This window comes from Cibotium barometz, chromosome 12 (genome assembly GCF_041138505.1).
Source record: "Cibotium barometz isolate CiBa-2024 chromosome 12, ASM4113850v1, whole genome shotgun sequence".
NCBI classification, from domain to species: Eukaryota; Viridiplantae; Streptophyta; class Polypodiopsida; order Cyatheales; family Cibotiaceae; genus Cibotium; species Cibotium barometz.
In genome coordinates this window covers 22096067-22240245 of record NC_141057.1, presented here as the reverse complement: position 1 = coordinate 22240245, position 144179 = coordinate 22096067, and the positions used below count along the sequence as shown (strand labels likewise).

The 144179-nt window shown below is 39.7% G+C and overlaps 1 protein-coding gene across 2 annotated transcripts; it reads left to right on the top strand.

The window, feature by feature from the left end:
• The first annotated feature begins 69624 nt into the window (after positions 1–69624).
• LOC147633179 (agamous-like MADS-box protein AGL11) lies at positions 69625–136298 on the top strand. 2 transcript variants are annotated; one of them, XM_086806196.1, is made up of 7 exons: positions 69625–70120; positions 94018–94093; positions 135001–135062; positions 135240–135339; positions 135420–135461; positions 135584–135625; positions 135780–136298. In XM_086806196.1, exons 1-7 carry the CDS (start codon positions 69774–69776, stop codon positions 135924–135926), a joined length of 816 nt encoding a protein of 271 aa, XP_086662322.1. In that variant the 5' UTR covers positions 69625–69773; the 3' UTR covers positions 135927–136298. The 2 variants fall into 2 exon arrangements, with proteins under 2 accessions (XP_086662322.1, XP_086662321.1); XM_086806195.1 differs by having other exon boundaries at positions 135771–136298.
• Positions 136299–144179: the final 7881 nt, after the last annotated feature.

Below are 144179 nucleotides of genomic sequence, written 5' to 3'. Positions count from 1 at the left end.
CATATGGTATTCTAGAAAGACAACAATAATATCCTATAGAGCTAAAGTCTTTGTGGAAGTTCAATGTTCATTACGACCAAGTATTATAACAAGAATTACTAAAGTGAACATATGCATGCCTATTTCAATGTTTGTAGACTTTTTCAACAAAGTACCCAATAAAGGTTAACAAGACAATTCTCACATATAGAGTTAATCATGAAGAAAAAGGCCTTGATTTTCTCGATTATGGTCGGGATAAGAAAATTTCCAATAAGACGCATTGTGAAATTGTGCCGAAAACATTTCTAGTGAAGTATATGATTAGGTCTCAAAATTTTATAATGTCATGTACTATTATAAACGTAGTCGGTTCATAAGTGACAAAATTGCCTCAATGGATCAAGATTTGGATACATCTAGTGAAGGAAATTAATTTATTGACACAGAGGTATATGAAGGGGAAATATTATCTCTTAGACAATGTGGTACATCACTCAACTGCACCATGATCTTCTTACCGAAACTGAAGCCAATTTTCTAAAGAGCTTTTCTTTCATTATTAACAACAAAAAAGTAATTTCAATGTAATGCTTTCTTATTTCACTTTATGTTGAATCAATATTTTTAATTCATATCACAATGACATCACATGACAACAGTATTACAAAGAAGAGAGAGAACTAAATGGCATTCTTAATATCTTTCATGATTAACTAAATACAGGTAAGGTGTTAAATTCCATATTTTTATGCACAAAAGTAATAAGGATGACATTTTTTCATCATATATAATTACATTGTACTACTAAGTATATTTGACTTTAACATGCTCTTCTGTTTTTTCCATGGGCTTATCTTTTGTGATTTGAGCTTCACCAAAAGTATATGTAGTTGGAACTTCAATTTTGATATCCTCCTTTTTACTGGTGGATTTGGAGGCCTTGTATCTTTTACTTCAGTAACAAATGGGGATTTATCTTTAGGTTTGGCTTCAGTAGATGGGGATTCTTTTGTAGCCTTTACTTCAGCATGCTCTTATGTTTTGTCTATGGGCTTATCTTCTATAGTTTTGGCTTCACCAAAAGTATCTGTACTTGGAACTTCAATTTTGATATCCTCCTTTGTAGTGTCAGATTTGGAGGCCTCCCTTGTATCTTCTATCGGCTGAGGCATTCCATCTCCTATTTTTGATATTGTTTATTATACAAGAGGTGGCCCTTTTGGCATGATTAAGTATTGTACTTGTCATTCTAGCTTTAAAGCTGTTCACATATACAACATTTAAACTCTCTGAGGTCATCTACAGTCAAAATAATAATAATGATTACATTTTGTTATATCTTTCACTTTTGCATCACATTAATGGTTTTGAGAGTTTTGTGTTTACTAGTTCTGGTCTTTCTATTTTGAACTGCACATCAAACATATACTTTGCATTGGTTAGAGTCCTCCACCCACATGAGAAACCATCATGTTGAGGTGGAACCTATATACTTGGGGGCTCCACTACTAAGAAACGTTGTGTATCATTTGCGTTTAAGGAGTATTTTAAAAACCCCTTACCTATGAATTTTTCATAAATAAAATGACCCATTTTCCTTTATGGACTTATGGGTCTTTTCCAAAATCTATTAAAAAACCCTTCTGTAAATGTATTTATGTAAATCTACCTTGAAATGTTGAATTAAAAAACCCCTTCATTTGAACTCATGTGGTATACTTACATATTTTTAGGTGAACCCCCCAACCCTATATACCAAAAAATATAAACCTTAGGCTATCTTCATTTAGGACAAAAAGTTTTAAAACATAAAAAACAGGAAGAGGTACTTAGAGGAAGCATAATTGGAGTTACAGATCCAAGAAGATCAATGTTTGGCGGAAAATGGTCTAGCGTAGAGAAAAGCCTCTTCAAACATCTACAACACATATTGATATTTTAGTAACTTGAAATTAAAACAAATTAATTGAACATAGAGGAACTAATAGTACATACAATCCAAGTTTGTTCTAAGTTCCACTAATAGAATTGTAAAGCTAACATTGTTGGTCAACAACATCAATTACCACAAGACTCCAATAGGAGTTGCTATAACATAAGAAAAGGATAATTAGTCTTCCTTCATAGTTCCCAAAAATATTAAAGACAAACTCTATTATCTTACTTGCTCTACATGATGGTAGGGATAGAAGATTAAGCTAACATTTTAAAAATTACAATGTGTGAACCACTTTGCTAGCTTTTTGTTTGATTCTTTTGGGTTCCTTAAAAATTCAAAATTACAATGTGTGAACCATTTTGCTATCTTTTTGTTTGATTCTTTTGGGTTCCTTAAAAAGATTGAAAAGTGTGGATCCAAGATGAATGCCATTACATCTAGAGGTAATTGAGACCTAAAAATATTGAAATAGGAAAATTAATTTGAGAGTTCTCCCAAAGATAGCCTGTAACATGGAACTACAAAATGAGATATTAAGAAAATTACCTTAAACGCACAAGAATTATTGTGTCAGATAGTTTAGCTATACTTTTTCTCAAGATCTTCAAACACTCTTTATTAATTGAAATCATCCTTTCAACATCAATCTCATATATAATAATATGCACACTATCCCCAAGATCTGCTTATCTTTGCAAATTTTTGATATCTTGAAGGGCACTCTCTTGAGCTAGAGTATCACTTCTCTTTTTTCCTTGATAAATTCTTTATGAAGTGCTTTTCCCTTATGTTTTTATTATGTGTCACTTTTACCATCTTCACTTCTTCACCTTTGTTTAACTCTCTTGATGGTGGTACTAGGATAATATCTCTCATCTTGATGTCCACCCATTCCATAGGACGAAGAAGCTTGTTATATCTCCAACGTACCCTCTTCAATGTCTCTGTGTCCTTGTGCATGATTGTAAACTTGTGTGCATGTGCTACTATTAACATAGGGTCTTAAAATATTTCTATAAGGAAATCCTCTACAGCTTCCTACAGGGTGTATATTACACTTCTCTGCCATGTCAATCCAAGTGACCATTGATCACAAATCTCTATGAAATGGTGCCTTAGGGATTATAAACCCTATGGCCTTTTTAGCTTATCTTATTTGCCTTAGAACACTTACGTTTTGAGTCAATGTTGTTTTCTTTGCTTGGTTCAATATGTTCATTAATGTTTCCTTCCTCAGATGTGAAGTTCTAGCTATAGCAACTTTTACAATACGAGGACCCTCTCCGCTGCCTGGTACTGGCAGTTGACTTTATTCTTTCCATGACCAAACTCCAAAAGAACCAGATAATTTTCCAACTCTTAAATTCCATAAAACCAAACTCAAAAAAAGCTCTCGAGCCACACCTATAGGCCACTACCAACAAACACAACAGAGAAAGAATTGAGTTGGACTTGGGCAAGTTCAAGTTCCAATAGAGTTGCAGCACCACATAAATCCTAAGAAACCCATCATCCTACAAGATCCTGTATCTCCTTTGCACTTTCTGCTTTGGACAAGCCGACTTTTCCAATTCTATTCTATGTCGTTCCAAACAGACCACATAAAACCAGCAAGCTGTACAATATCAGCTATACAAATCAAAATCTTTGGTCTTTCCACCCCTTCTCAATGTTCCCTTTAAATCTTTCTAATCTTCAATAATCTCGTCAGGGGGTGCACTACTTAGAAACCCTATGTATCACGTGCGTTTAAGGGGTATTTAAAAAACCCCTTACCAGGTGAATTTTTCATGAATAAAATGATCCATTTTTCTTTATGGACTTACGATTTTTTCTTCAAAATCAATTAAAAAAACCCATTATGTAAATGTATTTCTGTAAATTTACCTTAAAATTTTTAATTAAAAAATCCCTTCATTTGAACTCATGTGCTTTAATTACATATTTTTAGGTGAACCCCCCAAGACCCCCGTTTCCCACATTGTACCTCGTAGCTATTGCGTATTTTTTTGTTCAACAACCACTCCCGCCATCTTCACATGCAAGAGTTCCACACGTCACTTTAGTGTAGCAACTCGCAACAATTGTACACCTGAGGTTGGTGGCCATACAACATCCCTTGTTCCTATGGTTTCATACATAATAGTCTACCAGCCTTATTATCTTCATGGGGGGGGTGGGCAGAAACCTCCATTGGGCTTCTTGGACTTAACATAAATCAACATTACAATGGTACTAAGAAAATTACATAGATAGAGATTGTTATGAGACCTTATAAAGATATAAGAGATTTCTTAATTGCACCACTACACACTACACACTACACACTACACACACTGATGATATCATGTTAGGCATGCACTTTTTTCATCAATTTAATCCTCAAATTGATTGTGAATACAAATGATATGGATCACACATCAAAACCAAATTTTAACTCCTCACAGTGATGCCACACATGAACTTTTTCCACTACTATCACACACTCAAGCCAAACGTTCTTTAAGGAATGAGACAAAGCTTACAATGACATATGTGAATGAAATTGAAACGACTGACCATAGTTTATCACCTAGTCAACAACTTTCTTAGATCAATTCAAACTCTTTGGTTGATGACCTACCCTAAGACTACCTCCATCTCATCCAAAAGACCACAAAATTCAGATTCTACCTACTAGTAGTCAACCACCTCATACAGCACCTTATACACAAAATCAAATAAAATAAATCCAACAACAAATAGAAGAACTTTTAGACTTTGGACTTATACAACCTAGTAGTTCTCCTTTTGGTGCCCCAGTACTCTTAGTTTAGAAAAAGAACAAAACCTACCACATGTGCATTGATTATTATATAACTTTGAATAAGAAAATTGTTAAAAACTTATATCATATTTCTCATTAATAATGACTTGGTAAATGAACTTGGAGGTGCATTTGTATTTAGTAAGGTAGATTTGAAATCTGGACATCATCAAGTTTATATGCATACATCTAACATATATAAGGCTTCTTTTTGCACACTCTATCCGGACACTATGAGTTTCTTGCTATGCCTTTTAATCTTACTAATGCACAACATTTAGTACAATGATGAACAATATTTTCTTGAAAGACCAGCACTTCATCATTGTTTTCTTTGATGAAATTCTTGTTTTCAGTCAAAATGAAGAGAATTAAAACATCTTGCCTTTATCTTCAAACTTTTGAAAGAAAATTAATTGTATGCTAATCGAGTTAAAGCATGGTTAGGTGGTACCACTTTTTTACTTTAAAGTAGAAAAAAGATGATTGATTTTAGGGTTCCTATTATGGTTTGCAAATTATAAATAATATTCTTTAAGATACTTTTATGGACAAGAATCTTAAAAAGTACTACTCGTATTTTTAAATTTACCTAAAACTCTCTGAAACAAAATAAAAAAGTAGTATTAAAAGTAGTGTAAAAGACACTGCTTTGTGTACCACGTATCCATGCTTCACCCAATCCAGAGAAAATATTTCTTTTAAAAGGATATTGGATATTTAGGTCACATCGTCTCAGGCTAAAGGTATTAGAGTAGGTTCAAAAAATGTCCACACTATTAATACTTGGCCTCATCAAAGAAATAATACTCAGGTTTGTTCTTTTTTAGGTATGTGTAGTTATTACATAAAATTTATTTATAAATTTTCTTTGATTGCATTACCCTCGACCATGCTTCTTCATAAGAAGATTGTCTTCCATTAGAGTGAATACCAACACAAATCCTTCGACATGCTTAAGAATATTTTGACACATACACCTATCCTTCAATTACTTGATTTTTAAAGAACTTTCTTCCTTGCATAGTGGATCCAGTATTGGTGCAGTCCTTATGTAGGATGGTCATCCTCTTGCATAAGAAAGTCATAATTTAAACCCTCTGAAACTAAATACAACACTTATGATAAAGAACTTCTTGATATTGTTCACGCACTTTGTATGTTGAAACATTATTTAATGAGTTCTCAATTTCTCATTAACACTAGTTTGGTAATAGGAAAAAAATGTGTTCATGGACATATTTATGTCCTCATTTACTGACCAACTTTATGGAATTATTTGGAACATATGGATACTCAAAATCAAAGGTTTCCTTTTTTCATATCATGAGGTATATAGTGAAGGAAAAGTGGCATTTTTTGGGATTACATTGCTTACCTTTAGGCTTTTCAATTCCAGATAAATTCATAAGCCAAATTATAGTCATAATGCACAGCTGTTTGGACTATATTTGTATCAAAATCTTTAATTATTCAATTTCTCATTGCTTTCCAAAGTTGTTGGATGTGCATTACTTCACAAACAAATCTATGGTATAATAAACTCCATCTTAGGCTCAAAAATCAATTAGAAATCCAAGATTTAGATCTTAATGAAAAATCTAAAAAATTTAGTTGTCTCAAATTTAGTTTTTGAGGATTTTTATAGCTAATCAAACAATCATAGACTAGAAACAAATCTTGCACACATATTCTATAGAATGCTACACTTTACTAATACATTTTATGAGAGCTAATCATATGTATACCTATCCTTTTAGGAACTTTGTTTTGGATGAAAATTTATAAATTTTGAACCATATTCATTAATATAGAATAAGAGACTGCTTTGTGCATTTTTAAGCTTCTCATAATAATTTAAGTGGAATATCTAATCATTTTATATAATAATAAACACTATTTTCATAAGTTTCTCACTAGATGATCTAAATATAAGTAAGAGTTCATATACTATTGTTTCGTTATCAATGTCGTTTTGAAAGCTGAAATCATCTCCTTGTTTTTCAACTAAATTGAAATGTTTAGATATAATTCTTGATTGATTACTTTAGTGCAGACATTTATTTATTATTAATCACCATATAAGCTCACACTATTATCGTATTTTTGGTATCAAAGACTCAATGACTGAAATGAGATTCAAAGAAGGAAATTTAATTGAGTTCATTTTACTAATGTGGTAAATTTTTTTGTCATGAAAAATCTCTCTCTCATCTCTTAAATATTATATAAGGCTAAGAGAAATTAATAATGAGTTGATTTTATTTTTTCCTTACATGTAGGAAGCTGCTTTGTAAATTCGTAACTGTTTGGATTATAATGCTAGATATACCTCTACTTATGGTGATTTATCAATTATATTTAAGGTTAATTTTATCATTTTAGTAATTTTCTAAGGTTTCCACATTCATGAGGACATGCCTTAGGACAAATGGTAAAATACTACTCCTATTCATAAGATATGATTTTTTTTAGCAAACCCCTTAAAAGACATTTATGTCCTACTAAGTTACCAAGCTATTGTTAAAGCAATCCAACAAAGTATATGACATCTACTTACCCAATCGTTGATATCTGATAGTCACATTACATGGACATCATTTATTCAAAGTTTTCATCCTCTCATTGAATATCAACCAAGAAAAGAAAATGTTATGGTTGATGCACTAAGTAGACATCCTTCTTTTATAAATATTTATGTTCTTGACATGCATTCTTTTTATGCTATGCGAGATACATATGAGAACTCTCCTGACTTTCATAACCTATGGCTGAAACTACATTCTAGCAATTATTTACTTATTAATAATTATTTATATCATGATGGATTCCTTTTCTTTGAAAAGTGCTTATGCATACCTCTTCCATTTAGACAACTGCTTCTAGAAAAATTGCACAATCCCCCTAACATTGGTCATATAGGCATCATTACTACTCTCAAAACAATAATAGATGATTTTCGATGGCCTAAAATAAAGAATGATGTTTTCAACTTTGTTTCTGAATGTCTTGTTTGCCAACTATTCAAGTAACATCATGGAAAACAACATGGCTAACTAATGTCTTTGCCTATTCCTGATGGTCCTTGTTGGGAAGAAATATCTATGGATTTTACTTCTACACAAAATGGCATGCTTTGGGATATTTTTAACAGATTTAGTAAGCAATCCTATTTTATTACATGCAAAAGACATTCTCTACTTTGCAAGCTACACGTCTTTTCATTATACATGTCTTCACACATCACGGTCTACCTAAAGTTATTATATCTAATCGTGAATCTAGGTTTTGTAATAGTTTTTGGATTGCTTTATTTTCAAATCTAGAATCTAAAATTTATTTCACATCTTCTTTCCATCCTAAAAGCAATGGCCAAACTAAAGTAGCTAATAGTACCATTTTAGATTTATTAAGATCCTACACAATCTTCACACTACCTAATTAGGAGTAACATCTTTATTTACTACAATTTTCTTACAATAATACACCACACTTAGCTATATGAAAATATCATTTGAAGCCGTGCATGGTAATAAATATATGGACAGCTATTTCTCAAGTTTCACACACGGTTCCTATAGCTGATGGTTTCACTAGAGACCATACCCGTATACTACAACAAGTACATAAAGCTATAGCTAAATCCTAAACAAAATATACCAATCAAGAAAATAAGAAATGTAAGCAAATTTCTTTTAAAACAAGTCGATCATGTTTGGGTTCTTGTAGAAAAAAGAAGACTAAAATGTGTAGACATAAACCCCATAGTTAAATTAGCCTTGAGATTTTATGGCCCATTTAAGATTCTATAAAATCAATGATAGTGCTTATCAGCTTGATATTCCTTCACACTATCATATTCATAACTCTTTTCATGTTAGTCTACTAAAACCATTTAGAGGCCCTCTTCTAGCCTATCTAGTATATAATGATCCTCCAATATTAGACGAAGATTCTCAAATCATAGAACCATAAATTATTTTAGACCATGAGCATACAATAACAAGAAAATGTAATGTTTACCATCAATATTTGGTTGAGTATAAAGGACACCCCATGAAAGATTCTCAATGGCTCTATATTTATTCCCTCGCTACATATCCATTCTTGATTTCATCTTAGAGGGATACTAGCCCATGAAGGTTATTTATGATTTTGTGAAACCCGAGGGTAGTTGCTTGTCACCACCTGGACATGTTATGAGGAGTTAATTCATGCAACATATATTTCAACATTTTTATCATTTATGGATTGGTATTAATCCATGAAATATAGATTCCCATATTTTTCACTTTTATGAATTCTCCTAGATGGGTTTAAATTGGAATGCCTTTCTAAATTCGAGAAATGGTAGCTTAATTTAGGTGTATGTAGGTGAATTCGTACATGTGTGGGAGTATTGGTCGCATCCTCTTAATGATATGAAGTTTTGTGCAGTTGTTTATATTTTTTAAGAAATTAATTCATTAATTGATTTGGCTTAGTTGATGCAAGTGCATATCATAATTCGGATTGGATAATGGAGACGAGATGGTGGTGGTGAGGAAATATTTTGAGATGATCGATTTCAAATTTTGATAAATAATATTTAATTTTATAAAACAATAAGAGACAATAATTTATTTTGGGAACCATTCATATTTACGAGCCATTTATATATTATTTGGAACATATGAATGCTCCCTTATGTATAATTGATTTTTCAATATATGTAACCTTAATATGGTTTTAGAATCACATCTCTTTTTGAAGTAGTTTAGCTTGAATGCTCAAGAAAACTATTTTTAAAGCAAGCTACTTTTAAAGTAAGCTATTCTTTAAGAAGTTGACATATTTGTAAAGTACACTATTTTGAGCTCCAAAAGCTATCCCAAGAAATATATTGAAGTACACTAAGAGGACATGTGGGCTCACTCGTGTGGGGGAAAATTAGACCCGATCTTCTATATTTAGTAATTCTTTATTCTATTTGTTCTTGATATTTTATATTGTTAAAATCATTAATTTGGATTCATGTCAACCTCCCACAATAATATAGGAGAGAACCAACAAAGACAAGGTCAAGATGGCCCAAGTGGACGCTAGATTAGTAGTAGTATAGGATGTTGAAACCACCCTAGAAATTTACTAGCTCGATGCAACCAAGATGGAAGAGTAAGAAGAGAATGTAATATAGGAACTAAAGGTAGTGTGGGATGAATATTTAGACAAGGTAAAAGCCATGATAGAAGCACCAATCTCTCTTGAAGAGAACTAGTGATATTCAAGAAGGATGACATGAATCTCCGAATGAGGGAAAAGCCATGATCGAAGCACCAATCCCACTTGAAGAGAACTAGTGATATTCAAGAAGGATGACATGAATCTCCGAATGAGGGAAAAGGTTAACAAGAAACCCCGGATGAGGGAAAAGGTCAATAGGAATCCCTCGATAAGGACAAAGGTCAACATGACATGCCATAACCCATGAATCTATTGGCAAGAGAATGGACTAAAGAAAAATAGGCATCTAACTTCCAAGGAGTATTTGCCACCAAAAACCCATATAATCTTAAGAAGTAGAATAAGCAACTACAAAGAGAAGTAGAAGAATGGAAAGAGAAATTCTAGAGCTTAAATGTAGAAGAAGGCTAGCTACACACAATAGGAGAAACCATCAAAAAAGGAGTTGGTGCTTAAGGCAAGCACGCCAATCGACACAATACTCGAGAATGAGATTTGGGAGCATGTTATGGCCACTCCCAAGCAATTGGGAAAAATAAATAAAGAACATGCACTTCGAGCACATATAGAAGAGCTAAATCGATTGGTCAAATATCCACAAGGAGCAACACAATAAGGATAAGGATACCATCAAGAAGCTGAAAAAAGAAAGTGAAGGACAATTCACCAAGACCATCACGGACAAGTTCTAAAGAAAAGAAAGCAACCAAGGAGAAGAATGAAAACTCGTGCATATCCGAGCCGAGTTGTCTATATTATCTCTCAAGAAGTAGAACAAGCAACTAGAAAGCAAAGCAGAAGAATCATTAGGACCTCAATGGAAGGCTTCTTGGGCCCTTTTATTTGGCAGTTTAAGGAGTCAAACCTTTTCTCTTAAGAAGAAATGTTTTCTAATTAGAAGCTTCAAAACGGCTACTTTATTTGAATTTAAATTTTGGAGGAAAAATGGAATTTAAAATCTAGCGGACAAAACCATATCATGTAACATATCTATGGAAAGCTCTTGATGCGTAGATCACGGATCTATATTCTCCGCTCAAATCGGAGCTTGTATGTAAAAAATTGTAAAATTGCCTCCCTTCCTTTTTGGGGGAAAAAGTGCACCCTTTGACCACTTTTACACCTCTCTTACAAACCCAACATTTCAGTCCACATGGCAACCCCCCATTTGGCTATTCCTTAATCACCTTGATTAGGCTTGGGCAAATTAAAGGGCCCAAGAAGACCCCATTCACTTCCTAATGGGAAAGATGAAGTCTAAATCTTAAATGTAGAAGGAGGTAAAAGGCAGCTACACACAATAGAAGAAGCCCTCTATAAAGGAGTTGGTGCTTCAGGAAAGCACGCTAATGGACACAATACTCAAGAATGAGCTTCAAAAACATGTGTAATTGTTGGAAGAAGGGAAAAAAAAGAACATGCACTCTGGGCACACATAGAAGAGCTAGGCTTGTAAGATTCCTCCCCATCCTCTCAAGATGTCCAGTATCTTCCCGTGTAATCAATCCCCTGTTCAGAAATATAAAAGATCTTGTTTCTACCTGTTTTGGCCTAGAGAGAGAAAATGTTCTAGAGAGAGATTATTCAGATTTTGAATATTTTTGGATGGAAAAATATCTCCTTATTAAAATAAGTTCCCCCAAACTAGAAGTTCAAAAAGATTTTTAGAAGGTGCATTAGAAATCAAGTATAATCTGTTTAAGAGGTCTTATCCTAGGGGTCCAGATTTTAAAAAAAAAATTAAATTAAGGTTTTGAGGGGCCAATCAGATTCATCCAACTATGTGGAGAAGATAAATAAAAGAAATAAAGAAAATCCCCCCAAAATGAGTAAATACTCACATAAGATGAAGAGTGGACTAAGGACCAAAGGAATTACTAAAAAAATGGATTTTTGACACCTCACAATGGGAATTCCCCCCTCATGAAGGAGGTGCCTACTTCACATGTGCAGTGGAGTTTAAAATTATCAAAAATTGAGATATTTCATCTCTCCTCTCTCCTAATTCAAGTCTAGTTCCAAAAAGTAAGCTAAACTAACCTAAAAATAGTCAAAAATTGACCAAACTCATCTGGAAAATTCTAGAATCAACTTGCTTGGTTAGAAGCTCACTTTTTCCTTTAAATAGAAGCCTCCCCCTTTGTTGAAGCTTAATAGTGTTTTATGCACTGTTACTCTACTCCTCCCAAGAGCCAAGAACTGTGAATTTCTTAATAATTCACTAGTTTTTTACCATTCCCTCTTCTAAAGAATTGGTGGCCACTCTTGTTGCAAATAAGAGTAGATTCCTTAAACCATCAAGCCAAAGGAAAGCTCCCAGAATTTTATGTAAGTAAGAAATCTTACTTTTTCTTATTCTTTTAATGGTTTTCTAAATTGTTTGTTATCTTAAAATTATAAACAGATGCTATGCCTTCTTGGAAAGGCTTTCCCCCTCTCTCATTCTTAAAATCAGCCCTTCTTTATCCTAGTTAAGTGATCTAGTTGTTGGAATTAAACTTTTCATATTGTTTCTCTCTTAAAAGTGAAAATTGATTAGTTTAGAATGCTTTAAACCAATTGGGGATAATTCCTAAGTAGATTAAGGTTGGAAAATTTGAAAAATGGTCAGCCATACAAAAGAGGTTATGGCAAGATTTTCTAAAAAATTATGAAATAAATTTTATCTTTCATTAATCAAAAAGAGTAATCCCCATCGTTTGTGTATTCTAAAAGCGTCATTTTCATTCATGCATAGAAAGATGCATATTGATTATTTTTTATTATAAAAGAGTGATTTTTAATAGAATTAAATTCTATGCATAGAAAGATGCATATTGATTATTTTTCATTATAAAAGAGTGATTTTCAATAGGATTAAGTTCTATGCATAGAAAGATGCATATTGATTTTTTTTAATTATAAAAGAGTTATTTTGATAGAATTAAATTCTATGCATAGAAAGATGCATATTGATCATTTTTTTATTATAAAAGAGTGATTTTTAATAGAATAAAATTCTATGCATGGAAAGATGCATATTGATAATTTTTTTATTATAAAAGAGTGATTTTCAATAGAATTAAATTCTATGCATAGAAAGATGCATATTGACTTTTTTTAAAATTACAAAAGTGTTAATTTCATCAAAATGGATTTTATGCATAAATAGATGCATAAAAGAATATTTGTTTTAATTATAAACGTGTTACTTTCATCAAAATGGATTTTATGCATAAATAGATGCATAAAAGAATATTTTTTTTAATAATAAAAGTGTTACTTTCATCAAAATGGATTTTATGCATAAATAGATGCATAAAAGAATACTTTTTTATTATAAAAGTGTTACTTTCATCAAAATGGATTTTTATGCATAGATAGATGCATAAAAGAATATTTTTATTATAAAAGTGTTACTTTCATTAAAATGGATTTTTATGCATAAAATGCTGCATAAAATAAAAAATTTTTATTGTAAAAGTGTTACTTTTGCTAATATTGATTTTTATGCATAAAATGATGCATAAAAGAAAATTTTTATTATAAAAGTGTCGCTTTCACCAATACTGATTTTTATGCATAAAATGATGCATAAAAGATTTTTTTATCAAAATAAGAGTTCACTTTAATCCTATGTTTAAATCCCATGAATATTGAAAAAATGAATAAGTAAATACTCAATGAAGGAAAATTATACCATTTTATATTCTCTAGTATGTTAATGAGAAAATTCAGTAAAACTATCAGGAATAAATGACTAATTTAATCCTCATAGGAATTCCTGTTATTCCTGTTTAGTTTTGAATTCAGTAAAGTAGTAATTGAAATATTACCTTCGAGAAAGATAGTTCAGGGAGAACCTCTCCAGACTCAAACCCTGAATCAGAATATGACCAAGACGTAACTCCTTCGTCAATTTAAGGAAATGACGATGTGACCAGTTCAATAATCTACACTCAAATCACCCACCGAATCTGAAACTAAGTTGAGACCTTTGATTTTGATCTTAGGATCAAGATTACTGAATTTGAGGAATTTTGTTTGGGAATCTAGACCTATGATCTAGAAGTCTTGAGATACAGAATTAAGATATACTCATTGTATTCAAAAGAAAATCAAAATTGAAAACTTGCATAGAAACCCTATTTTCTTAAAGGACTGTCTTACGCCAGAATGCTGGAGGGAGCATTTGGTATATGTGTGTTCTAAGGGAAGTTCGGTTGCAACAACTAGCGGGGAGTGTTCAAAGGACGGCTCACACCGCAAAGCCTGACTTGCCTCGGTATGGTTTAAATGGTGCGCTTCCGGTACAATGGACAAGGGCCGACGAAGCGGTCCCTGAGTGAAGTGCCAGGACACCTAAGGAGGATCTTGGAGGGTTCTGACCAAGCGATGCACGGGCTAGCGGTGCCGAGGACACCCATGCATATGTCGTGGAAGATATATATGTATGATGATGAGAAACTTATTGTAATTTGTTACTGGATATCGTTGTTGACCTGCTAGTCTCAACAGAGAGTCCAGAGTGATACTGTTTTGTGAGAAACAAGGATTGAATGGAAATTTTGAGTTGTGACATCTGTACCGAGTAATTGTTTGTCAATGGATTGTTTTATGAATTAAAGTTTAAAGAGGAGTGTGTGAGTATCTATATTCTAAAGCAAAAGTTAAGAAAGACTTTCAATTATGGGTGGGTGAGTACTTGTCTGGTTCTACTATTCCAGTGGTCCTATGGGCCGGATGGGGTTAAGCTAGAATCAATAGTTTTAATAATAAAATTGATTAATAAGATTACGCTTAGAACTCAACGAATAGTTAAATAATAACCTGAAGACTTCTCAAATGAATAGATCAATGGCTGTGCCTAATTCAATTAGGAAAAAAGTGTTGATTCCTTCAATTTAAGTGTGTTATAGTTTCCCTTCTATTCGGTTTATTTAGATGAACGTTAGTTAAGTCTTCATCTCGTTAGAAAAATTCGTTAAGAAATTCAAAATGGTGGAATCGTCCCCGCCTTCCGGGCATGGGAAATGTTTTTATTTCGGTTTTTGGAATGACCACTAGCTTAGTCTCGTGTGCCCGGACATTCGAGGCCCGGGCCCCAAGTGGGAAACCCTACCCCGTGCAAGAGGGAGCTACTTTTACTGCTAGGAATTCGGGAATCCGTAAACGGAGGGGCTAGTGGGATCTCACAGTTGGTATCAAAGCACTGTTATAATCTACGTAACAGTAAGAGAAATTGCTTAAGAATTTTAAAGTAAATCTGGAAAAAAATATTTTCGCTTGTTAATATTATGTTGAAGGAACTTCAAAAATTAAAAACTCATAAATTGAATTAGAAATTTATAGATGGATACCCCGAATCTATCTGACATTCCGGAACTCTCCCAGAGTCAGGATATGATAGCCTTTGCGTTCGAGCACCTCATCAACTCTGCTACTACGACTCGAGTAAGTAGAGTGAGACTCGCACGTCATTTTGAGAGTCTTTACTTTTCAGAGGCTCAGGCAAAATATTTCCTTAGCCATGATTTTGATAAGGCTAGGGCTTGTTTAGCATGTGCAACTCTTTGATCATTCACCTAGGAACTTCAGAACTTCATGCCGAGTTTTTAGGCTTCTAAGCCGCTTTATCCCTAGAGATAAAATTACAACACCTCTTTCTGTAATGAATCGTGTGTACCATGGCATGTCTCCTTTGTAGTTTCGCTTCTTTATGCAAATACGATTGAGGCAGTGATTTTGGGAGCCGTGATGCTCTATGTATATATTGAAAACTTTTGATAATAAATGATGTTTTGCAAAAAAATTCCAAATTGTTTTCATGATTGTGAATATGGTTAATCTTGTTTCATGAAGTATGATGAGATAATTATATGTTAATCATAAATCTGTTTTCAAAGTCAAGTTGACGAAAATCTCATTTTGTCAGAGTCATGAGGCGTGCGGCCCATGCAAGGCAACCGGATCCTCTAACCGATGACGAATAGTTAGATCCGAATGTTTGAAAAGCCCTGCACAGATCCCAACCTGGTCCCTTAAAGGGTGAAGGGGAACAGTTAGGTGAAGTAGTGGAAAAGTGGATTGAAGCAATGGAGGAATACTTTGATGTAACTGGCTACAATGAGAGAAGCAAGATGGCTCTTGCCAGGTTAAAGATTGTGGAAATAGCCAGGGTCGCTTGGAGGAATCACTGCGAGACTAACCGTCTCAACTAGAATACCTAGACCTGGACCGATCTTAAAGCTTACCTCAGAAAGAGGTTTTATCCTTCGGGCTTCCTTGAAACTAAAATAAATGAATTCTTGGAAATAAAGTAGGATAGCCAGACAATTGAAGAGTACCATCAAGCTTTTTCCCTTCTCCTGAAATATTCCCCTCAGTTGGATGAAGAGCAGCTGATGGCCAGGTTCATTCGAGGAATGAATGAGTCATTGGACACCTTAGTAAAGAATGCCAAACTTGTCTCAATGGCCGAAGCAGTAAGAATGGCAAAGGACTTTGCCAAAGCCTTGTTGTTAAGGTCCCGCCAAAGCCTACCCTCTAACTTTAAAAGATTCCAAATCCTGAGAAGTACTTCAAACTTTCCTCCCCCTAAGAGGCAGCAAGGCCCAAATCAGAATCAAGATGCGGGAAGATTCAGGAGTGAAGGAATACCCTTCCCCCAGAACACTTTCTCAGGAGCCCCACCTATTTCAAGGATTCAGAGGGATGAGCTTAGAAGTGAGAACTAGTGTTTTGGATGTCAGGGTTTTGGTCAACAGCTGAAAGACTGCCCGACTCCTGCCATGTCAAGGGGACAGGGAAGTCAAGGACCGAGAGTGCAAAGACCAACCCCTTCCTATTAGTCAAATCAAGGTCCATCTCGCCCAAATCAGGGAAATCCTAGAAGAACTCCAACTCAGCTGTCTACCTCTTTCCACAGTAGCCTCAAAACTCCTTCCCAGAACTAAAGAAACCAAAGAGAAAAAGTCTCGCCTCAGACTGCAGCAGCCAGAGCAGTCACAATTGCAGAAGTAGTGGAAGAGGAAAGAGGACATATTTATGCTGCAATTGAAAACCAAGGGCAAAATCGTCAATTCTTTGTCATTCATACTCCAGCTGAGTATCAGGGTAAGCCTTTTAAGCTTTTGATTGATTCAGGCTGTACTCATTCTTTCATTTCCCTAAGAAGCTTGCGTAAGCTAGTCATAGATCAAAAATCAGGGAAACCTATGCAAGTTGAATTGGCAAGTGGGAAGATTTTTTTCACTCACCTTGAAGACAAATCGTATTCAGTTCAATCTAGATGGGAATTTAACTGACTATTAGTTCAAGGTTATACCTTTGGGAGTTTTTGACGGGATCCTTGGAATGGATTGGCTCCACAAAAATCAAGCTGACATTCACTGTCATAATGAAACCATCTCCTTCCATGACCTTCACGGAAACAAAGTTTAAGGAACCGAAATTTCAAGATCCCCTAGTCTGCAGTTAGTAAAAGCTTCTAAGTTACTAAAAGGACTTAGAAAGAAGCAGCACATTTATCTTGTCAAAATGAATCTGGTAGACTCAAAGTTAAAAGCTAAAGAACCTGAATGGTTAAGTGAATATGATGATTTATTCCAAGCAGAATTAACAGAGATGCCCCCAATAGGGAAAGTAGATCATGTCATAGAATTGACCCCCGGAGCTCAACCAGTAGCCTTGCGCACATACAAAATGCCAGTTCTTGAAGCCATCAAACTCAAGGAATAGCTTAGACAACTGTTAGAACAAGGGTTTGTAAGACCCAGTGTTTCACTTTGGGGTACGCCAGTTCTCTTTCAGAAAAAAAAAGATGGAATGCTAAGACTTTGTGTGGACTACAGAGGTCTCAATCAGCTGACAGTTAAGAATAAGTATCCTATTCCTAGAATTGATATGCTTCTGGACATGCTAAGTGGAGCCCAGATCTTCACAAAGATAGATCTCAAATCAGGGTATTATTAGATCAGGATTAATGAGCAAGATATCCCAAAGACAGCCATCAATACTCGGTATGGGCATTATGATTTCACTGTCATGCCGTTTGGATTGATTAATTCCCCAGCTACATTCAATCGCTTAATGCAGGACATTCTCAGAGAATACTTGGATGATTTCGTTCTTGTTTTCTTTGATGATATTCTGATTTACTCAAAGAATGCAGCTGACCATAAAGCTTATGTCAGAAAAGTTCTTGAGATTCTAAGGAAGCACCAACTCTTTGCAAAAAAGTGCAAATGCAATTTCTCTGCCGACCATGTTGAATACTTGGGATTTCTGGTATCCAAAGATGGAATTTCTCTAGACTCCGTGAAAGTCCAAGTAGTCATAGATTGGCCTGAACCAAAGAGAGTGAAAGAAGTCGGAGGATTCTTGGGATTGACTGGTTGGTATAGAATTTTTATACCAAAGTATGCTCTCATAGCTTCCCCCCCTTACTAATCTTCTCAATAAAAATATCCCGTTTCAATGGTCTGCTAAGTGCTAGAGTGCTTTTGATAAGCTGAAGACCGCCTTGGTAACCAATCCCGTTCTGAAGCTGCGAGATTTCTCTCTACCCTTTGAGGTAGTGGTTTTGTCCTAGTGTTTTTGCCCTGGGAGGTGCACTCATACAGGAAGGTCATGTAGTGGCCTATGAGTCCCACAAACCCAAAAAGCATGGGAGGAATTATGCTTTCCACGACCTAGAACTACTTTGAGTGTATATGCCGTAAAGTTGTGGAGACATTGCCTACTAGGTCAAAGATTCACTTTGATGATAGATCATCAGAGCTTAAAGTGGATCTTCACTCAGAAGGATCTCAACATGTGCTAGAGAAGGTGGATGCAGACCCTGCAGGAATTTGATTTTGAAATCAAGTACCGCCCAGGCAAAGAAAATGTGGTAGCAAATGCCCTCAGCAGAAAAACCTACTTGCTTGCAATTACTATAGTGTCAAATCCTTTGATTATTGAAGCAAGAGAGAAGATTATGCAGGATAGATTCTTTGGCCCTATTGCTACCCTACTTATGCAGGAAAACAAAACTCCACAGGAGTTGAACCAAGTTCAAGGGTACAGCCTGGATGATGGAATTATGTATTATAATCGTCATAGGCTATGCATTCCCAAAATGATGAGGGAACTAAGGGTCAAATTTTGAATGAAGCCCATGATAGCCTTATTGCAGGACATCCAGGTTTCATCAAAACCTACATGTCTGTGAAGAAAAGCTTCTTTTGGCCTGGTCTAAAAAAGGATGTACTTAATCATGTATGTCAATGTCTGACCTGTCAGAAAGTCAAGGCCGAGAGAGTAAAAATGTCTAGGAAGTTACATCCAATAGACATCCCCCAGATGAAGTGGAAATGCATCAGTATGGATTTTATTATTTGATTACCTTGAGTGCAATCAGGTTACAACTCCATCTTCATGGTAGTTTATAGACTAACTAAAGTTGCCCATCTGATTCCAGTAAAAGAAACCTACACTGCAACGGATGTGGCCAGAGTGTTCCTCAAGGAAATCTTCACATTGCATGGCCTACCCAGAAGAATAGTAAGTGATTGAGATCCCAAATTCCCGTCAAGATTTTGGATAGCATTTTTTGAAGCAGTATTCTTGGATCTCAGCACAGCTTACCACCCTGAGACCGATGGTCAAACTGAAAGGGTGAACCAAGTAATTGAAGATATACTTCACTTATGGTGTGGTGGCAGGGAACCCAAGAAGTGGCTAAGCTATCTGCACCTAGTCGAGTTTGCCTACAATGCTTCTTATCACAAAAGTATTGGGATGAGTCCTTTCAAAGCTCTGTATGGACAAGATTGCTTAACTCTATTAACTTGGTCCGACCCATCGATTAGGGTCGAGATATCCAGACAGATGCTTGACGACATGGAGCAGTAGATGTAGGCAATTCGCAACGATAAAAAAGCTGCCCAGGATAGACAGAAGCAGTATGCAGATAAGAAGAGGACAGATAAAAAATTCGAAGAAGCAGATATGGTCTTCATTCGAGTACGCCCCAAAAGAAGTTCTCTATCTCTTGGAAAGTACAAGAAGTTATCCCCCAGATATTGTGGGCTATATTTGATTACAAAGAAAGTAGGTGACTTAGCCTACAAGCTTCTTTTGCCTCCTCATCTCAAAGTACATAATGTATTTCATGTCAGCCTTTTTAAAAAATATGTACCAAGCCCAAATCATGTACTTGATGATAAAATCTTAACTTCTTCAACCCAAGGGCAGATGGAACTCTAACCTGAAGAAATCCTTTATGTTCAAGAAAAGGTTCTCAGGAATAGAATTCTGAGAGAATTATTGGTCAAATGAAAGTTTTATCCTTTTGAAGATGCCACCAGGGAGAAAGAAGCCGAACTATTGCGAGATTACCCCGAGTTTGTGAGATGAGGACATCTCGCGTTTTTCAAGTGGGAGAGAATGTAAGATTCTTCCCCAGCCTCTCAAGATGTACAGTATCTTCCCTTGTAATCAATCCCCTCTTCAGAAATATAAAAGATCTTGTTTCTACCTATTTTGGCCTAGAGAGAGAAAATATTCTAGAGAGAGGTTATTCAAATTTTGAATATTTTTGGATGGAAAAATATCTCTTCTTATTAAAATAAGTTCCCCTGAAACAGTAGTTCAAAAAGATGTTCAAAAGGTGCATTAGAAATCAAGTATAATCTGTTCAAGAGGCCTTATCCTAGGGATCTAGATTTTTGAAAAAACATTAATGAAGGTTTTGAGGGCCAATCAGATTCATCCGAATGTGTGGAGAAGATAAATAGAAGAAATAAAGAAAATCCCTCCAAAAATAAGTAAATACTCACATAAGATGAAGAGTGGACTAAGGACCAAAGGAATTACTAAAAAAATGGATTTTTGACACCTCACAATTGGAATTCCCCCATCATGAAGGAGGCGCCTACTTCACACATGTGGTGGAGTTTAAAATTATCAAAAATTGAGATATTTCATCTCTCCTCTCTCCTAATTCAAGTCTAGTTCCAAAAAGTAAGCTAAACTGACCTAAAAATGGTCAAAAATTGACCAAACTAATCTGGAAAATTCTAGAATCAGTTTGCTTGGTTAGAAGCTCACTTTTTCCTTTAAATAGAAGCCTCCCCCTTTGTTGAAGCTTAATAGTGTTTTATGCATTGTTACTCTACTCTTCCCAAGAGCCAAGAACTATGAATTTCTTAATAATTCACTAGTTTTTTACCATTCCTCCCTCTTCTAAAGAATTGGTGGCCACGCTTGTTGCAAACAAGAGTAGATCCCTCAAACCATCAAGCCAAAGGAAAGCTTCCAGAATTTTATGTAAGTAAGAAATCTTACTTTTTCTTATTCTTTTAATGGTTTTCTAAATTATTTGTTATCTTAAAATGATAAACAGATGCTATGCATTCTTGGAAAGGCTTTCCCCCTCTCTCATTCTTAAAATCAGCCCTTCTTTATCCTAGTTGAGTGATCTAATTATTGAAATTAAACTTTTCATATTGTTTCTCTCTTAACAGTGAAAATTGATTAGTTTAGAATGCTTTAAACCAATTGGGGATAATTCCTAAGTAGACTAAGGCTAGAAAATTTGATTAGTTTAGAATGATTTAAACCAATTGGGGATAATTCCTAAGTAGATTAAGGCTAGAAAATTTGAAAAATGGTCATCCTTATAAAGGAGATTATGGAAAAATTTTCTAAAAATTTATGAAATAAATTTCATCTTTTATTAATCAAAAAGAGTAATCCCCATCCTTTGTGTATTCTAAAAGTGTCATTTGCATTCATGCATACAAAGATGCATATTGATTATTATTTTTATTAAAAGAGTGATTTTTAATAGAATTAAACTCTATGCATAGAAAGATGCATATGGATTATTTTTTTATTATAAAAGAGTGATTTTCAATAGAATTAAGTTTTATGCATATTGATTTTTTTTCTATTAAAATTTTTTTTTAATAGAATTAAATTCTATGCATAGAAAGATGCATATTGATTATTATTTTTATTATAAAAGAGTGGATTTTAATAGAATTGAATTCTATGCATAGAAAGATGCATATTGATTTTTTTTAAATATAAAAGAATGATTTTTAATAGAATTAAGTTCTATGCATAGAAAGATGCATACTGATTATTTTTTTAATTAAGAAATAGTGATTTTCAATAGAATTAAATTCTATGCATAGAAAGATGCATATTGTTTAATTTTTTATTATAAAAGAGTGGTTTTTAATAGAATTAAATTCTATGCATAGAAAGATGCATATTGATTATTTTTTATTATAGAAGAGTGATTTTTAATAGAATTAAATTCTATGGATTGAAAGATGCATATTGATTATTTTTTAAATATAAAAGAGTGATTTTAAATAGAATTAAATTCTATGCATAGAAAGATGCATATTGATTATTTTTTTTAATACAAAAGTGTTAATTTCATCAAAATGGATTTTATGCATAAATAGATGCATAAAAGAATATTTTTTATTAATATAAAAGTGTTACTTTCATCAAAATGGATTTTATGCATAAATAGATGCATAAAAGAATATTTTTTTTATTATAAAAGTGTTACTTTCATCAAAATGGATTCTATGCATAAATAGATGCATAAAAGAATATTTTTTTATTATAAAAGTGTTACTTTCATCAAAATGGATTTTTATGCATAGATAGATGCATAAAAGAATATTTTTATTATAAAAGTGTTACTTTCATTAAAATGGATTTTTATGCATAAAATGATGCATAAAAGAATTTTTTTTATTGTAAAAGTGTTACTTTCACTAATATTGATTTTTATGCATAAAATGATGCATAAAAGAATTTTTTTAATTACAAAAGTGTTGCTTTCTCCAATACTGATTTTTATGCATAAAATGATGCATAAAAGAATTTTTTTATCAAAATAAGAGGTCACTTAAATCTTATGTTTAAATCCCATGAATATTGGAAAAATGAATAAGTAAATACTCAGTGAAGGAAAATTATACCGTTTTATATTCTCTAGGATGGTAATGAGAAAATTTAGAAAAACTATCGAAGTCGGGATTTTAGATAAATGACTAATTTATTCCTCATAGAAATTCCTGTTTAGTTTTGAATTCAGTAAAGTAGTAATTGAAATATTACCTTCAAGAAAGATAGTTCAGGGAGAACCTTTCTAGACTCAAACCTTGAATCAGATTATGTCCAAGACGTAACTCCTTCGTCAATTTCAAGAAATGACGATGTGACCAGTTCAGTAATCTACACTCAAATCACCCACCAAATCAGACACTAAGTTGAGATCTTTGATTTTGATTTGAGGATCAAGATTACTGAATTTGAGGAATTCTGTTTGGGAATCCAGACCTGTGATCTAGAAGTCTTGGGATACAGAATTAAGATATACTCATTGTATTCAAAAGAAAATCAAAATTGAAAACTTGCATAGAAACCCTGTTTTCTTAAAGGACTGTCTTACGCCAGAATGCTGGAGGCAGCATTTGGTATATGTGTGTTCTAAGGGAAGTTTGGTTGCAATAGCTGGCGGGGAGTGTTCAAAGGACGGCTTCGCGGCAAAGCCTACCCAGGTCTTGACCAGTCTTGGTAGTATGGTTAAAATGGTGCGCTTCCGGTACGATGTACAAGGAGACAAAGCCGTCCCTGGAGTGAAGTGCCAGGACACCTAAGGAGGATCCTGGAGGGTTCTGACCAAGCGATGCACGGGCTCGTGGTGCCGAGGACACCCATGCGTATGTTGTGGAAGATATATATGTATGATGACGAGAAACTTATTGTAATCTGTTACTGGATCTCGTTGTTGACCTGTTGGTCTCAACGGAGAGTCTAGAGTGATATTGTTTTGTGAGAAACAAGGATTGAATGGAAATTTTGGGTTGTGACATCTGTACCCTTGTCAATGGATTGTTTTATAAATTAAAGTTTAAAGAGAAGTGTGTGAGTATCTGTATTCTAAAGCAAAAGTTAAGAAAGGGTTTCAATTATGGGTGGGTGAGTACTTGTTTGGTTCTACTATTCCAGTGGTTGGGCGGTGGCTAACCCATGGGCCGGATGGGCTAGAATCAGTAGAGTTTTAATAATAAAATTGATTAATAAGATTATGCTTAGAACTCGGATAGTTAAATAATAACCTGAAGACTTCTCAAATGAATAGATCAACGGCTGTGCCTAATTCAACTAGGAAAAAAGCGTTGATTCCTTCAAGTTAAGTCTGTTATAGTTTCCCTCCTATCCGGTTTATTCAGATGAAGGTTAGTTTAGTCTTGACCTCGTTAGAAAAAATCATTAAGAAATTCAAAATCTTGGAATCGTCCCCTCTTTTCGGGCATGGAAAATTTTTCAGTTTCAGTTTTTGGAATGACCACGAGCTTAGTCTCGTGCCCGGACATTCGAGGGCGAGGCCCTGAGTGGGAAACCCTCCCCCGCGCAAGAGGGAGCTGCTTCCGCTGCGAGCAACTTGGAAATCCGATGCGCGGAGGGGGCAATGGGATCTCACAAGGCTCATTGATCAAAGATCCAGAAAGAGCAGCATGATAATGTTGAGAAGTGTGGTACCATAGATCACATGTAGAGGCAGGGAGTGAGAATGTGAACATGAAGCCATATGGGAAAATGCATTACCCCACATGCATGGAACAAGCAAAGATGTACTCTATCCATATAAAATGGGTCATTTTCAAGAAATAGAAGTACAATCACTTGCACACATCTCAAGTCTCTTCTATGATTCTATGCTACCTATAGCTCGAATTTGGTGGCATTTCCTCAATTGGGTGAAGCATAGGAAAAAAAAAAACCAATTGCTTATTTACTAACAATTTGCACATTTTTGCATAGTTTGAGCTAGAATCTTTAAGAGTGTCTTTCCTACTCATTAAGGGAAACATCCTCATATAAAAAAACCCCATCAATGTGGTCTCTCCCATGCTCAATTTAATCCTCCAAAATTAGTTGATACTAATCACTATATCAAGTACTAATCATGTAATAATAATAAATTAGGAGTAAATATTATGTGCAATTGGAGATACAATTGAGAAAGTAGGATTGCATTTAGTGTGTTTACACATTAGAAGTACTAACTTTGCATTGGGGATATCCTCAGGAAGCTCTACAAGCAAAAAAATAAAAATTAGAAGCACATGCACTACTTTCATTTTATCTTTATGAGAATAGGCACTACTAATTGAAGCATCATAAGCTCATTGGTAAGACCTTCTCATTATGGAAAAATTAACAAGCATCACTTCGCATGTAGAGAAGTTCAATGGGAAGGGTTCCACACCTGGGCTACACAGTTGAAGTAGCTTCTAGGCATAAGAAATTGTGATGAATGAAGTGAAGGGTGGGGTGAAAAAGATAAGCAATCATTGTCACTTATTGGTTTACATCTAGGTCCTAGTCTTATTCTCATCACGTTGACTCTAAGGAACACGCAAAGGATGCATGGGATACATTAATCTCATGAAAAATAGGTTACATCGCTATTTTAGCCCAGGCTTGCTCTACAAGCTTTATTTTTACAAAAATAGCTCAAACACTAGAGCTTGTTTACACACTAAGAGTAAATAATTACAACTCTTCTAGCATATGTGCTAGGAATGCCAAGCATAAGTGTGCATAAATAATTTGTACAAACATTTAGCACATGGTTAACAAAAATAACTCATAAAAAAACCTTGTGTCCATTCGTACATTACAATAAGCTAATTTATGCACACATTAAATCAAGAATATTTTTCTATGAGTATTAAGCAGCAAAAATATGATAAATTATATACCTGCATAGTCCTCCTATTTGAGGAAACAACTGTCCTCTTGTGTAAGGGAAAATGCTACAACAACAACATTAGGCTCATTGCTATTGATGTATAACCTACAAGGTAAACTCAGAGGTTTGAGCATGGCTTAGAGGTTCCTATGGACATGGAATACCATAAACAAACTAAGAGATTCATTGACCAAGCATGGCTTAGAGGCACCAAGGCATAGCTGAGAGGCTCAGGTGAACATGGACTGCAACAATAAAACTTGTGCGACACCTGATTTGATGACCCTTCCACTCATCATCAAATGACAATTAATAATATGATACAGACAAGGTCCCTTATGTGTGACACACACACTGCTCATCACCTATTTCTGTAAACATATCATGATTAATTTCCCTTCTCTACAATTAATTCCAATATGAAACATTGATAGGCAAAAACATAACATATATTCACCACTTGTTTTAGTATGATGAGAGTATCATCATACACATCATCTAGCATGGTGTGAGTTACCACTTGTTACACTCCAATGAGCATGGCACATCAGTTGTATAAACCACTTGTTACACTTTGATTGTATGCAGGTGTTTAGCATAGTCCACTTATTACAAGTTTCACTTTGACCACAATACATTTGTCAAGCATGGTATTTGTCAAGCATGGTACTACTTGTTACACCTCAACAACATATAGTCTGAATGTCAATACCACTAGAGGTAATCAATATTTAATGTGGAGTCATCCATGATACCAATTCACTAGGATGGCACACTAGTGTTTGGGCATCCCCGTACAACTAAAGGGTGGACATTATGTAACATCCCTCCTGCATAGATAAGCAACTTACCTCAGATGCATGTTTTCTTATTGCGAGCAAAGGAGATCAATTGTTTTATATTATATAAATTTAAGTATCTTCTCTAATCTATAATAAAAGACATTGTATCAAGGACTTCTATGTGTAATAAATTCTAGTGTCCCATACCACCAGAAAGTATCCCACACAAATCTAGAGATAATTATGTATCAAAATACTTCACATAAGATTAATATTATGACCCATACCACAACACTAATTCATAGTGAAAATTTCATAAAGTATAGTTCAAGATGTAAGGGCTAATTCCTCCAATAAGTTCTACTTTCGATGCATAAGAATTCTACTTGAAATTTATAAAAATTCATCAATAAAATTTGTTATAGAGAAATTTAAATGAATACGTTACCCTAAGAGTTGGAGTGATCATCATGGTAGTCTAGTTCTTCTTCATCTTCTCGCGACGACATATCGAGTCCAAGTGAAATAAACTTACATAACAAATATTAAATAAAAACTGATGACGTAAAAATAAAATCCAAAAATAAGAGAGTCTTACCTTGATGTATTGTTGGGTACAAAATGAAAAGGTTAAGAGAAATAGAGAATTTAAAACAACTCGTAAATAATTAAAAACGATTCGATAAGATGAGGACTTATCGTAAGTCGAGCTAATAATGTTGGAGCTCTATATATGGCTCACTCTACCTAACTTGGTCTCACCTATATATATGTATCTTGTCCTCAATATGAATCAGTCTTTGGGAGCGTACATGATGTGTCTCTTGTCTCGTCTCTTTCTCTCTACATTTCAACATGGCATCAGAGCATCTATGAGGGAAGCATCTATGTCTTCTTGTTAAATTCATGATTATAATTTCATGTCTTACAAGATTGTTCTTTGATTATGTGTTGTCTACATGATTTTATAGCTTAACTTGTTGTAATTAGAGTTGTTTCTTAATCGCGTCCTTAAAACCAAAACCAAAAAAGTTGTGCGTAGATTGTATTGTGCTGGTGAATCCTATCAAAAAAGTTTGTCAAACGGAGTTGTGAGTCAAAAGTTATGACAGTTCAGGCAAACTGCATCTGTAAAACAGCAAAACAGGTTCTTTGTGTGAGCACACAGGTTTCGTCTTTGTCAAGCGTTTTTAGCAACCCGCCCAAATCTAGCTTCTTCGTCAAGCGTTTTTAGCAAACCGCCAAATCTAGCTTTTTCGTCAGGCGTCTACCAATGAATCTTGCGTCCCACGTCTCGGATTTTGCTATTTTCAGCAAAGCGACCAATCTAGCTTTTTCATCCAGCGTCTACCAATGAATCTTGCGTCCCACGTCTCGCTATTTTGAGGACTCTTTTCTTATTGACGTCTCTTATCTCTTGCAGTCGTCCTTGTCTATGGTGTGCAGATTTTGTGATTTTATCTTATACGTCTTCTCACAGATAGATATGGCTATGACTGTTCTCGTCAATGGTTTTCCTTCTGGCCAACGTTCTATTCCTTCTTTTCAAGGCCAAGGGTTTCCCGGTTGGAAAGCAAAGATGCTGTTAATTCTTGAAGGCGATGAGCTCTCAGATGTTGTTATTGGCAATTCTCTATGTCCGTCTCAACCTATTATTCCGAATTCTGACAACGTTCTTATCATGGAAGGCCCTGTTTTTGATGCATGGCGTCTTGCTTATATGGATTGGCAGAGGCGTGATAAAGCAGCTCGTCGGTATATTCTTTTTGCTCTTAGTGATTCTCTCATGCTTGATGTGTACGACTTTCCTACTTCCCATGACGTATGGGAGTATCTTATAGCAAATTTTCAGAAAAAGTCTGTTTACAGAAACACTTTATTTGAGAGGTTTGCTTTCAAAGTTACAGTATGAAGTTGGTACTGCTATGACGGGACATATTGATTCTTTCAAATCTATTATTAATCAACTTGCTGCTGCGGGTGATCCTGTTCCACGAAAGCAACTTATTACAATTCTTCTTGATACAATAAAGGATCCGTCTTATGACAACATTGTTACCATTCTTTCTAACAAGGACGGTCTTGATTTTTACCAAACTTGCATATCTTTGATTGAGTATTCTCAACGTCAACAACGACGTAGTGTTGGTCATGATGCAGTTATGTTTTCACAACAAGAGGAGCCTGAGTCACAACAGTTGGAACGGGCCTTTAATGTGCGAAGGCATTCTTTTCAACGAGGCAACCGTAGAGGTGGTCGTCGTGGTGGTAGTTTCTCTCGTCTCAAATTTCCTAACAAGCATTGTTCTTACTGCAATAGGAATGGTCATACTGAAGATGACTGTTGGGCACGTCAATATGATGAAGAACACAACATTACCACAAAACAACCACGTTTATCTAGAGATTCTTCTTCTTGTGATTATTGTGGAAAATCTAATCATCCCTCTTCCATGTGCTTTAAGCGTCGATTTGATGTAGATCGAAATCGAGCATATGCAGCCGAGCATCATGATAATGTTATGCCTGAAACAAGTTGTGTTTTATGTTCAGTTCCCCCAGACAGAATACTTCATGTACGTGATGGTTCACTTTTCATTATTGATTCTGGTGCTACAGGAAATATGACATATGAATCTAAGTGGCTACATAACTATCATTCTTTACCTGTTAAGCGTGTTGTTTATCTTGCTGATGATACAACTTGCCAAGTCAAGGGCATTGGAGATTTATATCTTGGCACCTTATCTTCTTCAACTCGAGTTTTACGAGGGGTTTTACATGTCCCAGAACTTCAACGTAATCTTCTTTCAGTTGCAAGACTTGTTGATCTTGGTTTGTTTGTTGGATTCGACCACACCAAATGCCGCATTGAGAAAGATGGACAGATTATTGCAACTGCTTCTCGTAATGGCAATTTGTTTGAGCTCTCTCTTAATGATGCTGTAGCAAATGTTGTCACTGCTCCAGGGGATCATGATTGCAAGATATGGCATCATCGCTTTGTTCATGCTGATTTCTCAAAGCTTCTTAATCTTCATCGTCAAGGTCTTGTACGCGGAATGGATCTTAAAGCTCATCCTCATATGGGAATCTGTGAGTTTTGTGCTCTTGGCAAACACAATCGTAAACCCTTTCCTCTCTCGAATTCAGTTCATTCTCATGATTTGTTGGATCTTGTTCATACGGACATTTATGGACCTTTGCCTCCATCGAGAACACAACATCGTTATTTCATTACGTTTATTGATGATTACTCACGGTATACAGTTGTTTTCTTGCTTCAACAAAAATCTGAGGCGTTATCTGTTTTTAAGCAATTTCACAAGGCTGCCGAACTTCAAACTGGACGTCGCCTCAAGAAACTTCGCAGCGATAATGGTGGAGAATATGTGTCTCGTGAGTTTGAGAGTTATTGTACGGACCATGGTATTCATCATGAACATACAATTCCATATTCACCTCAACAGAACGATGTTGCTGAACGTAAGAATCGCACTATTATCAATGCTATACGATGTATGCTAATTCATTCTGGGTTATCTCGTGTCTTCTGGAGTGAAGCTCTCTTGACAATAGTCTTTGTTCAGAATCATCTTCCTACTACTGCTCCTTCTGGTAAGATTCCCATCACAGCATGGACAGGTGAAATTCCTTCTGTATCTCATTTTTGAACCTTTGGATGTATTGCTTACATTCATGTTCCTAAAGAAACACGAGCAAAGCTTGATGCTCCTGGCCTTAAAGTTATTTTTATTGGGTATTCTGACACTTCCAAAGGCTACAAATTCTATGACCCGTCCTCCAAGAAAGTGCTTGTGAATCGTGATGCTATTTTCAATGAACAGCTTATGGGCGGTACATGGTCCATGGATGATTCTGATGATACTAAATCTTTGCTTCAAGCTTTTCCATTCTTGTGTGATGATGAATATTCTTCTATAGAGCAAATTTCCTCTTCACAACCATCTAAAGAGCAACTTTCCTCTTCACAACCATTGATTCCGAATGCTGTCATTGATGATGTTGACATTTTTATTGATCTGCCTATTGATTTTGAGCATGGTTCTTGTCATGTTTATGATGAAGATTTTGAGGCTAATGTTTTCTCTACTTTTGAAGATCCAGCCACGTACAGTGATGCTATATGTTCTCCACAAAAGGATCAATGCCAAGAGGCTATGGAAGCAGAGTATGATTCTCTTATCTCTAAAGGTACATGGATACTCACTGAGCTACCTCCTGGCCGTACTGCCATTAAGTGTAAGTGGGTATATAAGACAAAATTTAAAGCAGATGGATCCTTTGACAAATTCAAGGCACGTTTAGTTGCCAAAGGTTATTCTCAAGTTGCTGGCATTGATTATCACGAAACCTTTTCACCAGTTGTTCGCATTACTAGTATTCGGGTTTTATTGGCATTTGCTGTTCAATTTGACTTAGAAATTCATCAGATGGACGTGCGCACAGCTTTCTTGAATGGAGATTTGAATGAAGAAATTTACATGGAGCAGCCAAAAGGATTTGTTATTGCAGGGAAGGAAGATCTTGTTGCTCATCTTCATAGGGCTTTATATGGTCTTAAACAAGCTTCACGGGCCTGGTACATCAAGTTTGATCTTTTTCTTACCTCCCACGGTTTTCTCTCTTGCTCTTCTGATCCCAACTTATTTACCAAACACCAAAATGGTAGTTTTGTAATCCTTGCCCTTTATGTGGATGATACAATCCTTGTTTCCAATGATTTGGGATTTCTACACCAAAGTAAGCAGTTGTTATCTTCGGCATTTGATATGGTGGATCTTGGAGAGCTTCACTCGTGTCTTGGCATTCAGATTCAAAGGGATCGGAGTAAAGGTATTTTATTACTTCGACAGTCAAAGTTTATTGAAGATACTATTAAGAAGTTTGGTTTGGAATCTGCACATTCAGCAACTACTCCTTGTCTTGCGAGTTCCATGAAAAACACTTCTGATGGTGGTGGCCAGCTTGTTACAAATAACCATATGCTAATTTGGTTGGATGTCTTCAAGTTGTTGGTTTGAACACTCGTCCTGACATTTTGTTTATTGCTAACTATCTCGGGCAACACCTTGCATGTCCTTCTCTTAAGCATTGGTCTGCAGCAAAGCGCGTGTTGAAATACTTGAAAGGCACTATAGATTATGGTTTGGTTTATCAACGACAATTCACATCCGACTCCATTCCATCTCTTTCTCTTTTGGGTTACATAGATGCAGATTGGGCCAGCTCACATTTGTCTATGCGATCTACTAGTGGCAATTTTTTCTTCATTAATGGTTGTCTTATTTCTTGGACCAGCAAGAAACAACGTTGTGTTGCAGTTTCTACAACCGAATCTGAATATGTTGCGGCATCACTTGCAGCTCGTGAACTCATTTGGCTTCGACAAGTGTTGACAGATATCGGCCATTCTCCTCTTTCTAGTACACCCTTGCGGTGTGATAATCAGAGTGCTATTAGTCTTGCAAAAGACTATGTCCAACATAACAAGTCAAAACATATTGCTGTGCATTACCATTATGGTCGATACGAAGTACGCAAAGGCACTATCATGATTGAACATTGTCCAAGTGACCAGATGATTGCAGATATTCTTACCAAAGGTCTCAATGAGTCATGCTTCATTCTCTTGTGCTCAGAGCTTGGAGTTGCCTCGGGCTCACTCTTTCTAGATTAGGCTCTTTACTCTTATGGTAGCTTTGTACATATATCGTTGTAATCTTCTAGACACCATGCACTTTGCACATTCCACAATTGCTCACTATGACCTCTTGGTCCTTTTGTATATTTGTACATAGATGCACAATGCACTTTCACATCATTACTTCTGGTTCATATTTTCACATTTGTATAGGGGCTTGGGTTTTTCCCTTGTACTCCCCAAGGGTTTTTTCATCCATAGCTAGAGACCCTTGTTTGAGTGGGGGTGTTGGAGCTCTATATATGGCTCACTCTACCTAACTTCCTCTCACCTATATATATGTATCTTGTCCTCAATATGAATCAGTCTTTGGGAGCGTACATGATGTGTTGTTGGAGCTCTATATATGGCTCACTCTACCTAACTTGGTCTCACCTATATATATGTATCTTGTCCTCAATATGAATTAGTCTTTGGGAGCGTACATGATGTGTCTCTTGTCTCGTCTCTTTCTCTCTACATTTCAACAAATAATTGTTGGAAGCTCAACGTGGCTCCATGATAGAAATCATCGGAATAACCTATACATCATTCTTACATAACAACATGCCTACACATGCACAAATTCACGATTATTATCTTCATAAACTACTTAAGAAATAATCACACATCCTAGAATAACATTTGATGGCCTTGAGCTAGGTGTATAATCTAAAACATCTACCCTGATTACGAATCCATGCATAGCTATTGGCACATCTATGGTTATTAAATCCAAAGGATCTTATAAGAATAACCATCTCTCTATTTTTTCTTTCTTTCATTCTCGCTCTTCTAATTTTTATTTATTTATTTATTTATTTTCTTCTTTTGCTTCTCTCTCCTCTTTTACTTCTTCTTTCCTTTTCTTTCTCTTCTTGTATCTCTTCTTCTTCTCCTTCCTCTTTCCTCCTCTTCTTCTTCTCTCTCCTCTTGTTCTTCTTTTCCTCCCTCTTCTTTCTCTTCGTCCTCTTTCCTCCTCTTCTTCTTCTTCTTTCCCTAAGCGCTGCCATGCAATTTCGTGTTATCCCATAGAGTGTTTTTTGAAATCCCGCGAAGATGTATAACAAGGAGAAAACGATGGCTTTTGCATTTGTCTCTTCAAGAAACATCCACTTACTGATGGTGCCCCTGCTTTTTGGCGGTTTGTCAAGTGCTGCCATCACGGTTGTTGCCTCTCGCTCATGTGCAATGCCGTTGTTGGTTCTCGGTGCCATGTCGATTTGTGTGATGCCAATTGGCATTGTTTTTGTCGTCGATTGGTGCTTGCTACTCTCTACGGCCTGATTGTAGCGCAGAGTGTGTTGTTCGCACTGGCTCTTTGACATGTCTCACTATCACTTGCAATGCTACTGGGCTTCTTGGACTGTGTGCTGCTGTTCTTCCTCACACCTTCACACAAAGAACTAATAGGTCCTGGGCCATCTGAGTGCCCCATACACACACCTTTCTAATGGAGCATACACATTGGGCTCTGATACCACTGAAATGGGAAAGTCCATGGGACCTCAAGAAGCATGCCGATCGAAAAATAAAGATGCGAGAGAACACCAGATTGGGTCCCAACTGCCCCACCCCCCAAGAGTGCCAAAAGCATCCCCGCGGCGTGAGAATTTTTATAGTATTTTATTCCATCACAATAGGTTACATGGCTATTTTAGCCCAAGCTTTCTCTACAAGCTTTCTTTTTACAAAAATAGCTCAACAAACACTAGAGCTTATTCACACACTAAGTGTAAATAATTACAACTCTTCTAGCATATGTGCTAGGAACGCCATGCACAAGTGTGCATAAATAAATTGAACAAACATTTGCCACATGGCCAATAAAAATAACTCATAAAATAATCTTGTGCCCATTCGCATATTACAATATGTGGATTTCTACACAGATTAAATCAAGCATATTTTCTACGATTATTAAGCATCAAAAATATGATAAAACATATACCTATAACACTACTTGAGAGAGTAGCTAGTTGAGAACTAAGGGGGGGTTATGTTGGTTGTAGCAGCTCACATCTGACCACCTTGAGTAGCTGAGAGATATTTCACCACGGGGGGGTGTTGAGAAATATGCTGCCATAAAGCACATGTAGAGGCAGGGAGTGAGTAGGTGAGCATGGAGCCATATGGAAGACTAGATTATCTAACATGCATGGAACAAGAAGATATGTACTCTACCCAGATAAAAGGGGTCATTTTCAAGAAATGGAAGTACAAGCACTTGCACACATCTCAAGTCTCTCTATGAGTCCAAGCTAATCTATCTTAGAACCTAATTGATTTGCATCTATTGCACATACACATCATCATGGGTGTAATTAGACACCATCCACCTTAGCTTAGTGTAATCACTCATCATTATCATGTGATTATCTTAATCCACTTACATTCATGAAGGTACTACAAATTTCAAATAAGGATAATGATACCATCAAGGAGATGAAAAATTAAGTGAACCAAGACCATCATGAACAAGTTCTAAAAAAAGGAAGCAACCCAGGAGCATAATTGAAAACTCATGCATGTTTGAGAAGAGCTGGCGAAAACTCATTCATATTTATTAGCAATGTATATATTTATTGGGACATATGGAAGCTCTCTTGTGTACATCGCTTTTTAAAGTAGTTTAGCTTCCACACTCAAGAAATTAAAGCAAGCTATTCTTGAAGAAGTCAACATATTTTTAAAGCACACTATTTTGAGCCCCAAAAGCTATCTCAAGAAATAAATTGAGATGATGCTCTTGGATCTATTAATGTCTATAGATGATGATAACTTGGTGAGCATGTGTTTGAATAGGCTTGGAAAAGAACAAAAGCCAATCAAGACCTCTATTTTTGCAAGAGAGAATGTTTGCAACTTTTGAGATTTAGCATCTATATTAATTATAGAAAAGAAGTCTTTGGGTGAAGATTTTTTCTCTAGAAGTAAGAATACTTTAGAGATAACGAGCCTTTTACTCAAATTTAGGTAGAAGTAGAGGTAGACGCCAGGGTCTTGAAGGTGATGGCCATTTTTAAAATTAGAATTATGGACAGTAGTAGTCCAATGACTCATAGCAGAGCAGCAAAAAACACACACAGGTGGAAGAGACCAGTCTCAAGGGAGGGGGAGCCAAAGAGGTGGAGGTAAATGGCGAAGATAACATTCAGGTTCAAAGGATTACTTTTATTATGAAAAACCATGTTACTTTGTATGTGGAGGTGGAATGTTGCAAAAAGCACAGTGACATAAAAAGTGGCAAGTTATATCAAAACAATTAAGCAAAATAATTATTCATCTTCGAGTAATAATATTGAAGATAGATGTGAGTATTTGTTTGTTATGTAGAACATTTTGAATTCAATGTGTATGTATCCACAAATAGTTGATGTATGGTAAGTGGATTTCGGAGCCTCTAACTGCATGACCTATCATGGTGAGTGGCTTAAAGATGCCAAAAAATGGTGTTATTGAGATGAAAAATAGGCACATTGCAGAGGTTTCTTATCATGCATTGATAGCTGAGAAGAGCATGCCTCACCATTATTAAGCTGAAGCAGGAAAGTGTACTTTACATTATGAACAGGACTCACACAACAGGACTCACACAGTGTGATAGTACATGGTATGACTCCAGAAGCGTACGCTGATAGAAAACTAGATTTGTCACACTTGAAAGTATTTGGATGCATTATACATGTAAAAATTCCTGATGAGATACACAGTAAGTTGGATTCCAAAGCTAAAACATGTGTGTTCATTGGTTATTTACTTGAGGAAAAGGGATATAGATATTATAATCCTATTAGACATGAGATGAGGGTGAGTAAGGATGTTATCTTTAATGAGATGAGTAGTTGGTATGCTACTATAAAAGACTTGATTGAGACTGATGCACAAGAGCAGGTGGTTACACAAAATACATGTCAACAATCAAATTAAGTGAGCTAGGAGATTCCTCTAGTAGTGAGTCATGTTGAAAGACTATGGATTGGCAAGCTACGTCATAAAATTAGTCTTGAAGGTTCATAAAGTGCATCACATAAAGGTAAAGAGAAGGCCAATGAGTCTCTTGGTATGCTTGGAATTTCATCAGAGCATTCATATATTGATGAAGAGTCTAGTGGCTCAGAGTAGAGCCTTGATGAGGGGTTTTGGATTCCAGTTATTTAGAACACCTAGTGCAACGAAGGCTAAGCCTACCATAAGGACAGTAAGGATAGATCTAGGACCATGCAAGTCAGGTAGGGTCAAAACCCTTCTTCAAATATTGACGTATGATTGTTATGTAGCTTATCACCATTATGCATACATAGCGAAGGTTGCGTAAGAGGTTGAACCCATATGTTTTGAGGATATTATTGGGTGTGTACATTGGGAGAAAGCCATGGACAAAGAAATGGTTGCATTGGATGCAAATAAGACATTGGAATTGGTGCCTTTTCTTGAAGGCAAAAAAATATATTGGATGTAAGTGGGTCTACAAAGTGAAGTAGAACTCAAATGGAAGCATTAGTAGGTACAAGGTGAAAATCAAGAAAATTCCTTTGATGGAGGTCTAAAATTGGTTGTATTCTTTACCAAGACCACTGAAGGTCACGGACACCATATCATTATTATCTACTAGAGACCCAATAGAAGCAAGGGCATCTATAAGCCCTTTAACCTTTATTAAGTAATCATTTATACTTAGCTTTTCTCTGGTCACATTATGTAGCTTTTGAGCTTGGGTGCTTGTGTTGTTGTACATCTTCAATAAGGTGTTTGCGTATCTTGTAAATACACACCCATAGAGTCTATCACACTCACAAATAACTAGTATAACACCTTATTTTCTTCCCCAATCTCTGGCTCCCTTTTTATCATCTATGATGAACTCCCAATTTCTTTTTCCCATAAGGAAATTAGTTATCCTGAACTTCCATGCTTGGAAGCTTTTCTTATCTAGCTTCTCGCTCATAATATGGGATGGACTGTCAAACATGATTGCCTACTTATTAAATAGTGTTTGAAAAACCTTCTGTACTTATAGAGAAATCTTGCAATCTCTAACATGATGGTACTAGAAACTTGTTATAATGCCACTACATGTGAATAAGTTCACATAAACATACATTCAACAACACTTGTAAACACTTAGATTCTCTGCCACTATATATGAGCCAGTGAGATATACATACATTCATAAATACCTATATATAAACTTGTTATGTTGCCACTATATGTAAACTTGCTATAATGCCACTATATGTCAACCGCAAGGGCATCCCCACTAACATCATCAGTGCCCAATAGTGGGTGTAGAACTCTGTATCAAGAATGCTCTCACACACGCACTCCACACACAAACACACACACACACACACACACACACAAGAGCATATATTCACACAAAGCCCTTCATATTGAGATTCTATCAAATCTCCAAAGATGGAGGGCAGACTCAGCCACAATGAAGCCTAGCACTAAGGGAAGTTGCAAACAGAAAGAATTAGTAGAACAAATAAGTAGTTGATAGGGCAAATGCACTGCTGAGGATAGAAATAATTAGCACAATATCAACAAGCCACAACTCGGATGAAAACTTCATAATGTGAAATTTGCATGTCTGTTAATACGACTGAATTATATACCTAGTGAATCCAGGAACATGCCCAAATTCACCTTTTAGGAACGTGCATGTTATATACTCATGGTAGTCAACCCATAAGACTATATAACTATCAACTCCATTATGCATAGTATGGACTAGATACTATGACATCCCCCCACTAACGTCATCTTTGTGTTGATGTCTACCACATAAAGGACATCGAACAACTTCTTAAAACCGCCATTTCTAGAAATAAAAGAAATTGTACACGATTCCCCATGCCTTGGAATCTGGCATCACTACTAGGATGGAATCTCCCTACATACTTTATCATATGTTGGGATGCTCCAATATTGATGATCGATGAACCATCGACAGATGTTGAGGAATATTCTACCTTTGCATAGACTTCTTCAATTATCATAAATAGCTCTAGTTTCGCTTCAACACTATTCTTGAACTCCTTCTTCAAGGGCTTTAAAGTGGCTTCAAAGAGTCAGTGTACTTGATTTCATCACATGACTAGGCTTCACATTAGAAACACTTCGCATTTGATTTCTTTTTCTCAAAAGCATTGGGGTTATTGGAGCCCTTCCCCTTTCTTTTCTTTGTGTTTATAGAGAATTCACTATTACTACCATCTCTATATTTAAAACACATCTTCTCCTCCATAAGCATTACACCAAACTCCTCAAAATTAAAAAACAAGTAGCCCAGTTACATGTTCAATGAAGTCACCAAATTGTCATATTTTAGGGGTAGCACTCATATGCACTTGCACATTATTTGTCTATGATATGAATTTGTATACTACCTTCAGAATGCCTTTCTACTCTTTAAGTTGATTCTCAAGGTTTTGAATCCTTGTCTTAATCCTTGTTTCATACTGGTTCTGAGAACTTGAGCACTATGCTTCAAAAGCTATGGTAATATGCGAAATCATGATCATCATCAAATTAATGAATCTATTGTGACGATGACAGATAGCATTTTTGTGTTCCTTTTCCTCCATGCCAAAGCGAGAGAGGGATTTGACACTATGGTTTGGAGTGGATCTACTAATGTGGCATGATTTTTTCTAGATCTACTAGATCTTGAGTAGACTTTTCTTTGCATAAACCCGTCTTATGGTTTTCTACAACTTATAGGAATCAATAATAAAACTAATTATGAACTTCTAGAGAGTTTAGTTTGTCCCATTCAACTATCCACCATCACCGCATGGTGGAGGTATGAACAATTGTGTTATTTGAAAGTTGGGACATTTCTCCAGATATGCCTTCAAAACATCTAGAAAAATCTTTTTCTAGAGCTTACACCAAGTAAGAAAATATAAATAGTAGTAGAAATGAGAACTTTACAATACAATTCATTGTAAAAGAGAACCTATTGTTGAGACTTGGACTTCTAAAGGATAAGAAGGTTGTGAGAGGCATGCTATGTCCATGTAATATTCTTGCTCACTTAGCTCATACTTGTTGAGATATTGAGATCAACTAGTGCTTTGGATATTGTTGAGCCACCTAGGTGATAGTTTCTGCACTTCTACTATTCGCATGGTTGGTGAGATTATGGTTGATATGCTACCAATGGAAAACATAATGTTTGATATCCATATTTAGATTACTAGAGTATGACATAGTTATAGTGCCAACTCATATAGCCGGGTTCACACCATGGACATATCATTATATGTTATAGTAGGAGAGTAATTTCCCTTATAGTATATACTCTTATCTCTTTATGTTAAATGGTTGTAGAGAAGAGAAGAAGATAGAAGAAAATTCTGTGGTGTTTGAAGAACACCCTCATTAGGTGGAGGAGAATGCTTCATCACTTAGGGCACAGTCATTCTCAAGAGATGTCCATATCATGTTGTGTGGCTAAAAATAGAGGCTGATAATGTGTAGATACGTGTACATGGCGTGTGTAAGGTTTTGCTTTGAAATGCGTCTTCAGGTGTTCAGGGTGAACAGTTTGGTGTTGAGCTTGTTGCAGGCTTGTCTGGTGAAAGGTCAGATGGAGGTGATATCAACCATTTGGCAGCTCTCCGTGTGTACGCGTCCCCAAGGATCGTGAGTGGCATTTGAAAGTGTGGAAGGCATGGACAATAATGATAAAGAGGGGCCAAGGTTGCCTTTGAATTTGGTGTGAAAAAGAGAACATGGTGGCCATTTTTATAATGAATAAAAAAAGAATAAACGTGGCCTTATTCTGGAAAGGTGGCGTGGAGGTTGGCCGCCAGCGAGGATTTTCCAGAAGGCTGGCGAAGGGGACTCTCCGAAGTTCTTCGAGAACGTGTGCAGCGGCGGGTGCAGCTAAGTGCAGCAGTGGGGGGGGGGACTCTCTGAGGTGAAGGAGCCGCCGTGTTGATTGCAGAGAGGAGGGGCCTCGAGCGTAGCAGGAGGCTGCAGAGGAGGCCCTCTGGTGTGTTTTGTGTGTGGGCTGCAGCAGTCGGCGCAGCTGGACGAAGAGAGGGAGACAACCAGGGGAGAAGGGTGGGCGAAAGAGTTCGCCGTGTAGGGGGTTGGAGTGCGAGGACGGAAGAGCCCCGCAGGTGTTTTGATTGGGTGGCTAGTTGCAGCCACAGATGCTTAGAGAGGAGCGTGGCTGCTGGTATGGCCACCGTGTGGGTCTGAAGCGGGCGTAGCTGCAGCCACAGACGCTGAGAGAGGAGCGTGGAACAGGGTAGCTAGAGCAGCCGTGGCATTTCTGCTGGGAGGCAGTCTGGTACGAGAGGAGCATGCAGGCGACGGCCTAGGGAGGTCGCCGTGAAGCAGAAGTTGCAGTAGCCGTCAAGGTGGTGAGTTAGGAAGTGAGAGGCTCGTGTATTGGTGTGTGGCGCTGCAGCAGCAGATAGGCGGAGTGATGAAGAGCAGTGTGGAGGTTGACGTGAAGGTTGGCTGGCACCAACGTATGGGCTGATGGAGAGCAAAAACGTGACCAGATATAAAGGAGGTGGCCGCCTGGTTGACAAAGCTGGAGCGCAGCTGTAGGTGCACAGCTGCTGGTGAGAGATCTAGACCGGAGAAGGAAGTGCGGGTGAGGTGCTCTTGCAAGTTGACAGCTTGTGGTTTGAGAAGGGCTGATGATAGCTGCAATGGAAGCAGCTGCAGGCTTGTGCGAGACGAAGTGCTGGCAGGTAATTCTAGAGAGGCAGTTCTAGTGTGTTTACTGGATGCCCAGGAAGGCTCGCAAATAGTGGACGATCGCCGTGAAGGAAAGAGAAGACTGGCTAGTGAGGTTGAGAGCAGTGGCTGGATTTGGGTTTTGCCTTGAGGACTGGCAGAGAGTTGATGGTGTAGCAGAGAAGACTTCAACTGAGGTGTAAAACAAAGTCAGAAGGGCTGCTGCAGAGAAGCAAGGAGGGAAGGGATTTGGAGCGACCAGGAGCTGGAGAGCAGGCAGATTGCGAGCGGGTGCTCGGTATTGCTGGTGTCTGGGATATCTTTGATATCCGACTCTGTAAAGGTCAAGGTCCTTTCTGAAATATAAGTCTTGTTCATGCTCTTTGGTCTAGTGTTCTGGTGTGTTTGCATGCGTGTGTGGAAGTGTGGCATGCTATAAGGGCGTAGACAGCTTTACCGCTTCCGTGCCATCACTTTTTGGTGCCTCCACAGAGGAGCAGATTTCCTCTGGTTTGTGAAAGAGAACAGGGCTGTGTGAAGAGAGATTTGAAGATGGCTCAGGATTTTCCGGAGTATTGGGGATTGCCACAGGAGAATGCAACCAGGTTTCTGGAGAAGATGGAGTTTACAACTTTGATGAAAGACAGGGCAACCCCGGAGATCCTTTCTCGGATTTTGACTTATTGCTTGCAGGGTGATGCAAAAGCATGGCTGCAAATGTTTGTGACTGCACACAGGAATGTTCATCGACAGGATCCTGAGTACCGTGTAGTCAGAGCTGCCTTTTTGGCACAGTTTGTCCATGTGAAGAGTCCGAATGAGGTGTGGAAAGAGTTGTGTAACATTCAGACTAAAGGTGGAGCTGAAGAACCTGGGTAGCTTCGAGGAGGCTGTCAGAGTTGCTCGTGAAAAGGAGTGGAAGGTGAAACGTTTGAGGCAGTTGGGAATGCGGGAAGAGCCGAAGAGGTTTGTGAAGGTACCAGGGATTAAGAGTATGCATCCTGGAAGAAAAGCTGCTGTTGTTCCTAAACAGGTGGATTCTTTGAAGAGGGAGGTTCATGATGCAGTGGAGCTCATGAAGTCTTTAAGCGTGAATTGGATAGAGTCTACAGGAAGAGGATGAGGTATGGGTGATATAAGAAGGAAGACTGATGCATCATCTGGTTTTGGAGGAAATTCAGCAGATATTGGAAGAGGGAGAGGGTATCTGAGTGATATGCAGTGCCGGAATTGTGGTGAGTGGGGTCATATGAGTCCGCAATGTGAGAGACCAGCCAAAGCTAATGGTGGAATATATCAATTGTCTTTGGGAATGAGTGATAGGGTGAGTGGCCCTAATATGCAGGTGAAGGATACAATCCAGTCTAGTGTTTGTGAAGCCCATGAGGTCACATTTGGAGAACAGGGTATGGGGCAGGTTAGCCTGTTGGGAATGGAGAAAGATGAGGTTTCTGGAATCAACCCTGAAGAGCTTTCAGAAGGCGAGGAGGAGAAGGATGAGGTTATTGATGATGTTGTGGATTGTGAGCAGGTGCCAGTACTTCAGCCAGTCAAGGTAGAGAGTGATGATCAAGGTGTTACTAGTGGAGATGCTGTGGATGAAGTGCAAGTGGATGATCTAGGTGATGAGTTGGATATTGCAGCCTGTGGTGAGAGTGTGGATGGTGAGTTGGATAGTGTACTTGATAGTGCACTAGATGATCTGTTGAAGTTGGCTTCCTTGGAGAAGGAAACAAGTGCTTGCATGCCAGTTGTGCAGCAGGAAGAGAGTGATGGTGTGACTGATGGTGAGCTGGATGCTCCTTTGGTTGATGGTGTGAGAGATTTCGCAGGTGTGGATGCTGATCAAAAGGTGTGTGTTCCTTGTCATGCCCAAGAGAATGAGTTGGTGGTTGTGAGTGGTGAGGATGCATGTTAGACTATTGTTGTTGGTCAGGGGGACCAGGATGCTTTGCCTGAGAGTTTGGGGAGCTTAGACTTGGTAGGGATGCCTTTGCAAGATGTGGAGAATCTTGAAGGATCGCCAATGGTCTTGAAGCTGGAGAAACTGCAGGAAAGCGACAATGATGAGTCTACAGTGCACGAGGTTGCTGTGTGTGATGTTGATGGGCTGAAGGGAAGTGAGTGTATGGTGAACACACCACATGTGGATGCTCAGCATATGGATGAGTGTTTTGGTTATAGTTCGAGTCTGGCAGGTTGTCCAGAGGAAGGGTTGGAAGCCAATGATGTGGGCTGTAAATTGAGTGACCGTGAGATGGGGGTTGATGATAAAATGAGTGTTGTTTCGGTACATGACTATGGGTGGGAGTCAGATGTGTCCGAGGGGAGTAAAGGTGAGGAATGGATGTTACCATCACAAGGTTATGTGAGCTGGTATGGAGGAGGAAGTACAACAGTGGATGGTGATGAGGCCATATTTAAAAAGCCAAGGGGGTTGCTGAGAGTAGCAGGTCATGGCAGAGTGTATTAACGGTTGTTTGATGGAGGAGAATGCTTGAAAGACTCGAAGATAGATGCACCGAGGTTTCTGTTTGATCCAGGGGGATAAGTGGTTTCTGTTTGTGCAGCTGCTGGACATAAATGTCTCAGCAGAAGAAAGGGGGTTGCTAAAAAAGTGATGGCACGGAAGCGGTAGAGCTGTCTACGCCCTTATAGCATGCCACACTTCCACACACGCATGCAAACACACCAGAACACCAGACCAAAGAGCACGAACAAGACTTATATTTCAGAAAGGACCTTGACCTTTAAAGAGGTGGATATCCCAAGATATCCCAGACACCAGCTACACCAAGCACTCGCTCGCAATCAGCCTGCTCCAGCTCCTGGTCGCTCCGAATCCCTTCGCTCTTTTGCTTCTCTGCAGCCGACCTCTTTCCTCTCTGCTCTGCTCCTCAGCAGATGACTCTCTGCTACACCTCCAGCACACTGCCGGTCCTCAAAGGATAAAACCAATCATCATCTCATCTGGTCACCATCCCAACAACCAGCCCATGTCTCACAATATCAAGTGGTTCCCTCTTGACCTGTCTCTGTCAGCCCGACCTGTACGTCCTCACCAACCTTGCTTCCTCTGTGCCCACCTTTCCCATAGGTGGCCACTACATGGCAGGCCACTGTCAGCTTCCTCACTAGCAGCACCTGCGCTTGTCTTCTCTCGGCGCTTGTCCTTGCTGCGTTCACCTAGGAGCCTTCTCCTCTCGCCCTGCAGCTATCTCTTTGCTCAGCTACCATCACTCGACTACCAGTCCTTCGCCAGGCAACCCCAGTGCCTTTGCACACCTGCAGCCCTCTCTTCCCGTCTGCTCTCAGCAGAATCCACACACTCAGCTGCGCCTTCTTGCGCCTAGCTCCACACGTCAGTCCTCTTCAGCCAACTGTGCCTATCAACCCATAGGTGGCCTCCACGCACGTCGGCCACCAGCAGCTCCCCTTTACTTTTGTCTCCCAGCTGCGCCAAAGGGAGCCCCTCTCCAAGGCCCGTATGTCTGCTGTCTGCAGCACCCCAGTGACCTTCGCACACCAGCGGGCGGCCGTCCTCCACTCTGCAACACGGCTTCCTGTCAAGCACACACACAGCGGTGGCCTCCTGCCCCCCGTCTCTGTGTCCACTTCTCTCCCCGCTGCTCTTTCTGCAACGCCTCACCCCCAGAACACACGGGGCTCTCCTCCCCGTCGGCTCCCTGCAGTCCTCCTCCTTCAAACAACTCGGCGGCTCCTTCTTTGTTGTTCAGCTGCGCCGACTCCCCATTTCGCCAGCTTCCAGAGCTGTGCGCTGGCAACAGCTCCAATCACCACGCCACCTTTCCAAAAGAAGGCCACATTCACCATTTGTTTATTTTATTTTGAAAAAGAAAGGCCACCATGTAGTCTTTTCACACCATGTCCAAGACAAGCCCTCCATTACCCTTTTTCTGCCCATGCCCACACCAACTTCAATTTCAACCTTCGGTGCCCACTCATTTGGACGCGCACACAACTTAAGGCGACCAAACAGTTGAGACCATCTCCAGCTACGTTCCGGACGAGCCTGTGCTTCCAGAATCTGATCATTTTTCTCTGCACTCACACCTCCATCAAAGCCCAAAGTCTGACTGTTGCACCCACGATGCCCACACTGAGTCAATGGGTGCCCCCATGACTTCACCACAACACGAACATCACTCATGTACACATGTACAAGTTGAGTCTGAGGTTCCCAAAAAACTACACACAACGTGCCTTAAAGCACTTATATATATCCCCTTTTTATATTTTTCACTTATTTTAAAGGACTCATGCTCAATAATTAGTTATACAAGGGCAAGACACTGGTCATGGATAAGACTGAGACCCCCTTATAGCAACCTCTAGAGGTGATTTAGAGAACTAGATGCTGACACTTGCAGAGGAGAGACCTGGATCCTCTACCATTGTTGAGGAGATACCTAGTACTGGTGTACCACGTGATGTGGTGAAGCGAGAGGAGCTGCTATATGATTTTGATGGGAATCTCCTTCTTTATATAGATTTATCTCTTGATCTTATTGATGTAGATTTTGATCTTTTTCATGTAGCGTTTGATCTTCATCCTTGATTTTATTTTGTTATGAATTCCATGTATATCTTTATTTAAGAAGGGCCTTTATTTGATCCTATAGGTAAGATCATTCTCATTAATGAGCTAGGTGTGACACGTATGTTTGATCTCATAGATAAAGTCTGCAATAATGAGCTTATCAATTTCCTCCTTTATAATTGCTACATACTTTGGATTCATCTGGTATGGTTTATGTCTAGTTGGTCTTGAGCCTTCCATGATTGGAATTGTATGTTGTACCACCTCCGGCGGTACCCCTTTCATTTCCTTGTAATTCGCGAAACAAAATTTCTCAATGTGTTCATAAAGCCTTACATAATGATGATGATGACCATCCCTTTCAAAAGATAATGCAAAGCCTATGCAAATTTGGATGTTTTTAAACCTCTATAAAGCATCAAGATATTAGTGAAAGCAAATTTTTATTAACTATGCAAAAAATACCCTGATTTGTAGAGCACTGTCAAAGGGGGAAATCAAGGGCGGCTTTCTCAAGATGAATATTTAGCAAGAAATATCAAGTCCCAATTTTATGATTGAACCCTCAATGATCCAAAAATATTTAGCAAGAAATATCAAGTCCCTATTTTATGATTGAACCCTCAATGATCCAAAAATATGAGGATTAATGTTGATTAATCAATGATTAGTAGAGACAATTAACTAATTGTAGTGTAGAAGAAGGGGTAGCTTGGAGCTTTCAATTGGAGACCTTCCACATGCTTTCTTTAAGAGAGGTTTAAGCAAGAGAAATAGCACCCTATTTTCCCATAATTTAAGCCCATAGCCTCTAGATTAACCATATTAATCAAGTATTAATCAAGGTATTACCAAATCATATCTCAAAAGGTTATACAGAGTTGAAGCGTGCATGATGCAATCGACCAGTCATCAAATGGATAATACCAGTAGATTGGAAATGGTCAAACCCCCTCGAGTACTTGAGGAATTAGGCCAAAACTTCACGGATGGCGGGCCATCTCATTTTTCCCAGAAAATAGTGTAGCTATGATTGAAGCGATGAAATCTGCAGCTTGGCACCTCTATTGCTTCAATTGAAGAGCTTTCCCTTTGCACCTTTGAGGGAAAAGTCCCCAAGAGGTATTATGGCCAATGCTAGGGTGTGGGAGAAGAAATCAACCCTCCATTAGCTGGGGGTGAGGACATAGTACACCCACAATTCAACCCTCCATTAGGGGGGTGAGGACATAGTACACCCACAAATAACCCCTCCATTAGTTGGGGCTGAGGATATAGTACACCCACAAGGGTCTTTGAAGTTTATTAAAAGTGTAAGATCCCTGTTCGCACCACGCAACGAATTCAGGGTGCTAGCAGCAAAAGTAGCACTTCTTGCACGGGGTAGGGTCCCACACTCGAGGTCTCGTCCACGGATATTCGGACAAGAGACTAATCCATCGGTTCTTCCAAAACTGAACCCAAAAAAACTTCCCTTGCTTGGAAAGCTCAGGCGATTCCTCTAGGATAAATGTTTATCTAACATAGTGAAAAGCCTTAACTAATTGAACTGATCTGACCGAGCCCGTAAGTCCCATAGTCAGATCAGGGAAGGATTGCACTTGGATCATAGAGACCAACGCTTTTTTCCTCATTAAGAGGCACAGCTGTTGATTCTTTTCCATAGAACAATTTTTGTCTGGGATTTACTTCATCTAGTGTACCATAACAGAATTGAGTCTCAATTTAGGGATCCATTAGTTCAGCCTCTAACCCCATCCAATCCCATGGATTAGCCAACTACCCAACCACTGTAGTGATAGGATCCAATTAGGAATTTGGTTAGGTTTTGTCCCAGGTACCAAGGAAAAGAGTTCCCAGGCAATACACGCTAAACGCCCATTCTGTATCCTGCACAACATTTGCAGAATCTGCATTTGTAGAAGCATCCGCTATTAGGGCAATTCTTAATAACATGATCATTTGCCTTACAGTAGTTGCACCTGGTCTTTTTCTTGTCTTTATCAAGAGCCTTCTCACACTTATTGTTGCTACCTGTGGAAGAAGAAGAAGTTGCAGACCTACTAATAGGAGAAGAAACAGTGGAAGGGGCTGCCTTACCACTTCTTCTCTGCTGCTGGGCAGCAATAAATGCTTGATCAACTGCACGCTGCCTGGCCCTGTTTTGCCTGGATTGCGCTTCTTGTAAGAGCTTGTTGACTAAAGTATCATACTTGACAGCATAAGGTCTGTCCTCATTAAGAAGTCTCCACGTGGAAGCAAAAGTCTGATATGTCTCAGGTAAAGCAACAAGAACAGTCTGCACAAGAGAATGATCAGGAATAATCTCACTAGCAGAAATCAACTGTTCTTTGAGATCTTTAATCTCAGCAAGAAAAACATTCATGTCATCATCTTCTTGCATAATCTTCAATTCTAGCTCTTTACGCAGGTAAGCGATTTTTGCCTCGTTACGACCTGCATACAAACCAGCTAGAATATCCCAAGCTTGTTTTGCTGTTTTAGTTGAATGAATATGTGGGGTGATATTACGTTTGATAGAAAGTGCAATCAAGGCATGAGCCTGCACATCTTTACCATCGAGCTTGTTCAGCAGTGTGTAAAACAGCAGCAACAGTAGAGCTACTAGAACCTGCAACATCCTCAACAGATCCTACATCCACAGAACTTGGACGTACATCCACACCCTGCACAATGTTCCACACTCCTTTTGCAACCAAAACATGCTGCATCATGTATGCCCAAAGTGGGTAGTTGCTGTCTCCATCCAATTTGTCATCAATAGATAACATGCGAAATACATCATTGTTGTTATCAGCCATGGCCACTGACTGAAACTGATGCAAAAGCTACCTGTAATGAAGCAAAGATTGAACAGAAAACAACTTGTGCTTTGTAGCACGGTCCACAATAGAGTACGTATGCCTTTTTTGCAGAAAACTGCACTGTCGAAATTTCTACAGAAAATGACGAAAACACCTATGCAGAACTTGAAATGCAAAAACGGAGCCCGAAACGACCTCAGATGCAAATTCTGAGAACGCGAAGGCCTACGGGCTTATTTGTAGAGTTTAGGGACTTGCAAGCGCTCGTGAAAACTCACCTCAATCGGAGAACGTGAGTCGGAGGGTGCTGGCGGCGTAGCCGTGGGAGCCGATGCCTGCTCTGATACCAATTGTTGGAATTAGGGTTGCAAGAAAGCACACAAAGCTTGGAGAAGAAGGAGCAAGATTGCACACAACACAAAAATGTATTAGATTGTGTCAATTGAAAAGATGCAAGGGGAAGAGAGCTTGAGCTCTTGCAAGCACACACACACACACTCACAAAACCCTAATAGAGAACACACACGGTGAGAGGCTGAAATCTTCTTCTTCTTCACTCAACACTCAACACACCATATACAAAGATAAGAGTACTCATAATATGAAAGGTACTCAACCAATACATACACGGGTTCTCTATAGTGTGAACCCGACTAAATGAGCTGGCGCTATAACTATGCCAGTCTCTAGAATGGCTGTCACACAGCCTATCATCCCACTGGCCGCATATCACCCAAGATCTCACCAACCATGCCAGTGGTGTAAGTGTGGGGCCTATCCCCCAGGCGGGTCATCTCAGTGTCCACCGCCTCACTAAATGAGCTTGATATCTCAACACTCCCCCTCGAGCTCAACTCCATCTCATGTACACCAAGCGAAGCCCTGAATCTGCGGAGCTTCTCTGTACCCAATGCTTTGGTGAAGATGTCAGCTACCTAATCCTCTATGCTGACATAAACAAGGTCAAGGTCTCCTACCAAGACCCTCTCTCTGACGAAATGGTAGTGGACCTCTATATGCTTCGTGCGAGCATGAAAGACTGGGTTCCTGGCCAACTGTATACTACTAATGTTGTCACAGAAAATGACAACTTGTCTATCCACCACTGATAGACCCAAATCTGCAAGTAGCTTTCTCAACCAAGCTACCTCACATGCTGCCATAGCAGCTCCTCTATACTCGGCCTTTGTACTCGATAGAGCAACCGTAGGCTGCTTCTTGCTGCTCCAAGTCACAGCAGCACTCCCCAAAGAAAACATGAAGCCATTGGTAGATCTTCTATCTGAGATACTACCAGCCCAATCAGCATCTGTGTACCCATGTACACATATCTCTGTCCCAGTCTCATAGAATAGTTCACAATGCAAAGTAGACCTCACATATCTCTGTCCTAGTCTCATAGAATAGTCCACAATGCAAAGTAGACCTCACATACCTCAGTATGCGTCTCACTGCATCCAAATGCGGTTTCTATGGAACCTGCATAAACTGACTCACCAACCCAACAGCATAGCTTAAATCTGGTCTGGTGATCGTCATGTAGATCAAGCTTCCTACTATGCGCCTGTACATAGTAGGATCCTCCAAGATCTCTCCTGAATCTGCACTCAACTTGCCATTTTGATCCAATGGCACAGAAATAGGCTTACAGCCTGTCATACCATACTTGGACAACATGTCCAAGCCATACTGTCTCTGCAGTGATCCAATACCATGTGGTGACCTAATCACCTCAATCCCCAAGAAATATCTAAGCTCTCCCAGATCCTTCATCTCGAACTTCTGTCTAAGCAAGATCTTTACATCAAAGATCTATGCATCATGGTCCCCCGTAATGATCAAGTCATTTACATAGATGACAACAAGCACAACCCCTCTATCACCATGTCTCACATATAATGAGAAATCTACATTGGCTACATGAAAGCCAATAGTGACAAGATATTCAGAAATCTTGTCAAACCATGCTCTTGGTGCTTGTTTTAAGCCATACAAGGCTTTCTTCAACCTGCAAACATGCTGGGGGTGACCCACATCCTCATAACCAAGTGGCTGCAACATATACACCTCTTCTTGCAAATCCCCATGCAAAAATGCATTCTTTACATCCATCTGATGTAAAGACCATTGCTTTGACGCAGCCACTGCTATCACAACTCTCACGGTTGCCATCTTGGCAACTGGGCTGAAAGTTTCCTCATAATCAATCCCATATGTCTGTGCATATCCTTTGGCTACCAATCTAGCCTTGTACCTGTTTATGCTTCCATCACTGTTATGTTTAACTTTGTACACCCACTTGCATCCAATGGCTTTCTTGCCTTTAGGCAATTGCACTAAATCCCAAGTTTTATTTCCATATAGTGCATCCATCTCCTCATCCATAGCTTTCTCCCAACACACATTTCCAACAGCCTCATTAATGCATGTGGGCTCTACAACCTGCACAACCTTTTTCATATATGCATAGTGATGTGCCATATAACCATCATATGTAAATCTCTGCACAGGGTTCTTCACTCTCCCTGATCTTCGCAGCTTTTTATTCATGGCTTCCATACCCTTCTTTACACCAGGTGTTCTCATAGCTGGGATCCCAAGCTCCTCATCAAGGCTCATATTTGAGCCACTAGACTCTCCATCAACATGAGAATGCCCTGCAGAAATGTCAGGCATACCAAGGGGCTCAACCACTTTCTCTTTTCCTTTATGTGATGTACTAATCACATTTGCAGGACTGGTATTATGACGCAGCCTGCCACTCCATGGTCTATCAATAGACCCACTAGATGAGGACTCTCCTGGTCCACTCAAAGACTGTGATTGCTGACCTGCATTCTGTGCAACCACGCTTCCACTCACATCAGCCCCAACAACTTCTTTTTCAGCAGCATACCAGCTGCTCATCTCATCAAAGACAACATCCCTGCTTACCCTCAACTCACGTGTAGCAGGGTTATAACAACTGTATCCCTTTTGCTCAAGGGAATATCCAATAAACACACATTTTTTAGCTTTCGGATCCAGCTTAGTTCTCAGCTCATCTGGCACATGCACATATGCAATGCATCCAAAGACTTTCAGATGAGACAAATCTGGTTTTCTGCCAGTAAACCTCTCCTCTGGAGTTACATCATGTATGGCTGCAGTTGGAGTCGTGTTCATGATGTATACTGCTGTAGAAACAGCCTCAGCCCAATAGCTATGCGGCATATTCTTCTCTTCCATCAATGCTCGTGCAATCTCAGCAATGTGCCTGTTTTTCCGCTCAGCAACTCCATTTTGCTGCGGAGTGTATCTGCATGTGAATTGTCTCCGAATACCATTCTACTTCAAAAATTCAGAGAACTTATTGGAGAAGTACTCTCCCCCTCCATCTGACCTTAGGCACTTTACATATTTCCCTGTTTGCTTTTCAACCAAAACTCTGAAATTCTGAAAGTGAGTGAACACCTCACTCTTCTCCTTCATGAAATATACCCACACTTTCCTTGTGTGGTCCTCATCAATGAAAGTCACATAATACCTACAGCCTCCCATAGATATGGTCTTCGTAGGATCCCATACATCTGAATGCACAACATCTAGTGCATTTCTGCTCACATATCTGTTACGTGGAAACACATGCTTTGTTTGCTTCCCAAATTGGCATGCTTCACATATTTTCTGCATACCTTCCACTTCCAAATGTCTGTGTCTGCAACAATTCCTGAACCATTTGCAAACATTGCAGCACTCATTTCAGGCATGTCTACATTCAATGTAAACATTCTGCCCACTCTGTTGCCTTTTGCAACCAACCTGCACTTGTCTTTAAAGTCTTCAACATAACAACCATCAGGGTTAAACCGAACCTGCAAACCTTGCTCAAACCAGATTCTTTGTTATGTTCGGTACATGAAGTACATCTGCAAGGTACTTCACTTTACCATCCTGCATAGACAATGGCACATCTCCAACATGGGCAATTGGATGAGCAGTGTCATCCCCTGTTTCCACAAAACCTTGTCTTTCCGGGTTTTTCATCTCCTTGAACCACTCCCCATGACTTGTCATGTGGTTTGAAGCACCTGAATCCACATACCATACATTATCTTTTTGTGCTGCATCAACATTTTCAGACATGGCATTCACAACATGCTGCATAACAAACAACCTTTCATTATCCTCATTATTTCTGCTTGAGAATGCATAGTTGTTTTGCTGCACTTTCTCATTTTGCATGTCAGCTTGCTTCTTATAACATTCAACCTGCACATGTCCAGGCTTACCACAATAATAGCATTCACGTGCATCATTGTACTGCCTTTGCCGATTTCCACGTCCTCTTTGACTCCCCCTGCCTCTGAATTTGCCTCTTCCACCTGCGTGTTGTTGTTGTTGTTGTTGATTCTGGGACTGTTGTTGTTGTTGCTGCTGCTGGCCATAATTCTGATTACCTGTTCGGCCACCTCCTTGACCGCGTCCATGGCCTCCTCTACCTCGTCCTCTTCCTGAACTCGTGTAGAAGGCCTGTTGCTCTGAACTATTTTTGCTTTGTGAAGACTGTTGGTCTTCACCCAAGCTCTTCTCTTCGATAATCAGCATAGACACCAAATCTGTAAAGTTGGGAATGTTTTCCCGAGTCTGAATAAACGTCTTGAAAGCCTTATATTGTGGCCCGAGACCACGTAGACTGACCTCCACCTTATCATCATCTTCTACTGACACACCAATAGATGCAAGGGATTCCACAATACCCTTTATCTTCAATGCATAGTCATTCATAGACATGCTCTTTTTCTCCACAGTATGAAGTTCATTCTTCAATTGTATCTTGCGTGCCTTGGTATTTGTTTCATAGAGCTTTACCAAGGTGTCCCACGCCTCCTTGGGGGACTTGGCATCCTGAATGTGCCCAATCACGGTGTCCTGTATACTAATGGAAAGCCAATACATAACTTTCCTGGCTGCTTGGTTCCAGTCTTTAAACTCTTTCACATCTGCAGCAGTCGGATTTATGTCTGGTATCTCTGGTGCCTCTTCATGCTCACCTTCTATGTAGTCCCAATAGCCTTTTCCCATCAGGAAATTCGTTAACCTGTACCTCCAGGCATGGAAGTTATTCTTATCAAGCTTCTCAGCCACAATCTGAGTTATCCCATCATTTGACATCTTGCCAAACACACAATTTCACCAGAAACTGCACTCTGGTTTTTCTGCACAAACTGCTGTATTTTCTGCACAGCGATACTGTAGTACTCTCTAATGTCACGACCAGTGACTTCAATGTGCATACATACACCCAATGGAAACTGTAGACCTCTTTGCAGTACCCACAGTGTCTGCACAGTCAATCTGTCTTCCTGCAGTTCTTAAAACAGAGTTCTCCAGAGAATCGATGACTTACCCACAGTGCTCGAAATCGCCTGCTTTTTGAAAAACGGAGGTCCAGACGCACCCGAAATGCGTTTTCAGCCCAGAAAATTTTTGTCCGATAGGACAGAATAGTTGGCCTGTAGCTTTACTCCCGCGAAGAAAGCTTCTCAATCAGAGATCGTTCCCGTAGAGCTCCCGACAAGGGTGTAGTCACCAAGACAAATAGGGAAGAGTAGTTGCAGCTCTTACCCTCGTACCGCTTCCTGTGGTTCTCTTGCTTGCAGCTCAGCCCTTAACACAAACAAGGCTCTGATACCATGAAAAGATGCAGGGGGGAAGAGAGCTTGAGCTCTTGCAAGCACACACACACACACACACTCACAAAACCCTAATAGAGAACACACACGGTGAGAGGCTGAAATCTTCTTCTTCTTCACTCAACACTCAACACACCATATACAAAGATAAGAGTACTCATAATATGAAAGGTACTCAACCAATATATACACGGATTCTCTATAGTGTGAACCCGACTATATGAGCTGGCGCTATAACTATGCCAGTCTCTAGAATGGCTGTCACATAGCCTGTCATCCCACTGGCCGCATATCACCCAAGATCTCACCAACCATGCCAGTGGTGTAAGTGTGGGGCCTATCCCCCAGGCGGGTCATCAGTGTCCACCGCCTCACTAGACGAGCTCGATATCTCAACATCAATGTACAAAAGATAAGTTAGCCCTAGAGTGATGGGCATATATACAAGCCGGGGGAAAAAGTGCCCCGGCGGTCCTAAGTGTGTTCACACACATCACTGCCTATATATATATGGCAACAGAGGTATCTCTGGATCTGATGAAGTTAAATATTCAGTGATGTAAACAATGGACTCTTGTATCAGCCACCCTTCTGACATACTTCCCTCACGGCGAGCCATTTGGCGAACAAATCCCTTTAATGTTTTCATAAACCTCTCCCAAAAAGAACATCCATCTTTAATGGACTATTCCAGCAACTGCAACCTCATCTACAAAATGAACTAGCAGATGCATCTGGATTATTAATAAACTTGTAGGAAAAAACTTCTCTACCATGCAGAGTGCCTCTATGGAGTTTAAACGCGCTGTCTCCAAAGTATCTCTCTTTATCTCTTTTGAAGAAATATAACGCACCAATGTGCTAATCTTATAGATAGTAGCTTTAATGTCTTCAGTGAGGCAATCCTTTATTGCTATGGGGAGCACAAATTGTAAAAAACTTGTGCCAATCATGACTCTTGAGGCCACTAAGATCATCATCCTTTGTAAATGCACTTTTCAAGCAATGCATACAACTTGTAGGAGTCCGAAACTCTGAAATTGTCCTCTTCACTTGTTGTTCCTCCATCTTACTTAAAACCCTTGGGGCTCTTGGAAGTAGCACCTTTCCATTGGGTCTAGTGCGAGCCCACAACTCTTGCATGCAACCTATCTCTTCTAAGTCATCCCTTTGGCCTTTATTCTTCCACAGAATGTCAACTACATTCTTGAAAATATGCATCAGGTCAAGCAAATGGTTTATAAGAAGATCACCCCAATAGGGGAGTTGGTGAAAGATAGAGAGCCTCTTCATCCCAGGACATGCCAAGTTGCCACATTCCTCCCATTTGAGCTTCCAATCGCTTGCCTTCAGTGCACTTGGAGGAGGTCTTCCTAGATTACCATCCCACAATTCATGATTTTCTGGAAGATACCTAACATGTCCTTGGTAGACATTCTTTCGTAATGCTTTTGAGTATCTTAAATCAAGTCGAGGACCACATAGAGGACATGCATTATAACCCAATATAGACAAACCTGAGCATTCTCCATAGCCAGGCCAATCATGCATTGTCCATATGAGAATACCTTGCACAGTTGCAAGTCTTTGGCCACTCTCCTGCTTTGACATGTCCTTCACTTCAATTCTGTTCCACAAGGTGCGTAACTCATCAATAAGTGGTGCCAAATATACATTCATGTTCTTCACCTTGTACTTTCCTGGAACTATTAATGAGAGCAACAAATGACCTTTCTTTATTGCTAACGATGGCAGAAGATTATAATTCACAAGGCAAACAGGCCATGTGCTCCATGAAGAGCTCTGTAAACCAAAAGGGTTTACACCATCCATTGCTAGGCCAAGACGGAGGTTACAAGGATCTTCCCTAAAAGCCAGCCATTTCTCTTCAATGTGTCTCCATGCGGGTGAATCAGCAGGCACACGCATCACTTCATCTGTGGGTCGAGTTGTGGCATGCCATGTCATCAAGCTTGCTATAGATTTGCACCTAAACATGCTTTTTATTCTTGGGATGATTGGAAAGTGCCTAAGAACCTTTATTGGGACAGCTTCCCCCTGAACATCTTCTCTATATCTGTTAGAGCCACAATGGGGACATTCTTGTAAATGCTCGTATTCATGGCGGAAGAGAATACAATCATTGCGACAAGCATGAATATTATTGTAATCCATGCCTATGGATTTCAATAACTTCTTGGCATCTGCACGAGATGGAGGCATCTCGTTGCCGTATGGCAATATCTAGTCTTTCAAAAGCCTGCAAGTATGGCAATATCTGACCGTTACTATTAAGATTTAGTCAAATACAAGTTGAAAATTTATCATTTCAACATTAGGTGTAATCTCCATAAATCCCTTACTTGAAGATTTCAGTGACACTTGTATTAGACCATCCAAAAATTGACTGTAAATTTAGCATCGTAAGAGATGTATGCGCAATACAGATATCTTGGCACCATTGTATAGTGGAAGGCGTGGGTGTTCATGCTCCTCGAAGACACCTTCTTGTTGCTCGAGAAAGGCATCCACAATTTCCTCCATTGGACCTTCTTCCATTCCCTGACCTTCTTCCATTCCCTCGGGTGCTGTTAATTGAGCTCCATCTATCACTCCCTCCTTCGATATTCTCATCCTTTGTTGGGGATGAGAATTCATAGGTGCAACGTTATCAAGATGTGGTTGCACACTTGCTTGGTTGTACGATTTAAACCGTAAATTTTGTAAGCGCTCCATTGGAAATATGCCAGTCTCATGAATATGCTGGTTGCAAATCCTTCGTTTTGCATTATGTAAACTATAAAACAGGGCTTCTTTTCCCGAGCCGTGAGGGAGATTTTAAATATAACATTTAAAGCGTCAAACGGGCTTCTTTTCCCCAGCCGTTGAGGGAGATTTTAAAAATAACATTTAAAGCGTCAAACGGGCTTCTTTTCCCCAGCCGTTTGAGGGAGATTTTAAAAATAACATAAAGCGTCAAACGGGCTTGTTTTCCCCAGCCACCGTGAGGGAGATCAAGTATACATTAGCGATGTTTAGGCATATACATTAGCTTATGGATATGTGCTTTAGGCAATTACATTAGAGTATATACATATAGACATAACGTTGGCATGCATGTCTTAGATATTAGATTTCAAGTCAAAAAAGAGACCGAAACGCCTTGGGTATGCGCCAAAAAGAAAATCTCTCTCTCTCTCTCTCTCTCTCTCTCTTGCAAAGTGTGTGTGTGTGTGAAGATAAATAAGCACATACATTAATTTCTTATGCACTCACATATATGCTAATATTAGCATATATGTGCATAAAACAACAAGCTTGCATACTCAGTTTCAATTAATAATTACAAATTGAGAACAAATTAAAACATAACAAAAAAAGAAGTAATAAAACAACATAATTGGTAATGTGCTTACCTCTCAAATGTGGATTGGATAGTGTGTGTTCGAAGCAGATCTGCAAGCTAGGACACACGTGGGAGAAACAAACCTACACACACATTGCATACATTAGTAATAGATGCACATACACAAGCTCTCTTACTCTCTACATCTTTCCACAACACACACATACAAATCTTCTCTTCATACATAATTAAGAAGGTATGTAAGAAGAAGGATGGAGAGAGAGGGGAATGAGATATACACACACATCACACATTTACCGTAATCTCTCCACACACACACACACACACACACACATAAGAAGATGAGGAGATCAAGAGGGAGAGGCAAAATGCCATAAGAAGATGAGGAGATGGGGAGAGACAAAACGCCCAAGGAAAGAGAGAGAGAGAGAGAGGGTGATCTACACACACACTTCACTAATTCTCTCCACACACACACACACACACTTCACTAATTCTCTCCACACACACACAACAAACAAGAGGGTTGAATGGAAGAAGGCGAACTCTTGAGGGAGATACACGCATACCTTGTCTGGATATTCAACGCCGTGCAAAACAGAGAATAATAGATTCTCGGTTGTAAAAAAGTTACGGGCATCGGTATATGAGTCGGTATATCTGTCGGTATCTGCGTTGGTATAGGCGTCGGTATAGGCGTCGACATACGAACTTTTGAAAATTACCCGCTCGACTTTTCGCCTTCAAGTTTAGGACGTACATACCGACGTTCGACATTTGCGTCGGTGTTCTAACGTCGGTATGCCCTAAACCTCTAGTAGTGTGCGTTCTATATGAGTATCTTTTTCCCTTGATTCTGTGGGGAGCCTACCTATTTTTGAATCAAAAATCAGATTGAATCATAAATAAAGAGAGTTAACAAGAATTTTTGTATTGATATAGGAACATGGATCGAGGTCGTCGTGGTAGAAATGTTTACCCCCAACTGGATGAAGAAGAGCTCGACCTAGATGTTCGTAAAACTCTTCATAGTTCGCAGCCTAGACCTTTCAAGGGTGAAGGGGAAAACTTGGGCGTGGCTGTGGAGAAGTGGATCGAATCAATGGAAGAATACTTTGATGTCATCGGGTACAATGAGAAGAGCAAAATGGCTCTTGCAAGGCTGAAGATAGTGGAGACAGCTAGAGTGGCATGGATAAACCACTGCGAGACAAACCGTCTCGACCGAAATATCCAAACCTAGACTGATCTCAAATTTACCTAAGGACGAGGTTCTGTCCTCCCGGCTTTTTAGAAACAAAGATGAACGAATTCTTAGAGTTAACCCAGGGGAGTAGAACTATTGAAGCATATCACCAAGCATTCGCCCTCCTCCACAAATACTCGCCTCCTCTGGATGAAGAACAGCTTTTGGCGGGTGCTTGGTGTAGCTGGTGTTTGGGATATCTTGGGATATCCGACTCTGTAAAGATCAAGGTCTTTTCTGAAATATGAGTCTTGTTCATGCTCTCTGGTCTGGTGTTCTGGTGTGTTTGCATGCGTGTGTGGAAGTGTGGCATGCTATAAGGGCGTAGACAGCTTTACCGCTTCCGTGCCATCACTTTTTGGTGCCTCCACAGAGGAGCAGATTTCCTCTGGTTTGTGGAAGAAGATAGGGGCTGTGTGAAGCAAGATTTGGAAAGATGGCTCAAGATTTTCCGGAGTATTGGGGATTGCCGCAGGAGAATGCAACCAGGTTTCTGGAGAAGATGGAGTTTACAGCTTTGATGAAAGACAGGGCAACCCCGGAGATCCTTTCTCGGATTTTGGCTTATTGCTTGCAGGGTGATGCAAAAACATGGTTACAGATGTTTGTGACTGCACACAAGAATGTTCATCGACAGGATCCTGAGTACCGTGTAGTCAGAGCTGCCTTTTTGGCACAGTTTGTCCGTGTGAAGAGTCCAAATGAAGTGTGGAAAGAGTTGTATAACATTCAGCAGAAGGATGGTCAGGATGTGGATCAGTATCTGATAGAGTTTGGTAGACTGTGGGGTCTATGGTGTGAGGCTCTGATTCCTGAAGTGCCCCCGCAGATGATAAAGAGGGAGCGATTTGTGGCAGGTCTGGAGCCAACAATCCGTTTGAAGGTGGAGCTGAAGAACCTGAATAGCTTTGAGGAGGCTGTCAGAGTTGCTCGTGAAAAGGAGTGGAAGGTGAAACGTTTGAGGCAGTTGGGAATGCGGGAAGAGCCGAAGAGGTTTGTGAAGGTGCCACAGATTGAGAGTATACATCCTGGAAGAAAAGCTGCTGTTGTTCCTAGGCAGGAGGACTCATTGAAGAGGGAAGTTCATGAAGCAGTGGAGCTCATGAAGTCTTTGAGTGTGAATTGGATAGAGTCTGCCGGAAAAGGACGAGGTATAGGTGTTATGGGAAAGAAGACTGATGCATCATCTGGTTTTGGAGGGAATTCAGTAGATATTGGAAGAGGGAAAGGGTATCTGTGTGATGTGCAATGCCGGAATTGTGGTGAGTGGGGTCATATGAGTCCACAATGTGAGAGACCAGCCAAAGCTAATGGTGGAATATATCAATTGTCCTTGGGAATGAGTGATAGGGTGAGTGGCCCTAATATGCAGGTGAAGGATACAATCCAGCCCAGTGTTTGTGAGGTCCATGAGGTCACATTTGGAGAGCAGGATATGGGACAGGTTAGCCTGTTGGGAATGGAGAAGGGTGAGGTTTCTGGAATCAGCCCTGAAGAGCTTTCAGAAGGTGAGGAGGAGAAGGATGAGGTTATAGATGATGTTGTGGATTGTGAGCAGGTGCCAGTACTTCAGCCAGTCAAGGTGGAGTGTGATGATCAAGGTGTCACTAATGAAGGTGCTGTGGATGGAGCCCATGTGGATGATTCGGGTGATGAGTTGGATATTGCAGCCTGTTGTGAGAGTGTGGATGGTGAGCTGGATAGTGTACTTGATAGTGCACTAGATGATTTGTTGAAGATGGCTTCCTTGGAGAAGGAAGACTACTTGCGTGCCAGTTGTGCAGCAGGAAAGGAGTGATGGTGTGATTGATGGTGAGCTGGATGCTCCTTTGGTTGATGGTGCGATAGATTTCGCAGGTGTGGTTGCTGAACATAAGGTGTGTGTTCCTTGTCATGCCCAAGAGGATGAGGTGGTTGTGAGTGATGAGGATGCATGTGAGGCTATTGTTGTTGGTCAGGGGGACCAAGATGCTTTGCCTGGGAGTTTGGGGAGCTTGGACTTGGAAGGGATGCCTGTGCAAGATGTGGAGAATCTTGCAGGATCGCCAATGGTCTTGAAGCTGGAGAAACTGCAGGAAGGCGACAACGATGAGTCTATAGTGCACGAGGTTGCTGTGTGTGATGTTGATGGGCTGAAGGAAAGTGAGTGTATGGTGGACACACCGCATGTGGATGCTCAGCATATGGATGAGTGGTTTGGTTATAGTTCGAGTCTGGGAGGTTGCCCAGAGGAAGGGTTGGAAGCCAGTGATGAGGGCAGCAAATTGGGCGACCATGAGATGGGGGTTGATGATAAGATGAGTGTTGTTTCGGTACATGACTATGAGTGGGAGTCAGATGTGACAGAGGGAAGTAGAGGTGAGGGATGGATGTTTCCCTCACAAGGCTGTGTGAACTGGTCTGGAGGAGGAAGTACAGTGGATGGTGAGGAGGCCATGTACAAAAAGCCAAGGGGGTTGCTGAAAGCGGAAGGCTATGACAGGGTGTATCCATGGTTGTTTGATGGAGGGGAATGCTTGAAGAACTGGAAGGAAGATGCACCAAGGTTTCTGTTTGATCCAGGGGGATAAGTGGTTTCTGATTGAGCAGCTGCTGGACATAAATGTCTCAGCAGAAGAAAGGGGGTTGCTAAATATGTGTGAAGTTTTGTGGGAACCTCAACCTCAACTTGTACATGTGTACATGAGTGTTGTTCGTGTTGTGGTGAAGTCATGGGAGCACCCATTGACTTGGTGTGGGCATCGTGGATGCGGCAGTCAGGCATAGGGTTTTGATGGAGGTGTATGTGTAGGGACAAAGTTGGGATTCTGGAAGCAGCTCGTCCGGAGCGTGTTATGCTGGCGATGGTATCAGCCGCTTGGTCGTCATGAAGTGTGTGCGCGTCCAAAGGATGAGTGGGCACTAGTCGGTTTGTGTTGAAGATATGGCATGATGGGCAAATAAATATGATGGGGCCAAGGCCATGGGCATATGAGTGTGAAAGGTGAGGGTGGCCATCTTAGGCAAAATAGAAAACAAATATATAATATTAAATGGCCAAAAAAAGAAAAGAAGGCGTGGAGCGTGCAGTGACTGCCAGCATGCAGTTTTCGAAGCCTTGCGAAGGTGGTGAGTCGGCAGTCTGTTGAAGAAAAGCAAAGTCGCCGTGTAGTGAGAGCGCGGCCCCCTGGGAGCGAAGAGAAGTCGCCGGGGTGTGAAGAGCAGAGAGGGGGGACTCTCTGGGATCTCGTTGGAGCGCAGGACAGAGGAGCCCGGTGTGTTCGTGGGTAGTTGCTGAGCAGGGGCAGCCGGGACTGTGGGGACAGCAAGGAGCCGACGGGGAGGAGGCCCCCGGGTGTGTTGTGTGGGCAGAGGAGCAGTCGGCGTAGCTGCAGATAGAGGGAGACGGCTGGAAGCCGTGTTGCAGAGTGGAGGGCTGCAGAGGAGCAGCGGGGAGAGAAGTGGGCTCTGAGACGAGAGGAGCTGACGGGAAGAGGAGAAGCCCCGTGTGTGCATTTGGGTGGCAGCTGGGGAGCGCCGCCTGAGGATCCGGCTGGGAGCCGATGTGGAAGAGAAGGATAGTGTTTGCGCAGGAGAGTTGGCAGTGAAGCAAAGGGAGCTGGTAGGGCATAGTCACTGACGTAAGCAAAGGGAGAAGACAGGCTGGTAACTGGCGTAGGCGGCTGTGTGTTCGCCATGTGAAGAGCAGCGGGGTGTTTTGGGACATGTGGGTTGACGGGCTGACCAGCGCAAGGAGAAAGAGAAAGGCTGGTGGGGCTTCGCAGTGAGAAGAAAAGGGCGCAGCTGCAGGTCTTGGCTGGTGGACGGGCCAGTGGGCTTTGAAGCGACCGCCTTGGGCACTAGAGTGCGGGGTTGGTGATACCGTAGGTACAGGTGAGTAGCCGAGGTGGTGGCCAGGCGAGTCGGCGGTCGGAAAAGGGAGAAGTAACCAAAGGGCTGAGGTATAGATGCAGTTGGACAGGCTGCGTGTGGTGCTGATTGTAGCAGAGAGTGGACCTTAGCCGAGGTGCAGTGCAGAGAACGAGAAGGGCTGCTCTGCAGAGAAGCGAGGAGGGAACGGATTTGGAGCGACCAGGAGCTGGAGCAGGCTGATTGCGAGCGGGTGCTTGGTGTAGCTGGTGTTTGGGATATCTTGGGATATCCGACTCTGTAAAGGTCAAGGTCTTTTCTGAAATATGAGTCTTGTTCATGCTCTCTGGTCTGGTGTTCTGGTGTGTTTGCATGCGTGTGTGGAAGTGTGGCATTCTATAAGGGCGTAGACAGCTTTACCGCTTCTGTGCCATCAACGGCATGTGAATCAGATGTGAATGGATGATGTGGTTTGATGTGTGAATGATGTAGGTTAATGTAGATTGATGTATGGATGATGTGGTTTGATGTGTGAATGAAGTGGGTTGATGTAGGTGGATGTATGAATGTAGATGTGGATGTGGATGTGAATGTGGATGTGGATGTATGAATGTGGATGTGGATATGGATGTATGAATGTAGATGTGAAAATGGATGTATGGATGTGAAAATGGCTGTATGGATGTGGATGTAGATATGGATGTATGAATGTGGATGTGAAAATGGATGTATGGATGTGGATGTGGATGCGGAAATGGATATATGAATGTGAATGAGGATGTGTGGATGTATAAATGTAGATGTGAATGTGGATGTGAATGTGGATGTGGATGTATGAATGTGAATGGGAATGTGGATGTATGAATGTGGATGTGGATATGGATGTATGAATGTAGATGTGGAAATGGATGTATGGATGTGAATGTGGATGTGCAAATGGATGTATGGATATGGATGTATGAATATGGATGTGAAAATGGATGTATGGATGTGGATGTGGATGTGAAAATGGATGTATGGATGTGGATGTGGATGTATGGATGTGGATGTGAAAATGGATGTATGGATGTGGATGTGGATGTGGATGTGGAAATGGATGTATGGATGTGGATGTGGATGTATGGATGTGGATATGGATGTGTATGTATGAATGCGGATGTGAAAGTGGATGTATGGAAGTGGATGTACGGATGTGGATGTGTATGTAGAATAATGAATGCGAATGTGTATGTGAAATGATGTTACGTCAATATGAGTGAATGGATGAGATGTGATGGCATGTGAATTGGGATGTGAATAAATGATATGTGATGTGAATGAATCTGAGATGATGAGATGGAAAATGATGTGATTGGATGACAATGAGTACACATATGAATGGAATGTGGAATAAGTAATGTGGACTGATGAGGGATAATGTGGAAAGACGAGAGTTCATTATAGAAACTGTATTTGTGACGTGTTTGTAAATGACTCTTTTATGTCAAGAATGCTGGGGAAGCATTTTGACCATCTTGTGATTAAGGTCGTGGAGACCTAACTGATAAAGTTGCAACAGCTGACAGAGAGTCAACGGAGGACGTCTCGCGTAGCATGGTCGGCCGAGGTCTTGATCAGCCTCGGTTCGATTTAAATGGTGAGCTTACGGTATGGTGGATGAGGGACCAAGGAAGCCGCCTATGAGTGAAGCGCTAGGTAATCTATGCGAAGGATCCTAGAGGGTCCCATTAGGAAAAATAAAAGCTCATTTTGGGGCCCTGTAAGAAATTCACTATTTTCTCTTTTCTATCTCTACAAAAGCAAGAAAATATGGATACTTGCGTCAGAAATGTCAGTGTGAAAAGGAATAAATATATTCTTTCACATGCTTTACATTCAATGTTCATATAAGAGCAACACTTTTCTGTGCAGAATTTGGTGATTCAGACACCGCAGACGCGTCCGAAACGGCCCAAAACCCCAAAAACGGCACTGGAAACGCTGGAATCGGACATCCGGAGGCCCGAAAACGGCCAAAAAAGGCCCCAAAAATGGATTTGCAGATAAACGCGATTTGGTACCTTTTTCCCGAGACAAGGAAAACGTGATTTGGTACCTTCTTCCCGAGACCTTGTCTCGGGAAGAAGGTACCAAATCGCGTTTATCTGCAAATCCACTTTTGGGGCCTTTTTTGGCTGTTTCCGGGCCTCCGGATGTCCGATTACAGCGTTTCCAGTGCCGTTTTTTGGATTTTTTGGCCGTTCCGGACGCGTCTGCGATGTCAAGATCACCAAATTTTGCACAGAAAATAATTTTTTAAAGATTCAAATTGGATCACCTTATTAATGTGACACGCTTATACGAACATACAGTACTATTTCTTTTTCTTATTTTCATCTTCTTTTGTTGAATTTTCAACGTAATGTTGGCCCACTCCTGATTGGTTGAGAGCATATTTTCTCTCTCTTCTAAAAGGTCCCAAAATGAGCTCCCTTTTTTCCTAATGTGACCATACGGTGCTTGGGCTCTGGGTCGTCGAAGATACCCACATGTACATCATGAAAGATATTGAATCAAGGAGTAAGAGTTGTTTTCTGAAATCGAGCATGGATCTGGTTGATTGACCTTGCTGGTCCTCATCGGATGAGTCCATGACTCTTTTATATGGATCTGTTGGTTGATGTTGCTGATCTTCCACGGAGATTCCATTTTGTTATGTGAATTTATTGCCGGTTACTATGAGCTACGAACTATCGAAAAGGCCCCTGTGTGAATAGGTGGTGAGCGTTCTGGTTGCCAATGATGCCATAAGTACACCGATGAAGGAATGACATCTACATTTATACATCCACTTCCACATCCGCATTCATACATACACATCCATATCCACATCCATACATCCACATCCACATTCATACATCCACATCCACATCCACATCTACATTCATACATCCACACATCCATTTCCACATCCACTTCCACATCCGCATTCATACATACACATCCATACATCCACATCCACATTCATACATCCACATCCACATCCGCATTCATACATACATATCCATATCCAAATCCATACATCCACATCCACATTCATACATCCACATCTACATTCATACATCCACACATCTATTTCCATATCCACATTCATATATCCACTTTCACATCCACATTCATACATACACATCCATATCCACATCCACATTCATACATCCACATCCACATCCACATTCATACATACACATCCATATCCACATCCATACATCCACATCCACATTCATACATCCACATCCACATCTACATTCATACGTCCCCACATCCATTTCCACATCCACATCTACATTCATACGTCCCCACATCCATTTCCATATCCACATTCATACATCCACTTTTATTTATCTCACTACTACATGATAGCCTAATACCGGCGCTTATACCGACGTCATTAAACGGGGTCTAAAAAAGCCCCGTCTCATCGGTATAAACCCCAGTATCTGCGCCAAAACCACGATGTCGGTATTTGCATCGGGCATTAATACCAGCGCTTATACCGGCATGCATACCGATGCGTATACCGGCGAAAATATCGGCCTTCATACCGGCAAATATACCAACGCATATACCGACAGATATACCGGCGACAATACCGGCAGATATACCGACAGATTTATCGGTGAATATACCGGCGGGTATATCGGGGAATATACCGATGCCACAGTAGAAATTTTCTTTAGACAGAATGGTGTTGCCTGGCTGCCTGCCGTCAACAGGACTCAATAGCAGTAAACAGACAGCACCATTCTATTCAAAATAGAGCACAAAAGACAACCGTGCTCGTTTTTTTATTTTTCAGATAAATAAGAAATTAAACATTACTCATGAATATTTGATCATATACCAATAGTTTGAAGGTCTTACATTATGGTGATGCCTCACAATTGATGGTCTCTCCTTCTGCTTCAAGCATCTCAAATAAGGCTACAAGGCCATATTTGTGAGCGTACTTCTCTTCTTGCCTACTTGGTGGGCGATTCATGGCCAACTCCTACATAAACGACTAACAATTACAACTTTTAGAAATCAACATTTAGCCCACATACATACATTTAGATAAACAAAATTGCTACAAATACTTACAAATTCATGGCGCATGGTTTCGTAACCACCACTCCCAAGATGAGAAGCCCCTACTGTTTGGAGTCTTGTCCTTGCCGCCTCTCTTTGTTGTTGAAACCTCTCTGGTGTCTCTGTGAGCTCCTGAGCTATGGCTTCCCACTCCCTATCAAGGCTTCTTTTCCCGAGCCGTTGAGGGAGATTTTAAAAATAACATTTAAAGCATCAAACGGGCTTCTTTTCCCCAACCGTTGAGGGAGATCAAACATAGCGTTCACATGCATGTCTTAGACATTAGATTTCAAGTCGAAAAAGAGACCAAAACGCCTTGGGTATGCGCCAAAAAGAAAATCTCTCTCTCTCTCTCTTGCAAAGTGTGTGTGTGTGTGTGTAAAGACAAATAAGCACATACATTAATTTCTTATGCACGCACATATATGCTAATATTAGCATATATGTCCATAAAACAACAAGCTTGCATACTCATTTAAAAATTACAAATTAAGAACAAATTAAAAACAATAAGCTTGCATACTCAATTTCAATTAAAAATTACAAATTGAGAACAAAAAGAGAAGTAATAAAACAACATAATTGGTAATATGCTTACCTCTCAAATGTGGATTGGATAGTGCGTGTTCGAAGCAGATCTGCAAAGTAGGACACACATGGAAGAAACAAACCTACACACACATTGCATACATTAGTAATAGATTCACATACACAAGCTCTCTCACTCTCTACATCTCTCACAATACACACATACAAATCTTCTCTCCATACATAATTAAGAAGGTAAGAAGAAGGATGGAGAGAGGGGAATGAGATATACACACACATCACACATTTAACCTAATCTCCATTTACCATAATCTCTCCACACACACACACACACACACACATAAGAAGATGAGGAGAGAGGGAGAGGCAAAACGCCATAAGAAAATGAGGAGATGGGGAGAGGCAAACTGCCCAAGGAGAGAGAGAGAGAGAGGGAGATCTACACACACACTTCACTAAGTCTCTCCATACACACACACACACACACACACGCATACACAACAAGAGCGGGTTGAATGGAAGAAGGGGAATGCTTGAGGGAGATGGACGCATACCTTCTTTGGATGCAGTTCGACACCGTGCAAAACAAAGAACAATAGATTCTCGGTTGTAAAAAACTTACGGGCATCGATATATCCGTCGGTATATGCGTCGCTATATCCGTCGGTATATGCGTCGGTATACCTGTCGGTATAAGCGTCGGTATACGAACTTTTAAAAATTACCTGCCCGACTTTTCGCCTCCAAGTTTAGGACGTACATACCGACGTTCGACATTTGCGTCGGTGTTCTAACGTCGGTATGCCCTAAACCTAGTAGTGTCTGATTCATATCACTTCCATCCATCCATTTACATCTATCTGATCCTATCACATCTCATCACATCTATTTATAGAATGTAAGAGAATTCTAATTTTTTAATATAAAGATTCTTTACGCATCTAATTAGGCATAAAGACAACTTTAGTAGGAATAACACTTTCATAAAAATCCTTTTATGCATCTATTTAGGCATAAATTCAATTGTAAGGAAAATAACACTTTCGAATTAAAAATAAACCTTTTAAACCATTTTACTATGCATAAATTTCATTTTAATGAGAATAACACTTTCAAAATAAAAATAAATCTTTTATGCATCTATCTATGCATAATTTTGATTTCAATGAAAATAATACTTTTGAAATAAAATAATTCTTTTATGCTTCTTTCCATGCATAAAATCAAAATTGGTAAGAATAACTCTTTTGGATTAAAAATAAAATTCTTTATGCATCTATTTATGCATAAAATCAAAATTGATTAAAATAACTCTTTTGATTTTGAAAAAAATTTGTTACGCATCTTTCTATGCATAAAATCAAAATTGATAAGAATAACTCTTTTGGAATAAAAATAAAATTCTTTATGCATCTATTTATGCATAAAATCAAAATTTATGAAAATAACTCTTTTGAATTAAAAATAAAATTCCTTATGCATCTATTTATGCATAAAATCAAAATTGAAAGTTATTGAAAGCCTTGTCAAATTTATAAGTTAAGGAACCATATTCTACCATTGTAACTACGTTAATACGAACCTGTGTACACTTGTGTCTCACTTTGGAGCTTGTTCATACTTTCATTTTTTGATTTTGAAAATTTAAGAATGCTTTCATGAATCAATAATCCCTCAAAAGCGAGTTTATGACTTGTAGTAGTAGTAGAAGGACAAAGAGTGGGTTGGAAGGCTTTTTAAATTTTTTAGGGGCAAAATTTTTGGTGCCATTATGTGAAGGGTTAAGAGGAGTTAGTGGGAAGTCTTCAAAATCGAGGGTTATTTAACATTGGACGCTTGTTCTAGTGGTTGATGGGGGTGGCTTGTAACCTGAAGGTACTAGGTTCGATCCTCGGGTGGACACCTGATAGTTACCTTGCCCTCACTTTGAAGAGTATATGACGGGTCCACACACGAACTACTTTGCTCCGTTCTAGTAGTGGCCAATATAAAAGAAATTGAGGGCCGCGTGACGTTTCCATGATTGATGATCTTTTGCCTAAGGGGACACATTAAGGTATGTAAGACCAATTATAAAGCAGACACATCAATAGGCATGTACATTGTACGCCTCATAACAATATTAAAGGCGGAAGGACGGAGTACAAATGGGGTGAACGTCTACCTACAGGCTACACCTATATGAGCCTTACGAACACTTAAGGCCGAAGATGACAATGAACTTATCTTGGATTTTATACCTTGTTTTTCTTGCAGAAACTGATTGAGGCACGCGGTGTGGTCCTCTAGCAATGTAAAAAATATTGAGAAAAGGGTACAAGAGACATGAATGGTGGTACTGGGGCTGGGTAGAACGGGAAAGTGAAGCAAAAGAAAAAAGAAAACCTTCAGGTTTCGTTTTCAGGCGGTATGATCCCATTTTCCATTATTATTTTCAATTTATAAATAATGGAAAATGGGATCATGGATGCAATTTCCAAGTAAAGAAGCGTTCTTTAATTCTGCTATAATAAAAAAAAGCGGTGCTGTAATAATGCACGAGGCTCAATTTGTTTTTCCTGTGGAGATGTGTGGAGATCGTTCCTGGCTTGTTAGGTTTCTTCTCCTGATCTTCTCGGGATATAAGTAGATTAGAAGCATAGCCTGTATCTTCTCGGGATATAATTTCTTCCTGTGCACGTTACCGCTAAGAAGAATGGCAGCCGGTCAAGCTCCAGCTGAAGATGCCCACGCAACAGCAGTGCAAGCACAAGAGCGCGATCACGCGGAGACCCACTACACACACCACGACGATGACGACGGTTGCCTGGACCTGCTGCAACATAAGATTAATGTGCCCGCCCCAGCTCCTGCTGCTGTCGGCCCTCGCGGCAAGATCCAGATCAGACGAATCCATAACACCACCAGCCGCCAGGTCACCTTCTGCAAGCGTAGGAATGGGCTCCTCAAGAAAGCCTACGAGCTGTCTGTTCTTTGCGATGCCGAGATCGGCCTCATCATCTTCTCCGCCACCGGCAAACTCTTCGAATACGCAAGCTCCAGGTACAATTCCTGCAAATTGAAGCTTCTCATATATTCTTGAAGGCGTCTCACTGCGCTACCCTGGATGTATAGGAGGCTATTTGCTGAAGTTTTCAGTGGTCATATGTGTGTGCAAGCACCCACGCACGCGTATACATGTATATGCTCAATTTTCCATTTGTGTACGTACATCTTGCATGATACACACATGCATGTATGTGTATTTATATTATATATACATGCATGATACACACATGCATGTATGTGCATTTATATTATATATACATGTATTTATATGTATATTTACATACATACATACTTACTACTTACATGTATGTACGTATTTATGTGTATTATATTGTGACTGAATCGAACCCTTGAGGAAAGAAGATCAAGACGGCTTTTCATTTGAAGAAGGTGAGTACAAAAGATGTACGGAGGAAGACAAACCAATCGTTAGCTAGTTCTCGAGATCATCCTTCCTATCATGATTATCACAATATACCTTACCTTCATGTGCTTTGCTAGGGATTGATTTAAAAACTGGCCATTTTTTCCCACCTTCTTGGTTGTAGTCGTCGTTGTTTCAAGAAGTATCTTCACTCTAGACATGGCTCTAAATTTGCCTTTCTCTTTACCTATGTAAGGATCTTCCATAGGCATATCTCCTTATTTATCTAAAGGCATAGCTGTAAAGGCTCTACAAGATTCATAGAGGCAATGCAAAGATCGAAGGTCTTGAAATTTCCATCAAGGACTCTCAAACGCAATAACAATGGCCACCCATCCTTGTGATGCGTGTGCTAAATTGTAGGATAATCTCGTGGATACATTAGCATCACTTATACCAATGGCTCTAAAATTCTAGTTAAGTGTGTGTCTACCTAGTAATCATACCAAAAGGCTATAAAATAATTTGTGCGTATCAAATAGTTACCTTGCCCTTGAGTAAGATTGCAAATTTTCCTTTTTCAACAAACAAGATTCATATGTTGAGGAGCACTTTAACTTTGATATTTTAAGGAGCTAGAGTAAAAAACACTTGAGTCTAAGGTATATCATTTGACTACCCTTTATAAGTAGTATGATCACAAGCAATTTCCTAACTTGGCTTTCTTATGCTTAAAGGTAGCTTTCAATGCAAGTCCTTGATTAGGAAAAAGTCCAAAAAAATAAGAATCAGCTTACTTGATAGTAGCTATTTTGGATAAAACTTAAATTTTAAAAAGAACTTCAGATACTCTTCAAACACTTAATTCTTTCCAATAACTACTTTGGCATGTGTGTAGTGTCCATGCATTCACACACCCACATCTACATGCATACATATACACATGGAGATGCGTTAAAACTCAAGTGTGGTTTTCTATTTTGGAGAGTAATCAAAAAAATAGTAGGATAGCTAAGATGTATGGCTAGCCATGGCTCCTAACACAAAAAGTCATGGTTTAGCTTTGCAGAATGTTTTAAAGAAAATATGAATATGCTATTTAATTAGCCTTTTTTCTTGTGATCATTCTATATGTATGGATCATGAAGAAGCTTGAAGGCTAAGTGATAAGGAAACAAAAGAGCATAGTTTGATTTTGAACTTGATAAACTAAAAGTACATTAAGAAAAGTTTGAGCTCATTTTGGGACCCTCTAAGGATTTCACATGAGAATATTCTTTTAAAAACGAGGGCATGGAAAATTTTCAGCAAATTAGCTCTAAATCTGTCGGAGTTTGCATTTTCAGAGCCTACTCTCTGAGAGCTTTCCGATGATATATAGTATGATGGGGGTTGGACAGGGGAAAGGAAAGGTACCGAGAATATTCTTTTCTTCTTAACGTGGGTGAATCTTTTGGGAGAAGAGAAGAATCTTTTCGGTACCTTTCCCTTCCCATGTCCAACTCCTATCATGCTATATATCATCGGAAAGCTCCCCGAGAGAAAGTTCTGAAAATGCAAACTCTGACAGATTTAGAGTTGATTTGCTGAAAATTTTTCATGTCCCCATTTTTAAAGGAATATTCTCATGTGATATCCTCAAAGGGTCCCAAAATGAGCTCAAACTTGCTCTAATGTGTAATGTGTACTATTAATGACCTTGATTAATAAAGATATTTGATCTTCATCTTTGCAAGGTAGATCCTAACCTTGCTAGACATATAGAATGACAAAAAATTAATATGATTTTGCAAAATATTTTTGAGACTAAGCTTTGATGTGGGCGAATAAATCATGGTATCAATTGACTCACCATTATCTATATGCATATCCAAACTTTAGAACATTTAGGAATTGAAGTAAGAACCGTATTATCTATCCAACTTAATGGAACTTTGGGTCTCCAATATTATAAGCATATCTAAACTTTAGAACATTTAGGAATTGAAGTAAGAACTGTATTATCTATCTAACTTAATGGAACTTTGGGTCTCCTTAATATCTTTGATAACCTAGCTTATATAAGCCCGAGGGGGTCACTCGTACATATGTAAGTGTAGCACGTGGGTTCAACAAAAGGGATTTTTAAAATCCATTTTTTACACATTTTTTTATATAGAGAAGGGTACCATTTAAAGGGAACATTTACAGGTTGAATAGAAAAATGTATGTTTTATTCATGAAAATTTCATAGATAAGGGATTTTTAAAATATTCCTTAAACGCACGTGATACAGAAGGTTTACTTACATTGAATCTCCCGAGCATATAAGTTGATTTTTATTACATTAATGATACATTTGTTTTCTACAACTAATATTTTGATAATGGTATCAAGAAAAAAATGTAATATCATGAAGAGTCTCGATTATTACTTTTAAAAATTCTAAAAGAAATTTGAATTTCGGTTTATATTTAAAAGTTAAACTTTGAAAGGACTCATAAAAGTTCTATATTTTGTCAAAGTAAGGATGAAAAATAAGGTGAGACTTAAAGTTTTAGAGTGCAAGTTCCTAGTAGCCTCTAGTGACCATACATCTTTGATTTAAAATATTTATCAAAATAAGGCAAGACTTGAAGTTTTAGAGTGAAAGTTCCTATTAGCCCTTAGCATTTATGATATATGGTGTTTTTTAATGTTAACAAGTCTGTCTCTTCCTCCTTGTAGGTTTGTGAAGTATTATTAACATCTATGAAAAGAGCAAATACACGTCTCTAAAATAACATTTCTTATCTAATCTTTATCTAGAAATCTCTTGGCCAAGTTACTTTTTCATAGTCGAAACAAATCCTTTATGCTACTTATGCATTATTCCTCTATTTGATGTATAAAATTGATATATCCAAGGTAAACTTGCATTTATGGATGGATAAAATGTTGTTTGCTTGATGAAGCCATTTCCATGTGTTGGTGGGATAACCTTTATAGAATGATTAACGTCATTTCCATGTGTTGGTGGATGACCTTTACAGAAATGGCTTCATCAAGCTTTGTATGGATATATAAATGTACAACATGTCAGCTTATGATTTCCAAGCTTCTCTTGCCTTGTTTATAAGTTTCACCTATTTTGCAGGTTGGCAATATATTTTTTACATAAATACAAATCTTCTTCATTGTGTACGTGAGTTCTCACCATGATGGCCTCATATCCATCTAGCTTTGTACCCACCATGTGTAATTACTTACTTGATTTTCTTTTGGTTCTTACTATAGGTCTCCTTTAATTTCTTAATCTTCTTTCTATCCACTTGTTGTTGCTCTTGTATCTTGGCATCATTCTCCTTGAGATTTTAGTTGGTTGACTTTCTCTCTCAAGTCCTTAGCCTATTGTGCATAGACTATCCGCCTACTCTTGGAGAATAGACATACTAATATATGGAAAAGTATACGAGCCATCAATAGAGCTGGTACCTTTGAGTATTGTTTTTCCTTTGTTTATGGAAGTGCAAGATGGATTAGGAACCACAATAAATGGAGGCACAATACATAGAGGAGTGATGATTAGTTTGGTAGATGAGTTTGGATTACCAAACCGGTCACCTTGTTCTCTTGGTCCACCGCTAGATTAGTCTTCTGTGTCCTTGTCCAAAATTTTGCATTCTACAAGAGGTAAATTGAAAAGTTTTTTAAAATTTCTCTACGTTCTTATAAGCATCCATTTCCACCACTAAGAGCTCATAGGAGTTCTCATCCAAGAGGTATCCTCCCCAACCGCTAGGTATGCTTCCAGTAAGTGAAGTTGAGCCTGATCACTCTACATTGTGGATTTGAGTTGGTTGGTAAAAAAGATATGTTGTTGGAGTGTGTGTTCAGTATGGAGGTTTGCATATGTACATTAAGGCCATATCTTCTTAAGATCGTACTAGAGTATGCTACAATTTGTATTGTCACAACTAAGATCATCCTCAAGTATATTGATCGTTTAATCCATACATTTTTTATCAACTTTAAAATTTACAGTTGCTATCAAAGAACTAGGATATCTACCAAATTTTTAGGTGTTAACCCCACTCTTTGCGTACATTATTTGATGGTAAAAACAAAGCATTAGATTGTATGTACTATGAGGTTTACTTCTTTGACCTTAATGGGGCATCATAAAAGGTATTAGAGATTCTTTAGGCCCTCTTTTCTTTCTATGTACTACTATGTCCCCAATGTTGAGGACCTTAATGGGCCATCATAAGAGATATTAAGCTCTCCAATTAAGATTCTTTAGGCCCTCTTTCTATGTGTTACTATGTCCCCAATGTTGTGGAACTTAAAAGTATTTAGGAACATGCCTTATATCTTCCTCATGAGGCTCTGAGATTTCTTTGAGATTATTTGCCTCTATCTTGATCATGTTGAGTTTTCATCTAGTGGTGTGATAGAGCTTGGCTTGATTGGAGTTACTAAGTCCCTTGTCACCTTTTGTGGCCACTGCCTTAATGAAAAGAGTGATCTTATTGAGGGTATCTTAGTGTAGGTCTCATGTAAATAAACAACCTAGACATAACAAAGACAATGAAGATCAATTGGTATGCTGCTACAAAAGACTTGATTAGGGCTGATACACAAGAGCAGGTGATTGTGTAGAATACACGGCAGCAATCATAGTCATTGAGTGGATCAAGAGAGACTTCATCACCTAGATTATGTATGCAAGCTATGTAAAGCCTTGTATGGCTTGAAGCAGGCATCGAGAGCATGACATGATAAGATTGCATAATATCTTATCACCATTAGCTTTCATATGGAAAATACTAATCATGTACTCTATATAAAAAGAGTTATAAGAGCATTGTGGTTATCACACTATCTATGTGGTTGACGTGATTGTTGGGGATGACAATGAAGAGAAAGTTGAGAATATAAAAGGTCTCTTGAAGAAGAAGTTTGATATGAAGGATTTGAGTGAGCCAAAATACTTTCTTGGCATTGAGATCATCAAGACGTCTGAGGCCATAAAGACAGTATGCATCGTACATGTTTTCCAAACATGATATGGCTAGCTCTAAGTCCATTTTGGTACCGTTGGATCAAAATGGTAAGCTGAGTGCAAATGTAGGTGAGTTTTTGGAGAATGACACTATCTATCAGAAGATAGTGGGTATCTTGATCTATATGATGATCCACGCCATACATGAACTACATAGTTAGGTTAGAGAGCCAACTTATGTAACTTCCCCTCAGAGTCCGCATTTGTATAGTGTGACGTTCACACTACGTTATGTGACATCCACAATTGATTATGGCCTCTTCTATGAGGTTGGTATATAAAATTGTTGCACGTATATAGATACGCTTATGCAGATTGGTTAGTAGCATCTTGGACAGAAGATCTACCAGCAAGCAAGTTAATATTTGGTGTTACATGAAGCAACAAGAAGCATCCAAAAGTAGTAGAGAGGAAGAGTATAGGGATGCTACCATGGCCAGTAAGTCAATATTTTCCTTTGGGAGTGGTGGTGTATGAAGCAACAAGAAGTATCCAACAATAGTAGGGAGGAAGAGTATGCTACGATGGCAACATTTGAGGTATCTTGGTTACTTAACCTACTTGGAGACATAGTGGTTGTGTACTTTAGGTACGGTGTGGTACGGTATAGTATGCTTATGAGTACGTAAAGTGTGCATCAAGATAAGTACTTTAAGTACGTTTATTGTTTTAAATTAATGTATATATAATAAAAAACATATATTATAAACCATTCATAATTTGGCAACATTGGTACACAAAATTGCACAAAAAATAATTGAATTCAAACATCTATGCTCTACAAATGTCAAATGAGCTACGAGCATACAACATGAAGTCCTATTGAATGTGAAATCCTAGTACAAATGCCAATAGTCATATGGCCGCCACAAAATAATGACATCATACATGTTTGATCATAAATCATGAAATTACAAGGCTAGGTGCTAGTAGCTATAAGCTGAATATGTGACTAGTCTATGGTCACTACTAAAATAAATATTGATATGCTAACTACTAACTAGTAAGAGCGACCAATCACCACAAGGATACTGGCTAATAAATCAAGTCTCATGAGTCACCACTCACTCATCATCATCTAAAACTAAAGATGAGGATGATAAGTAGTCTCCATCCGTGAGGAGATTCCCATCAAAATCATATAGCGGCTCCTCCCGCTTCACCACATCACCTGGTACATCAGCACCAGGTATCTCCTCAACAATGGTAGAGGGTCCAAGTCTCTCCTCTGGAAGAGTCAGCAGCTAGTGCTCTCAATCACCTCTACAGGTTGCTCTGGTGGCTCTCCCTCTTGAATGTGCACCAAGAGTGTCATGTGCAAGACATGCACTGGCTAATCCCAAAGCTAATCCTGAAGAGGCAACCGATAAAAGAACTAGACTTGAATCGGATTTTGGAGAAATTGTTGTTGCTGAAATGGGCATGTGACTTGTGGACGACAATGGCATGTTGTTGGCTAGCGCATGAAAGCTTTGAAGACTTGTCGGCCTCAGTATTTGAGGAAATACTTTATTTGGGACCTAGCCAACTAGCAATCGGCTAGTCTACTAGGACTTCCGAAGGCCTATAAAAGGCATTAGTTGCTCATCGTTTAGACCATTCAGTCCAGCATTGGGCTGAGTCTTAGAGATAGGCCTAGATTAGGGTTTACACCTTTTCATAGAATATAATGAATACTCAGCTATCGCTCTCTCTCTCTCTCTCTCTCTCTCTCTCTCTCTCTCTCTCTTTTGTATGCGTTTTGCATCATCATGTTCCAGGTTGGTGTTTAGGGCTGAAAAAAGACTCCCAGATATTTTGCATGTGACACTACACCTTGGTGCCTTTAGAGGTGGAAGGTCAACTCTGCTGAGCTAAAGACGTGAGGGAAGTGGTCATGAGAGCTCGAGATTGAGCTTGAGTGACTCGTCTATCAATGTCCTTAAGCTCACTATGAAAGTATCTATATATCTCCTCTAGCTCATCACGTACTACGTCACTCTCCTTGACATGTTGCTGAGCTAAAGACATGAGGGAAGTAATCATGAGAACTCAAGATTGAGCTTGAGTGACTCGTCTATCAATGTCCTTGAGCTCTCTGTGAAGCTGTCTATATATCTCCTCTAGCTCATCACGTACTATGTTACTCCCCTTGGCATGCTCCTGAGCTAAAGATGTGAGAGAAGTGGTCATGAGAGCTTGATATTAATCTTGAGTGACTCATCTATCAATCTCCTCAAGCTCTTTGTGAAGCTATCTATATATCTCCTCTAGATCATCACATACTATGTCACTCTCCTCGGTATGCTGCTGTTTGCGACGCTCGAGCTCCTCAACATCGACCTACATATTATGTATTCACTAGTAGTTATTAGTGACTTTTTTTTAAAAGTACGTGTATAAAAATCATGGTACCAGTACGATACATATTGAAAGTATTGAACGGATGAGTATAAGTACAGAATGTAACTATGTTTGGAGATATGGAGTTGCATGTCATCTATTGCAACAACCTTAGTAGAATACAGTTGACTAAGAACCCAGTGTTTCATGCATGGATAAAGGTCCGTTATCACTTTACCAGAGAGAAGGAGATGTTGATCTCATATACATGAGCACAGAGGAGCATGTAGGTGACATTTTCACAAAACCCTTGGGAGTAGAGAAGCTTCATAGGTTTTGCACATGCTTTGAGTTTTAGAGATTGAGTCAAGCTTGAGGGAGAGTTTTGAGATGTGAATCTCAACATGAGATGGCACTCATGGCATGCGTGGGTGACCGTTCAACCTTTACAACATTGGTGCATTTGGTAGTTGACACGACAGATCTTCGCGCTGATAATTCTACAATTAAAGTACACCTACCTAGTCTAACTGAGTTATAGGATACTTGTCATGCCAACTCACCTACTTAGCGTGTTTACATTATAGACCGATTGTACATAGTACTGAGTAATTATGCTGGTTTTCATCACTTATCTTTTGTAGACCTATTTTGAGAGCAACAAGGAAAAAGGTTTCAGTCTCTTTTGAGACCTCTTCTGAGAGAAACAAGTAAAATATTTTAACCTTCCATCTCTCTCTATGTGTCTTATGCATTGTTTTGATGTGTATATGTGCTTGCAAGAGCTTAAGTCTCTCCTCTCCTAATATTTTCATATACAGTGTATACAAGGAGTATATTTATAGGTTTCCTTTGTATAGGGGTTATAAAAAATATGCAAGGATAAATGTTTATATACATTAGATCCTTTTATAAAAAGGAGTTTGTGTATAATAGAGGGTCCTTTAAAATAAGTGACAAATTTAAAAAGGCGATATATATAAGTGCTTTAAGGCACATGCTATGGACATTTCTTGAGAGTGACTGTGCCCTAAGTGATAAAGCATTCTCCTCCACCTAATGAGGGTGTTCTTCAAACACCACATCATGACAATGCCTCTAGGTTGTATAATTGGTAACTCTTTAACTCCAAACTATATCCCAAAGAGATACTATTTCTACTTTTGGAATCCACTTGGTCCTAGTTGAGTCTAGAACATGCAAAAAATAATTGGTAACCCTTTAAATCCATATTGTATCCCAAGAAGATACACTTCCTACTCTTTGAATCCCACTTGCTTTTAGAAGAGTCAAGAACATGCACAAAATAATATTCATATCCAAATGTCTTGAAATATGTAACTTAAAGTTTCTTACTAAAATAAGATTCTGAAGGTATCATGCCTTTACGTAACTCTTGTTATTAAGGATATGCATTTTAAACTACCTCGGTCCAAAAAAGAAACATGTATTCATTTTTCATTGAGCATAATCTCTACAACTATAAAATGTTGATGTTACCTCTCCTCCCTACTCTTTTTAAAACTTCTTCCACCTTTTTTTTGTAGTCTTTTTTGTATTATTCTCTCTACCAAGTTATGCCATATTTTGACTTTTTCAAAAGCTTTAGCCTTATCCCAAAGAAAATAGATCCACATCTTCCTATTAGAGTCATCGATCACATAGCAATAATAAGAATTAAAACAAGCCACCCAATGTGGTGGTTGACATTTTACCAACAAAGACCTACATGTATAAGCTCTACATGAGCCTTTGCATAATTCTTCCTTTCTTGTGGAAATACTAATGCTGCTTTCCCATCTTATAAGCTTCACATATATTTGACATCTCAAAAAATGTTGGTAGATGTGCCACAATCCTAGACCTTTGCATCTCCTTTAAGACTACAAAGCTCATGCGTCCAAATCTTTCATGTCGTAGCTTTCTTGTCTTGATATCAACTCGAGCTATGAAAGTTGATAGCTGATACAAGTCATTGTGTCAGATTCCTCTCCCTATAAGATTTCTCTCCCTATGACAGTATGCTTGTGTTTATGATGAGAAGTCAAGGTAAACTATGGACATAAAGATAGGCATTAGTTTTGTGTTGATGTCTACCACATAAAGGACATCGAACAACATATTAAAATCGCCATTTCTAGAAACAAAAGAAATTGTACGGTGTCCCCCACGCCTAGGAATCTGGCATCATTCTCGGCCGCTAGGATGGAATCTCCCTATAGACGTTATCATGTGTTGGGATGCTCCAATATCGATGATCTATGAACCATCGACAGATTCTGAGGAATATTCTACCTTTGCATAGACTTCTTCAATTATCATAAATAGCTCTAGTTTCGCTTCAACACTATTCTTGAACTCCTTCAAGGGCTTTAAAGTGGCTTCAAAGAGTCAATGTTCCTGATTTCATCACATGACTAGGCTTCACATTAGAAACACTTTGCATTTGATTTGTTCTTCTTAGAAGCATTGGGTTTATTGGAGCCCTTCCCCTTTCTTTTCGTTGTGTTTATAGAGAATGCACTATTACTATCATCTCTATATTTAAAACACATCTACTCCTCCATAAGCATTGCACCAAAGTCCTCAAAATTAAGAAGCAGGTAGCCCAGTTACATGTTCACTGAAGTCACCAAATTGTCCTATTTTAGGGACAACACTCAGATGCACTTGCACATTATTTGTCTATGATATGAATTTGTATACTACTTCTCCTTTAGAATGCCTTTTTACTCTGTAAATTGATTCTCAAGGTTTTGAATCCTTGTCTTAGTCCTTGTTTCATACTGGTTCTAAGAACTTGCTATGCTTCAAAAGCTATGGTAATATGTTGAATCATGATCATCATCAAATCAATGACTCTATTGACGATGACAAATAGCATTTTTGTGTTCCTTTGTCTCTATGCCAAAGCAAGAGAGGGATTTGACACTATGGTTGGTAGTGGATCTGCCAATGTGGCATGATTTGTACTAGATCTACTAGATCTTGAGTAGACTTTTCATTGCATAAACCCATCTTATGGTTTTCTACAGCTTATAGGAATCAATAATAAGACTAATCTTGAACTTCTATAGAGTTTAGTTTATCTCATTCAACTATCCATCATCGCATGGTGGAGGTATGAACAATTGTGTTATTTGAAAGTTTAGACATTTCTCTAGATATGCCTTCAAAACTTCCAAAAAAAGCTTTTCCTAGAGCTTACACCAAGTAAGAAAAAATACATAGTAGTAGAAATGAGAACTTTACAATACAAAGCATTGAATTGCAAGATGAAGTAGAGAATAATGCTTAGTGTCACACAGCTCATGCTCCTCCTCTTTAGGCTCAGATTTGTGGACACTTAGGTTCCCATTCATCCAGTCAGATAAGTCTCTCCAAACTTGATAAATTCATTGTAAAAGAGAACCTATTGTTGAGACTTGGACTTCTAAAGGGTAAGAAGATTGTGAGGCATGCTATGTCCTTCGTGTAATATTCCTGCTCATTTAGCTCATACTTGTTGAGATATTGAGATCAACTAGTGCTTTGGATATTGATGAGCCACCTAGGTGATAGTTTCTGCACTTCTACCATTCTCATGGTTGGTGAGATTATGGTTGATATGCTACCAACGGAAAACATACTGTTTGATAGCCATATTTAGATTACTAGAGTATGACATAGGTATAGTGCCAACTCATATAGCCGAGTTCACACCATGGACTGATCATTGTATGTTATAGAAGGAGAGTAATTTTCCTTATAGTATATACTCTTATCTCTTTATGTTAAATGGTTGTAGAGAAGAGAAGAAGATATAAGAAAATTCAGCCTATCCGTCTATCTTGTATCTTGCTCTTTGTTGTGTGTCCATGTTTGCTTGCAAGGAACTGAAGCTCTCTCTCTCTCTCTCCTTGTATTCTCTTTATGGTATCAAAGCTCTGGTTTGTGTAAGAGCTATAGAGGCAAGAATAAGGCAAGCAAAGAAGAGGTACATGGGTAAAGGTATGTCCATATCTCTCCATCTTTGATTTTGAAGCAACACCTTTGGTAGCTGTGAGAGCTACAGGAAGATAAGGAAGTCATTATATCAAATTAAGGCATTCTCCTGGATGAAGGAAGAAGACCATATTATGTGTAAGAAACTTTGTTAACTGAGTTATTACACATTTTGGCATGATTAAGGCACGCTTCACATCCTATTTTAACTTTGCAAGTTTCCTAGATACTCTCTTTAAATGTCGATATTGATTGTCTATGTCTAATTTTTGGTTTACTGCAAAGTTACAAACAAACATTTCATTGGAGGATAGTTCATGTAGAGAATCTAAGTGTTATCGTATTGGTGGAATGTATGTACATGTGATTCGTTCATATCTCGCCCGGAGGGGGGAAGAGAGAGGGTTCAATAAAAATATGTAAGATAGCATGTGAGCTCAACAGAAGGGGTTTTTTCTCGTGGAGTTACAAAAAATTTACATACATAAGGGAATTTTTAATTGAAATGGTGAAAATTTTGATACATAAGGAGAAGTGTTACAAAAGGATTGCTTTTAAAATTAAAAAATCCGTAAGTAGGGGGGTTTTTAAATATCCTTTCAATGCACGTGCTATATATGGGGTTAGTACAGTGACCCCCCCTTGAGGTTCACATATAGTGGCATTATAGTAAGTTTACATATAGTGGCAATATAACAATTTTATATATAGGTATTAGTGAATGTATGTATATCTCACTGGCTCATATATAGTGGCACAGAGTCTAAGTGTTTACAAGTGTTGTTGAATGTATGTGTGTGAACTGATTCACTTGTAGTGGCATTATAACAATTTTCTAGTACCACAATGTTAGAGATTGCAAGTTTTCTCTATAAGTGCATAAGTTTTTTCAAACACTATTTAATAAGCAGGAAATCATGTTTGACAATCCATCCCAAATTGTGAGCGAGAAGCTAGATAGGAATAGCTTCCAAGCATGAAAGTTCATTGATAACTAATTTCCTTATGGGAAAAAGATATTGGGAGTTCATCATAGATGATAAAAAGGAAGCCAAAGATTGGGGAAGAAAATACCACTCCTCGACAAATGCAAGCATATAAAGCATGGCTAGAAAGGTGTTATACTAGTTATTTGTGAGTGTGGCATACTCTATGGTTGTGTATATACAAGATACGTAAACACCTAAGGAGACTTGGGTCACCTTATTGAAGATGTACAACACAAGCACCCAAGCTCAAAAGTCGCATAATGTGACTAGAGGAAAGCTAAGTATAAATGATTACTTAATGAATGTTAAAGGGCTTATAGGTGCCTTTGCTTCTATTGGATCTCTATTAGATAATAATGATATGGTGTTCGTGACCTTCAATGGTCTTGGTAAAGAATACAACTAGTTTTAGAGCTCCATCAAGAGAACTTTCTTGATTTTCACCTTGTACCTACTAATGCTTCCATTTGAGTTCTGCTTCACTTTGTAGACCCACTTACATCCAATAAATTTTTTTACCCTCAAGAAAAGGTACCAATTCCAATGTCTTATCAATGCAACCATTTCTTTGTCCATGGCTTGCTCCCAATGTACATGCCCAATAATATCCTCAAAACATATGGGTTCAACTTGCATGGTCCCCTCCTTACTGTCCTTATGATAGGCTTAGCCTTTCTTGCACTAGGTGTTCTAATAACTTGAATCCAAAACTCCTCATCAAGGCTCTACTCTGAGCCACTAGACTCTTCATCAATATATGAATGCTCTGATGAAATTCCAAGCATACCAAGAGACTCATCGATCTTCTCTTTACCTTTATGTGATGCACTTTCTGAACCTTCAAGGCTAATTTTATGACGTAGCTTGCCAATCCATGGTCTTTCAACATGACCCACTACTAGAGGAATCTCCTAGTCCACTTAATGACTTTGATTATTAATATGTATTCTGTGCAACAACCACTTGCTCTTGTGTATCAGTCCCAATCAAGTATTTTATAATAGTATACTAACTACTCATCTCATCAAAGATAACATCCCTACTCACCCTGATCTCATGTAATAGGGTTATAATATATGTATCCATTTTCCTCAAGGAAATAACCAAAAAACACACATTTTTTAGCTTTGGGATCCAACTTACTATGTATCTCATGAGGAATGTTTACATGTACAATGCATACAAATACTTTCAAGTGTGACAAATCTAGTTTTCTATTAGTGTACTCTTTTTGAGTCACACCATGTATTGTCACATTGTGCAAGTCCTATTCATAATTGTAAAGTACACTTGCGAACTGCTTCAGCCTAATAATAGTGAGGCATGCTCTTCTCAGCCCATCAATGCGTGAGAAACCTTTGCAATATGCCTATTTTTCATCTCAATAACACTAATTTTTGGCATCTTTAGGCCACTCACCATGATAGGTCATGTAGTTGAAGGCTCCTAAATCCACTTACCATACATCATCACTGTTTGTGGATACATCCACATTGAATTCAATATATTCTACATAATAAACAAATACTCACATCTATCTTCAACATTATTACTTGAAGATGAATAATTATTTTGCATAATTGTTTTGTTATAACTTGCCACTTTTTATGTCACTATGCTTTTTGCAACATTCTACCTATAAAGTAACATGGTTTGTCATAATAAAAGCAATCCTTTGAACCTGATCCTGAATGTTGTCTTTGTCATTTACCTCCACCTCTTTGGCTCCCTCTCCCTTGAGACTGGCCTCTTCCACCTGTGTGTGTTTGTTGCTGCTACTGTTATGAGTCATTGGACTACTACTGTCCAAAATTCTAATTTTCAAAACGGTCGTCACCTTGGCCTCAAGACCCTGACCTCTACCTAAATTTGAGTAAAAGGCTTGTTATCTCTAAAGTATTCTTACTTTTGGAGGAACAATGTTCTTTTCCAAGCCTATTCAAACAGATGTTCACCAAGTTATCGTCATCCATAGCACAACTTCCTTACCTTTGTGTTTGTCTTAGAACTCTTCACCAGGTTTTGCCATGTAGCTATTAAAGTATTGGCATGTTGTATATGCCCTATCATATTATCTGTCAAAGTGATGGAAAGCCAATACATGACTTTCCTTGTATCTTGGTTTAAGTCTCTTTAGAAAATTCCTCATTTTCTCTTTCAACATAGTCCCGAAATCCTTTTCCCATCAAGAAATTGGTCATCATTGAACTTCAATGCATGAAAGTTATTCTTGTTAAACTTTTCACTGACAATTTGGCTGATGAAGTCAGACATTAATGTTTGCACTAACTAGAAATCTATAAACATGTAATTTCTGTATGTAACTTGCAACATAGGAGCATCTGTTGTAACTCCTATAGTGGTACATATGCACAATCTATGTCATAAAACATGACCAAAGTATAGGTACATACACCTACAATCTATATGTCACAATACATGACTACAGTATAGGTACATACACCCACAACCAGAAATACGTGAAATAATCACTCTCTGCATACCAAAAATGCACTATTGTACTCTATACCAAATTTTGAATCCTTAGAGCCTCAAAACTAGGCCGAGTGGGAAACAAATTATACACCTTTTGTTAGAGAGAGGCACTCTCCACCAACAATAATTTGAGATAAGATCATTTTTTTTGTCTCAAAGCATATCGAAAGGGTTAAACCTTTAGAGCCTCAAAGATATGGTGTAAAAAGGACCTCTCTAAGGGTTATTCACATGGAGCCTACAAGCAACTCATTCTTAGTTTAATTGTGGCTAGTTTGCATGATGTATTCTATGAAAGTATACATGCAAAGTCACATTGGTGTGAAGGTGTCCAAGGGTAGGCATACTTAGTTTTTTGGTGGTCATGCAGTCCACGTTTGTAATAAAGTAGGAACTTTATTCAATAGGGTTAATAATGGGACAAGTCCATGTATAAAAGAGGGGACTTGGACCATGGTTGTAACTTTTGATGATCATTTTTAGAAATGGAAACTTATGTTTCTTGGAGCTCATGGCTTCTCTCTTGGCTTGTGGAAGGCTATTTCCATTCTCTTGGTGAGAGACTAAACACACTTAGGCATCATGTTTACATGGTGATTACTCATATTTTTCATGCATTACATCCCTTCATTCCAATTGGTATCAGAGCTCTTGATTTTGATCATGGGCATGCATGGGTTGTTGGGAAAATTTGCTTGAAAATTTGAGTTTCTTTCATTTTTTTTCTCATTTTCTTGTAATCCTTGAGTGATTCTTGACAAATCTTCTCTAATCTTGCTTAATCTCATGGAGATGGTGAGCATTTCATGGAAATTGCTTGAATTTTGAGTGATTTTGGCCAATTTTGCCATTTTTGGATCAAATTTTGGGCCTCTGGACCAAAAATTTGGGGCAGTCGGGCTAAAACTTAGGGCAAGTGACTAATTGCAATTAACTTTTTTGCTAATCACGTTTAGTAATCATCTTCTTCTTCCTCAAGCTTTCCATAGCCATGGGATGCTCTTCCTTTACCCGTTTTGATGCCAAACCTTAGGGTTTTTGTAGAGCTTCTTGAGATCTTTCATTTGAGCCTCTTCTTGCAAATTTTTTTCTCAAGATTGGAGAGCTTTTGTTCATTCTTCCATGGCTATGAGAAACCCTAGTATACCTTGCCACATTGACCATATCTTTCATTGCTAAGCTTTTACATACTTCATAGGCATCATTGCTATTCTAATCATCTCATGAAGGAGGCAAAGAAGAGAAAACGGCGGGCTGCAGCATGCTCACGCCTCAAAATCGCGCTGAAATGTGTGGAGGGAGAGCTAGGTGGAAGCCATTCAAGAGGGTTTTTAGCACTTGTTTGGAGCAATTTTCAAGCTATGTTCAAGCACATGGGAGGTGTTCTTTGGCTGCAAATTTCACAGCAAAGAGAGGCCACGTTTTTTTTCTCCTACAAGAGGCTTCTTCAACAATTCCTACCATTGAAGCTTTTCGGATGACATTGGTGAGTGATTTGATCAATTTCTTGCAAATTTGAACCATTTGGTAGAGCTTGGGAATGGATTAGGGTTGGACACATTCAAACTCCCCTAATTTTCAGAAATTAACCATTAAAGCTTGACCATTCACATGCCAATATTGCTTCTCCATGCATTATTGATGGCAATGGTGAAAGGAATTGATTCCACATGAGCTTGGCCAATTCATAGATCACATTTTGGGGGATTTTCTTCATTATGTCTCATTTGGCATGCCATTGATGGAATAGCAAGCTTATGCAATGTTTTTGGAGTCCCTCATGCTCATCTTGATGCCATATGGACACTATGGATGCTATACATAGCCATGCCAATGCTATGTTTTACACATGGGCATAAGAGAGCATAAGTTTTGGAAGCATGCATTTGTCAATATGATGTGAAAGGGATTGTTAGAATGCAATTGCAAATGCCTTGATTGTGGTTAACAAAAATGCTTATGCAAATGCCATGGTGAGGGCATTGTGAATTGTTGGTTTGTGTTGGAGCTTTTGGATGATGGATTGAGGCATGAGTCCATGCTTTATTGATGAGTTCTAAATTGTAAAAGGGCATGAGTCATGCTCAATACTTGTAAGCCAACAAACTTGTTCTATCATTTGATATTATCCACATCATTTTGCACCTACACTCACCATTGCTACCACTTCAAGTTTCTATAGAATCTAGCAATGTGTGAGGGTACCTTGGCATTGGTTGGAGAGACCAAGGGGAGAATGGTTTGAACTCTTTGTGCCGTGATTGCTTGGTAAAGCGGTACAAAGGGGGATTAGGTACACCGGTGTGAAGAAATGGCCTCAACCTTCACCTTGGAGGAAAACTCGGTGAAGGGGTGAGAAGAGCTTGACCGGGAGATCGGCAAGCTTCAACGCGCGTCCTCAACAATCCTCACCATTGACTTTGTGGATGCATTTGGGCAATGGGGCCCCTTTTCCGTCATATTGTATGGATATTGCAAATGCTTTGATGGACAAAGAGTGCATATGATCTTTCATGACATTGTGGGATACAAAGAGTATTGCATTGTGATTTGAGAAGTTGCATTTTCATTTGAGATTTGGTTCCAATTACAAAGGAGACTCTGGCGGAATTTTTCCAACAAGGGAGCCAAACAAGCTTATTGATTGGAGATTTATCCCATGGATACACTTGAAGAGTTATTCACAACTACCAAGGGGAGAAACACCAATCATTTGTAGCTGGATTGAGCTTTGGGACCGAATTTTGGGAATTTCTGGGATTTTACAAAACCCTAATTCAGTCCTAGGGTTTTTGGGATTAGGTCCGAGTGATTACACGACTCTATTCTACTCCTTGAGAGTTTTCAAATGAGCCATAGAACCCCTTAATCGGATATCACAATCTCGCTCAAAGTAGTCATATTGACTTTCTGGTCAAAGTCAAACAGAATATACTTCCACTTTGACTGAATCAAAATGCTTTTAGGGGTAGGTTCTATCTTCCGTTAGCTTTCTATAGAGCCGTCAAAATCCTAATTTCGACATATATTTTGGGTTTTAGAGCCAAATTACTACTTTCAGCTGTCCCGCACAAACCCTAAAACAGAGAGTACTTGCCCACACCTAATTCTTAATGTGTTCATTTGGGAGGATAGTAAACACCATTACCTACCCATAGAACCTTCTTTTGTCCAATTCCGACATCATTTGGGCATTCTACCAACATCTTGCATTTCTTCACTATGCCGAAGGGAAGACCACGCAAGGGTGGGGATGTTGTGCAAGAAATGATCATTGGTGATGAGGACATGGAAGGTAATATGGATGCAAGGGATGCATTCATCAATGAAGACAATGGGGGCAATGTACATAATCAAATTTCTCAAGGGACACAAGCGGCGGTTAACCATGACACCCTCATGCAAATGCTTGTACAACGGATTGGAGACCTTAGACTCCAAGCTTGATTCTCATTTTGAAACATTATTCTCACGGATTGGTGTGATGGAGGACAAGTTTGGGAAGTCTCAAGCACAAGAAAAGCATGGGAATTATGGTGACTATGAGCAAAGAAAAGGCAAGGGCATCTTGAATGAGGATTCCATGAAGGCCGTACAAGAGGATCCATTGGGAGCATCCACTCGGGGATTCATGGCGGATGCACGGAGACCTCTTGTCAAGGACATGTTTCCTCCTTCTTTTCATTCGGGTTTGTCTCACCTCAATGCATCAAAGGGTCCTACCTTTTCTAGGGCAATGCATTCAAGGGAAGAGGATGAGGTGTTTGTGAATGATGAGGAGATTGCACTCGATTGGAATCAAATGTCCTTTGCCCAAAGACAAAGGGATGCTCACGAGAAGTGGATGGAATTGTTGAATATCATCAAGAGGGATTACAAAGACTTTGCACAATTTATGGAGTCATACTCGAAGATGCAAAGATTCAAGCCCTCTACCCAACATGATAACCCATCCCACATATCTTCCAAGGATGTCAAAGACAAAATCTCACTATCAAAGTTCAAAGGTGACGGGTCATCTCCGCAAGAGTTGGAGGAGTGGGCTACCAAGCTTGACACCTATTTCCAACTTTACCCAAAAAGTGAGCGTGATATGGTACAATTTTCCTCCTTACATCTTGAAGATTATGCTCATCAATGGTGGAGGCACTTGGTCAAACAAGGGAACACGCCATCAACTTGGGAAGGATTGAAGCGGGAGATGAACTTGGCCTTCATTTCACCCTTAGTACTCGACCGATACCATGAAGAATGGTATGAGCTTTCTCAAAAGGGGATGATGGTGAGAGGTTACATCAAGAGATTTTTGAAGCTTTCAATGTACGTGGAAGGCTTGAGTGAAGACATGAAGATGAAAAAGTTTGTGCATGGGCTTGAACACTTCATCAAGGCGGATGTGTCGGCTCAAAGGCCTAGCTCTCTCAAAGAAGCTATGAGGTTAGCCGAACTCTATGAGCCAAAGTACAAGAGGTCTCAGCCCATGACCTTCACCAAAGACACACTCAAACCAACCACTACTTCTTACAATTTTGGGAAAGGTCCTACCTCTACATTACCATCCTCTAATCCAAGAACTCCTACATCATTTGGGGGTGGACAGCCAAAGAATGGGATACATCAATTTGATGCCAAAAAGAGTAGTGACTTCATGAAGAAGAAGCCCTTTCAACCCTTCAAGAAGACTCAAAGAATGGATGATCCAAAGATTGAGGAGTTGAGAAGCAAAGGGCTATGTTTCAAGTGCAAAGAGAGGTGGTCACCCGGGCATGTGTGCAAATCAAAGAAGATTGTGGCCACTATGATCCTCATGGATGAGGAAGAGAACAAGGATGACTCTCATGACATTGAGGAATGGGAGGATTGCAATGAAGAAGCACATGAGGAGTCACTTGACCATTCTTTCATCACGGAGGATGGTGAGTTTCCGTTTGATCCAGGAGGTGGAGTTAAGGAAAGCCTGGGGACCATCAATGGGAGGGTTGCACATATTCTTGTGGATTCCGGGAGCACTCATAGCTTCATCAACTCTAAATCCATCAACTCTCTCAAACTCAACACAAAGAAGACACCTACAACGTTCCAAGTGCAAGTGGCAAATGGGGAAAGTGAGAAGACTAGCTTGGTTTGCCCTTCTACAAAAGTGGTTTTATCCTCTTCATACACTTGGGAAGGTGATTTGGTGGTTTTGTATATGGGTCCCATCGACATTATCATGGGGTGTGATTGGTTGGCTTCACTTGGTGACATTCACATGAACCTTCAACAAGGTTTCATGAGCTTTCTACATCATGGGCAACAAGTGGTACTTGCTGCAAATGCACCTAAGAAGCTCTCTTTGATCACTCCAAGGCGACTCAAGAAAGAGATTAAGGCTTTTGGCACTATCTATGTGTTACATGTTACCCAAGAGGGGATGGAAGGCAGTGGATAGCACATAGATGAGGAAATGGCAACTCTTCTTAAGGAGTATGAAGATATTTTGCAAGTGCCAAAGAGTCTACCACCTAAGAGGGAGATTGACCATGCCATAGTACTTGAACCGAATGCAAAGGTTGTCAACAAGCCTCCTTACCGTTTGTCTAAGGTAGAAAGAGAGGAAGTGGCTAAGAAAGTGCAAGATTTGCTTGCTATGGGTCTTATTCAACCTTCACAATCTCCATTTGCATCTCCCGTTCTCTTGGTGAAGAAGAAGGATGGATTCTTTCGCATGTGCATTGATTATCGTGACTTGAACAAGGTCACAATCAAGAATAGGTATCCCATACCTCGCATTGATGATCTTCTTGATGAGCTCAAAGGGGCAAAGTTCTTCACCAAGATTGATTTGAGATCGGGATATCATCAAATAAGGACGAAGGAAGGTGATGAAGAGAAGACAGCATTTAGGACGGAAAGGGGATTGTTTCACTTCATGGTGATGCCCTTTGGTCTTACAAATGCTCCGGCCACTTTTCAAGCATTGATGAATCGGATATTGGCTCCCCTTCTTTTCAAGTTTGTGCTAGTGTTCTTCGATGACATCTTGATCTATAGCAAGAGCAAAGGGGAACATCTATGTCATGTGAAGCAAGTGTTTGAAGTGTTGAGGAAGCACAAGCTTTATGCAAAGGAGAGCAAATGCACATTCATGGTCAATGAAGTGGAATATCTTGGACACTTGGTGGGTGAGAATGGCATAAGGGCTGATCCTAAGAAAGTGGCATGTGTCAAAGAGTGGCCAACACCAAGCAATACAACTCAATTGAGAGGATTTTTGGGATTATCTTCTTTCTATAGAAGATTCATGCAACATTATGCATCCATTGCGGCATCTCTTACCGACTTGCTCAAGAGGGAGGCTTTCTTTTGGGATTCCATTGCCAACAAGAGCTTTAATGAGCTCAAGGAGTTGCTCACTTCAGCCCCTATACTTGTATGTCCGGATTTTGCAAAGACATTTATGTGAGGGCGGATGCAAGTGGTAGAGGAATTGGGGCAGTTTTGTATCAAGAGCATGGAGTCATTGCATTTGAAAGCAAAAAGCTTACCGAAAAGGAGATGGGGCTTCATGTTTATGAGCAAGAGATGCTAGCCATACTTTATGCCATCAAGAAGTGGCATCACTATCTTTATGGTGCTCATTTCAAGGTGAGAAGTGATCATAGGGTGCTGAAATTTTTATGCTGTAATTTCTGGACAGCTTTGGGAAGGTCTACTATTGGGCCTATTTTTCTACTCCAACAAGCTTCATGGCGTATCCTAATGAAAGATTATGATGTGGGCTACATATGGCTGAGTGTACATATCATTTTCAGCCCAATATATGGAGTCTAAATGAAGGATTTTCAAGGGTCTTCATCGACTAGAAGGGCTGTCATAACAGTCCCACTCATACACTTTGGGCTTGAAGCTTTGTGGACTTGTATACATCCGGATTTTCATTGTATATGTGCTTTGGATGTACTTGAGAACTCTTAACCACTTCCCATTGATTACATTAGAGTCTCATACTTTGAGATTGTACATGTTATTGATTTTGAGGACAAAATCTTTGGGAAGGGATGGTTTGTAATAAAGTAGGAACTTTATTCAATAGGGTTAATAATGGGACAAGTCCATGTATAAAAGAGGGGACTTGGACCATGGTTGTAACTTTTGATGATCATTTTTAGAAATGGAAACTTATGTTTCTTGGAGCTCATGGCTTCTCTCTTGGCTTGTGGAAGGCTATTTCCATTCTCTTGGTGAGAGACTAAACACACTTAGGCATCATGTTTACATGGTGATTACTCATATTTTTCATGCATTACATCCCTTCATTCCAACGTTAGGGCCATGTGTATCCCACCATAACATGTCTAAGAGACACATGAGGTGTTGTCATAGTCATGTTAAGATATGATGGTGATCTTGAGTGTCACACAATTTTCTTTGTATATGTATGAGGGTGCTCTACTCAGGATATGAAGAGCCTTAAACTCAAATTTTTCCCAAAAGAGGCATGTATGTGTGTGTTGAGTTGCATCCATGAGAGAGACATGGTAAGTTCATGTGAACATAGTAGGGGAGTATGCAAATATAACACCAAGAGGGGTGTTGAAAATTTAGAAGAAAGTGCTCTTAGATTTGTGGAGTGTGACACCATGGGGGAGCGGACAAAATATGGTGTCACAAATTAATGTGATTTAGGGGAGTGTTTTAGAGGCACACTCGCACACATAATATGCTAAATTATGTGGTTGAAAGTCTTTATGTTAAAGTTGAGCGTGACAAGATATTTGGAAAAGTGGAGTGTGTGGTGTGAACGCATGGTGTAAAGATGGCAAGGATAAAAGTTCCACATTTCAAAGATATTTGGCTTGAGGTTATCTATATTAGAAACCTCTCACTTTCTATGGTTGACACAAGCTATTGCAATACATTATTGTTGAGTGCTCTTATTGGTGTGCCCACATCTCTTAATCATGGATTATCTTGATTATTTTAAGCCTTCCTAATTTGATCTCTCTCTAATCTCTATCATTATGTGCAACACTCTACTAACTTAGGCTATCCCTAGCACCTTAGATTCTCAATAGAAAATAGCAAAGAGAATCAAGGCTTGGATTTCATAATGATTCCATGAAACAAAGAAAAACCATGGAGATTTCTCTACGTATGTATGATCATTAGATGTAAATATTTGTTTCTTATAGTAAGGCTGTTATAATGTCATCATTAGAGAACAATTCTTCAGATTCATATAATCATCAGGATGAAACATGTAAGGTATAAGATTTCAATACATTCAGATGTATCTGTAATCAACTAATTAAATTAAAGGTTGGGTTTATGTTGTCTACACTAAATGTAAGATTGATTGCTAAAAACTATCCACTTATAATGAAACAACATCTATGTATCATGCAGTAAGAGAGAAAATTCCAGTAGTACTAATGTCCCATGGGTTCCCTCTTAACTCCTTGAGTCACCTGATATAGGGTCTAATGAGAACTAAATCTCCTTTACTTAATCTAGAAATGGGTATCAAGCAACAGAGTTGGAGGCCTTCTGGATATTTACAAAATAGCAATGTATCTTTTTCTTCCATGCCCTTTTCCCCTCAATGAGGCAGGGGAAAGGAGTAGAGTAGTTTCTCCTAAAGTATGCCTATAGTTATGAGAGAGAGAGAGAGAGAGAGAGAGAGAGAGAGAGAGAGAGAGAGAGATTAAATTTAAAAATTTTATTTTGACAGGATGCAAAAGATATTTGAAAGACATGAAATGTGCTCAAGGATAAAGAGTGGAAATGTTATAGCGTCAAATACTGAGGTACAAAAAATGTTACTTATACAAAGTGATTATATTTTATGAGTTTTCAACCAGAATATAAAGTATATTAAATTAAAAAATATATTTTTCCCCGTTGATATGAATTTGTTATATCTCCTTCTGACCCTTTCTAGAACTCTACACATTGACTGTTTATTACGAAAGAGTATAATGTAACTTATCATGGGGAAACTTACCTTTCTCTCAAGTTTAAGCCTCTTGAACTCTGTAAGCTCAATTAGGTGTTGAAGCTCTATTCTCCTACAATTTATCTTCTAAGTAGGAAATTTACTCCTCTCAACATGGATCAAGAATAGCATACCTCTACTCTAATCTCTCACACATATACAACGAGCTACATAGTAACTAGATAGCATAAAATCATGATTAAAACTCATAACACAAAGGGGATTTGTGTCTCGCATTATGATAAAATCACTTGTATACAACTGGTACTTATTTGTGTTTGGGTACCCCCACAATTGCACCTTGTTCATACTTGGGTACCCTAAACTCAAAAGTCAACTAAATAGACGTTTGCAATGGGTAGCCTTTCACAAAGATTAAATTTGCTGATATTGCCATTACATGGATAGCTTGGACATGGCTAGATTCTCACAAATAATAAATTTGTCTATACTACCATTACATATAACACTTATCACTTTCTCTCATGTGTAGTAGAGTGTAACTATAAACCCTTGGGATGAGGTTAACATCCCCCTTACTTAATACATATAATGTTGTCCTTAGAAGTTTACCTATTGTTTGAAAGGAAAATCATCAAGAGTGTGTGAGCAGTAGTTCATGTACTTTTGCAACATGGAAGGAGTTTATTTAAAATATGGAAGGTTATCCAAAATCCTATGTTAATCATATCTTCAAAAGTTTGTGCATGTATGGAGGTGCGAGGAGTGTAGTGGATGTTAGTAATACTTGATTACTCTTTGTTCTAGACCTTTGTTCTTATCAAATTATAAGTTATTCAAGAAAAATGACTCAAATTTTTATTTAGATTAGTGGCCGATACACCACGGATATCTTTAGAAACCTCCAAGTTGCAACAATAACTTGATTGATTATACTCTTCCATGCCTTAATGATAAAAAGGATACGTTGTCATAAGAATTGGATGCTCTTGAAAGGCACAAGTTGGAAAAATGGGAAGTTGTAACAAAAGCATGAATTCTTCTCCTTCTCACCACAAAACTCCAATGTTGGTTTATACCTATGTTATATTGGCATGTAGCATGGATCTAATCCCCTTGGAGCATGCATCTAAGACTTATATTGGCTTCATTTTTTAGGAAATACTTATGTCATTCTATATTTATGTTGGCTATATTTCATAGTTTTTAATGAGATGAGGATTCTCTTTATCTTGTTCATATCTATGTACCATCATCTCTATGTCATCCCCTTATGTGTGTTGGATTCTTTTGCCTCCACATGTGATAGTTGCACATAATTATCTAACTTGATTTCTAAAATATACTTCTAATTGTGTGTTGGCTAAATTTTAATGCTTTTCCACATTCTCCCTTAAGGTTCCTTTTTCACTGGTAAGTGGTAGCTCAATCATATCTAGCATTGTATGACATTCAAGGTTTCTACTAGGCTAAAAGTGTATGTGGCATCATGAAAGGATGTTACTCTAAACAAGGAATTGAGCCTTAACTTAGGATTTAGTATAATTTATTATACCAATATGGACCATGCTCTTGTCCTCATCGAAAGGTGTAGCTAGCATAACTTCTCTTTGACTTTTTTGGTTGTTGGAGCTCTTTGACTGTTGTTGCTAATGCCCCAAATTCTCTAGCTTGACCTTTAAAAATCTTTATATTTGGTTATGCTGCCACTAAGTCCTCATGCTCTAAAGGATTAGTAGGAGAGGGACAATTGATAACAGTGAGGATGAGAGAGAGAGTTAATAGGCCTTAGGGGACTCACTTAAAAATATGTAAGTCTACTATGTGCGATCATTAGGAGGGGTTTTTAAACCAATATTTTGAGAAACATTTATAGAAATGTACTTGCATAAAGGGGTTTTCAATGGTATTTTAAAAAGAACTTGTAAGTTTATAAAGGAAAAGAGATCATTATACTAAGTCAAAGTTCACAAAAGGGTATTTTTTAATACCCTTTGAATATATGTTATATGTAGGTCTTCCTCAAAGTACACTCTCCCATGGAGTCAATGGTGGGGAAAGCATCAGTAGTTCTGACCATTTGCATAAGTGTGTGTACATGGCCCTCTAAAAGGTTTTGTACAAAGCATTAATAAATAATACATCACTCAACACCACTCAGAGCACATCAGAGCGCAGACTCTGATTCATCACGACAGCATAATGATTGCACAAACATTAAGAAAGACATGATAAACACTGAGCAAAGACATAACAGAACTTCTCTTTCATTCATTAGGTATCAGAATCAACGTTTCATTCTTCTAGTCCTTGGATGCAACTATCAGGGTAATAATAACTACTCGGTTTAGATCCCAAAGGGTACATCCACATGTAACTAACCCCCAAGCCCTTTGACTAAGGTCTAAGAATTACATAAGAAAGCCTTAACACTTGGCACAGCTTGGTGGCTAAATTTTTTCCCAAAAATTTGACCTAAACCCATCAATCCCTGATCAGCAAAATCTGATTTCTGCAGTAGACCTCTGATCATGTAAAGAGAGTGTCTAGAACAAAATAAATTTTCCCTAAAAAGAAAATGCCTAATGTTTGTCTGTTTTTTTCTTTTTAACTCTAGTGTTGAAAAACACTGTGGTTAACATTCCGAGCATCACTATGCCTGACCCAGTTGGTCAGTCTGAATCTCTAAGACCTGCTCCGGCTGAGCTTCCACGTCCATTTGAACCTCCTTTGCAATGTTGATCACCGCCTCAGGGTCCTCATCATCTGGTAAGTCTTTATCCATACCCATCAGCAAGCTCACATGTTCATCAGAGCTCTTTGTTTGAACAGCTCCAGATGTTTGTCCTTCAGCAGCATCTGCCTTCTTCCTGTGTCTGAAAAAGGGCTCTAATCTTCTTCAGCTTCCCTGCAGACGATTTCAACTTAACAAGCTTAAAAGGATTAGAACTTGGACTTTCTATCCCCATCATATGAGACTCTTCTGGCCTGATTATACTTTTCAGAGCAAAACCACTCGGCGTCTTATATTCCAGCATATCCTCTGTTTCATCCACCTTGCTCTCAAACTTGGACTTTTCAGCTACAAGCTTTACCATCTCAGCTTCCAATTGAGCAATGCGCTTCAAGTTCACCTCTTACTCCATTGTGTTCACAATGCCTTTGAGGTTCTGATATGGCTTGAAAACAAACTGCCCAATTCTTTCTCTGATCTCTTTCCATATCACTGATCCCTGTTGGATCATTTCTGATTTAATTCTCCCCACATCTGCTTCAGAGATCAGAACACCTCCTACAGGCAGTTCTTCATGCTCACTTAATATTTGCTCCTTCATCTGTTCTAAGGATTCCAATCTATTGAGAAGCATCCTATTCTCTATTTCAAGCTCCACCTGTCTTTCAAGAAATCTTTGCATCTTTGACTCTACACTATCCTTCAAAGATGTGTCCATTCTTCAAACAACTTCAGAGACAATCTATTCTTAACCAACTGACTAGTCTGTTGAGATATCTCCTTAGCTGAAGAAACTTTCAACTTAGCCATGTCAGTATTCAGAGCTTTGATCTAATTCTGCAACATTTCAACTTCTTGAGCTTTTTCTACAAGCATTTGTATAAATTGATCATTAGCCTTCTGCAACTGTTCTTCCGCATAAGCTCTATTTTGATATTTCCTAATCTTTTTAGCTTGCTGCAGAAAAAACTTCCTCAGAACTACAAGAGTATCTCCCACATTTTCTGAAGTGACAGTCCAAGACTGCTCTGAACCAGATTTTACTGCCAATGGAGTCACCTTCGAACGCATCCCTTGCATCTTCAATAGATCATATCTTTTGCTGCCTCCTGCCACATGTTCCTTTTCACTCAACTGCATCTTCTTTGCCAACTTTGTTTGAGAAAGAGTTGGAGATTTCCCTATCCCAGAGACTTTTGTCCCTAAAAATGGTTCATCATCATCATCTATTCCAGACTGCAACACAGAAGTTGTAGCCTCTTCCAAACTATAACCTGCCTCCAAGAGACACCCTACTATTTTCTGCTCCTCCTCTGTCAGCTGTCTATCCCTAAGTTTCCTCTTCAGAGTCAGAGCCACTGTATGTGAAGAAAGTCTAGGGTCCACAGGCTTTGAAGGTATAGCTATTTGAAAAGAGTCATAATCAAATAAGGCTTTAAGGAAAGGGCCTAGCCTGCTCTTACTAACTGCTCTCCTTTTATTCTTCTCTCCCACTTCAATCATAATCCTCTGATGTACCACAAAGGCCCAATCCACATCTACTCCTGCCTCTACTGTAGCTAAAGGAGTATAAGATTCCTTTGACATATAATCAACCTTCTGGAGTAAAAGAACACGCTCCATAAACCATCGCAATTGCTGCTTCCTGGGTGGCTTCTACTATCTTCAAATGATAATAATGTCTGGAGCCCATAGGATTCCCAAATTCTCTCTCCATATCTACATCAGAAACTAAATTCAAAGCTTCCAAACCTGGGTTAAAAGGTAATTCAAATACCTGAGAAATCAGAGCTGGGGTTACCCTTGTACCTCCTTTGAGTACTCCCTCTGTCTGTGTGGGAGCATATATATTGTCTTGCCACTCAGCCCAGGCTAACTTTGCATACCCGATCAACCCAATTGAAGTAAGCCACTGAACAATTGCGTTATTCTCCAAATCCATGCTGTACAAAGTTCTCCATCAGGCTACCCACAGCAGTAGAAATATCCTTCATAGAAGTCTCCTCTTGTTGCTCCGTCTCTTCAGAATCCGAGCTAAAACACTGCTCCACTTCTTTGCTTGGCACTGAATGCTCTCGCAGGGACCGTCAAACTGATGTGGTCTCCGTCTTAGGTCGCCCTTGCTGCATAGCCTACTTACCCTTCACCATGGCTAACCTCTGCCTAATAGTATTCAAAGCAAGAAGGTCCGGCCTAGTGGTAGAACTACGGGGCATGTGAGAAGGGAAATAAGTAGAACAAAGAGAAGAAGAATGAGGCACACAGTACATAGCACAATGAGGCTTCTGGAATGGACGCCTCTGAAACGCAGATGTCACCTCTCACAATCTCCCCTTCCATACACTGCTAGAACGGGCTGGATGAATTCGTGCATGCCGTCCCCTCACTGGTGTAGGTTTATAGGGATTCTCATGCATCATGTCGGCCATTACCGCAAATAATGTCGGACAAAAAGTTAAATCAAGCCAATTGATAGCCGACTCGTGCGAAATGTATTCCCCACCGTTCAAATTTAAAAATCCAAGCGGACTCTGATCCACACACAAGCTCTGAATTTCCTCTGTTCTCTGATCTTTTACTCTGCCTGACTGAACATGTACTCTGAACTACAGGGGGATTGCCCACAAATGGCTTAAGTCTAAACCCATTCACCCCCTTTGGTACCAATGTTCCAAAGGCATCTGAGAGCATGAAGGTTCCTTGCCCCAAGTATTTTTCAATTCCGTAGGGCCCAATGTACCTGAGCCTCAAAGCATGACCCAATCTCCCACTTTGAAGACTTTGAACTTTACATTCCTATTTACCAAAGCTTGTCTCCTTTTTTGAATGATCTTTGAAACATAAGCACTCATTGCTCTGTCTTCCTCCAACTGATTCAGATTGTGCTGTCTATAGATCATAGATTCTCTGAGTGGGAGTTTGCTTTTTGCAGCAACTCTCAAGCTAGGCACCACAAACTCCATGGGTACCACTGCTTCTAACCCATAAACAAGCCTAAAAGGAGTCATTCCAGTGGTTACTTCAAAAGCTGTTCGAAATGACCATAAAGCTAAGTCCAATTTCATATCCCAATCAGACTTGTTGTCCTGAACAATCTTCTTGATGATTTTAAGCAGGATTTTGTTTGAACTCTCAGCCTGTCCATTTGCATGAGGATGATAGGGAGTGGATTTCTTATGCAAAATCATATGGGTTTGAGTCAGCTCTCAGATAACATCATTCAAGAAGTGTGTTTCCTGATCACTGAGAAGCTCAATGGGACATCCAAACCTTGTCATGATGTTACTATACAAGAATTTGGCCACATTAGCTACTTTATTGTCTCTGAGAGCCACTACTTCCACCCATTTAGTACAGTAATCTGTAGCCACCAGAACATAACTCTTACCTGTCTTGCTCTTTGGCTTAATAGGACCCACAAAATCTAATCCCCATTTCTAAAATGGATCTAAAGGTAGCACAGGGTGGTCTGACATCCTATCTTTAGAATTGGGTTAGCCCACTTGCTGACAAACCAAACATTCCTTGGCATATGTGTGAGCATCCTTAAAACCATTGGCCACCATAGACCTGATTGTAAAATATTCTTCAAAACCGTTGGCCACCATAGACCTGATTGTAAAATATTCTTTCCTGTTATTTTCCCTGAGAAATGACCTCCAGATAACCCTACATGTGTCTCTTGTACCACTACTGCTTGTTCAAAATCAGGAACAAATCTTCTTATTATCTGATCTATCCCCTTTCTATACAATGCTCCAGTAATGACTAAAAATGGCTTGCTTTTTAGCACAAACTTCCTTTTCTGATCCATACTCATCTCTTTTGGTAACAATCCATCAGTGAGAAATGTTGAGATTCAAGCTCGGTGTCAGTGTGAGCCAGCTATGCTATGTGCTGGCATGTTAGGTAGGAACATGTGTGAGACATAAATGACCGCGTTGTCGTGCCATGGCACGTCTATGGTGTGAAACCATGCATGTGAGGCCATTAAATGCAAATCCAGATGCATGGGATTAAGTGCCATGACTTGAGTCATTATATGATGCCCATGTACATATGTTCATATTGTAAATGAGGTTCAATAAGACGAGCTGAAGCTGAGCCAGGTCTCAAAGCCTCAGTACACGAGTGTGGTCTACGTATGGTTACCAAATGCAGGGCACTGACTCATTCGAAAGGGAGGCCGCTTTGGAGCATGGGGTAATGATCGTATTTTGGTGAGAAGTATGATGCTGATGATTCTAAGCTTGTGGGCAGCTCTGGTTTTGGAAAGGTCGTGGGCGCCGTTTGTCCACGAAGAACACAAGGGGAAGGAGAGGCCATTGTAGTAATGTGGTGACCATTATTGGGGTTTAAAAATAATAAAAAATATAATACAAGGTGGCCAATGTGATAAGGGACCACGTGGAAGCCTTTGTAGCTGCCAGCGGGTTCCCTCCAGAAGCTGGCGAGAAGCGAAAGCTGGCGCCTTGCTGGAGTCGGCCTGGAGAAAAAGAGAAGGCCTCGTTGATATGGTGCTCTTTGGTGATTGTGAAAAGACAGGGGCGGCTCTGGTGCGCAGGTAGAGCTGGCTGGAGCCTTGTGACAGACGCGGAAGAGAAGGAGATCGCCTTGCTGCTGGGCATAAGGCGCACAGAAGCGCAGCATAAGGCGGACGATTGCAGTAATAAGGAGGGGCTTGGTGTGAAGCAAGAAGAAGACAAGAGGCGAGTTGCTGAAGGGGGTACGAAGAGCCGGGCTGGGAGTGCAAAGGGGTAGAGAACAGAGAGTAGAGAAGTTACTGCTGGGGCGGCCCTTGGTGTGCGTAAAGAAGGTGGCCACTTGGTGATTCTGTAGAGCTGAGGCGAGTGGAGAGCTAACGTGAAAGGAGCATAGCCGTAGGTGCATGGCTAAAAGCTGCAGCAGACAGCGTAAAGAAGGAGGCCGCCGCCTTGTTACGCAAGGCCGGGCTGTTGAAAAAGCAGGGTTTATGAGCAGAGACAAGGGGGTCATCTACAAGCGCAGAGCCAGGCTGGTGATATAGCAAGGACACGCAGCTGACGAGAGAGAGAGAGAGACACCTTGCTGAAGGCTGCAGCAGCAGACGGGTCTGAAGAGGAGAGTAGCCTGCCGGTGCTCGAAGACCGCTTGGAGTGTAGCTGCAGGCGAAGAAGGTTTGGTTTATATTCTTATTGTTGGATTCAATAAGCAGGTTTTCAAGAGATCAAAATCTCATCTTCATATGATGAAGCTGGCAAAAAGTGAAGTATGTTATGTGAATGGTTACATGTATATGGGAATCTTTTGAAGATTGTGCTATGCCTTCATGTGTTATGTATGAAGCATTTGGATAAAGGGTTAGGAGATCTATGCTTGGAACTGGTCATGTTCTTGACACATAACTTATGTGCAATCATCAAGTTGAATTTGGGGATGTTTTGAAGTGAATTGGCACATGTACATGCCATCCAAAATGGAGATGTCTTATGCCTCTTGAAGAAATATATATTCTGTTTCCTTGCTGGGATTTGAAGCTACTCTCAGAGCCAGAAGTCTCGCACTTGCCTAGCAATACCACTCATGTCACGACAGCTTTGGTGAACCCGACGTGAAACTGCTGGGGTGAGAGTTAGTGGTGAAATACACAGTGCAAGCTATGGCTGAGAATCCTGAGGGACAGGGGGTTCATTTTGACCCCGGGGTTATGCAAATGTTTAAGATGTTTACTATGTATATGCAACACCAGCAAGCAGCTCAGAGGGGGCAAATTTCCACGACTAAAGCACTACAGTCAATCGTGAAAAAGGTGGACCAATTTGATGGTAAAGACATCACAAAGTACCTGTGCAATTACACAAAGGAATGGAGCTAAACAGGGTGACTGAGGAGGATATGGTGGTTCGAAGCTTTGAGTTGGTATGTGTTCCCGAAATAAGAGAACGCATAAGAGGATTGTAGGCAACACATGCTGGCAGAAATTGGGAGGAGTTCAAGCTTGCTTTGAAGGATGATTATTTCATGGAGGATTCCGAGCGGGTGACCAAACGAACTTTCTTGGAGTGGGTTACAAAACCCAAAATTGGAATTTCTGCCACAAAGTTGCTAAGAGAGTTTGAGAAGCGCTATGCCCAGCTGTCAAGGATAGAGCGCACAACCTTAGACAGGGAAAAAACAGAGCTCTTCTTACAAGCAGCTGGGAAAGATCTCCAAGAAAAACTGGAAATTCTCCTTGAGGATAAGGATACAGAGCAGGGGCTAAAGAATGATTGGAATGATGTCGAGGATGCGGTCACCATGCTAGCAAAGCGGCAGCGAAGGAGGGATAAAATGGTGATGAGCTCGGCAACTCCTATAAATGTTACCCCTGAGAATCTACCAAAACCTGCTGCTGCAATCCCAAAGGTAGAAGGGCCGATGGATGAGCTTATTAAGGGCATGCGAGACCTAAAACTGAAGATGTCGAGGATTGAGGAAAAAGGGCTACCATTAGGGCAGGCTTCTATGCAAAGGCCTCAAAGCAAAGAAGGGTTTACATTCAGATGTATATGGTGTGATGACCCAGAACATGCGAAGAAAGACTGTGCCAGTTATAAGGAAGCTCTCAAAAACCAACTTGTATTTTTCAAAGATGGAAAAATCCACCTTATAGAGACTGGTCTTCCGTTAAGTACAAACTTTAGGAAAGGAGGGATGAAAAAGCTGGTTGAGGATATGGCTGCCAGCCATGCCATCTCTATGGTTGAGGCAGCAACCTATGGGTTAAAGGCCAGCCAATCAAAGCAGGAATCTGAGAAGGATGAAGACTATGAGAATGAAGATTTTTGGCCATCAACAATGGAGCTAATTGCATCAAAGAAGGTGTCTAAGCAGGCTTTGCATGAGGCAGGAGACTGTATACGTCTTGAGACTAGCTGGGAAGAACTTGTGGATTCTCTATCTATTCATGCCTATATTGCAAAATGCCAGAATAATGAGGCACAGGTTGAGGAAAAGCGTAAGACGGAAAATGAGGAAGGAGGGCCATCAAAAAGGGTCACCCGTGATAGTGGAAAGAAGGACCCTGGGCCATCACATGTGCCTCTGCCGCAAAACCAGCCTCCACAGGAAGTATCAATGGAAGAAGCGCTAGCAAAGATGAAGCATGAGAAGGAGAAGGGTAAAGGGAAAAGTCTGCTCTACAAACTCCAATCTGATATTGAAGCCGCAACTCTCAAAAAGGTGCTAGAAGAGAGGATTCTAAATAGTAAGGTGGAATTTACACTAGGGGAAGTCTTGGGAATTGCAAAGAAAGAATTCCATGATGAGATAATTGATATTATACGAAGGAAAAGGCAGTCCATAATTGAATCTATTCCATCACAGGGGGAGACAAGCACTTCTAAGACTCATGGAGTACAGGTACAGCAAAAGGAAGAGAGAGAGAATGTGGTGGAATGCAGTCACTCTACTGGAGGGGCACGACAAGCGCGCTTTGTGGATGAGGGTGATGAAAAAGAAGTTCTTGCAAAAAGTCATTACTCCAGGAACCATTGGGCAAGGGCCACCACAGAAACCCTTGTCAAGATAGGAGACTTGGAAGAGCCGTATGTTGCCTTAATCGATCATGGGTCTGAAATAAATCTTATGGCTAAAAACCTCTACAACAAATGTAAGTGGCCAATGGATGTAGATCATGGGTGGATGATTAAGGCGGCTAATAACTCATCTGGAGAGCTCTATGCAGCCTGTTCAAATGTAAGGATAACTATAGGGGATGTGAAAGATGACCAGAACTTCTTCGTCCAGGAGATGTCATCGTATCCCCTTATCCTTGGGCAACCCTATATTACAGCTGTGAGGATGGAGACAAAAGTCTTAGATGATGGCTCAGCATATGCAAGAATAAGGAGCAAAGATGGCAAGAAAGCTGTTCAGTTCTTGACAGTTTGCATCAACCATGAAAGGAACCGCGAGTCTCTTCGAGAACAGTCACTCCCAAAGATAAACATAGAATTCATGAACTACAGGGAGATGAGGGATTTTGGCCAGGTGCCATTGTAAAGCGGGATTGCAATGGTACAAGGGGCAATGAGTTCTCGCAGGACTCAATCAATGTAAATAACTTTTCAGCAAACTTTCAGAGATTCTCTAGCTATGGGTCAATAGTCTTTGTAAAAAGCAAGGATTTGAAGCATGGTATGCGTCGATATGTACAAAATGTACAAAAAAGTCTTGAGCAGTGTGGTCTTTTGGAGAAAAATGAGTTTATTTCAGGTGTGCTTGACGAGGTGTCATTTGTGGATACTATGGGTGAGCTTTTTGCCATGGAAAGCGCATGCTTACAGGGTGGGAATGAGATGGTAAAAGTGTCATCTGTGGGGATGTATGATATAATCTGGGAATTTGAGGGAATGGAATGTAATTTAAACATGTATTGTGAGATGGATGCTCGTGTTGATACAAAGTATAAAACAGTTGCAAAGAAGGTGAAACCAGTTGCCTTGCCCCTGCCACCAGAAAGCAAGGAGAAGATAGATGAAGCCTCTATGCAACCGAATCTCAGAGATCCGAAGAAAATTGGGCATAAGTTTACATAGGAAACCCTAAAAGAGCTTAAGATCGGTGACAAGGATTTCTTGTTACCCAGTTGAAAAGGAATGCTTTGAGGAGATGCTTGTAAAACATGGGAAGGCCTTTGCTTTTCAGCCGCATGAGATAGGCTGTGTTGATCCAAGCGTAATAGCGCCAATGGTGATCTTCACTATTCCACATGTGCCCTGGAACTTGTGGCCGATTCCAGTACCAAAAGCTCTCTTGCCAAAGCTGATGGAATTACTAAAAGAAAAGATCACGATGGGAATTTTGGAGCCATCATGCGCTCCATACTCCAACAGATGGTTTACCGTGCCAAAGAAAAATGGAGCATTGGGCTTCATTAAAGACATGCAACCTGTAAACAAGGTCACAATAAGAAATGTGGGAGCAGGTCTGATTGTGGACGAGTTTGCAGAAGCATTTGCAGGGAAAGCTATATACTCTATGGGTGATCTGTAGTCGGGATATGATCAGTTCCAGCTAGATATACAAAGCAGGGACATGACCACAATGAAAACTCCATTGGGTTTGGTAAGGATGTGCACCTTACCACAGGGAGCCACCAACTCAGTGGCGCATATGATGAATGGAATGAATAAAGTCTTACGAGACTTCATATCACAAATAACTATGCCTTTTCTGGATGATGTGCCCATAAAAGGCTGTGATGAAAAAGATAAAGATGGGGATTTGGATTCAAAAGGGTGCCGCAAGTTTGTGGCAAATCATATATTGAAATCAGTGTTTGGGGTTGGTGAAGTACTAATCGTGGGGCATATTTGTAGTACTAATAGGCGCAGACCTTGTCCAGCCAAGATAGATGCGATACAAAGAATGAATGAGATATGCATTAATGTTACAGAGGTGAGGAGATTTCTTGGTGCATGTGTCTTTTATGTTATATGGATCCCACATTATGCACATGTAGCAGATCCTCTCTACCAACTTTTGAGGAAAAATCAGAGATTTTTATGGAGTGCAGCACATATTAAAGCTATGCGGAAGCTGAAATGTCTGCTCCAATCATCACCTACTCTAAGGAAGGTAGATTATGAGTGTGGCAAGCCTATGATTGTAACAGTTGATACTAGTCTTACTGGGATAGGATGGGCCGTAGGGCAAGATGATGAGGATGATCACAGGTATGTAATCAGGTTTGGAGCAAAGGTACTGTATTCGCCAACAAAATTTTCCATAGATCGAGGGAGTTATTGGCAGTAGTCACTGCTCTAAAATGTGAAAAAGAATATCTTATTGGAGCATCCGTGCTTGTGGAAACTGACTGCTTGCCACTCCTTGGGATGATTGCAAGCTGTACCACTCCAGATATCGCTATGCTCAGGTGGATTGCTTATATCAAGTCACTAAATCCTGAGTTTAAGCATATTGCAGGGAAGGACAACCTAGTTGCAGATATGCTATCAAGAGCTAGGTATGAAGATGAAGAAGGGATGATTAGTGACATTGATGATGTAGGCACAAAGTTCTATACTACTGCACATGCAAAAGGTGACCATGCTTGCTTATCAAATGCACTTGAGTCTTTAACTGAGGAAATGTATGAAGGAGATTGGTTGCTTATTGGCCAATACTTGAGTACCTTGACAAGGCAGGAAAATTGGTCTGACTTAGAATTCAAGAGGATCTGCAGAAAGGCATATGGGTATTTTCTAAAGAATGGGTACATGTGGAAGTATCCTAAGCAGAGGAATACTATGCCGCAGAGAGTTATATGTGATAAAGAGACTCAAGGGAAGCTCATGAAAGAATTCCATGAGAGTCTCTGGGCTGGACATCGAAGTGTGTGGGCCACCTTTACCTAAATAAAGGAAAGATATTGGTGGAAAGGAATGTACAAGGATGTATCTCAATATGTGGAAACATGCATGGTATGTCAAATGTACTCGAATGTGCGACATCGTGATGGCCTGCAACCAACCTACCCACCTGCCATGCACTACAAATGGGTAGTGGATCTAGTTACAATGCCCTTGGGAATTTGGCAGATGCGGTACATTGTACTTACAAGAGAAGACCTGACAAATCAGGCAGAAGGGCGTGCTCTTAGAACAAAGAGTACGGAAACAGTATGCAAATTTCTCTTGGAAGATGTGATTTGCTGGTATGGTTGTGTTGGAAAAATAACAGCTGACAGGGGTAAGCTAGATGCTGAAGAAGCAAGGGAATTCTTTTCTAGAATTGGCATCAAATTGGCCCTAACATGTGCTTACAACCTTGAGGGCAATGGTAAAAGCGAGCGAGGACATCCTCCAATCATTAAAGCTTTGACTAAGGCATGCAGAGGAAAAATGCGGGAGTGGCCAAGGCTGCTACCATATGCTTTATGGGCTGACCGTACAACTCATAGCTCAGTGATAGGATACATGCCTGCAGAATTAATGTATGGTCAGAAGCCGGTAATGCCAGTTGAGGAAGTAGTCCCAACTTGGAATGTATTACCCTGGGTGGAAGAATTAAACAGGGAAGACCTCCTTGCATTGCGAATGAGGCAGTTGCAGAGAAGGCCTGAAGATGTAGAGCTTGCTAAAGCTCGTTTGAAAGATGCAAGGTTGAAAAATAAAGAAAGATTTGACAGAAGACACAGACTCCGACCAAAACCCATTGAAGAAGGTGATTGGGTCCTAATGTATGATAGTAGTCTTGACAACCAGTTCACTGTGCAAAGGAAGTTTGCAAAAAGATGGTTTGGCCCTTACATTGTCAAGCATGTGCATGGAAATGCCACGTATACCTTGTGTGAGCTTGATGGAACAGAGATAACGAATCTTGTAGCAGGCAAAAGGATCAAGATATTTAAAAGAAGGCATGACAGTGATCCTTTTGATTCGCAGGAGACTCAAGATGAGAGGCTTGATAGTGATAGCATGGATATGGTTGAAGAGGAAGAGGATGATCTTCCTGGTAATGTAGAAGATGAAGATGACATTCAGATATATGTGGATCTTGATGATGACTTGGCACATACCAAAGGATGTGCAGGTTTAGAGGGGGTGGATGTCATGCCATGGCACGTCTATGGTGTGAAACCATGCATGTGAGGCCATTAAATGCAAATCCAGATGCATGGGATTAAGTGCCATGACTTGAGTCATTATATGATGCCCATGTACATATGTTCATATTGTAAATAAGGTTCAATAAGGCGAGCTGAAGTTGAGCCAGGTCTCGAAGCCTCAGTACATAAGTGTGGTGTATGGATGGTTACCAAATGCAGGGCACTGACTCATTCGGAAGGGAGGCCGCTTTGGAGCATGGGGTAATGATCGTATTTTCGTGAGAAGTATGATGCTGATGATTCTAACCTTGTAGGCAGCTCTGGTTTTGGAAAGGTCGTGGGCGCCGTTTGTCTAGGAAGAACACAAGGAGAAGGAGAGGCCATTGTAGTAATGTGGTGACCATTATTGGGCTTTAAAAATAATAAAAAATATAATACAAGGTGGCCAATGTGATAAGGGACCACGTGGAAGCCTTTGTAGCTGCCAGCGGGTTCCTTCCAGAAGCTGGCGAGAAGCGAAAGCTGGCGCCTTGCTGGAGTCGGCTTGGAGAAAAAGAGAAGGCCTCGTTGATATGGTGCTCTTTGGTGATTGTGAAAAGACTGGGGTGGCTCTAGTGCGCAGGTAGAGCTGGCTGGAACCTTGTGACAGACGCGGAAGAGAAGGAGATCGCCTTGCTGCTGGGCATAAGGTGCACAAAAGCATAGCATAAGGCAGACGATTGCAGTAATAAGGAGGGGCTTGGTGTGAAGCAAGAAGAAGACAAGAGGCGAGTTGCTAAAGGGGGTACGAAGAGCCGGGCTGGGAGTGCGAAGGGGTAGAGAACAGAGAGTAGAGAAGTTGCTGCTGGGGAGGCCCTTGGTGTGCGTAAAGAAGGTGGCCGCTTGGTGATTCTGTAGAGCTGAGGCGAGTGGAGAGCTAACGTGAAAGGAGCGTAGCCATAGGTGCATGGCTAAAAGCTGCAGAGTAGACATCGTAAAGAAGGAGGCCACCGCCTTGTTACGCAAGGCCGGGCTGGTGAAAAAGCGTTGTTGATGAGCAGAGACAAGGGGGTCGTCTACAAGCGCAGAGCCAGGCTGGTGATATAGCGAGGACACGCAGTTGACGAGAGAGAGAGAGAGACACCTTGCTGAAGGCTGCAGCAGACGGGTCTGAAGAGGAGAGTAGCCAGTCGGTGCTCGAAGACTGCTTGGAGTGTAGCTGCAGGCGAAGAAGGTTTGGTTTATATTCTTGTTGTTGGATTCAATAAGAAGGTTTTCAAGAGATCGAAATCTCATCTTCATATGATGAAGCTGGCAAAAAGTGAAGTATGTTATGTGAATGGTTACATGTATATGGGAATCTTTTGAAGATTGTGCTATGCCTACATGTGTTATGTATGAAGCATTTGGATAAAGGGTTAGGAGATCTATGCTTGGAACTGGTCATGTTCTTGACACATAACTTATGTGCAATCATCAAGTTGAATTTGGGGATGTTTTGAAGTGAATTGACACATGTACATGTCATCCAAAATGGAGATGTCTTATGCCTCTTGAAGAGATATATATTCTGTTTCCTTGCTAGGATTTAAAGCTACTCTCACAGCCAGAAGTCTCGCACTTGCCCAGCGATACCGCCCACGTCACGACAGCATGTCCAGCTGGTCATAGTGTGTGGACATTAGCTAGGGTTACAACTCATAGTGTTGTGTGTATTATGGATTATGGCATTATGCTTTGTGTGAGAAGGGAGATGGCTTCCCTCTATGGTTAGGGTTTGCAATATACATCAGGGTTTGCTCCTGTGTGTGTGTCTCCTCCCCCTCTACCGTTCTTTCAACATGGTATCAGAGCCTTGTGCTGTCTATTAGGGTTTATGAAAGAGTGAGTGAAGAGGGAGAAGAAGCTGTGAAGAGAAGCTGTGAAGCTTGCCATTGAAGCTGTGAAGCTTGGAGCACACCGACTCTTATCAAATCTGAGAGATTGGCCTACCGGGTAAGGTCTTCTAAACATCCTTGAGCGGATTGCAGGTGATACAGGCAAAACAAAGCAATTTAGAGCAACTCAAAGCAAAGCAAATTTCTGGTTTTTGGAAGCTTTCCATAAAAGCTTGGAAGCATTGATGTACGATGGAAATACATGTAAATCTGGCAAAGCAAACATGTATCTGACAATGAGGGATGTATTGGCAACTCCTATGCAAGCCTTAAACTAATTTTGGAGCAATTTGGAAGCATTTGAATGTGTGAAAAACTCTGGTTTTTGAGCTCTCACAAAATAGAGAAAAGGAGGTGAAGATTTGATGCATTTGGAGCGTGTTTTTGGCAAAAATCCAAGCATTGACTGGTTGCACACATACCCAAGTGTGTTGGGGACTTGAATACATCATCAAATAATATTATAATCACTCCCAAATCACTATACAGCAGGCGGCGTAGCTCCAACAGAGAAACAGGGCAGAAAATTGACATTTTTGAAGCGAGGAGATCAAATTCTCATTGGTTGCTTGATACATTTCACAATTGCTTTAGCAATTGGTTGCTACACACATTGGAGAAGAGGGCTATGTGATTGGATTGATCAATTATTATCCATTGAGCTGGGAATGAGCTGATAAAACAGGCGAGCAATTTTAATTGATTAATCTTTAGTCTTAAACAATTGGACAAATTCCTCTTACATGGAGTTGATGGACACTATTGCTAAGCTGATGAATGCTTGGTTGCTCAATTTGGACAAATATTGAAGAAATTAGAGTCATTTTACTACTGGTTTTTCTGGTTTTTCCCAAAACAGAGAAAGGGGTTTTCAAAAATTGATATGTACACATGTCAGATGGTGTTGATACTCTACATTGAGGTTGTTTAGGTGTCAATGCAAGTTTCCCATACTTGATTGCACCACTACATTGTGATTTGGAGCCGTAAAAAGCGCATCAAAGCAGGGTATCTCGGACTGCGTGAGTCAGTTCATCTTGGATGCATATACAGGTTGATTTTCTACATCAAATTTGGAGATTGTTGGCTACATTGGAGTATGTGGAACACTCTTTGGAGTGTGGTTGAGCTGAGGAAGGCTCATTTACAGATTTGAAGTGTGCAGAAGGTGTATGCATTGAGCAAACATGTCAGATAATCCAGTACAGATTGTTGGTGAAAAGCTGGATAGCAAGAACTTCCAAGCATGGAAGTACAGGATAAAAAGTTTCTTGAAAGGAAAAGGTTTTTGGAATCTCATTACAGGTGCTGAGCTAGAGCACTATTGCTCATAAGCAATGGTCAGAAAGAGCATTCAAAGTGCTGCATTATCTGTCTATGTGTATTTCTGATGCTATGCTCATACACATACAGAATGCGGAGAATCCCAAAGATGCATGGGATACTTTGGTCAAGATGTTTGATACAGACACGAGTGCTCACAAGTCACAATTGCGACAGCAGATACATAATGTGAAAAGGAATAAAAGGAGCATCCATGATTACGTGCAAGAAATAAAGAAGTTTGCAGATGCATTGGCAACAATAAATTCCCCCATGCCTGATGGTGATTTGGTGGATATTACCTTGCGTGGTCTTGGCAAGGAATATAAATCTTTTGATACATCCATCTCAGTGAGGAGTACAGGTTTACCAGACTTTGATGAGTTGGTTTCACTCTTACTTGTTGAGGAAATCAAGCTCAGTGATTCATTTCTGGATGCATCTACTAGCCATGATGATAATGGCAGAAATCAGGCTTTCTACTCGTCGTATAGAGAGGTTTTAGAGGCCGAGGGAGATTCACATCACGTGGACGTGGTGGTAATGGTCATGGATGGCAGGACAGGTCATCACAGCAGAATTTTCAGCCTTCATATGGTGCTCGAGGTGGTCGTGGATATGCACCTCAGAGAGGCAGAGGTAACCCCCGTGGTAGAGGACGTTGGCAAGGCCAACAAAATTGTAAGGGTACATCCACACGTAACTAACCCCCAAGCCCTTTGACTAAGGTTTAAGAATTACATAAGAAAGCCTTAACAGTGTGGAGAAGACTTCTTGAGACTCTAGCAACTTGGTCCTTCTCTCACAGAAAGGGGTGATGAGCCCACTTTGCACTACATACCACTTGTGTAGTTATTCCCTCCACCATCCCTTGTATGAGATAGCCTTACATCATTTCTCCTTTTTCTTCTTTGATCCTCGTTCCATACAGAGGCAAGTTTTTATCTAGGATTTTGAGTTTTTTTTCTATTAACTAATAGGACCTCGTTTTTGGAAAAACAACGTGCACCCGCTGAGTAGTGGGAAAATAGAGGGTTACTAGGTGAATAATGATGAGGAGGAAAGAAATAATAGTTACTAATATTTTCACTTACATGACCATTACAGGCCTCACCTTTCTTAGGAAGGTGAGATGGAAGAAGTCTTAAAGTTAGAGGACAATTTCAACGAGATAGGTAAGTTCTCTCTCTCTCTTTCTATTATTATGTTTCATCTTTATGGTCATAGGGGAAGTGTTGATAGAATCAAATAATATACGTACTTCTTGCTCATATTGACATGTGATTGTGGGGTATATGATCAATATAAAAGTAAAAAACTAAATATCATAAAAGATTTTCTAAATAAGTATATATTCTATGATATAAAGCAAGAATACCCATAGGATAACATAATAAGAGGGAGGAGTAAGTCTGATAGGTTTCATAAGAAGATATTATGGAGGAGTAAGTTCTGATAGGTTTCATAAGCTTTGAGCTAACCTTGTGTTTTGAATAAATCATCAAAACTTTGTTGTAACTTTTGGAGGGAGGCTACTTTGGAAAGGTTGGTGTTGAAGATAGTGGATTGGGCAAATGAATGTCTAGCATCCTCTATCAAAGATGGCAAAACTTTATAGCAATGTACACCAATATTTAAAATTTAGGATAGGCTGTAGAGAGTATGAGTACATACGTTAAGTCAATTGCAAAAATGAGTCTCTAGCATCCTCTCCCTATATCATATCAAAGATGGTAGAATTTTGTAGCATTGCATATTGATATTTAAAATTTAGTATAGAGTGTAGTGGGTATGAGGACATAAGTTAAGTACTTTATTGTGGTGTAGAGGATATGAGTTCATGGATGTAGCATTAAAGAGGTGTATGTAAGCATGAAAGATAGATATAATTATCATAGGGTCTCACACCTCTTACCTAATGAGGGATATATGTCCTAAGGTGAAAATAGAATAAGAGAGAGTGTTCATGTAGGAATAATAAGAAGACATTTTAAGGAGGATACCTATTAATGAGCCCTACAATAACTTGGTATATGAAATTATCACCTTCTTATTCTTGTGGTCTTGGTTTGGCTTGATCTTATAGTAGAATAGTCAATTGTTGTGCTTATGTGTGTATAAGGAGTGGGAAGATAAAATCTTCCTGTACATGTCTTACTGCTAGCAGTTCCTTGTGATTCTTTATGGTAATCTCAACTTGATTTTTGGTTTGTTTTGCCTTACTTTATGATTTTGTAAGTTAAATTTCTATCTTAGTTATCTCCTTCTTTGTAGCATATAGCTTGTCATTTAGGTTCCTTAGTACCTTTTGGTGGCATTTTTAGCACCACTTGGTGGCTTAGTACTCTTTTCAGTATTGCCATCTCTTCTTACCTTTGTAAACCTTGTTTTGAAGTGCGCCTTATTATGTAATTCCCTTAAAGTTCTCTTTTGCATAATCCCATGATACAGGAAGTACTTTTATATCTTAAACTTATTTGTTTGGCTTATTTTTCATTTCTTAAGCTTGTTTTTTCAATTGTGTAGTAGATTCTTTATTTCTTCTGTTGCATTCTTTGCCATTTTAATCTTGTCTTGCATCTCATGAGTTGTTTTGGTCTCCTATAACCTTACAATCTTTTTTGAGAATTCTTCGTGTAAATCCTATAGTTTCTATTTTTGGGGAGCCATCTCTTGCAAATCCTATAGTTGCTACTTTTGGAAAACCATTTCTTTTTGTAAATTCTATAGTTGCTACTTCAGCCACATTAAAAGATAAGGCATTGTTACACTATCTCTCTCCAAATGCAATGGATAATGCTTCCCTTAACATGTTGTAGGAAACTTGATGGCATCCAAGCTCTTATCTTTGAGAACTCCATGTTGTTCTAGTGGTAGCTAGCACCATTCCTTTTTCTCCTTCCTCAAACTATCATTATGTCTCTCCTCATACCAGGACACTTACTCCTCTCTACTCTCACACTCATGAGCACAAGCATAAGAGAAATGTGTACCAAGAATGAAGCTCTCTCCCCTTAACTCTCTCTCTCTCTCACATCATAGACACAAGAGAGCAAGGAGATAAGGCTAAACTCAATTTGGTACAAAGGGGGATTGGGTCTTGCATTATGAGAATTTGTTATTTATACAATTGGCCCTTATTCACAGTTGGTTACCCAAAATTATAACATTATAACCATTCCCATAATTATAACATTTATAGTACCATTTCATGACACTTATTGTGCTATATCTCTTTTGTAATGGAGAGATGCTAAGTTAACCTCAAATTGGGATTAATATCTCCCCTACCTATTGGAGATTCCATCCTTGGAATCTATTTTTGTAGGGCCGGTTGAACTAGATATTCTTTGTAGAAACTCTTTTTGGACCACAGGATGCAAAGAGTTCTATGGAGAAAGTAGAGAGACCTCCAAAAGTTGGTATGAATCATATTCTCAAAACTAGTATGCATGTATGATGGTAGACAATGTAGCCTATGCTAGTAGTACATGATACCACTATCGGAAGGCCCTGTGTTAAGATCAAAGCATGTCCCCTCTTGGTTATAGCTGTAGACATCATCTTGGATGTCAATGAGAAGAAGATCAATTAAAAACATTACAGATAGGCTACTACAACTAGATCTAGGATTTCCCTCCATGCATGCACTGTGGTGAGCATAAACTACCATTGTTTGTTGAGAGTCTCAAATTTGTTATGCTCAAAGTAAGGAAATTTGTAAAGGAAGTGTGAATCCGGAGCTTGACTTTACTTGAATTCTCTTTTAGTGAACCTTTTTTTTCGGAGCAATATAAATATATATTAATATACCAAGAAGCAGTTACATCTCATATGCCAACTTGACAACCCTCAATTCCCATTCAACATGTTACAAATCATGTTCCATCTCTCATCTTCAAATACAAAAAAAAAAAATTCCCAAGAAATATGAAATCCGAGCTGAATGCATGCTTTGATCAGAACCAATGAACCTTATTTTAATTGTCATGTATAATGGATCTATGCAAAGGTGCCATGGGGATACCTTGTAGATGTCAGCACATTGCCTTATGGCAAGGAATGGCACCTCCGCCAAGCTTGCTGTTGGATACCAAAGTTTTCCACTGGAATTTGGCCATCAGTGTTCATCTAGATTTCTTCATAATCTCCCCTTGACTCTATTGAATGCTCTTGCTTTCATCATTTATAAGCATGGGAAATCATAAATGTGTCAATGCATATTTCAAGAAAATTAGCAAGCCATGGGTTACGAGCCTTGAGATTCTCACCACATTTGTACATAATGAATCATGTTGATCCAACTACCCAAGCTCTGTTGCTTCTGGTTGGTCCTTACTAACTAAAGGATATGGTAAACCTATAGCAACTCGGTTGCCATTGCATATGCTTCTACTTGTATAGGAATTGTGGGATCAAAAGGGGTTATTTGTAAGAGTTCTTGGTGCATGAGATGGGGTTTAAGTAATGGATTTTCTCATACTCTTCTATTGGTAGATCTAAGATTGGGTCGATGCAGTAATAATCCAGAACTTCATGACTTTGTTGAGTAGTAGGTTCGGCCTTTGGTTTGCCATCCAGGGGTTCCTCGAGGTCGAGAGTATTGGTGGGGAAATCAAAGGAGGAAGAGGGAAAATCACTCTTAGTTAGTGGTACATTAGTGTCATCCTTGTTTTTACTATCATATATATTAGATATATAAGAGTGATTGGACTAAACACCAAGTAGGTGTTATAAAGAAATCATGAATTGCATGGAAGTCTTCATCCTCAAGAAATAAAGGGTATTCAATGTGTACTTTCTCAAAATCATATACTAATGATGTTAGTAAAGTATACAGATGTGCACAAATGATATCAAAAATTTTGAGAATGCCAAGGGTAGTTAGATTTACTACTATGGAGGACAAGATATTGGTATGTATCCGAGGCTTCTACTCACCCATGTGTGAGTATACAATTAAAGATTTTAGGGAGAGGAGCAATAAAAGAGTTAATGGTAGTAGGTTTCATGAGCTCTAGGAGCTCCTCACATTCATTAAAGTTATTTGGGTGTATGAGCAATCTACACCAATTGATTGAACATTAAGTACAATAAAGTGTAGGGGACATATATATAAAAACCCTTCCTTAGCTTAAGAACCCCCATAAATATATCCATTATGACTATGGGATCAACCTATCTTGTGGTATTTTGTTAAATTAATGCCAAATCTCCTTGGGTTAGTTCCTCACTTAGATTTACGTTGTATTGATAGAGAGAGAGAGTGTTAGTGAAATAAATAACAAGGTAAAGGTCTATGTGTAAGAGCCCCAGGAACCACTGCGGAAGGTCAACCAGGGGAGATTCTCTTTCGACTAGCTTACGGAAAGAATTATCATTGGCTTTGATCAGCTCCCTGGGGTAGCTTAGTTGTTGTTGGAGAGCTGCTACACCTAGGTTTCTTGGTCAGCTAATACACTGGCTACCTCTATTTCTCTTTCTTGGTGGGCTTCAGTGAGTTATAGGTTCTGAGTGGCAAGGCCATATGTCTTCTTTGTGAGAATTTCCACCTCTATTTCGCTTTGTTGGCGGCGGGATTCACTGAGTTGTAGGTTCTAAGTGGTGAGGCCATCTCTCTCCTTTGTGAGGATCACCACGTCGACCTATAGACCTTCTCTGATTGTGTGTGCATCCAAATTTTGTTTATTTAGATGTGAGATTTAATGGCTTTGTGTATCATGATTACCTTTTTAGGTTGCAAGTCCTACAAGGATTCTTTGAGATCTCGGGCCTGTACTTCATAATTCTCACAACCTTTAAGCTTTTTCTTTTAGTAGCCTATAACTCCTCCTTTTCTTCTAGTGTTTTTTCAAGGTCATAACAACTATTTTTGTGAGGCTTTCCATCTAGATTTACAACTCTGTATGGTGGTCTTTTTTTGTGAGGCTCTCCACTTGGATTTGCAACCATGTATGGTGGTCTTTTTCATATATTACCTCCTACCTATGGTACTCCAACTGTGCAAGGAGTTCTTATACTTTTGTGTTAAGATCCTGGTGTCTCCTTATGCTTAATATCAATGTCCTTGAGCCATTACTTGGGCATTTACGTTTCCTAGGGTACTAGCTTGTCTTTTGAACATGCGGTTGGTAGAGGCTTACATGTAGAAATTTCTCTCCATCATTTGGGTTGATAAGATATTAAGGTCCAAGACATAGGCCTCCATCTCATAGTTTTCTCTTTCACGTTGTTTCAAGTACTCTTTTCTTTCACCCTTTTTCAAGTACTCTTTTACCCTATTGTACTTGTTTGGAGGTAGTGAAGGAGACCCTTCTTGATCTCATGTATAAAAACCCTCCTTGATGTTGTGTCTATATCCTGTAGCTAGAGGGGCGGAGTGACTTAAATGATTCTTCTTTTTGCTCTTCTTCTCACTTTGGTGCTTTGCTACCAATTCCACCTCATTGCAAGAGCTGCTTTGAATGCTTTCAATCTGCTCATTCTATGACTCGGGTGTAGACACTTGGGCAATTAGTTCCTCCAACTAGAAAATCTCATCTAAATCCCAAGGAGGTGCCACTTTTTTGTGTTTTTGTGGGGCAGAGGAGGTAGGATTCCCTTTTGCTTTTGTATGATGCATAACACCTCAAACTCCAGGATGGGCATGCTAGGGAGAGTGGCCTCTTCATGTATTTTCATGGTTGTGGGTTCTTGCAGAGATGGAGAAGGCAGTGGGTGGTGGGTTTCTTGAAACCTTGCCTACCATACTTTCCTTCTCCTTTTCATGAGGTGGGGCCAAGGATGTTGGGAGAATAGAGATCGGTCATTAGGGGTTCGTATTGACTCTCTTATTCTTTGCATGTTCTATTGGCGGGGAGCCCAACTCAAGCATTGCCATCAAATCCTTTTACTCTACTAACACTACCGAATGCTCTTGTAATCACTTCTGGAATGCTTCTTTATCCATTGCTTCTTTATCCAGGGAAATCTCTTTGATTATTGGGAGTGGGGCTCTCTAGAATCCGAGCAGTGTGGTTAAGCACCTATGTGAGGATATACTGGTTGACCACTTTGCTTCCATGCTTGACCAAGTAATGGGTGAAGTCCCTATGCAGAATGCTAGTCCAATCATCTTTGTCACCTTTGTGCAGCCTGTAAACCTTGTGCACTATTGTATATGTCTGGCTTGACTTTCATAATCATTTATGGCACACTCAGCATGCTTTCTTTAGCTTTGGATCCTTGAGGGTAGAGATTTCAAGACCTTTGAACATTGTTAACTTTGTTGGCTGGGAAAATATCCAAGAAATCTAGCTTCTTTGAGAAGGGCGTGGGATTAGGAAAAACGTTCGGTGCATGGCTTCCTGGATGAGTTTTTCTATCATCAATATTACCTTATTTGACCCATCTATGTTGGTGGTTGTTCCTCTTTTGGATCCTTGCTAGTAAGAGGTTAGGAATTTGGCACGACCTTGGTGTACACCTTGCACTGTACTTCCTCTACCCAATTTTTGACCCCTATTTGGTTAAGCTTCTCTTTTATCTCTGTGTTATTCACACTAGTTGCACACACCTAGGAGAGTGGTACTTAAAATACACATTTTTGTTCTCCACCATTGTCTTGGTATGGCTGAGTATGGTGCTGTTGCATTGATCCATGAGGGGCTTGAGGTAGCTAGTCTTTTGATGGAAAGGTTTGGCTACTTTTTCTTTGGCCTTCTTATTTGGGATTATACCATCTCCCTTTGAGGATAGTGGTGACCTGGGGTCCTTATAAAAGGGGTCAAGATTCACATCCTTACCTGCCATTCTACTGAAACAAAGAGAGCTTTATCGGTTCACTGATTGTCAAGAGTACCATTTCTCTTGTTAAGAGTTTTTTTTGTTAGAATTTTGTGTTAGGATAAGTTGTGAATGTTAGCATAGAACTATTTGAGGGTATTAGAGGATGAATTATAGCTCTCTAGAATGACTTTAGTAGACTATAAAATCATGGTTTGATATACCTCATGGTCTTCACCCATTGGGAAGCAGAACAAGGATTAAGAATTGGGACTATGCATGATGGTAATTGATTCGTGGTTTTGTACATGATTGTTGGTGACGTGATTTTAGATAGATGACATGGAAATCATGATGTATTATATAACCATGATTGGTGATGTGGTGCCATGATTGGTGATCAATCACGGGGTGATGATTCTACAGACTACAGAATCATGGTGAAAATATTGTGGATATTTTTCTTAAAACAGTCTCTTGGACAATTAGAGTGGCTAACTGATGCTATAAAGCTAAGCTATGCTTGCATGATCAGTGCTGACGTAACATTCTAGGGCATGATTAGTGACATGGCACCATGATTGATGATGTGGTAATCATGGCATGTGCAAGCCTTTGGATTGGTGACTTGGCATTGTGATTGCATTATCAGTGCTGACGTAACATTCTAGGGTATGATTAGTGACATGGCACCATGATTGATGATGTGGTAATCATGGCATGTGCAAGCCTTTGAATTGGTGACTTGGCATTGTGATTAGTGATGTAGGAATCATGGTTGTGATTCCATGGATTGTAGAATCATGGTGATAAATTGAATTCATTGGGCATCAACAATGAGAACCGTTGGCCCCTTGAATGGAAAGGGGTAAGTTTTGAGTTGGCTTGGTTTTGGTAGCCATGGTTATGCAACCACAGTGATGGAGGAGGATCGTGCTTTTGTAGAAATCATAGTTTTGCTCATGAGATATTGATAGTGAGGGCTAGAAAGAGGTCACCTAGGTTTGTGCTACCAAATGAATGTACATTAAATACAAGGATGGGAGGGGAAGAGTGAGAGAAGATAAACACCAACTCATACTCACTAGGCCATCATTAATCATGCATGTAGATTAAGAGACACATTAAGAACTCTTATGAAGGATATAGGGGAAACCAGATGCTCCTACTTGGAGATGGCTATGGGTGATGGTAATGAATGTATGTGAAGTAGCAGTTGCGTAGGCAGAATCGTTGATGGAGGAAGCTTGAAAACTCAAAAATGGAAAAGATAATGAAAAAAATGAAGAACTATTCACTACTTATTGCCTGCGGGATTATGATTAATGCATGTGACATGTGGTAGCATCTTGATTCTTACTAGCATAGAAGTGCAGGCCGTGATCACGTCTACTACCATTACCGTGATCACATCAACAATGGCTATAATCATGGCAAACAATAGTAGGCGAGATCACGGTTCTTCCAATCATGTCAAGTGAGATGCATCTGAATAAAACCTAATTCAAGCACAAGCTATCACAACACGTCCTAAGGGCTTAATATATTTTAGTTTTCGTTAATTTTCTATGGCATGATTCTATAGGGTTCAAAGTCATGGCCATGATTTATGTAGAATCACGGTGATAGGAATGTGAGTTTATGAACATGTGAGGTTGGAGAGTGGAAGATGATGCAATGTAGGAGTAATTTATGGCTTCCAAGATGGGAGCCAAAAATCATCGGTGTGATTCTATAAAATCACTATGGTGAATCCGATTGAATTGTGAGTGAAGTGATTTCTACAGGGTTGTTAGTAGTGTTAGAACTCAATTAGCAACTTAGTCCTCCGGAGCTTGTACTACAAGATCGCCATTATATTTAGTAGCTTGATACTCCATTGGTTCAATCCATTGGGATAAAGCTCTCAATGTATAAGGAGTGTGTTGATATAACACTTATAGTTCTTCTATGGAACATAACAACTCTTACTTCATCCATTGAATCAACCAAACCATAGAATCTATAGTAGGTTCTTGTGTGACCATGTCTTGTTTGGACATGTGTTCTTGTGTGCATGCTACGATAGCTTTGCCCTTGAGACAGAGAATTATGTAGCTCACCTATTTTATCCCTATTTGATTGGCATCTTGTGTGATGTCACGTTATAAAGGTATTTGTGGCTTTTGTCTACCTGCTTATAGCTTCCCAGTCACCTCTTCAATGGGCACCAATTTGTGTGGCCACTTGAGGTTAGTTTTTTGACGTGGTTTCTTTTTTGGCACCCACACCTTTTTTGATACTTGGCTTGGGAGGGTTGATTTTCTAATAGGGATCCAGTTTTGCCTTTCCTATCCTTTCCAAATCTTTTTAGCTGGTTTTGATGTAGTTGTTTGGGTGATTGGTGGTGGTCAATGACAAGGCTATTACATAGATGGCTTCCATATCTTTCTGATCCTTTCATAGTATCCATGTGTCCTTAGCACTCATTTAGGAACCTAACATTGATGTGAACATGAGGCCTCTGGCTCTTAAAGATTTATTGTGAGTTGGTACTATTATCCTTGCTTGACACATTGGCATCCTTTCTTTGGGGTACTCGTGGTGCGTCTGGAGAGGGAAGACATAATAACATCTTAGGTGGCTATGCATAAGATATGTGAAGCATGCCAACTTGGTAAGCAGGCCAAACATGCTTTCCCACATGAAAAGCATGTTAGTGTACAAGGCCATTCGATGTCATGCATTCAGATATATGGGGACCAACCAAGACTTCAACAATTGCAGGTTGTAGGTACTATGTTATATTCATTGATGACCACACTAGGAAAGTGTGGGTTTATTTCATGAAGGAGAAAAGTGAGGTGTTTGCTCACTTTCAGAGATTGAAAGCCTTGGTCAAGAAGGAAAAAGGCATGCAAATAAAATGCCTAAGATAAGATAGTGGGGGAGAATATTTCTCCAATGAGTTCAGTGATTTCTTGAGAAAGCAGGGAATCAAGAGGCAGTTTACGTACAGGTACACTCTGTAATATAATGGTGTTGCATAAAGGAAAAACAGGCACATTGTAGAAGTGGCACGTGTCTTGATAGCTGAAAAAGAATATGCCACATTACTTTTGGATAGAAGCAGTAGCAACTGCTGTGTACATTATAAATAGAACATCCATTACAGCTGTTTATGGTATGACTCTTGAACATAAGTTTACATGCATAAGACCGAATGTGTCTCTCACTTGAAAGTGTTTGGGTGTATTGCATATGTACATGTTATTGATGAGGTGAGAACAAAGTTGGATCCAAAGGTAGAGAAATGCATCTTCATTGCGGTTATGCTATGGACCAAAAAGTTTATAAATGTTATAACCCTACCACTCGTGAGATGAGTAAGCAGAGATGTTGTCTTCGATGCGATGAGTAGCTGGTATGCACGAGTAGTGAAGACAATAGAAGATGCAGATGTAAGAAGTGCTGATGTTACATCACATGTAAAGTAGCAATCACTGGTGAGTGGACGTGGGGAGTCCTCCAGCAGTGGATCCAATGTTAGCCCATGGTCAGGCAAGTTGAGAAATGACATAGGTACACATGCATCACAGAAAGGGAAGGAAAAAGGTAGATCAACCTTTTGTGCTTCATCTGTCAGTAGGTCACTCATATGTGGATGGTGACTCTAGTGGCTCTGAGAAGAGCCTTGATGAGGAGCTTGGCATTCTGTCTATGGTTACTCTTGGTGTAAGGAGAACCAAGGTTGTTTTGATGAGGACACCTGACAATGATTTAGGTGTACGCAGGTCTCTACGAGGGTTAGATACCTTATTGATAGGTTTAGATATGATGGATATACATCCCATCATTATGCTTGCATGGTAAAAGCAATACAGGAGGTTGAGCCCACTTTCTTTGAGCAGGCAATTAGGAAAAAGAAATGGGAAGATGCCATGGATGAGGAGATGGAAGCATTGGATGCAAATGCAACATGGGAGTTAGTGCCTTTACTTAAGGAAAAGAAGATAACCAGATGTAAGTGGGTGTATAAAGTCAAGCACAATGCTGATGGTTCAGTGAGCAGGTACAAGGCAAGATTGGTTGCCAAGGGCTTTGCACAGACTTATGGCATCGACTATGAGGAGACATTTAGCTCGGTTGCAAGAATGGCAACCGTGAGAGTTGTCATTGTGCTATGGCTGTAAGCGAAGAGTTGATCTTTACATCAAATGGATGTAAAGAATTCTATCTTGCATGGTGATTTTCAAGAAGTGTACATGATGCAGCCACCAGGTTATGAGAGTGATGCACATTCAGATTTTGTGTGCAGGTTACGCAAAGCCTTGTATGGCTTGAAGTAGGCACCCAAAGCATGGTCAAACAAGATAGGGGAGTATCTTGTTACTATTGGATTTTAGATATCCAATGTAAATTTTTCATTATATGTGAAAAGGACAGACAGAGGGATCATGCTATTAGTCATCTATGTGGATGACTTAATTACCACTGTTGATAGTGATGTAGACATACATGATGTCAGGATGCTTTTGAAGCAGAAGTCTGAGATGAAGGATTTGGGTGAGCTGCGGTATTTCTTGGGTTAAGAGGTGGTGAGATCACCTCATGGCATTTTGCTATTGCAGAGGCAGTATGGCTTGGACATGTTGTTCAAGTATGGTATGATAGGCTCTGCAAGCCTATTTCATTGCCATTGGAGCATAACACAAAGCTTTTTGCAAATACAGGTGAGCTTTTGGAGGATCCCACTACATACATGCGCATAGTGGTAGTTTAATCTACATGACCATTACAAGGCTAGACTTGAGCTATGCTGTTGGACTTGTGAGTCAATTTATGTAGGCCCCTAGGAAGCCACACTTGTCTATCTTCTCCAGCCATTCTACATGCATGTTTGCTTCTTTGTACAAGGTGGATGGGAAGCCTTTGTACCATGGAAAGAGTGCAAGAACAAACCAATGTCATGGGGCTTTACCCAACCACACTCGGGAGCATAAAACATCTCAATCAAGAAGCCAATATGTGATGACCTAGCTCACAATTTCATCGGAAAGGTGTGTCACTCACCTCATGAATACTTCTGCTTATATTCTCATAAGAGATGATGTTGCTGCACAACCACATTCCAAATCTCCACTCTTCCTGCACTCCAATGGAAGCTCGACCCTCCTCTCACTCAATCTCTCTCTCTCACACATACACTCATGCATACACAATGAGCATATAACATATTTAATTGAATTAGAAAATAAAGACACAAGAGAGAAAGAGAGTAGAGAAGAAGGGCACTCTATTAGCTCCATAACAGAATGATTGGTGAGAATACAAATTGATTCTTGTCTTGGCTTCCAGCCTTCATACCTTGGTCGATCGGTTTTCTTCTTCTTCTTAGATTTTTCTACTGAGGCCACTAATAGTTGCTTAAAAACATGTTGGTTTTGGGTTTGTAGGCAGGTGATAGCATGAAAATATTTGTGATGTAGGTTTTTTAGAATCTGCCTTTGAGTTTGATTACTTATCCGAATCATGTTTAGGGGTGTGATGATGGGTCCTATCTTTGGGCTTGTCACCACAATATTTTTGGGGCACTCCTTAATCCATTGGCAGTGGTAACATATTGAAGAGGCATTCTTCTAGCTGTGATGTTAATGGAATGAAGGGATGTAATGCATGAAAATATGAGTAATCACCATGTAAACATGATGCCTAAGTGTGTTTAGTCTCTCACACCAAGAGAATGGAAATAGCCTTCCACAAGCCAAGAAGCCATGAGCTCCAAGAAACATGAGTTTCCATTTCTAAAAAAATGATCATCAAAAGTTACAACCATGGTCCAAGTCCCCTCTTTTATACATGGACTTGTCCCATTATTAACCCTATTGAATAAAGTTCCTACTTTATTACAAACCATCCCTTCCCAAAGATTTTGTCCTCAAAATCAATAACATGTACAATCTCAAAGTATGAGACTCTAATGTAATCGATGGGAAGTGGTTAAGAGTTCTCAAGTACATCCAAAGCACATATACAATGAAAATTTGGATGCGTACAAGTCCACAAAGCTTCAAGCCCAAAGTGTTTGAGTGGGACTGTTATGACAGCCCTTCTAGTCGATGAAGACCCTTGAAAATCCTTCATTTAGACTCCATATATTGGGCTGAAAATGATATGTACACTCAGCCATATGTAGCCCACATCATAATCCTTCATTAGGATACGCCATGAAGCTTGTTGGAGTAGAAAAATAGGCCCAATAGTAGACCTTCCCAAAGCTGTCCAGAAATTACAGCATGTATACTTCTCCTCATATTACCCAATTTGCTCAAGTAAACCATACCACTTGGTCACGGAAAGTCATCCACAAGTAAGCCATGTTGTTGGACATACTCCAATGATTGCCAAGTAGCCTCATCCATGGGTAATTGCTTCCATTTGACAAGGTATTCATCAATATTTCGATTCCTCAACTCTCTTGTCCTCTTACCAATAACCCTCTCCGGCTCATAAATGATCTCACCTTCTTCATTCATGGGTGGAAGCTCTTCCATCTCTTGAGGCAAAGATCCCATAAACCTCTTAAGGTTAGATACATGAAACACATTATGGATCCTTGTCGAAGAAGGCAAATCCAACTTGTAGGCCAAATCACCAACCCTCTTGATAATCAAGTATGGTCCATAATACCTATGAGCCAATTTTGAGTTGGTTACACCTTTGAGAGTGTTATGCCGACTCTTGGGAAGCTTCAATAGCACATAATCACCCTCTTCAAACTCCACATCCCTTCTATGAACATCCGCCTTAGCCTTCATGACATCTTGAGCCTTCTTCATATTGTCCTTGCAAAGTTGAAGAAGCTGTCTCATTCTTTCCAACTCTTCTTTTGCCAATGGATTGACCACTTTGTCTTCACGGAAGGCTATCGATGGCACATGTACTTGATATCCATAGAGAGCCTCAAATGGTGACATGCCAATACTCAAATGCTTGCTTGAATTATGGCAAAATTCAGCAAGATAAAGCCACTCATCCCAAGATGTTTGCATGTCATGACAATAGTGCCTCAAGTACACCTCAAGCCATTTGTTTGTGCACTCCGTTTGCCCATCCGTTTGAGGGTGATAGGCTGTAGATGGAGTGATTTGAGTACCCAAGCTCTCATATAATGACCTCCAAAAAGTCCCCATGAACTTGGTATCTCGATCACAAACTATGTTAAGTGGCAAGCCATGTATCTTGAATACATGTTCCAAAAATTGCTTGGCAATATGAGATGCTCCATAAGTGGTCTTTGAAGCAATGAAATGGGCTGATTTTGTAAGCCTATCAATCACCACAAATATTTGATCCCATCCATGCTTTGTCTTTGGTAGACCCGTGATGAAGTCCATAGAAATGTGAGTCCATTTACCATCCGGAATAGGTAATGGATGAAGTAAACCACTTGGGAGTTGATGGCTATCCTTATTCTTTTGACAAGAAGCACATTCCATCACAAACTTCTTCACATCTCCCCATATACCTTTCCAATAAAAACTCTTGCTCACTTTATCATAGGTTTTGAGTACACCAAGATGGCCCGAAAGTGGTGAAGAATGCATCTCATGAAGCACCTTTGGTATGTAGAATGAGGTAGGAACCAAATACACCTTATCCTTGTACCACAAGAGACCATTGTGAAGCTTGTAATGAGGAAACTCTCCACCATCACCTTGCTGTAATTTGGTATAAATATGAGCAGCACCTTCATTGATGAGGTATTCCTCTTGAATCCCCTTGATCCATTCACTATATACCTCCATGATTGAAGTTGTAGCGCATGCCCACATTCTAGACAATGCATCCGCCACTACATTGTCCTTCCCGGGTGTGTAGGATATCTCAAAATCATATCCTTGAAGTGTGGCCAGCCATCTCTTTTGCTTTGGAGAAAGATTTGGTTGGGAGAGGAAAAATTTCAGCACCCTATGATCACTTCTCACCTTGAAATGAGCACCATAAAGATAGTGATGCCACTTCTTGATGGCATGAAGTATGGCTAGCATCTCTTGCTCATAAACATGAAGCCCCATCTCCTTTTCGGTAAGCTTCCTACTTTCAAATGCAATGACTCCATGCTCTTGATACAAAACTGCCCCAATTCCTCTACCACTTGCATCCGCCCTCACATAAAATGTCTTTGCAAAATCCGGACATACAAGTATAGGGGCTGAAGTGAGCAACTCCTTGAGCTCATTGAAGCTCTTGTTGGCAATGGAATCCCAAAAGAAAGCCTCCCTCTTGAGCAAGTCGGTAAGAGGTGCCGCAATGGATGCATAATGTTGCATGAATCTTCTATAGAAAGAAGATAATCCCAAAAATCCTCTCAATTGAGTTGTATTGCTTGGTGTTGGCCACTCTTTGACACATGCCACTTTCTTAGGATCAGCCCTTATGCCATTCTCACCCACCAAGTGTCCAAGATATTCCACTTCATTGACCATGAATGTGCATTTGCTCTCCTTTGCATAAAGCTTGTGCTTCCTCAACACTTCAAACACTTGCTTCACATGACATAAATGTTCCCCTTTGCTCTTGCTATAGATCAAGATGTCATCGAAGAACACTAGCACAAACTTGAAAAGAAGGGGAGCCAATATCCGATTCATCAATGCTTGAAAAGTGGCCGGAGCATTTGTAAGACCAAAGGGCATCACCATGAAGTGAAACAATCCCCTTTCCGTCCTAAATGCTGTCTTCTCTTCATCACCTTCCTTCATCCTTATTTGATGATATCCCGATCTCAAATCAATCTTGGTGAAGAACTTTGCCCCTTTGAGCTCATCAAGAAGATCATCAATGCGAGGTATGGGATACCTATTCTTGATTGTGACCTTGTTCAAGTCACGATAATCAATGCACATGCGAAAGGATCCATCCTTCTTCTTCACCAAGAGAACGGGAGATGCAAATGGAGATTGTGAAGGTTGAATAAGACCCATAGCAAGCAAATCTTGCACTTGCTTAGCCACTTCCTCTCTTTCTACCTTAGACAAACGGTAAGGAGGCTTGTTGACAACCTTTGCATTTGGTTCAAGTACTATGGCATGGTCAATCTCCCTCTTAGGTGGTAGACTCTTTGGCACTTGCAAAATATCTTCATACTCCTTAAGAAGAGTTGCCATTTCCTCATCTATGTGCTGTCCACTGCCTTCCATCCCCTCTTGGGTAACATGTAACACATAGATAGTGCCAAAAGCCTTAATCTCTTTCTTGAGTCGCCTTGGAGTGATCAAAGAGAGCTTCTTAGGTGCATTTGCAGCAAGTACCACTTGTTGCCCATGATGTAGAAAGCTCATGAAACCTTGTTGAAGGTTCATGTGAATGTCACCAAGTGAAGCCAACCAATCACATCCCATGATAATGTCGATGGGACCCATATCCAAAACCACCAAATCACCTTCCCAAGTGTATGAAGAGGATAAAACCACTTTTGTAGAAGGGCAAACCAAGCTAGTCTTCTCACTTTCCCCATTTGCCACTTGCACTTGGAACGTTGTAGGTGTCTTCTTTGTGTTGAGTTTGAGAGAGTTGATGGATTTAGAGTTGATGAAGCTATGAGTGCTCCCGGAATCCACAAGAATATGTGCAACCCTCCCATTGATGGTCCCCACCAACCTTAGTGTGCTTGGGTTCTTGCAACCCGCCAACAACTCTTGCGAGATAGAGCATATGCAAGCTGAAATTTCTGCATTTGTAGGCATGTCTCCATCCACAAGGCTTTCCTTAACTCTACCTCCCGGATCAAACGGAAACTCACCATCCTCCGTGATGAAAGAATGGTCTTCAAGTGACTCCTCATGTGCTTCTTCATTGCAATCCTTCCATTCTTCAATGTCATGAGAGTCATCCTTGTTCTCTTTCTCATCCATGAGGATCATAGTGGCCACAATCTTCTTTGATTTGCACACATGCCCGGGTGACCACCTCTCTTTGCACTTGAAACATAGCCCTTTGCTTCTCAACTCCTCAATCTTTGGATCATCCATTCTTTGAGTCTTCTTGAAGGGTTGAAAGGGCTTCTTCTTCATGAAGTCACTACTCCTTTTGGCATCAAATTGATGTATCCCATTCTTTGGCTGTCCACCCCCAAATGATGTAGGAGTTCTTGGATTAGAGGATGGTAATGTAGAGGTAGGACCTTTCCCAAAATTGTAAGAAGTAGTGGTTGGTTTGAGTGTGTCTTTGGTGAAGGTCATGGGCTGAGATCTCTTGTACTTTGGCTCATAGAGTTCGGCTAACCTCATAGCTTCTTTGAGAGAGCTAGGCCTTTGAGCCGACACATCCGCCTTGATGAAGTGTTCAAGCCCATGCACAAACTTTTTCATCTTCATGTCTTCACTCAAGCCTTCCACGTACATTGAAAGCTTCAAAAATTTCTTGATATAATCTCTCACCATCATCCCCTTTTGAGAAAGTTCATACCATTCTTCATGGTGACGGTCAAGCACTAGGGGTGAAATGAAGGCCAAGTTCATCTCCCGCTTCAATCCTTCCCAAGTTGATGGCGTGTTCCCTTGTTTGACCAAGTGCCTCCACCATTGATGTGCATAATCTTCAAGGTGTAAGGAAGCAAATTGTACCATATCACGCTCACTTTTTGGGTAAAGTTGGAAATAAGTGTCAAGCTTAGTAGCCCACTCCTCCAACTCTTGTGGAGATGATCCATCACCTTTGAACTTTGATAGTGAGACTTTGTCTTTGACATCCTTAGAAGCTGTGTAGGATGGGTTGTCATGTTGGGTAGAGGGTTTGAACCTTTGCATCTTCATATACGATTCCATGAATTGCGCAAAGTCTTTGTAGTCCCTCTTGATGTCATTTGGTAACTCCATCCACTTCTCATGAGCATCCCTTTGTCTTTGGGCAAAGGACAATTGGTTCCAATCGAGTACCACCTCTTCATCAATCATGTGCATATTGGAATTAGATGGACCCGAGTGAAAAGAAGAATGAAACATGTCCTTGACAAGGGGCCTCCGTGCATCCGCCATGAATCCAAAAGTAGCATTCTTGGTGGCATGCTCATGCATTACTTTGGGAGAAACCTCTTGTGCCATAGGTAGCTTGCCTTCCCTACGGCCTTCAAAAGCTGTCCCATATTGCTTGCCTGCATGTGAAACACCATGACCACTATCAAATGAAGGTTGGCTCATTGGCCGAGCCACCCTCTCTTCCAAGACTTCCATCCTTGTGGCCATAGTATCAAGTCTATCATTGACCTCCACCCTTGTAGCCATCGTGTCCATCTTCGCATTCATTTGCATCAGCATTTGCATGATCGAATCGATGGGGATGGTATGTGACGCTTGTGGGGTGGGCTTGTGGGCACTTCCAACATTCACTTCTTCATGCACTTCCCTTGAAGTATGCCCACAAGTATCTTCCGGAGCATCTAAGATTCCTTGCTCCATAATTGCTTCTTCTCCCTCTACCTCGTCGGGAGTCAAGGTGTTATGCTTTGGTCGCCCTCTTGTCCTCGTTCCCATGGAAAGTATTGGTTTCAAAGATTTGGCTCTAACTTGAGGTAGGGATGTCCGATTGAAGTGGTCTAGAGCTTGTTGGAGATCTAATGAGGTGTACTAGACCACTATACAAAGACCCTTAAGAGGTGAGAAGTGCTACTATTCTCTGTTTTAGGGTTTACAGGGTTATAGGCTGAAATAGTATTTTGAGCATAACTTGAGCTAGAAATATCCGAATGCAAAACTTCTTAGCTCAAATCGAAGCCCTCGATGAGTACTACGAGCCTATGTGATTAGATCTTGAAGACCTTAAAACCCCTATGACTGAATTAGGGTTTACTGTTTCTGCAAAAACCCTAATTTCTACCCCAAAGAGATATCGAAACGGAAAGGTTAAGGGCTCGTTGGGTAGCTCTAAGGAAGCACTAAGAGCTCGTATGATCACCTTTAATTCAGTCCAAAAGGTTTGGGACTGAATTAGGGTTTTGTAAATCTGCAATTTTCTTGCCCAAGTGACCCTTTTGTGCCCCCAATGATCCTTGCTTGTTCCCGCACCTTTGTTAGCACCTTTTGCACTTCCTTTGCATCCCAAGGTCTGCAATTAATGTTTCACCAACCTCAATTGCCATGCATAGTCAAGATTTTGGAAGAATTTCGCCATAGTCTCCTTTGTAAATGGAGCCAAATCTCAACTGAAAATGCAATTTCTGAAATCAAAATACAATGCTCTTTGCATCCCACAATGCCATGAAAGCTCTTATGCAATCTTTGTCCATCAAGGCATTAGCAACATCCACACAATATGATGGAATAGGGGGCCCCATTGCCCAAATGCATCCATAAAGTCGATGTGAGGATTGTTGAGGATGCGCGTTGAAGCTTGCCGATCTCCCGGCCAAGCCCTTCTCACCCCTTCACCAAGTTTTCCTCCAAGGTGAAGGTTGAGGCCATGTCTTCACCACCATGTACCTAATCCTCCACCGTATCGCTTTCCCAAAGCAATCACGACACGGTAGATTCAAAACATGCTCCCCTTGGCCTCTCCAACCAACGCCAAGGTACCCTCACACATTGCTAGATTCACTAGGAAATGAAAGTGAATGCAATGGTGAGTGTATGTGTTTGGAATTTACAAATGGGATGAAGGTAAAATCACTTACATGTGTGTGGCATGACTCATGCCATTTACAATATTCTCATGAATCATTATGCATGAATTCATGCTCATTCTCATAACTCCATTCATCAAAACAATCCAACATCAACCATCAAATCACAATGCCCTCACCATGGCATTTGGCATTTGCATAAGCATTTGTAAGACCAAAGTCAAGGCATATGTAATTGCATTCCTAGTGTCCATATGGCATCAAAATGAGCATGTTTCCATGGCATGGTATGAGCTTGTCAAATGGCAATCCATAGCATGGATATGGCATATGAATGGTGTATATGATATGTGAATGATGCTTCAATTCCAACCAATGCTACATAGATTTGCCATTAAATGCTTCATTTCTGAAATTTAGGGTTTCTCAATGTAATGAACCCCAATCAACTCCCAAAGCCCCAATGAATGCTTCAAAATTGCTAGAAATTGATGAAGGCACTCACCAATGGCATCCCTTAAGCTTCAATGACTGAAATTTGTTGAAGGAGGCTTCATATTGATGAAAAACGTGGCCACTTTAGCACTGACTTGCAGCCATGTAGAAGGTAACCAATGCTCATGAAAATGGCATGAAAAGTCTACCAAAACATGAGATAAAACTTGCATATGATCCATGGTAGGCATAGCAAGCAAAGAAGCTCCATTTCCACCATGAAAACGGCGCCGTTTCGCCGTCAGGCTGCCGCTGCAAATCGCGAAAACGCCTTGCCTTTGAAGCACCAAAGCTCCCATACAATACTCATACCTTGCTTATGATTGTTTCCCCCATGTTTGCTTGCCATTTGGTGAAGGTTTGGTTGAGGAAAACCATGGCTAGGGTTGCAGGAAACTCCACAGAAGCAAAAACGTTTTTGGATTAAGTTTCCTAATCACGATTAACCATTTCCCCCAAATTTGGTCCAAACTTTTCAAAAAATTTGGTCCATACCCCCAGATTTGGTCCAGAAAGGGCAAAAATGGCCAAAATCACTCAAAATCTAAGCAATCTACATGAAATGCTCACCATCCCCATGAGATTAATCAAGATTAGAGAAGATTTGTCAAGAATCACTCAAGGATTACAAGAAAATGAGAAAAAAAAAATTAAAAGAAACTCAAATTTTCAAGCAAATTTTCCCAACAACCCATGCATGCCCATGATCAAAATCAAGAGCTCTGATACCAATTGGAATGAAGGGATGTAATGCATGAAAATATGAGTAATCACCATGTAAACATGATGCCTAAGTGTGTTTAGTCTCTCACACCAAGAGAATGGAAATAGCCTTCCACAAGCCAAGAAGCCATGAGCTCCAAGAAACATGAGTTTCCATTTCTAAAAAATGATCATCAAAAGTTACAACCATGGTCCAAGTCCCCTCTTTTATACATGGACCTGTCCCAGTATTAACCCTATTGAATAAAGTTCCTACTTTATTACAGTTAATGTCCCGATCCCTTCGCATTGTAGCAAGTTGGTAAATTAGCTTGACTCCCCCTCTCCCATCCACTACAGGATGAAGTTTTGTGGGGTCCTCAAATAGCTGGGGGTGGATTTGATATCTACCTCATATTCTTGGTAATTAATAGGCTCCTCAAAGCTTACTTGATTCAGAGGTGTCACCCTTGGTGGAGGAGGTTGTGGTCCCAAGACAGGTGGAGGTAATGGCATAATGGGTGCATGGTGCATGCCCTTTCATAAGAGTTGTTGCATGGGATGTTCAACCATTTCTTGATTTGTTACAAGACCGAGGGCTATCGTTTGTTGTGTTGCCATAAATGCTAGCTATGGTCTTGTTGTATTGGCAATAGCCTATAGGCATATTCAAAAATCTCGGGCTTTGTGACTATAGCGCCCACAAAAGCTATAGTTACCATTGTAAACGAGCTCTTAAAATTGGACATTTGCGAGTGGTATGTCCCTAACGGCAAATGGAACACCAATGTAGCTCTCTCCTTGGATACATGTACGCATTGCTCAAAGCTTTGGTAACCTTCATTTCCTCTTATAGTCTTTTGAGAAGTGAGTCCAAGTCATTTCTACTAGAGTATTACCTTTAGCTACAGGTTTTGCAGTGGTAGTGCTACAACCGCTAGTAGCTGACACAACAAACTTAGAATTTGAAGCTTTTACTCCCTTTATCATCAAGTTATCCTCAAGTTGGATGACATTAGCCGTGACGTCCTCCCAGGTGGTGATACCTCTAATGACCAAACCATTATGGATATGTTCATGTTTAAGCCTATGGATAAATAGATCGAGCACTTGACTGTTGGAAAAGTGCTCATGTACAACACAACAAGAGTTGAAATGCAGTAATAAAATCTCTCACTAACTCATCTTCTTCTCTCTCAACTTTGTGCAACTATGAAGCCATACTCCACAAAGCTCCCTCACACACAAACTGCTTTAGCAATAACCTTCAAAGCCTAGTAAAGTTTAGACGTTCTTCAACTCTCAAAGTCTGATACCAATCATCAGCCTTGCCATCTATTGTAAGGCTAAATGTTTTGGTCTTTGCAAGATCATCCCTCTCACCACATGAGGCCTTGTAAACTTGATCAAAGACCTCGAGTTCTAGGATCACTGACGTCTCCATTGAACTTGTGTGTAAGCTTCGCGATTTGTGCAACCTTCCCAGAGCTACTCTATCCGTTATCTCTCATGACGTGTCCTATACTTTTAGATACAGCTCTCCCCAATGCTTGACTTCAAAGACGACTTTTACATGTCTTGACTTTGGCAAATTTGGTCTTCACACTTAACAATTGGTAAGACCACTAATAACCAATAATGTTGTGTTGTTTAGTATTGGAGGCATGAGGCTGTGCGAATGAAGAACCAACTAGAAGTCCTAGAAGAAATGCACAGGTAAGAACACTTTTCCTGCATTGAATATATGTTTGTGCCAAATTTGTCATCTCAAATGCTTGTAAGCATTTCATGGTAGCTTGTGTCATATCCCATGACTTGAAGTAGGTATACAGCGTATATACTATCGAGAAGCAGTATACTAAATTTTCTCTGTTTTTTTCTCGATTTTTAAAGAAATATGTCAGGTGAGAATCTAGACAAATTGCAGATTAGGAGCTTGCAAAAACTTGAAAACAAACTTCAAAATGGCCTATCTCGTGTGAGAGAAAGAAAGGTAATTGTCGATACTTTGTTAAATGGATACGACATTTCTATCCTAAACTAAATACAAATTTTTTTTTTTTCCTTGAACAGACACAACTGCTCATGCAACAAGTTGAAGATTTGCGTACAGAGGTGCGTGTTTCATGCATTTTTCTTTTTCTGTAGGATAGATATTTTACAAACTAATTTTGTAATACGATAAGAACACACATAACAAAGAGTTTAAATGGGTTTTGGATTGTAATTACATTCAGGAGAACTTGCTTCGAGCGGAGAATGAGTCCCTAAGATCCAAGGTAATCAAACCCCAAGGCTCAATATAGCTTTTATCGCACTAACTTTGTTGATTAATGAATTGCACGCCCAAACCGCGCCTTAATTCGGGTGATTACTATTGACTCATTGGTTTGTTCGCAACTTTCTGACATAATCGTCATTCAGTTGGCTGAGATTCATGCATGGCAAGCGCCTGCTGGTGTGTCTACGACAACAGGCCCCATAGACAGGGTGAGTGCAGCTAAGGCGTCCTCAAAGGAAGAAGAATCAAGCATCATGAGTGTTGCTGAAACCACCCTTCAGCTGGGTTACTCTTCCTAGATAATAAGGATGATTATTGCTGCTGAAACCAGGTCCCTTCATGCAAACCAAATGTGCGTATATATATATATATCTTGCTCCGGCAAGAAATCAAAAACTTTCATAAAATCTCTGTATCAAAAACTCTCTTCTGAACAAATTGGTTTATGTAAAAAAAAGTGTGAGACCAGGCACGATGGCGCGTATAATGAACATGACCTAATTTCCTAAAAACTTCTACACAAAAACCGGTCTTAAAAGAATATCGTGTTGAGGTCGTGTGTAAGGCTCGTTGTTATCAACAATGGTTCTAAGGTGCCCACCATAACTATTCCGAGAGCCTAGCCCAACCTCCTCACTTGTTTAAAAATCTATCAAATAGTTTGTATGCCACTATTGGTTAGGCACAACCGTTGCTTTGCTAATCCCCAACCTCTATGTATACAATCTTCAAAAGGCCACACTTCAACCTCTAGCGACAATATCCATGAGCAAGGAAAGTTACGCAATGTTGTCACAGTTTTTTGAAATGGTAATACATGACCAAGAAATCCATGATTGGCTAAGTGTGAGCAACATGGAGATGTTGCAAGCATACAAGAGAAAAGATTATTATCCCTAGCATGGCCGCTTGATCACGATGCATACATACATCACATCATCTTTGTTGGTCACGGGGGCAAGCATTATACAAGCAAAATTGTATGAGCAATACAACCGATGGGAAAAAAGGGTCCATCTCTTTAAAAACATAAGTGAACTTTAATGACAAAATATGACATATTTCACAAGGAAACCGTGGCATAAGTTTCTCTATCTTGCAAAGCAATAAGATAGATCATTTGAAGTGCCAAAAAGACGTGAGCAGACATGTTGTACCAAGACATAGTTGTTAAAAGACACTTGCTTCATGGCTAAAACAAGGTGTGTGTAGACAATATTTGGATAATACAATTATCAAAACATATGTGCTATGTTCTCCATCACACATGGCATAAGATCATTGCTTTCTCCATCTTGCATGTCAATACACCAACCATCTCATTATTTACAACATCAAACACAACCATCATCTTTCCATCTCATTGCAAGAAGGCAACCCAATTATCAAACGATAGACGTTTCATAGCCTTAACATGTGTGGTCAAACTTAATGTACAATGCACGATTCTCAAAAGATAGTTGATCCATAGTCCTAACATGTTTGCCAATACCAAATTTATCTAGTACAATTATCAAAAGATAGATCATTTGAAGTGCCAACAAGATGTGAGAAGACAAAATGTAGCTATTGCAGTTGTTAAAAGACATATGCTTCGTGGCAAAAACAAAGTGTGTGTAGACCAAATTTGGTTGATAAAACTATCATTTGAAACAATACAATGTTGGTCTTTCCAATACAATGTTTTCTGGTTCTCGAGTATGATCAATGTCATTCTCACATAAACACACATATTGGATTTTCTCGACACCTGAACAAAGCCTTGAAAACAAGGAGCTGGGACATCCAATAACCCAACTCTTCCTTTTTTATCAATCAAATCATTGCACTTTTTTCCCTTGTTGCGCAGGTATCTAACCTCACTTCCTAGATTGGTCCTTGGAATAGCCCACCTTGTTGGGTGAATGTCAATTTCAGTCCTTGATCTCTTTTGTTTCTCTCTTTGAGATGGCTTAGGCCGTCTTACCCTTCGAGTCACATACTCATACTCTGGACGATGTGAGTCTCCATCCTTGATGGGAGTATGGATGCTTTGATTGTTGCAAAAGGGTTGTCATAAAATCACCTTGACAAGCATTATACAAAGAGATATACTTTACTCCATCATTTGATGCCAAGCAGCTACCATGCACAGACGTTGCCAAGTTTGTTCTTGGCACCAAAAACTTCTCATTGGTCTCGATTGCCTATTGACAAGAGAACCACACACAATATCTTTATCAACAAGCATACCAAGTCCACATTTTTTAATCTACAAGTGTACAAATTCTAGAAACTACTATTACCAAGCCACTGTTCATACCTTGATCATGTATTCACCCTAATGTGCCACTCTGGCATGCCGCCATACTAGCCATGTCTCTAACATGGATAGTTTTGTCTTGTCAGCATGTCCTTGTCTCAACCAAGCCCGTAAAGAATCTAATTCTGTCTCAGCAGCTTCTTTTGATGGTGCAGACTTCCACCGTCGGCATCTTGATTTAAACTCTTCCTGACTGTGTGGCGGAATGCATTTTTTGTAGTGTTGTTGTAAGATTTGTTCCCAATGAAATAAGAGAGATCTTTCCTCACCGGTCCTCATCCCATTGTTGGGGCCACCATTGTGGACCATCCTCACTGCATGCCAGTTTGTCTGGGCCTTATCAGCCATGAATCCTCTAAATTTTGGCTTCTCGTATCCCTCCTTCTCCATCAAACTATTAAGAAGGTTCCAAAATAGGGTGTGATCTTCTGTATCCTCGACCTTAAAATCACCAATAGCTATGGCTTGCATTTCTTGAACATATGGATTTTAGACATTGCAAGCCATTGTAGTCCAGTCATGCAGTAGCTACCTAGCTCACCTCCTGGTCTCATTTTTTTAACAAGCTCTGCACCATTCCCAGGGCTTGAGTGAACATCTTAAACACATGGCACCTATCAAACCGTGAGAATTGTCCCAGAAACACCATGCTTTGGAAATAATCAAATATTAAATTCTTCTTGAGCTTGAAAATAGCATCATAATCTCTCACTGATTACCTTCCTCCACTTGGGCTTCCTTTGTCCACCTTGATAGTTCTCACTTGTCTAATATAGGTGCTAACTTTACTAGTAAGTCATTGATTTCTTTGTCTCAAGGTTTGGCATCATTCTCATGCTTCCCAAAAAGTGTTGACTGCATCGCAATCTCGTTAGCTAACTTTTGCTGCATTGATCTTGGTCTTCCACTAAAATCTTTTGACACCATCTCTTTCACTCTACTCTGAACCTCAACAAAATCTCGTCTAGTCACACTGCTTCAGCAACAAGGTGCATGTGACAGCCAAAATGTATAATCCCCCTATTGACTCCTTTACAAGTAATCTCATTTAGAGAACAAAAGATAAGCTTTCATGAGCACTCAACAATACAAGTGGGTGGACAAGAGACAAAAAAGCTTTTTAGAGACCCAAATTTATCAGTTTTGCTACCAAAGGGACATACTTTGGCCAAACGACCCACCCAATGCAGCTCATTTCTTTGTTTTGATCTTAACAATTTAGTGCATAATTTATTCATGCATTGCAAATGACCACCACACTTTCTGTATTGTACAATCCCTGGAAACCATGCCACATTACTTGTGATAGCATCAGTCCACACATGTCCCATTAAATTTGCTATCAGTGTTACCAATTGTTTTTTTGGGTGAAGACAGGGCAACTCAAATAGAATATTTCCATCATACCTAGCCGGAAGCTCTTCTACTTGGCGGATCTCTCTTACCAAAGAGAAACTTGTTTTTAGAGATTTTTTTTCTGGAAGGTTTCTCAATATGTTTATAATGGTCATACTAGAAAACTCCTCACTCACCAAAATTTCTTGTGATGTTTGTGGACTTATTCAAATTTGAGTGAGTGGATGACTCCTTCTTAACAATGATGGTGGTTATCTGGCTACTTGGTATTTCTCTATGCACCACAAAGTATCTTTCAAACTGTATATCCACGTGAAACATTAATTTATCTCCCCTTTATTATTGGCATCTCAAATGAATGGCCATCTAATTATACACCAACAAGTTGATGCAATAGAATACTGTCTTTTGTAAATCCAAATAGTGCTGCCAACTCCTCTCTAGAAACCTTGAGAATTCCCTCTGTAGTGGCAAGCTCTATTTGATTAGTGCCTCTTTGAGCTCTATTTGATCAGTGTCTCTTTGAGCTCTTATCACCGCAATATTCATCTTGTTCACTCTAAAGTTAAAATCTAACCAATCGTTCCAAGCATGAAGCAATTCAAGCTACAACCAAAACAAATTGTAAAAAAAAGCTTTACTTAGCTCTCGACTTAGCTCACCCGCAATATCCCTTTCACTTTTGTGAGTGCTTTGGCTAAAATATGAAAGAGATCAGTGTTTGGAAAACTTCATTTGAAATTAGGAAAATAATTCATTAAATTATATTTCAAAATTTGCTCTACAACCTCCCAAAATTTAGAGAAAATTCAACTTGGAGATCTTGATATCATTCGATTCGGATATCCTGATAGAATTCAGTTAGAGATCCTTGAATAATTTAATTTAGAGATAATTTTGGATTTTAAAAGTTATCGCAATCGTGTTAGCATTGAACTCACCTCAATCCTTGAAAAATGCATTTGTAATGATCCTCAATTAATGAGCCATGCATGGACATGAGTACTTAGAGAGCCATTCAACTAGATCAACTAATATTAACTATTTGTAAACTATTTGAAACAAAGGTTTATTTAACTAGGTTTCCGGTAAAAAAACATTTTGAACCCTAAGTTTTTCTCTTTGGCTAGTTCATCCTCCTAGACCATTTCATAGACTTTGATCTCTTCGATCTCCTCTCACACACCATTTCGTCGGTGAAATTGTCCTGCCATCACAAGTTTGTGTTTTGTTCTTTGATGGTTGTCTACATTTTCTTCTTGGATGAGGTAAAGAGGCTCCTCTCCCTTGACGGTTTATCGACGAAACCTTCAAGGGAGTGTAAGAACTTCGTGACACCTTGTTGACACCTCATTTGAAAGGTAATATTGCCTTCTTTGAAAGGCAAGTATGCATTTCTCAACTTAAATGTTCTTAATACAATTTTGAGCAGTGTAAATGAGACTGGAGGCTTTAAGCCATGACGTGTTGGTGGATAACAAGATACTGTTACGGTTTGTAAAAGAATGATGATGATGGCCGTTACTTCCCCACGATGATGGTGGCCACTCACAGAACCTGTCTCCTTCACGCAAGATCACAAAACCTGCCTCCTTCACACGCGAGCTCCCAGTAGGCGTTTTTTCACCTCTCTATCACGTGAATGCTCGTTGTTTCGCTTGAATGTTCTTTTTTTTATTTCACGGTTTTGCCTTTCTCATGTGAGGTCCCCTTGAGAACACCACTCCCTTGCCTATGTCATGCTCCCTTGAAGGGGGGGCAGCCCTGTATAGAGATAGCCACCCATCTCATGGCTGAGCATAAGAGCTGCCGAGAGCTGTGCCATGCTGGCCTGCCATGCGTCGTTGCCACCTACCTCGTTAGCTGCCTTCTATAGCTGCACCTGTAGATGCTGCTTCTTCTTCAGCTGTTAATAATATTATTATTGCTCTGATTCTACACCTCTCCCTTAACGGTTTCACTGGCAAAATTGTCAAGTGCATTGAATAAATGCTTCTCCTTTAAATGTTGAATAAACATTAATTATGGTAAGGTCATTCAATAAACAATGAATAAACGCTTCTCCTTTAAATGGGCTTCCTGTATTACCAAGATCACCACCAAGCCTCAAAATAGATAGATTGCTACACATATTAAAGTTGAAGATAGTTTCACCAGCGAAACCGTCAAGGGCGTTGTCTCCATTTAGCCATGTGATGGAAACCTAGCTCAGCAAGATGGGATGATTCTGTTTTTGTTGGTTCCATATGTCTTTTAAGAATTATGCAATCCTTTTGTTGGCTTCAAGAATTTTGCCTCTTGCCTCTTGCCTTCCTAGATGGTTTCTCTAGCGAAACCCTCTTGTGAAGCACAATCCCTTGCATTCCCTCCATCTCTTTTCCCCTTCATCTCTTTCCTCCACTAGCACAGTTGACTCATTTTTACTACGTGTTATGATTATAGGTGTTGGAGTCACACCCTTTGTAGGTGTTGGCAAATTTTCTTACTTATTTTGTGGTCCACAACAAGCTCCAAAGCCATGAAGAGAGGCAAGGTATGGCAAAGTTATTAAGGAAAAAAGATATGTATGGTTCCCATGTCTTTTTTGTTTATGATTTTGTGTTTAGTTATCATGATTTTTATGTATAGAAAATGTTTTTCTTGCAATCGTCTCAAGCAAGAAAGAGGTAAAATACACCTTCCACTAGGGGTGGCAGAAAAAAAAAGATTTCAAAGGAGCATAAGGTAGAAGCACTTGGTGGTCAATAGAGAAATAGATGCAAATTATTCTGATGTTAGTGCTTTGAAGGAACACGAGGTAGTTGCACCTGGGGTGAGTAAAGAAATAGACACAAATGCAAAAGAGGTTGAGGGTAGTGAGAGGAAAGATGTGGAGAACAAAGACAAAGAGGATGTTGTAGATGATATCATTTCTTTGTCGGTTTGCTTGTAGTAAGATACCTCCCAATTTAGCCAAAGATAAGCTCATACAGGCAACAAATAATGCAAGGAGGACTATCAGCAAGACTTAGAATCAAAAGATGGCAAGAGTAAGTTCTAATTGCCATGTGTCACCATATTTGTAAACTATTATATGTGTTCTCTTATTTGGAGACTTTTGTGTATTAACTAGTATTTATTTTAGTTGTTTCAATGCTAGAATCTCTCGATAGTTAATCTTGCAAATGGATTGGAGTGGTTTGAGATTTTATGAAAGCTTCCATTCGAGGATGCTAGGTTTAAGATCACTATCGAAAAGTTGTATTCTATTTCTTCTACTTGTTGTTCAATGGAGCTAAAACTAAGGGTATTAAAAATATTGGGGCAAGATGAGAACTTTCGGTTGAGCTATGGTATGCCACTTGGGGATCATCACTTTATTCCTTGGTTGGCAAAGGAGGTATGGATGGATCAACTTTTGGAAGATGCAAAAAGGTTTTTACAACAAGTCTTAATAAGAGGACATTATTTAAAAATTCTAAAGTTAGTATCCACATTTGCATGTTGTTTCCTTATCTTTTTCACTCTTTGAGACTGGTCTAGGTGTTAAGAAAAATTGTTCTTCATCGAGTTCCAGTAATTGCTGAATTTTGTGCTTCTCTGAGTCTTCAGGCCTTTACCTTTATGTGACTACTCTCTTGATACTAGGAACTAAGAATTCCATGGGCACCACTTCCTCATTCAACGGCAGTAATTGCTGAATTTTGTGCTTCTTTAAGTCTTCAGGCCTTTACCTTTATGTGACTACTATATTGATACTAGGAACTAATAATTCCATGGGAACCACTTCCTCCAAACCATACAACATGCTAAAAGGTGTGAGGAACGATGTGTTTTTGTAGGCTACCTTGAAAGACCATTATGCATAGTGCAGATTCCTGTCCCAAATCAGTCATGTTCTTATTCACTATTTTGATCAAAATTCCTTTCATGATCCTATTGGTTGATTTGGCTTTGCCATTTTCTTGGGGATAATAAAGTTTAGACTTTTTGTGCAAGACCATGTGTTGTTTAGTCAATTTCCTAGTCACATCAGTTGACCACATACCAACTCGATTGGGCACCCGAACCTTGTCATGATGACTTCATATAGGAATTTAGCGATTGAGGTTAGCAATCTCCCATTATATATTCCTCTACCCATTTGTTGTAGTAATCTCTTTCCGCGAAGATGTCCTTGTTTCCTATTTTTTGGGCTACATGTTTGAATGGTCAAACAAAGTCCTATATCGACTTCTTGAATGGTTCTAGAGGTAATATTTTCTAGTGGGGCATCCAAATTGCATTGAGTTGTCCCACTCTTTGACACATGTCACACTCTTTTACAAATTTGTGAGCATTTGTAAGTGAAGTGGGCCACACCATAGCCCGGCTTTGAACACCTTGTTTTCTATTACATCTCCAAAGAAGTGAGCTCCACTTACACCTTAATGCACTTTGACCAAGGTAGCTTATTATTCATGATCGGTATTGTTGTGACCTATAGCTCAAAGGTGGCAGAAAGCACGTGGCAACCCACTTCGTACGTTGTGAGCACCACCTTGGTATCACACATGTGAAGATGGAGAACTATAACCACCACCAAGCATTTGTTGCCAAGATCAAGAAGACTTAGTGTAGAAGGGCAACCAGTCACTATGTACAGTGACGAGAGAATACTTCACTGATTGGCATGAATAGAGTAGATACTGAGATAGATGAAGAGTGCTATTATTGTAAACTCTCAAGTGTAGTTGACAGTTGTGTTATGGAACTGGGGAGTGCAATTGTACTCAAGGAATGCTAGCACTCTTGGTCAATTTATCTATATTGATCTTTCATATCTTTGGAATGGAACTAAGAGCAAGCTTGCCACTCATTGTTGTTCTGAGTGTCTTCTAGGTCTAAGTCCGGTATATCACTGTTGTTCTGAGTG

Coding starts and splice junctions, on each gene's coding strand:
- LOC147633179 (XM_086806195.1), top strand. CDS start 69,774: ATGGCAGCCGGTCAAGCTCCAGCTGAAGATGCCCACGCAACAGCAGTG. Junction 70,121..94,017: donor TTCGAATACGCAAGCTCCAG/GTACAATTCCTG, acceptor TTATTTTGACAG/GATGCAAAAGATATTTGAAA. Junction 94,094..135,000: donor TTATAGCGTCAAATACTGAG/GTACAAAAAATG, acceptor TGTGTTGTTTAG/TATTGGAGGCATGAGGCTGT.